At 33.8% G+C, this 144,179-nt stretch overlaps 10 protein-coding genes and 1 non-coding gene across 16 annotated transcripts; 4 read left to right on the plus strand and 7 right to left on the minus strand.

Moving 5' to 3' along the window:
• Window positions 1–1,101: 1,101 nt before the first annotated feature.
• Window positions 1,102–5,345, minus strand: LOC110669745 (myosin-binding protein 2). 2 transcript variants are annotated; one of them, XM_058136252.1, is made up of 4 exons: window positions 3,636–5,345; window positions 3,364–3,546; window positions 1,887–3,178; window positions 1,102–1,777 (listed from the first exon to the last, which is right to left on the minus strand). In XM_058136252.1, the coding sequence occupies exons 1-3, from the start codon at window positions 4,996–4,998 to the stop codon at window positions 1,923–1,925; spliced, it is 2,802 nt and encodes a 933-aa protein (XP_057992235.1). In that variant the 5' UTR covers window positions 4,999–5,345; the 3' UTR covers window positions 1,102–1,777; window positions 1,887–1,922. The 2 variants fall into 2 exon arrangements, with proteins under 2 accessions (XP_057992235.1, XP_057992234.1); XM_058136251.1 differs by having other exon boundaries at window positions 1,887–3,274; window positions 3,636–5,343.
• A 13,785-nt stretch (window positions 5,346–19,130) lies between these two features.
• On the minus strand, window positions 19,131–26,782 carry LOC110669734 (putative clathrin assembly protein At2g01600). 2 transcript variants are annotated; one of them, XM_021831496.2, is made up of 15 exons: window positions 26,423–26,780; window positions 26,246–26,315; window positions 26,029–26,126; window positions 24,819–24,957; window positions 24,531–24,658; window positions 23,157–23,249; window positions 23,005–23,055; window positions 22,464–22,529; window positions 22,298–22,363; window positions 22,016–22,096; window positions 21,837–21,917; window positions 20,557–20,727; window positions 20,362–20,443; window positions 20,130–20,251; window positions 19,131–19,694 (listed from the first exon to the last, which is right to left on the minus strand). In XM_021831496.2, the coding sequence occupies exons 1-15, from the start codon at window positions 26,510–26,512 to the stop codon at window positions 19,350–19,352; spliced, it is 1,683 nt and encodes a 560-aa protein (XP_021687188.1). In that variant the 5' UTR covers window positions 26,513–26,780; the 3' UTR covers window positions 19,131–19,349. The 2 variants fall into 2 exon arrangements, with proteins under 2 accessions (XP_021687188.1, XP_021687189.1); XM_021831497.2 differs by lacking the exon at window positions 22,464–22,529 and having other exon boundaries at window positions 26,423–26,782.
• Window positions 26,783–42,449: 15,667 nt separating this feature from the next.
• LOC110669715 (probable NAD(P)H dehydrogenase subunit CRR3, chloroplastic) lies at window positions 42,450–44,021 on the minus strand. 2 transcript variants are annotated; one of them, XM_058136933.1, is made up of 3 exons: window positions 43,707–44,021; window positions 43,396–43,541; window positions 42,450–42,814 (listed from the first exon to the last, which is right to left on the minus strand). In XM_058136933.1, the coding sequence occupies exons 1-3, from the start codon at window positions 43,955–43,957 to the stop codon at window positions 42,753–42,755; spliced, it is 459 nt and encodes a 152-aa protein (XP_057992916.1). In that variant the 5' UTR covers window positions 43,958–44,021; the 3' UTR covers window positions 42,450–42,752. The 2 variants fall into 2 exon arrangements, with proteins under 2 accessions (XP_057992916.1, XP_021687168.1); XM_021831476.2 differs by having other exon boundaries at window positions 42,450–42,877; window positions 43,707–44,014.
• A 721-nt stretch (window positions 44,022–44,742) lies between these two features.
• On the plus strand, window positions 44,743–45,998 carry LOC110669742 (NAD(P)H-quinone oxidoreductase subunit L, chloroplastic). 2 transcript variants are annotated; one of them, XM_021831506.2, is made up of 5 exons: window positions 44,743–44,977; window positions 45,070–45,159; window positions 45,260–45,358; window positions 45,454–45,548; window positions 45,738–45,998. In XM_021831506.2, exons 1-5 carry the CDS (start codon window positions 44,849–44,851, stop codon window positions 45,883–45,885), a joined length of 561 nt encoding a protein of 186 aa, XP_021687198.2. In that variant the 5' UTR covers window positions 44,743–44,848; the 3' UTR covers window positions 45,886–45,998. The 2 variants fall into 2 exon arrangements, with proteins under 2 accessions (XP_021687198.2, XP_021687197.2); XM_021831505.2 differs by having other exon boundaries at window positions 44,748–44,977; window positions 45,251–45,358.
• Window positions 45,999–46,709: 711 nt separating this feature from the next.
• On the minus strand, window positions 46,710–51,822 carry LOC110669741 (uncharacterized). 2 transcript variants are annotated; one of them, XM_021831502.2, is made up of 10 exons: window positions 51,251–51,822; window positions 51,018–51,155; window positions 50,070–50,258; window positions 48,573–48,710; window positions 48,324–48,442; window positions 48,102–48,258; window positions 47,881–48,010; window positions 47,699–47,778; window positions 47,424–47,558; window positions 46,710–47,241 (listed from the first exon to the last, which is right to left on the minus strand). In XM_021831502.2, exons 1-10 carry the CDS (start codon window positions 51,731–51,733, stop codon window positions 46,999–47,001), a joined length of 1,812 nt encoding a protein of 603 aa, XP_021687194.2. In that variant the 5' UTR covers window positions 51,734–51,822; the 3' UTR covers window positions 46,710–46,998. The 2 variants fall into 2 exon arrangements, with proteins under 2 accessions (XP_021687194.2, XP_021687196.2); XM_021831504.2 differs by having other exon boundaries at window positions 46,873–47,241; window positions 48,102–48,234; window positions 51,251–51,821.
• A 2,198-nt stretch (window positions 51,823–54,020) lies between these two features.
• Window positions 54,021–57,348, plus strand: LOC110669756 (protein BCCIP homolog). The gene is made up of 9 exons (XM_021831527.2): window positions 54,021–54,158; window positions 54,319–54,495; window positions 54,577–54,650; window positions 54,762–54,986; window positions 55,734–55,943; window positions 56,056–56,121; window positions 56,234–56,323; window positions 56,425–56,481; window positions 56,937–57,348. Exons 2-9 carry the CDS (start codon window positions 54,336–54,338, stop codon window positions 57,033–57,035), a joined length of 981 nt encoding a protein of 326 aa, XP_021687219.2. The 5' UTR covers window positions 54,021–54,158; window positions 54,319–54,335; the 3' UTR covers window positions 57,036–57,348.
• A 19,398-nt stretch (window positions 57,349–76,746) lies between these two features.
• Window positions 76,747–79,209, plus strand: LOC110669728 (DELLA protein GAIP-B). The gene has a single exon (XM_021831489.2). The coding sequence runs from the start codon at window positions 76,962–76,964 to the stop codon at window positions 78,864–78,866; it is 1,905 nt and encodes a 634-aa protein (XP_021687181.2). The 5' UTR covers window positions 76,747–76,961; the 3' UTR covers window positions 78,867–79,209.
• A 7,143-nt stretch (window positions 79,210–86,352) lies between these two features.
• On the minus strand, window positions 86,353–87,948 carry LOC110669752 (uncharacterized protein At4g22758). Its single transcript, XM_021831521.2, has 2 exons — window positions 87,053–87,948; window positions 86,353–86,779 (listed from the first exon to the last, which is right to left on the minus strand). Exons 1-2 carry the CDS (start codon window positions 87,282–87,284, stop codon window positions 86,598–86,600), a joined length of 414 nt encoding a protein of 137 aa, XP_021687213.1. The 5' UTR covers window positions 87,285–87,948; the 3' UTR covers window positions 86,353–86,597.
• A 13,860-nt stretch (window positions 87,949–101,808) lies between these two features.
• Window positions 101,809–105,069, plus strand: LOC110669708 (protein C2-DOMAIN ABA-RELATED 7). The gene is made up of 3 exons (XM_021831472.2): window positions 101,809–101,967; window positions 102,835–102,930; window positions 104,507–105,069. The coding sequence occupies exons 1-3, from the start codon at window positions 101,857–101,859 to the stop codon at window positions 104,813–104,815; spliced, it is 516 nt and encodes a 171-aa protein (XP_021687164.1). The 5' UTR covers window positions 101,809–101,856; the 3' UTR covers window positions 104,816–105,069.
• Window positions 105,070–128,845: 23,776 nt separating this feature from the next.
• LOC110669716 (MLP-like protein 31) lies at window positions 128,846–129,701 on the minus strand. Its single transcript, XM_021831477.2, has 2 exons — window positions 129,423–129,701; window positions 128,846–129,297 (listed from the first exon to the last, which is right to left on the minus strand). Exons 1-2 carry the CDS (start codon window positions 129,607–129,609, stop codon window positions 129,020–129,022), a joined length of 465 nt encoding a protein of 154 aa, XP_021687169.2. The 5' UTR covers window positions 129,610–129,701; the 3' UTR covers window positions 128,846–129,019.
• Window positions 129,702–137,583: 7,882 nt separating this feature from the next.
• On the minus strand, window positions 137,584–137,690 carry LOC131174331 (small nucleolar RNA R71). Its single transcript, XR_009144579.1, has one exon. It is a non-coding gene; the product is annotated as a small nucleolar RNA R71 (small nucleolar RNA).
• Window positions 137,691–144,179: the final 6,489 nt, after the last annotated feature.

Here is a 144,179-nt window from a genome sequence, read left to right on the forward strand (position 1 = left end):
AATTAACGAATTATAATTTGGCATTTTAGGCCTAATTAATTAATTCTTAAGTAAATCCATGACATTCCACCTAAATCTCTCTTTTAGTAAGAGTAAAAATTGATGCTTCCAAAATTAAGACATGTTATTAGCATTAGCTAGCCTTGAATTGTAGGTTGATATAAATCTCGTGTCTCGTAAAAAAGAATTTATATAGCCGGCCCAATTAGTTTGAGATTAAAATTTAGTTATTGTTATCATAGGCTTGAATTATAGTCTGATGCAAGCAAAGCTAAGTCTAATTTGCCAACAAAGTTCCCAAGCTAGAAAATAAGAGATATGAGATAGGAGATGTATCAGTATAAACATTATTCTTGTAGGGTAGCCCAATTTGCCATATTCTGTTTGATGAATGCATACTAGTAGGCATATGCATTCATGTGGATAAATGATTGCATCTTACATAATTTCCTGGTGATAATTTTGTTTACATCAGGGAATGTAAAATAATGCGTACATGTGATTAATGATTTGTTCTACTCTTGTCATGCCAAGCTCAGCACATGATTCATTAGAAAGGCTTTGGGATTTCTGAAGCATACTATTTAACAGCCATGGCAGCTCAGGACAGCTGCAGCTACATATAATGCCTTGTGGTTTCTTTAACATGTCTGGATTCTTTAGGACTGAACTCATATAACATTTGAATATAAACTATGTAAAACGACAAATGGGGAGACTGCAGGACGATCCAAGTAATGATCATACATGATTAATCTCTCTTAAATTCCACATCAAAACATTGATGATTGCCTTGCATGTGGATAGAAGCCCTTCCTCTGTACTGAATGCTCTGTATCTTTTTTTTTTCCCAGTTGGTATAATTTGAAAGCTTGTTTTTTTCAGTGATTAGTAGGCTGTTAAGTTGGTTCGCAAGTACCTACCAATAAGAGTTGTTTTATGCTTAAAGCAACAATAAATGAGAAAGCAATCATCCTTCTTACTCTGATTGATCTGTTATCTTTCTTTTTTAATCATTTTTGCACATTTATGTAGCCATACCATAGATGACAGTCTTCATAACTAAGAATACATGTGTACAAAGCAACTCCAACAACAGAATAAACAAACAAACACCTTTTTTTTTTATGTACTTTACAAATGGATGCATGTAGTATACAAGTAACTCAGCCTTGCTCCTCTCAAACAACTCCATAAGATGAAATGATGCAAAGATGAGAAAGAAAAGGAAAGGTTACTTACCATTTTTTTCTTTCTCATTTGTGTGTTGAAAAAAGAAAAGAAAAAAAAAGAACAAAAAGAATATCCTAATCCTAACTGTCTAAATAAACTAATGCTGCTATGTACCTGGCAGGCTGGCACTGGAATCTTCATTAGGTCTCTCCAGCTTGGCAAGCCAAGCCCTTCCTCACAACATACAAATGACAGGTTGGCTTCATTTCACTAGCCTACACACACATAATCTCACCAACTTCCTTTCCCTCAAAGAGTTAGTGGCAAGATGACTGAACTGAACCCACCAAAATTTGGGCTTACTTGGACCCAAAAAAAAAAAAGAAGGGAAAATAGGCAGACTTTCATATCTTGCAGTCCACCATGACCTCCAAACAGATCATAGCAGAAGCCTCCCTCTCCATCAAGGGACTTCCCATATGAAATATTTTGCTGAAAAATTTGGCATTGCATTTGATCTTGTATGATTGTATCATATGAAGAAGAAAGTCAGGGTCTCCCATCTACAACCTGCATCAGTTTTAATCAGCTTCCACAATGCAATCTGCATAAATAAAACACAAACTAAATCAATTAATGCTTTAAAAAAAATTAACAGTGTAAAGGCTGGGATAGAATGTAACATACTAGAAACTGAAAGCACAAGAAATTACCTGATATCTTCTTTGACATAGTTGAGCACAATGTCATTATAGAGCACCATCCCCCATGTTCCTCACTCGGAGTTCTACACTTCTTAGATCACGAAGATGATGTAAAATCTCTTGCAGAAGCTCTATCCCTTTATCCCCTTTCTTTAAGGAGGTTATACAATGCTTGAGAAACTCTCTATCTGCCTCCAGTGCTTGTAGCCTTTCATAGACATGATCCACCTCCTCCTCAATTGCAAGCTTCTTGCTTTCAACTTCAAATTTGTTGACTGATTTCAGCAAGGCAACAGAATCAACTCCTTCTGCATACCCATTTTGCATCCCATCTTCGGTTTCTGCATCAATGGCATCAAAAAGTGGAAGAAGTCTTTTTGCCTTGGCACCGAAGTTTTTTCTTTCTTGATGATGCTTTCCATTCATTTCCTTGTAATTACCATTTGCAACTCCATTTGCTTCACTGATATGATCCAAATTCTCAATGTAGCCATTTCCATTTTCTTTGTATAAATGTTGTTGCTTCTCTTCATCACTGAGCGTAAAAAGCTTCTCCTCCAAAACCTTCAGTTGACGCAGAATGGATACCCTCTCCACCTCAAAATTAGCCAATGACTCTTCCAAGTATAGAACTGCATCGACGGGGGTGTTCTGGTCGCCAGTTTCTTTATGGTTATCGAAACCATCTTCTTCTTTCTCTTCATGATTCAAGTCAACAGATAGTCCATCACTATCCTCAGCATTGCTACAAGATGCTGAGGAAGTTCCACTTGTGCCCCTTTCTTTCCTTCTTTTCAACATCGTCAATTTCTCTTTTGCCTCGTAATCTTGCACCTTCTTTCGATATACTTCGAGCTCTTTTTCTAGCTCTGCTCTCTCTTTCTCCCTCTTTACCATAAGTTCATTCAAAAGCTGCAAAGCTTCCTGGTCATATTCCGATTGCTCTTCCATCATTCTCTGATACTGCAAAGCCTCCATCTGCATTGCAGCCTTTTCTTCTTGAAGCCTGTTTATCATTGCCATTGTCTGGTTCGCAGCCACTGCAGAAGCACTTCTTTCTTCTTCTAATTCTGCATATAAAGCATTTAAAGCCTTCCTTTCAGCTTTCAAAGCTGATTTCAACTTCTCAACAGTCAAAACTCCATCACCTGCTTCAATGTCACTGATGACACTTCCATCCAAAGACTCTTCTGTGCCAGATTCTTTTCTTTCTAGAAGTAGAAGCTTCTTGTGTAAATGATGAAGGCTATCTACAGAAGTTGGTGTATCAGGAATCTTGTCTTCCTCAATATCATTGCTCTCTGAACACAAAGATACATTATTGTTTATCACTGGCTCACTTGTCTCAACTGTTATGGTCCTACATTCTACTGCATCTTCTTCAGCTTGCTTTGAAGCTAAACCAATGAATTATTCAGCTTATCAATTCGAATTTTATATTGATTTTAACTTGTAAATTACCGTAATATAAGAAGTTAAGGATTACCATGATCATCATAGGCATGATAATTAGCATTGCCGGTTGAAGGATCTTCTGTTATGGACAAACATGATGCAGGAACTTCTTCACTTTGAAAATCTTCAATTGGTTCATGATCAGGAATCTCTGTCCCTACTGATATATCTGCTTCAATCTCATCAATTTGCATTTGAAGTACTTCTTCAGACACTACACATAACCACCAATTCATTAAGATTAGAGAAAATTCAAGATGGAACATTGCAGAAAAGATAGATATAATTAAAACAAACAAGTACCTTGATTTTTATCCGATTCTATTTCCTCTTCTGCTGTCTCTGATCGTTCTTGAACATTATCGCCATTGCTTGTAGGGGTCTGTGTTGATGGAGCAATGGCAAACTGTTCGAAGTCCTCCTTCAACAGTTCACAATCAGCATGCGCTCCTAAGGAATTCTCGTTCTCATTAAATTCCCTCGACTCAAGCTCATCAACCATATTTTCCTCCTCGCTCTCTTGGATGGGAAGCAGTGGCACTTTCTCATCTAAATTGATCCTGTCCTCAAAAACCAATTCATATCGTGTCCCAACATGCTTATCAAACTCCAAAACAAAATCCTCATTACCGCAATTTTCTTCCTCTCTCTTCTCATTCCTGTGGGAAATTTGCTTTTCCATGTGACTGGAATCCATCAATTCAATTGGAATCAAGTGGCAAGCATCTTGATCAATGTAGAACTCTAGATGCTGAGGTTGAATTTCACTGGAAATATCTTTATTGCAACCAGCTTGAACGGTCATTGCCTGATCACAAGGGGGATCATCCACTGTCACATTCAAATCATCCTTCTTGACCGATTCTTGCTCTTTTTCCATAAATATTTCGTCTTTATCACTTTTATCAGCGACCATTTCCTTGCAATCGAAGCTAGAAACAAAGCATGAAAAATTTTCCTCTGTTTTCTCCTCACAGTTTCTGCTCTCCACTTCCCTGTTTTTATCAATCCCCTGTTCTTCCCCACAGCGATCACACACAAAACCTGATCTTTTTTTATCAGAATTATCTTCTTCATCAATTTTATCATCAGCTTCTGCTTCCAAAATAAAATTTCCTTTCTGGGTATTTTCCAAATCTCCCCAAGAAGGGTTCATCAGATAATTATCCGGACAACATAATTTTGTTTCCACGCTAGCACAACAACAAGCGCACTTGGAAATCACCTCAACATTTTCACTCACCTTATCACCACCACAATCTTGAACCACTCCCAGTTTCTTCATCCATAGTAAAAAGGCAAACTTATTGGAGAATTCAGCTTGCGGAGAGGACGAGCAATCCTCGCACATATCTTGCCATTCAGCTAGTTTTCGATGATTTGAACAATAACCCAGTTTGGAAATATCCATGGCATGAGCTTCACAGATAAGAGATCTATAAGAATTCTGGAACTTTACAGGCTCAAAGAAGTGATCAAGCCTAGAACACAAGAGACAGGGCCTTTTAAGGCCAAAGTAGTCAGCGAACTTAATGATCAAATAAGAAAATAGAGAATTTAGGAGGAGAAGAACAATCAAAATCCATTCAAGCACTGCATAGACTAAAATAAGGGTAATCTTGTTTGTGTTTCTGTGCAGCATGGTTGCAAACTTGTTGGCAGCCATGGATGGTTGCTCTGTTTCTTGCTCCTCGCTATGTACAAAGATATAGAGGGAGATGATTAGAGTTTGGAGAATATTAAAACACGAGAAACCAGAGAAGACGTTAACTGTATTCGATGTGAGAGAGAGAGAGAGAGAGAATATCAGAAACTCAGAAGCAGTGTCATTAGATGAGAAGATGAAGAACTGTTTTCAATGAGAGAAGGAGCGTGTAGAAGAAGTGGATGGAGAAGTGGTTTTATTTATCGGACTTGAAAAAGCAATTTGAACAGGATTACATCGTAGAGGAGAAGGCAAAAACCAAATATGGGATTGAGTCCAAGAAAATTAAAGAATTTTTTGTGGAATAAAAATATGCATTTCTTTCTATTGAATGACATAAGTAGCTTTTTTTATTAATAAATTTTAATTTAATAATATTGAAATGCCTAAGCTCGTCATCTTGTATCAAATAAGAATTTGTTTTTACAGTAAAACCTCAGCGAGCGTGCCATTTTTTCAGTTTCCAAATTTTTTTTTTTAATTCTTAGAGGCCATGCCCTCCAATCTGGTCTGATTTTCTCATTGGGCAAGAAAATGGAATGGCCCACCAACCACACCAATTGAGTTGGTGGACCACTCTAAAAGTAAAGTGAGGGGCCCAATTAGGAAGCCAGATGCTCCAATACATCATGCAAGTCTATTTCCAGAACACGAGGCTTTCTGTTTTTTCTTATCCTCTGTACTCTGTAGCTTGTTTCTCTTTTTAATCTGCTGTACCAAACTACTGCAAATACAATATGAGAATTTTCATCTGTTAACATTTTCAAAACCAGGGAACATGGTTAAATAATAAATTTGAAGCTAAGAATAGTTTGCAGATTTTGTAAGGCATTGAATGGGCTGTTGGCCATTGAAGATGATATCCCTAGTCATCTTAATTTGACAAAATGAGGGATTCCCTCTGAACTTAGAATGCTAAAGAATTTCTAATGGTTTGGTCCAGTTGGGTTAGGGTGGCCAGGGGCTGCACCGTCCACACACCGACCCCATAGCTCACCTTTCCTTCTAAGTTTTCTAAATTTTCATAATTATCATGCCAAGCAATGTCAAACTTTATTAATTATACTAAAATTTAATCAAACACACCATATACTAATGTATATTAATTTTTTTTGTTACTATCATATATTAAGTTAGTATAGAAAATATTTATATAAATTATTATTGTCACGACCCAACCTATAAAGCCCCGAGTCCCGTAGTAAGCCTAACTGCTCATTAACCCAACTCTAAGGCCCATTTGGGCCCAATTTCAGAAAACAAACGGACAGTCCCCATAAAATGGACTTACCAACAGGAGTTTTCGACTCACCCGACTAAACACAATATATAGTCAATTGGGAGCTCACCACCCTCCACATACTTATCAACATAATAATAAATGGGAGCTCACCCTCATCCAACCCATCAAACATGCATAGCATATTTAGTTTACAGGTCCAACATGAATATAATATTACAGACCAATTTCAAATAATTACTGCTAACACATGCGGAAATTCTAGGAGTAATTAAAATTACACAATATTGATAAACAACCTGCGAGGTAAAAAGCGAGTTAACCGAACAAAATATCCTCCTGTGGGTGTGAAAATTTTTGAACAGAGGAGCGTGAGTAAAATATCAATCTTAACTATAATCTCTATAACTATCTCAAACTAATGCAACGAGTGAAATGCAACATACACAACATTTTCACATCATAACATCAAAAGGTAATTTGGAGCACTCACACACCTGTAGTATCAATCATAACATATGGATCCCTATGCTCTCTTAAATCCAAGTGCCGAATTACTCAAGCTCGGACTTCCACTTAATAACCAAATCGAGGGTCCCAAAAATTACTCAGCGTGACTACCCCTCGAAGGAACATTACTGCAGCGTGACTACCCCGCCCTATCCATAGTCCACACCACATCACACGCACGCCAACGCACTCCAAATTACCACAACAACATCCATGGTACATCAACAGTTATGAATGCAACATAAATCGTGCCTAGAGTTTAACTACATAAATATATGCATATAAGTGATGCATGGGCATGCTGAACATATAATAATATCGAAATCATAATTAAAATTAATATTTTACTCACAGACTTGACGACAATCACGGAGGAAGAAAGCACGACAATCATATTACATTTATTTAATACAATCGACTCAATACAAGCAAAGAAAAGACCAATTACGCCCTAAGTCGTAAATCCAGTCTCCCCTATACCTAGGACCTACCCAACCTGAAAAAGGGCTAAAAACGCACTTCTATATTCACAATCCATATATCAACAGTTCAATCACATCACACAGCCCCTCCTGGGCCCATCAAATCAATCATTCATCACAATATGTAAAATTTCAATTTAGTCCTTATAATTGATCATTTTTGCAAAAATTGCTCAAATAAGCTCTAAAAATTATAAAACTCTGCTCCGCGGTCCTTAGAAATATTACTAAGCTATTGCAAAAAGAATCGTAATTTCCTAAGCTACCACGAATATTTTATGAATTTTTAATCCTATTTAAGCACTAGAAAATTACGAAAAAACAAGGTTCGGGTTTACCTTTGCCGATTCCGACTTCGGGAACGCGCTGGATGGACAATGGTGAGGTAGCCAAAACCTCGATCCAATTGAGACTTTTCCAATTCACAGATCCGGACAAAATTTCCGCGAATTGAGGATACCTACACGAAGCCCAATAATAATATATAAAAATCGGGTGTTACATTCTTCCAAAATTCGTCCTCGAATTTTACACAAGCGAATAAAGTACATGATTACACATTGAGCAGATAAGGGTACTTGCTACGCATGTCCCGCTCGACTCCAGTGCACTCTTCCACCGATCGCTCCTCCACAAAACCTTAACCATAGGGATCTATTTTGATCTTAGCCGTCTCACTTGGTAGTCCACTATGGCTACAAAGTTGCTCCTCAAATGTCAAGTTCTCCTTTAGTTCTATTACATCCGACTGTAGTACATGAGAAGGATCGGGAATGTATTTCCTGAGCATAGAGATGTGAAACACGGGATGAACGTGAGAAAGGTTGGGTGGTAGCTCCAACCGGTAGGCAACTGCTCTAACTCTATCAGTAACCTCAAAAGATCCAATATACCGAGGTGCCAACTTGCCCTTCTTTCCAAATCTCATGACTCCCTTCATTGGAGAAATCTTCAGGAATACATAGTCGCCCATTGCAAACTCCACATCCCTCCGTCTGGGGTCTGCATAACTCTTCTGCCTTCGCTTCCCCCATTTCCGTCCAACACAGAGGAGACCTACACTTTCTTCCATATAGTGCCTCATAGGGTGCCATCCCTATCTTTGGAATGGTAATCATGTTATAGGCAAACTCCACCAAAGCTAGCTCATCCCATTGACCTCCAAAATCCAAGACACTCATGCGAAGCATGTCTTCCGATGTTTGGATTGTCCTTCTGTCGAGGGTGGAAAGCCGCATCAAGTTCAGCGTGTGCCAAGTGCCTCTGCAATTTTCTCCAAAACCGAAGTCCCTCATATTATGGAAGCGGAACTCCATGCAATCGACTATTTCTCGAATGCGAGCCGCATAATATGTAATCTTCACAGGTAAGAAGTGAGCTGATTTGGTTAAGCGGTCTACAATTACCCATATCGAATCATATCCTCACGTGGTACGAGGCAACCCAGTCACAAAATCCATAGTGATCATTTCTCACTTCCATTCTGGGATAGGGAGCTCTTGCAACTTCCCTGACGGTCTCTGGTGTTCAAACTTCACCTTCTGACAAGTCAAGCACTTGGACACAAAGTCTGCTATGCCTCTCTTCATGCCATTCCACCAATAGCTATCTCTCACATCATGGTACATCTTGGTGGAACCTGGGTGGACACTGTACAGTGTATAGTGTGCCTCTCGCATGATTTCATTCTTGAGGTTGTCCACATTGGGCACACATATCCTAGAACCTTGCACTAGGGCGCCATCATTGGCAAATCCAAACTCACCACCTTCACCCTGCTGTACTCTTTCTATGATCTTCATTAATTGTTGGTCTCTGTGTTGTGGCCTCACTGAAAAATGAGCCAACAAGACCCCCTCATCTGAAAGATCTAGGATTAAACCTTGATCCATCAACTCATGTACTTTCTGAATCAACGGTCTCTTCTCTGCTGAAATGTGCGCCAAAAAGATTTTCAAAGCATCTGCTACTACATTGGCCTTCCTGGTACCGATGGTGCAATCATAGTCTTCCAGAAGCTCCATCCATCTCCTCTGTCTCAAGTTTAAATCCCTCTGTTGGAAGATGTACTTCAAACTCTTATAGTCGGTGTATATCTCGCACACTTCACCATATAGCTAGTGTCTCCAGATTTTTAGTGCAAAGATTACAGCCGCCATTTCCAAATCATGGGTGGGATAGTTCTGCTCATGCCTCTTCAGCTGCCTTGAAGCATAAGCCACTACTTTTCCATTCCGCATCAAAACACACCCTAGGCCAACTCTGAAGGCCACAGTATCCTTCACCGCTCATAGGTTGTGTTAACACAGGGGTAGTGGTTAGACACTCCTTATCCTCATCATTATAACTGACTCTATCGAGCTCTCTTCCTGTCCTTTGCATCTTATCCACTTCCCTTTTCCTATTTTTGGTATTGTTGGTATCATTTCAACTCATTGTACTTATTCCTTAATTTTAGTCCTATCTCATCCTTACACCTTTTCCTTCAAAGATGTCTATCCCATCATCAACTTTAACTTTCTTTTTATTTCTTAGTCTTATCTTGAATACTAGTTTCATTACTTCAAGAATTCTAACCCTATGATTTACTCCTACCAGCACATTCTTTACCTTATGTAACACTTATAATTACCCATAGAAAAATTTTTTTTTTTTTTTTACCCCCTTTTTTCCAACTTAACTATCAGAACATTATCATTCCCTACCAGCCTTAGTAGGAAATTGCTTATCCTGGATGAATATGAGCCCCATAAACTATAAGTTCCATCTGAACTAACAGGAAATATGTGTCATGCCTTAATTCCAAACAAGATACTTCACGTGTTCATTCTCCTTAATATAATCATATATACTGCCCATAGCTTTCTAAACTTCAACCTCAAATTACCCATCAGCAACAATTTCATCTATTGAAACTCATCCATAAATAGTACTTCATCTAGCTCATAGTTTAAAACAGTCGCAAGCCTTAATAGCTAACTCAATTTAACTCCTGTTATTACTCTGATCGTCCTTTCATACTTAACACTAGGTATGCACTTACTGTCATTCTCATATCAGGAAATTGTATATGAATTGGTGCCTATCAAAATCTCAAATAACTAGGTCTCCTTGCCTCAGTCTCTGCTCCTTATATAACGCTCTGGAATCAAAAACACGAGCTAACTTGAAAAGAAAGAAAAATATCCTCTATATTCAACTACGCCCGATTGTCCATACCTCCATCACTTTTCTCACTAATGTGGTCCCATTTTGGGTTTTCCATCCTTGTCATTCTCCTTGCCAAGAATAACACTTAGCCTATATCTTAACTTTGTTCCTTTTATTATGCGCTCTTTAGGTTGTCCTTTCATTTATTTCCTTTGTCTTACCCAAAATAGAACTTGACTATTCTATCCCTGGTTCCATTCTTCTTCCTAACATAATAGCTGTACTTGCTAACTATATCTTTCAGAGTCTCTATCGCGTTATCATATGTATTTGGTCCCTTGACCACTCTAGCTAGTACTTCCACTAGCATTTAGATTATATTGCATCTGCAATCAATTGTCCAAACTTTCATTCTGCACTTTCTTTATCCATTGGCCTTCTGTGATTTATTTTCGCTAATTTATTACTCTTTAACACTATTATAATTAGATTATACTATTGTTTTGAATAATTTGAAATTAGAAAGGAACTCAGCAAATTACAGTCATACTTTTATTGTATGATCTCTATTCTTATCTTTTAGCTTACATAATACCCTTACCACCTCGAGAATTGATTCTGTAGTAATTTTATTTATTTGTTATTATTATTATTATTATTATTATTATTATTATTATTATTATTATTATTATTATTATTATTATTATTTTCCATGTTTACTCAATTAGCCAAAACTTAAGATTCCGGGCACCCAAACCCATCATCCAATTCAAAGGATTTACATCCATCATGATCTGATTATATATGGTTCCTATAATGGAACTTGTACCCTCTGCAGGATACCCGAGCCAACTACTCTCTACCACACTTTACAGTCCCATCTAGAACACTATTCCATAAGTCATCATTATTAGTAATAACTTTCGATCCCTTCTGAAAAGATAGGACTATACCCTAACTTGCTGCAACAAAGGTACTACATTTACCACCTTGCCCAAAACCATGTCAAACTAATGTCTCTCTTATCATATCATAGCTCTGTAAATCATAAATTCATAGTTTCGACCTTCTCTAGGTAGTAGGGTTGTACTTTATTCCATACTGATACACACAAGGTATACTATTCTCACTAAACTCTAAGCAAAATGTTTGTCATACTGCAAAAACCATCCAAAATTCCATACCGAAGACTAGATGGTCTCACTCTATAGGTGTCACCTTTACTTTGCAACTAGTTCGAAATCTGATAGCAACTCTTCAGAACTCTAGCTCATGCTAGGTAATCATCGACTCTAGTTATCACCCAACTGTGACCTTTCGATATTCTAGCTCTAGACTCTTAACCAGGAATTCCCAACTCCTCTGCAGATATAAAACTCTGTTCTGGCATAACTGTACCAAAACAAAAGCCATCCGCAAACACCCTCACTACGGAGCACCACGGGGATGCACGCAGCTCTACACAATAATCTCATGTCGGACATCGAGAACATTGTATAGTTACTACGATACGTCTAGGTCTCTAATTTCTTATCTCTATTGAATATTCTATTATCATTAACTTGTTGTCACCCATCGATGATATCCTCATCTTTATCTAGGTTCAAGACTCACTTTTATGTACTAATGGGCATACCATTTAAACCCATACTGACAAAAATATAACATTTCTTGGAGTACGTATCCTCATGATAGACCTCACATGTCTACTAACTCTATTTCACATTTCTGTGTACTCCACGAAAATCAAGACACTAACTGAAGTAATCTTATATTTCCCGAGGTATAACGTAGAATCTAGAAACAAAGAATTACAGGAAAAGACGAAACAGAATCCTATACTCCGCATGTGACTCCTAGTAGACTCTTCCCAACACTTAGATAATTTTTCCCTATGAATCTGGAGCCTAAGCTCTGATACCACATCTGTCACGACCCAACCTATAGGCCGGACCGGCACTAGGACCTGGGCCAGCCTAAAGCCCCCGAGGCCCGTAGTAAGCCTAACTATTCATTAACCCAACTCTAAGGCCCATTTGGGCCCAATTTCAAGAAAACAAACGGACAGAGTCCGGCCATAAAATGGACTTACCAACAGGGAGTTTTCGACTCACCCGACCTGTAAACACAATATATAGTCAATTGGGGAGCTCAGCTCACCCTCCACATACTTATCAACATAATAATAAATGGGAGCTCAGCTCCCTCATCCAATCCATCAAACATGCATAGCATATTAAGTTTACAGGTCCAACATGAATATAATATTACAGACCAATTTCAAATAATTACTGCTAACACATGCGGAAATTCTAGGAGTAATTAAAATTACACAATATTGATAAACAACCTGCGAGGTAAAAAGCGAGTTAACCTGAACAAAATATCCTCCTGTGGCCTGTAAAAATTTTTGAACAGGAGTGAGCGTTCGACTCAGAGAGTAAAATATCAATCTTAACTATAATCTCTATAACTATCTGAAACTAATGCAACCTGTAGAGTGAAATGCAACATACACAACATTTTCACATCATAACATCAAAAGGTAATTTGGAGCACTCACACACCTTGTAGTATCAATCATAACATATGGGAGCTGATCCCCTATGCAGCTCTCTTAAATCCAACCTGGTGCCAGCGAATTACTCAAGCTCGGACTTCCACTTAATAACCAAATCGAGGGTCCCAGCGAATTACTCAAGCCGTGACTACCCCTCGAAGGAACGGGTCCCAGCGAATTACTCAAGCCGTGACTACCCCGTCCTATCCATAGTCCACACCACATCACACGCACGCCAACGCCTCCAAATTACCACAACAACATCCATGGTACATCATGATTATGAATGCAACATAAATCGTGCCTAGAGTTTAACTACATAAATATATGCATATAAGTGATGCATGGGCATACATATAATAATATCGAAATTATAATTAAAATTAATATTTTACTCACAGACTTGACAACAATCAGGAGGAAGAAAGTCCACGACAATCATATTACATTTATTTAATACAATCGACTCAATACAAGCAAAGAAAAGACCAATTACGTCCTAAGTCGTAAAATCCGGCAAGTCTCCCTATACCTAGGACCTACCCAACTGCAAAAGGGCTAAAAGCACTTCTATATTCACAATCCATATATCAACAGTTCAATCACATCACACAGCCCCTCCTGGGCCCATCAAATCAATCATTCATCACAATATGTAAAATTTCAATTTAGTCCTTATAATTGATCATTTTTGCAAAAATTGCTCAAATAAGCTCTAAAAATTATAAAACTCTGCCCCGCGGTCCTTAGAAATATTACTAAGCTATTGCAAAAAGAATCGTAATTTCCTAAGCTACCACGAATATTTTATGAATTTTTAATCCTATTTAAGCACTAGAAAATTACGAAAAAACAAGGTTCGGGTTTACCTTTGCCGATTCCGACTTCGAACGCTGGGATGCCCTGACAATGGTGAGGTAGCCAAAACCTCGATCCAATTCGGAGACTTTTCCAATTCACGATCCGACGAATTTCCGCGAATTGAGGATACCTACACGAAGCCCAATAATAATATATAAAAAAAATCAGGGGTGTTACAATTATTTTGGGAGAGAAATCTAACTTTTGTGTCACCCAAATCACACTTTTGCTTTAATTAAGTTTACACCAATAGTGTATGATGTTTGAATTTTGGGTTGCTAATCTTTTTTAACTCTGCAGATCCCAATCTTAAGTTAAATCAATTACATTAACAGTTCAAAGATGATTGTGTTCCCTCTCCATCCCTTGCCTCTGCTTTAGTTGATTTTCAAATTGGTAATTTTATGGTTGCCAGCTAACCAAAAAATTGAGAGAAATTGGAGTTTTGTGATTAAAAAATTTATGTTTTGCAAATGAATTTTAATTTAGTAATATTAACGTCAGTTTATAAACTTATGAAATTCTAAATTAAAATTAAAAAAAATATATATTGAAGAGAAGTTAACTTTGTTGATGGACTTTAAAGCTAGACCTTCTTTACAGGTTTGATCAAGTCTGTTGTCTTTCCCTTTTACATCTTTTTAACTTTCTATTTTTGACCAAAAAAGACAATAATGATCTGATTCCCATAAGAGTCACATTACAATTTTCATTGAAACAACCAAATTATTGTTTTTTTTTCTTTAAAAAAAAAAAAAAACTCATGCTGATTAAAAAAATATAAATAACTGCACACTTAAATTGAAAATTGACCTATAATTGGCCCACAATGTATGCCAAGGTCCAAGATTATGTGCCTGGTTCTTCAAACTCTGTGACCCATGAAGAAGGGACACCACATGAAGCACACAAAGAGGAAATATTGAGGGACCCCATCCACAGGGCTGCCTTGGTTACAACTTACAAAGATTACCTATCCTGTCCATCCAACAACTTACTTACAGGTGTATTGCTTAATCATCCACTGTAAATGATCAAATTTGAAACTTCATAATTGTTTCCATAATATCATTAAATTAAAACCTATTATTATTTCAAGGTTGTAGCTCAAACCTTATCAAGGGGAAGGGCTATTGTCACTGACAGTCTGCCACAGAATCAGAGGGTACAATAATTGATTGTGTGATGTTTTGGTGGGCATTAGTGTTGGATTAAGCACTGAAAAGGGTATTTAAATTTGGTTTAATGGCCACAAAGAAAGTATTTTATTCTTTTTAAGAATTTTTTTTTTATCTAAATTAAATTTAGAAGAAATTTTTTTATTATAAAGACATATAGGGCTTAAAGTTTCAAAATCAGAATTCCTATTTTCAGTTGAGATAAGCACGGGTGATGGTTGAACCGTCCTAATCTACGTGACAATGTCTACTATTGCTTCCCCCACAGAACTCTTTAAAATACCAATTTTAAGGGATGAAAAATCCATCTTTAGGATAGAAAATGAACTCTAGAAGCTGCATATGATCTTGATGCCAAAAAGAAATAGAGTTCCAATGAAGGAGTTTTGTTATAGCTTATATAGCAATGGTGACAAATGAGGATTTGTTTTTGCTTCATATCTTGTTCAAATTGACCTAATTTTCTCAAATCTGATTTGGGTTGAAATCCCTTGATATAAAATTCAGTTTATGTTACATATCTTGCCCAAATCAATAAATTTTTCCCCCTTTGTGAGCCAGCCTTATGATGTCCACAATATAAAGTTGCAAATGATTTTGATGGCAAAATAAATGCTCTAAGAGGTTTTATACTAAAGATCCTAAGTTTTATTTTTATTATTATTTTTTTTCCACATGGATTTTAAATGGATTTATCATATAAAATTTTGCCAAATCATCACTCCAAGTTTCCAAAACAAGGAATCATAAAATATTTACTCCTTAGAATTTTTTCTTTTAATTTTTTCAAAGAGTGGTATCATTATTTATAATACAATAATATCACAATTTAATTTCATATATTATATTAAATTTATTTTTTATATTTAATAAAATAATTTATATAAATTTATTTAAACATAAATTTTATATAAAGAATTAAAGGTGCGTTTTATTATTAGGAAAAATTAAAAATTAGATATTTAACATATGTTGAAAATCACAAGTCAATTCTTTTATTTTTTTTTGAGAAATGATTTTGATTGTAATATATTAGTCGTTGCTATTAAATTGATTCAATTTAAAATAATTTAATTTTTAAATTTATTTTATTAATAAAATATTTCATATAATTAAATTTTATATTTAAATAATTATTTATTTTATAAAATATTTAAATATTTAATAATTATAATTATTTAAATAGAAAGCTTATAATCTAAAATGTAAATTACTTGCAAATATTTTTTTTTTCTTGTTATACATAAAAAATTTAAAATAATTGTAAAAATATATATATAAGAAAGTTTATTTTTGGTTTTTCATTTTAAACCAATTTTTATTTAAAATAAAATATAATTTAATTTTTCAATCTTTATATGAAAACTTAATTTAAAATATATATTTGTAAATTATAAATAAGTTATAACTTTAAATAATTTATGTATGATAATGAATTGTAATAAATTTTTTTATAAGTATGTTAAAATTTTAATATTTATTTATTGAAAACATTACCTTAATTTTTTTCACAAAATTATAGATTACAATATAAAAATTTAAGAATCTAATAAAACATATTGTTAGTTATTAACTATATTACTATTTAAATATTATATGTTATTATCTAACAAATTATTTTTTAGATTTTATATTTAAATTGACATAATTATTAAAAAAAATATTGAATTTTTGTATAAAATTATAATCATTGAAATATAAAATAAATAATTATATAAATATAAAATTTACTTTATTAATAATATAAAATTTCAGAAATTAAATTATTTAAATTAAAAAATAATGAAATTAATGATCACTTTATCGATATAGATTATTTTATTAACAGAATTACATTTAATAGATTAATATTAATATAAGAATTAATATGTAAATTTTAATATATGTTAAAAAAAATTAATTTATAATTTATCTTTATTATGATGATGATGATGATGATTTTAGCATTATAATAACAAAATGGATGGGTGATGTGTGATGCTATGGTCCCACGGAAGATGGCCGGATCTAAATTAATCACACGCGTACGGCACCGCTGATTAAAGCCCACTCTACACCGCCAGTACGCTATGTTAATTTCTTTCGCCGCTAAGTGAACCGAAAAAATGGCAAAATAATAATAATAATAATAATTATCTATCTAATGGCTTCAACTATTTGAAATTCAGCTAATTCATTTTTATTTTTTTTAAGACAGTTTTGAAAATTAAATTTTTGTAAAAATTTAATTTAAATAATTTATTTTTATCTATTCTCATTTATAAAAATCTAATAATTACAAAAAATTTAATTCTCTTAACTTAAAATAATTATTTCTTAAATAAAAATTATTATGGATTGATGTTTAAATTCAAAATCTTGTATTATTGAATTAAAGGTTATTAATTAAACATTATGTAATCATATAAAAATCTAATCATAAGATTAAAAAAAAATTCTTGACATAAATATTTTGTGGACAATGATTAATTATGAGAATCACAGAAGACATGGTGGTGTCCGAATTTAGGGACCAAGACAAGACATCTAAGCTAATAATTTCACCCATGGAAAGGCATAGGGTACGTGGTTTTCGGTTCTGTAAGGCTTTATTTGGCAGCACATCAGGTGATCTATTCATCTCTTTTTCTCCGAAATAAAACATTTTTCTAAGTTTCTTCCACCAAAGAAAAGCATTAGTACTTAAAATATTTTTATTTTCTAAAGCCAGGGATCCTATGATTCTTACAAGGGGAAAAAATTTTAGAAAAGTAGAATAATGTAATGAGAACCAGCCGTGAATCTGGGATGAATAATTGGATGCCACTAAGAAGTAGAAGAAATTAAAGAAATGAGAAAGGAGGGAAAAGAAGCTGAATTAACTCAAATGTGGAGAGCTTGTTATTGTAATGATAGTGATTTGAGAGCCATTGAGGAGGTGGGACATTGCTTTCCCCTTCCCTTATTTCTTTTGCTTTATTGCCTCCTATTTATTCTTCTTCCCTTTTGCTTTTTACTCCCCCTCTCTCTCTATGCCTTTGAAAAATCTCTCTCTCTTCTTTTTTTTTTTTTTTTTTTTTTGTTCTTGGTCTGGTGCTTTCACAATCTCAGGAACAAACAGTATTGAACAGTGATTTGCCCGAACTTAGATCATAGACCAACTATTAAAATGCCTTTACAAATTCCAATGATGGTTCTATTTCGATCAACCTAATTGCTTATTAAAAAGAAAGGGAAGAGTTAATCTGATGGTAAAAATTCAATGCATTGTGAGATATTTGGACTTAGAAGTTGGCAGTAGGGCCAGAAAATTACAAGCCTAAATCAAGGCATTATCATGTGCTCCATTTTAAGGCTTGGAAGTTGTTCCTTTAAATTTGTCAACACAACCATACCAAACAGCGAACCCACCAAATAGTGCATATTTCAAAGGAGCAATTAGGTATCCAATCCAAACATCAAAAAACAAACCCAAAAATGACAAAAGTAAATAGCTTTTAGACAGATTGCTGGGAGTTGCTTTAGTCATTTAGCTCAAAAATAACATTCGCCCACAAGATTTAGATACTTCACCGAGTGCTTAAAGAGACATAGGAAGTTCCATCGCAACATTGGGATTCTTGTTATGATACTTTGCTCTAAACAATTTGATTCTTCCTTTTCACAGGTTGTTTGGTTTCTTGTGGTGCAATTCCCCAGGGTATCCTAGCATTGAGAGGCTAACAATGACAAAATTTATATCCAACTAATTACCAGGAGGACGTGAATTTTTCATATTTTCTAGTGCTAACACCAGACATCATAAAACAAAAAACAAATATTTGAAATTAATCAGCTTTAACCAAGTAATAATTAAGTCATCACCACAATATCTAATTATCTATGGATGACAAATGTTCTTAAATCCGTCCTTGACCTGCTTCACCCAATATTATTTTTTGGGTCTCGATATTTTGCGGATGAATTCTTATAACCCACTCAAATAATAATATATTATTATTTATGATTAAAAATCAATTTATTTTACATCTTTATATATATATATATATATATATAGAGAGAGAGAGAGAGAGAGAGAGAGAGAGAGAGAGAGAGAGAATGCAGAATGCATAAGGAAAGTGGGGAGAGAGACATTGCCAGAATCACTTGCGATTATCATCATCCGTATCAATTAGTTATTCATAATACACTATTCATCTGCTAATTTTTACAACCCAAACAAACACGATTCATGCCGCAAACCATCAATCTAGTGGGTCTACAACCTAAACCCACGCCGCTTTACTCATTTTCAATGCACAAAAACCAACTTCATCGGCAAGATAGGACTTCTTAAACGTTTAAACATGAAGTTACAAAATGCCCGTGCTTCCAAATGGATTGTTAGGATGAGCAACAGGATTCACAGGAAATGTCCCCAACCCTGTATCACCAAAAGGATTTGTAGGGCTCATCATCAAATGTTGCTGTTGTATTGGCTGTGGATAGGTAGGTTGGTATGGACCAAAGGGATTGGGAGGCTGTTGACCCATTGCTGCCATCTGAACTGAGGAAGGAGCAATGTTGTTTGACATAGCAAATGGATCTTGTACCTCAAATGGATTTGGAGCAGCTGCCCCATAAACAGGGCGCTGGGCGGCTCTATATGCTGCTTCGTCATACAAGCTGTTCAAAGTGAGTGAGTCCAATCCACCAGCCTATCATTTATTGGCAATAAACAGGATTAGACAATTAGCATTTTTAAATCTTAGAAAGAAAAACCAATTATAAATCTAAGCGTCATGTTAACCATGTCAGAATGGTACTGGAACTATAAAGACATTGGCACGTCTGCTCCTGATTATGAACTAGCATGAAATCAAACCAAGTCAATGATCCATTTGTTAATGTCTGTTCAAATAAAAATTTCCCCCTTATTGCTGATGAGTTGTAATTGTTATTTTTCAATCTATGCCATCAACATAATACAAGCACTTTGACCAACATTGAGTTATGTTACCAACACGTATCATATGATGGCTAAACAACAAAGAGAAAAGGTGACAATTTCAACTGCTGGTAATGTTGCTTGCTAGCACAATAGCCATTGGCAAAATAAGACAATGTAAAAATCATAAGAAAGAAGGGCCTACCAACTGCTTCTCATTAACTGAAGAGATGTTATTGCTCGGAGTGGTAACCAGGGCAAGTTCCCATCCAGTAGGGTCAAAATCTTTTGCTTGAACGGCACCAGAACTAAATGTTGGTGCAGCACCTGCAAAACAAGATGCCATATCTACCAGGTGAAAATGTCAAGAATTAACAATCCATAGATGTAGCAAAAATGATGGAGATCAGAAAACAAAATAGAAACCACAATGTTACCCTGTTCAGTTGGAACTATAGCCAGAGCCAATGCATTTCTTTCTTCAATAGCTGATGCATCAGGTGCATCATAACTCAAGCCCTGGAACCAACAAGTTGCAGGAAAGAGGAAACAGAAGAAAAATGGAAAGGGGTAAGTTCACAGGATCCATCAGCCAATTTAAGCTGATTCAAAACTCATTACTGCAAGATTACCAGTAAGTCTCCAGTGTCCACGTTGTTTTGAGGAGGATTAGGAGTGGGAGGTGCAATCTCAACACTGGAGACGGCAACATCATTTGAAGGCAATGGCTCAGGTTCATCACTGGGTAATTTGGTTTCTTCAGATTCAGAAGGACCCTCTTCTGGTCTGTATGTTAATTGGAGCTGTTTAAAATAAATTAATAGACGTTAATGACAAGGATACAAAATCAGAGCAAAAACAACATATATGATAACACGCATCCTCTCTGTCCAGAGGCATACGGTCAGTGAGATTATGGATACAAAATTGTTAGCCTACCACCCTGTCTCATGTTCATGTTTTTCACTATTTCATTTTTTTCTTATATCACTATGGTCGAATTGGTTTCCATTTCAGAAAACTAAACCATCTTATGCAAATTTCCTTCATGTTACTTCCAAATTAAATTATTTCTAAACACCACAAATGCTTTAACTAAAACATTATCCCTTGTGGAAGCTCAACCAGTCATGACAATGACACATTAGTCCTAAAGCATCTATCCTTTAAAAGTGATGTTTGTTCACAAGGCGAAATAAATTTAACAGACGTTAATGACAAGGATATGAGATCAGTGCAAAAACAATGTATACAATAACATGTGTCCTTTTCTGCCATTTAGATCTGTCAATAGGGCATATAGTCAGTCAGATTAAGGATACAACATCGTAAGCCCTGTCCCATGTTCATTTTTCTCCCTATTTCATTTTTGCTCATACATCACTATGGCCAATGAAATTCTTTTTCATTTCAGAAAACTAAACTGGCTTATGCAAATTTCCTTCATCTTACTTCAACTGAAATTATTTCTAAACACCACAAATGCCTTAATTAAAACATTATCCTTTATGGAAGCTCCACCGGTCATGACAGTTTACCATCAGCTCAGCTCTGTAACAGCCAAGCACTTCAATCCCATTATGTATAGCTGGCCAAAAAGCTATTCCAACAAAAATAATGTTGCCACAATTGATATCCTTGATTCCACTAGCCATTACCTGAATGTCTTGCTCCTTGTTGATAATAAAATCATTCCAAGGCACTACTGTTTGAATTATTAAACCAACCTTCTCGTCATTAGAATACATGGGGTGATTTAAATGGGATCTAATATAGATCCAACTATCTATGCAAAGGATCCGATCCAACTGCTCCTCTCTTGTTGAGAATCTATACATATAAAGCAGCACCAACAACATATCTTCACAAGACAAGAACTATGTGATTGCATGGTTGTAAGAAATTGACTAACCAGTGGCTCACTTGGAATAGAAACAACTCTGGGTGCCTCTCTTATATACTCTTCCATGGTTGTAAGAAAGGATTGCGGAGGCTGCAAATAAAAAACAATGGTGCAAATTAAACTGACTGCAAAAATAAGAAAATATTAAACCAAGGAAAGCATTAAATCCATGTTGTAGCAGCAAATACTTCTCTCAGAACAGGAAATTGGAAGTTCCTAGCAAGTTCCAATCCTTTGCAAACTTCATAGAAGTCGGAGAGACTACCAGCCTACAGTAAGAAACAAAGCCCCTCAATACAACCCAAATAGATAATTTTAAATGCTGAGACCTCAGTTTCATCATTTTAAATGCTGAGACCTCAGTTTCATCATCTCTGCTACAATACAAAGAACATCCTAACAGAATACCGAGGTCAACCAAGAACATTTAAGTAGATGCTTATGTAAGAAAATTCAATTCACATCATGACCTGCTGGCCAGCTCGTTTGTAGACATCAAGGGTGGTGACAGCTTCATGTCTTGGCATCTCAAAGAACTGAAAACATACAGAACATTTAACATCAATACAACGACAAAGCAAAAGTAGCGTCAACTCTCGCATCATGATTTTTTTAAAAATTACAAACAAAAAATACCTTATCCACAAGATTGATAATTCCATCATTAATAGCGCAGTATATTTTAAAGCTCTCTTTCAACACCTGAAAATTGCATGTTCATCAAATTGTTTATAATACACAAACAGGAAGCATAAATTCAAGCCTCACCTATGTCTTCTTCAATTTGAATAACACAATTAGTTCCATTACCCTTTTCCCCCAAACTTGGCATCCTACTCCATTTACTTAAAATCATACAAATGCACATCCAATAAAATATTCTGGGTAGGGTTATAAGAAGTGCAATTTATGCCTTTATTTATTTTTTATTTTTTATAAATCAGTTGGCAAATAAAAGGTCTAAGTACATTGCCAACCCCCCCCCTAACTTGAGATTAAGGCTTATAGTTGAGTTGAGTATTACCATGATACTTGATATTTTAAATATTTAGTGGAATTTCAAATGCCTCAAACATGGAAAATTTATGAATAAAAATAAAAACTTGGAAAGTTCAACAGTAGAAATAGAATTTTTGGTTTTTTAAAGACAGGAATTACAGCATAGAGAGTAACCTACCAGTGCTAGAGCATACTGTATAACATAATTGCCAACAGCTGCACCTTCAGGCTGCAAAAGACAAATTCAACACCAAGTAGTTTTCCACATGCCAAAGCAATATGAAAAATAATGAAGGAGAACAAATATCCATGAGTTTCACAAAAAGATACCCGGCAACCAACAAGACGATACAGCAGCTGCTGCAATCCAGGCAACTGATCCAACAATTCTTCACTATCCAATTCCCTGGTTCTGCTGTAGCCCTGCTTAAATAGAACAATTATACCATCAAACAAATCCAGACGGAAAAGTCATTTACAACCTAAAATATCAAAGCAGACAATAGCCAATCAAAAAATTCAATACCAGCTTTAGCACCTTGTGTCTGGCTTTTACTTAATGAGATTGGATTAAAAGAAAAAATTCCAATTTCCAAAATACATTATAGACAACAAATAGAAAAACGATCACAAGTTTTCATACATGAACAAAAGACCTATTTCTATCATCCTAATAACTCGAACACATACTGCTCAAACTAGACTGTTCCCACATCTCATCAAATGACTACATAGCAAAAGATTTCTGGGAATTATTCTGACAAACAAAAGAAATCACATGTCCAAGACTACAAAGTTTTGCAAAAGAAGCACAAACAAATGAAACTTTCCTCCAAATCATTGTACAAGACCTCTTTTAAAATTTTCAAAATTAGTCATATATGGACCTTAAAAATTGAAATAGCCTTTCTTATTTTCTTTTATATAAAATAGATACAATAAATATTTGAATATATGCAATCTCAGTATCTCATAAAGAGCTCAACTAAACTCTCCACGCTGAATCACTATAAACCCCCAAAAAAAAATTGAAAGAGAAAGAGAAGATATGCAATTTCAATCCACAAAAGTTGTGTGGTCCTTCAGCCACATGATCTGTGCTGCCTACAAAGATGGCACAGCTATTGGGCTAATCTATGTCGTAGTTTTGTAGTGATGCAAGTTCCATAATGAGTTTTCTAATGCTGTACTTTGTTGTGTACTTGTGTTTGAGATATCTATTCTTAAGTATCTTAGAATCTTAATTCCTAGATTTTCTAACGTTATATTTAAGGATCATCAGAATCAATAACAATCGTTACATGAGCGCATTTTGACATCAATTTGTCTCATTTTGAATATCATGTCGATGGGGGAATTTGCAATAAGTTTATCCTTACAAGTGCAAAAAATATGTGCACCACAAAAGTATACCAAGAACTTGACACTTGATCTCAGGCAAAAAGAGGGAAATATAAGATGAAAAAACCATAAATCAACTTTAAAGTACATCTTTTGTACATTTTATTTAATTTTTCAAAGAAAAGGGTCAAAAGAAGTGCTTCAACTCCAGAATCATTCACTCATTTCAACAAGTCATTTATGTTTTTCTTAGCCAGAAAGGAAGGAAGAAGGGGAGACAAAGAAAACGAATCTGCCAAAGAGCTACTGATTGACAAAAGACAACCAATGTTTTTTAGAGGTCTAAAATTATGAATTAAGTACCTTATCCTGCCCTTGGGCAGGTCTCAGAAGACGCTCAGCTTCAATGTCATACTTCAGAATTCTAAAGCATTCAAGCCGCTCCTCCAAAAATAAAGCATATGTGCGTACCCAGGCAGAGCAATCCCAAGCTAAAAGAGGAGGGAGAAAATGATGAAATAACAAAACAAATTATTAAACTTCTTTCAACTATTTTTTTAAAAAGTTCAAAACTAATGTGCTTAGGTTCAAATACAGAGACAAGAAGCCAATAAAGAAGTATAAAGAGAAGGAAGAGAAGCATAAACCGACCAATAGGGCTTGAATCATCCTTGAAATTGGAAAGTTGGAGGATGCGTCCTCTCTGTGAGAAATTAAGTAGTTCTTCTCTGAAATTAGGATCACCCTCTCTTAATAATCTATGGATGACAATCAATGTTTTCAATGCAACCTATTAAACAAAAGGGAGGTATAAATAATACAGCCTTGATGCAATGCTATATATATATATATATATATATATATATAAGGTTTCAGGATTAAGCTTTTCTCGTTATCAATATCTCAGCAGTTCTGTTATATTTTGCTCCAAAAGGTTTATATAATCATGTGGCCTATAACTGTTAGAACAGCCACAAAAGCATGCACACCAAGCATGAATGGTTACGGAAAGAAGAAATTTATCTGTATGTATATCTAAGTCATACCCTAGGTTGCTTTGATAATTAGATGCTAGAGATAAAAGAGATCCAGTTGCAAGCCTCACTTGAGGACAATTAAAAGAAAACGCAGAAAATTTGATGATGTTTGGTATGGAAATAAGAAAATTATACGCAATTATCAATGAATTTTGGGAAGGAAATTTTTGACATTGGGAAAAATTTATCAGAAATGTAGAGATTTTATCAAATAGGATTCAACAGCACTTAAAACATGAAAATCTACAAACATTAGTCGCAAAGTTTATAAAACCCTCCACCTGCAATAGAATAAAAGATATCAGAAATAAAGGAAAAAATGCAAAATTATAAACAACACCAAACCTGAAGGGTTAGTGAAACAGAGCTTCAAATACCAATAAAGCCTGATACATGATAAATTTTAAATGATAGCCTTTCTATCATGAAATACAGCATCCAATGTGCCAATGAAAATGGAGACCTAAGAAATATATAAAGCTAATTTGATAATTTTAAAGTTCAGATCCGGTAAATATTGCTGTAAAAGCTTACATGAGCACTAAGCTTGTGAATCATAAAGAAAGCATTCAAATAGCACAGCACAGTGAAGAATTCACTTACCACTCAAAACTATACAGGATCTTAGCATTCATAACTGTTTCTTACTAAATCAACATAATCAACAAGAAACCAATTTTGAATATCAACGAAAGCAAAAGCAGCAGAAATCAATACAATACAAGTCCAACAAAATAAAATAGAAAAAAAAAGGGCAATATATGCCTATAAAATTAAACAAATTCAACAACGAAATGAGAATTGAGAATTGATTAAACAAGTACCGTCCAATTATGGGTCTTGGCCAATCGGCGGGAAAGAGCATGAATACAATAAGCAACATCAGCACGAGGCCGAATCGCTGAGGTGGCAACCAAGATTTCTGCAACGAGCAATCAAAATTCTCTAAGAACACAACACATACATCCCTATAGAAGGAAAACAAAAAATTGGATCTGCCCATCAAATTTAAGAAGGAAAAAAAAAAAAAAAGAAACTCACTTCTAAGATGCCTCTCTTTGGGTGGACACTCGACGTGGTTGGTAGCTTTGACTATGGCGACATCCAATTCCTAAAAATAGAACCCAAAAATCTGAAATCCATGAAAAAAAAAATGAAGAAAGGGGGAGATATATGAATATCTAAAAATGGTGCAAAAAAAAAAAAAAAAAAGAATACCGCATAATCGCTATTGACATGAGCTAGACCGACTTTGGTGGTGTCTTTGAGAGCACCATAGGCTTTTCTCCAAGTCTGAAGCGTTCCCATTTCTTTGTATTACTTTTCAAAGAGATTTATCTTATAGAGAGCGATCAGATCGGCTCCCCTTTCTGAGGCTAAAAAAGGATTATAACCGTGATTCTTTATGTCTCTGCATTATGAGATATGATTAGGCCTCCTTCCTCTCTCTCTCTCTCTCTGTGGCGTTCTTCCCGGAATCTGTTTATCGGGAGGAGAAACTCAGTAGCGAGTCTGCAGTCCGCAGTCTGCAGAAGCGTCCGGCTATAAATTTGTCCCTAATTTACCAAAAGTTATACATTAATCTCCTTATTTTTAATTTTTGGAAAAAAAAATCTCTTTATTTTTAATTTAAAATGTTTTTTTTTTAATTTAAAATATTTTTTAAGTGAAGAAAAAAGAGAAAAAAAAATGTCAGATTTGGAAAGAAATGAAATGACAAATAATAAAAAAAAATCCAGATTGTTTCCTCTGAGCCTTTTTCTTTTCTCTTTAAATTGTTCGTGCTTTCTTCTTTTATTTTATTTTAATTTTTATTTTTAAATTAATAATATACATAATTAAAATATTTAATTATATATATATATATAACAAAATTTAATGTGAATAAATTATTATTCAACTAATATAATTTTGAGATTATATTATAAATGATTATATTGAATAAAATACCATCATATTATTCAAGTCTTTAATAAAAGTATCAGAGAAAAGATAATAGCGGTGACAATTGAAAATAAATTGAGAGAAGTGAGATTGAGTTAATTTAATTATTTAAGGATAGAAAGAAAATAAGGAGTAGCCCTAAACTAATTTGAAGAATAGTAGTACAACATAACCTGTAAGCATTGCAAATTTCTGAGAATTTAATTTAAAATTATTTAAAGTGGAGAAAAAGAATTCATATAGCCTTTGGATAAAGGCTTAGTTGAATTGAGTATACTATTCAAGTATAAAATTATATTACATTATTCAATATAGTTATTTTTTAATATAAATTTATTTATTCAATATATGTATAATAGTAAAAATGTGATAATTTTATTTTATTTATCAAAATGTAAAAAATGCATAAATTATTTTGTTTTTCTGAAAAAAAAATAATTTTTCATTGTGTAGAAATTTTAATTTTCTTATAACTTTTCATTTTAAAGACAGGCAGTGATATTATGTTAACAAAATGTAATACCCTAAATTTTTAAATTTATTATTTTGTGGGTAAATATTAATATTTTATTTTTTTAAAATTTTGAGAAATTATTTGAGATTTTTCAGATTTTATAAATCGGGTTCGATTTTTCAAAAATATAAAATTTTGATAATTTTTAAAAATTAATTTAAAGACCACGTGGCAAAATTAAAAATATATTTGGACTCTACAAATTTTTTTGGGTTTTTGAGAATTTTTTTGAAATTTTTGGCCCTCATTTTCGGTCCCAAGACAGAATAAAAATTTAAAATTTTACATCTTGAATCGGACCGGCCTTTCTTTTTCTTCTTCTCCCTTCCATCGCACGCCCGACGTCTCTCCTCTCTCTCTCGTTTTCTCTCTCCTCTCACCTCCCCTCGCCGTGCAGCCACCACCCAAGCCCTCCCCACTCGTCGGCGTGCCGCCCTAGTGCCTCCCCACGGCCGGCCGACGCTCCAAGAGGCCGGAAAACGAGCGCGAAGTCCTCCCCTGAGCATGCGCGACGCTCCACCTTCCCGGCCAAAATTCGGCCGATCCGGCCATCGATCGAACCGAGTCTTGTGTTAAACTTCATCTACACCTCGAGAGCTTTCCATAGACACCAAAAACACCAAAATCCATCAAGCGATTTGTCCAATTTTTGTCCAAGAAGTTTTAGCCCATTTTAACTTTTGGGCTAGATTTCTCGCAAACCGTGAACCCCACGAGAAAATCGAGAGTACCAAAGTGCTCCACTCGTCGAGAGCTTGGCGACAATATAAATTTCAAAATTTTCTGACATCGTTTTTCGATGAGTCCCACGAAACTTCGTAGTATTTTTCCGAGCACTAAATGAGCTTAGAAAATTCCGTAAAATTTATGTACTAACCCCCGTGTTGTGAGCTTCGTGTAGGTACCTTCAATTCATGGAAATTCGATGGTTGCCTAGGTCTGTGAATTTCTAGCCAAACAGACAGGCTACCGAAAAAGTCTTGGAATTGAGTCGAGATTTTGGCTATTCCACCGTTGTCAGACGTCCCGAGCGCATCCCAGGAGTCGGAATCGACATAGGTAAACCCGAACCTTGCTTTTTCTTAATTTTCTAGTACTTGAATTGGATTAAAAATTCATAAAATATTCGTGGTAGCTCAAAAAATTTTAATTCCTTTTGCATTAGCTTAGTAATGATGCTAAGGATCGCGGGGCAAAGTTTTAGAATTTTTAGAACTCATTTGGGTAGTTTTTGCAAAAGGGTCAATTATAAGGACTAAACTGTAATTTTACATATTGTGACTGATGACTGTTTGGATGGGCCCAGGAGGGGCTGTGTGATGTGATTGAGTTGTGGGTGTATGGTTTGCGCATATAGAAGTGCGTTTTAAACCTTTTTGCAGGTTGGGTAGGTCCTAGGTATAGGGGAGACTCTGCCAGATTTTCGGCACGACTTAAAATATCTTTGGTATTTTTCTTAGTTTGTATTGAGTCAAATGTACTAAATAATTATAACAAAATTGTCAGGTGAACCGGGACAACCTTCCTCCTCCACCCAGCCACCACAGTGACTTCGGTTGAGTTTGTGAGTAAAATATTAATTTTAATTGTAATTTCGATATTATTATATGTTCAAGCATGCTCATGCATCACTTATATGTATATATCTATGTAGTTAAACTCTAGGCACGTTTTATATTGCATTCACAACTGTTAAAGTGCCATGAATGTTGTTTGTGGTAATTTTGAGCAGTATGCGTGCGTTGGCGTGCGTGTGGTATAGTGTTGGATATGGACAGAACGAGTAGACACGACTTGAGATCTTCGCTGGGACCCCGTATTTAGTTTATTAAGCGAAAGACTTGAGATCTTCGCTGGTAGAGGTTGGATTAAGAGGACTGTATAGGGGATCAGCTCCCATATATGTATTGTTTGATACTCTCGGGTGTGTGAGTGCCCCAAATTGCCTTTTTGATGTGATTTGTATGAAATTTTTGACGATGTTGCATTTCACTCTACAGGGTGCATTAATTTTAGATAGCTATAGAGATTATGGTTAAAATTGATATTTTACTCTCTGAGTCGAACGCTCACTCCTGTTCATTTATTTTTCCAAGCTACAAGAGGATTATTGTTGTGGTTAACCTATTTTTCTTCTTCGCAGGTCGTCTAATAATGTTTGTATAATTCTATTAACTCCTAGAATTTCCGTATGCGTTAGAAATATTTATTTGATTGGGTCTGTAATATAATTGCCATGTTGGACCTGTAAACTTATTAAATGCATGTATGATTGGATTGGATGAGGGAGCCGAGCTCCCATTTGTTTTTATGACATTTGATTATGTGGAGGGTGAGCTAAGCTCTCCAGTTTATTATATATTGTGTTTACAGGTCGGGCGAGTCAAAAACTCCCCGTTAAATGGCCCATGTTATGGCCGGACTCTTTCCGGTTAAATTCTTGAATTGGGCCCAAATGGGCCTTAGAGTTAGGCTGAGGAATAGTTAGGCTTATTACGGGCCTCAGGGGCTTTAGGCTGGCCTAGGTCCTAGTGCCGGTCCGGCCCATAGGTTGGGTCGTGACAAATGTGGTATCAGAGCTTAAGCTCCAGATGCATAGGGAAAAATTGTCTAAAGTGTTGGAAAAAGTCTAATAGGAGTCACATGCGGAATATAGGGTCCACATTCATCTTGCATTATCATCTTTGCTTCTAGTTTATGCTTTATAAAATTGTGTGAAATATAAGTTTATAGAGTTGTGTAATATGTCGTTTTGAATTTTGTGGGCTAATGCTGCTGAATTTCAAGAAAATGCGTAGAAGCAGCAGAGCTGCCACTGCACCAGAACCAGATGTGCCTGACGAGGTGTCAGCACAGTATGAGGCGCTTGCCTCGAGGAGGCGAGGTAGGAGGCTTAGAGCTGCTCAAGTAAAGGAGCAGCCACTACCAGTTCAGGAACAGTCTTTTGTAGGCACAGTATATGGTCCACCCTCCCCAATAACAGCAGTCCACCGCACCAAGAGGGGAACCTTATAAACAAATAATTAATTTCAAGAAGTTGGTACTTGATATTTATGATGTGTCAGACGATGCCTATCGGTTTTTGGATTCCTGCAAACAGGCAGGGATGGAGTTACAATTGACTGACAAGAGACTTATAGAGTATGCGCAGCATGTCATGGGGCCTATTCCTAGACAATGGATGAATGACTACATATTACCTCGGATAGAAGGTGTAACATCCTCACTTTAGCTAGTCCGCACAGTCTACTGTTCCAGTGATTAATGTCAGTCCGGGCAGCTAGAATGTTTGAAATTTTAAATAGACTAGAGTGAGGAGTTATAAAGAAACTAAATAATGCTCATAACAATCAAGGAAAAATTATAGGAACGAAATACACTAATGTTAAACGAGCCGAAACACTAGGGATGAGTAACCCAAAAGGGAAGTGACGGTGAAGGCCATTAGTAACCCTAGACCCGAGGGAAAAATTTTAAAATAATTTTTGGGACTCCAAAGAAGGGTCATTGAGGTTCTTATGGCATTAGAATGCCAAGGAAATGCTTAGAAAAATTTTTCTATCGGTACACACAATTTTGGCTTATTAAGCTAAACATAGGGCATTTTGGTCATTTCGTCTTCAGAGATGATTTTTGGCCAACTTGTCCAGTTAAATAAATAATTTATATGACATAAAATATGAATAAATATTGTTAAAAATTTAATTGAAATTAAATAGACAAGAAAATGATAGAAAATGAAAAAAATTGAAATTATGACATCATAATGATGTCATTAAAATTCTCCCAACCAATCCAATATTGACCCATAGCATAAGTTTATTTAAAAGAGACTAAATGGGCATAAAAATGAAGAAAAAAATCAGAACTCTCTCTACTCTTCTTCTTGCCGTCACCCTTCCCTCCATGGCCACCATGAGCAAGCTTTTTAAAGCTTGATTTCCCTAGCTTTTACCCAACTAAACCCTGTATTCCCAACGCAAAAAAGTGTTCTTACATCTTGATGAGTCTTTTGGGAGCAAAAAGAAAAGAAAAAGAAGAACTCTAGCAAGTTGAAAATCTCACTCCATTAGAGGTTTGTGACCTAACATTGGTTTTCACTTTAAATTCATGTTTAAGGACTATGAATGAGTGTAAATTACAAAGAAATTTATTAAATACTATTTGTATGCCATCCCATAATTTCGGAAGCCTTGGTTGGGGTAAGATTGTGATGATTTTTATGGAGTTAAAATGGTAGTATGGCTGCCCTTAATATGCATCTCTTAAGTGGAGTGATGAAATGCAAATGATAATGCATGGTTTGTGATGTTTGAGTTAGGGTTTGGGATGAAAATGAGACATTGATCATGTGATGATGAAAGTAGGTTTTAATGGTCAATTAGTGACCATTTGGTTTTGTTTGAATAAAAAATGAAGTGGATTGTGTAGTGGGATTTGAGTTTGGTGTGGCTGCCCTTGGTGACCTGCAGGACTGGGCATGAGTCCAGCAGGTTTGGGCAGCAATAACTGGAATTGTAGAGGTTCAATTGGTGCAAGGCCAATTGGACATGAAACTAGACACATAATGACACAACTTTGGTGAAGAAACCATGCCTAGAAAACCAAACCAAGTTGACCAAAAGATTGCCCTAATCCAGGTGACATGCATTCTGCCTGGGCAAAATGACTAAATGAACAGTGTTTAGTCATTTGGTCATAACTCAGTGTAGAAATGTCCAATTGACCTGAAATTTTACTAGCAACAAGCTGAGATATAGACCTACAACTTTCATGAAGAAACCTAACCCAAATTATGACCATAACTTATTCAAAAAGTGACCTGAAGTCACTGCTCCTAATACTGTAAATTTGGTCAATCCAGAAATTCTGAAAAAATCATAATCCGGCCAGTTATAGTTTTTCGGCTATAACTTGAGCTACAAAACTCCAAATGGAGTGATTCAAAAAAGGAAATGCAACTAGACAAAGTAAGGAATAACTTTCATGTTGATCATTTTGCCAAATTCCCACTGCAAAAGTGACGAATGGAACAGTAAACACAAAAGCTTGAAAACTGAAAATTCTATCCAATTAACATTAAGCTTAGAAATAGTATTAGCAACCAATACTAACAATTTTAGAATGCAAAATGTGGTATGTTGGGAGTATTAAAACCAATGTACCTATTGTCCATGTAAAAGTCAACATTTTGGTTGACTGATGAATTGAATAGTAACACCAAAACTTCAATTTCAAAAATTGTGAAACTTAAAAGTGTAATATGCCCTAGTATACATAGCAAGATTGATTTGGATAGGTTGGTATGCCAATAGGATTCTGTTAGCAGTACTGCATATGGTTTCATGCCATTCTGTGTTTCATGGCTTCCCATGCCATTCTGTGACATAATAGCCTTTGGCTATGTTATTTGAGTTGTTATACTCGGGTTTTATCCCTGATAATTATTACAGCTTATTGGTTGTTTTGTTGCACACCAGGAGACACAATGTGACCGATAGTGTGATGGTCCGAGATACTTAGTACCCAGTACCAGTTTACCCGTTTATCCAGTCCAGTCGACTAGTATGGGTTACTCGGGCAATGATAATAAATTTTACCAAATTTTAATTGAATAATACTGTAATAAATATCAGAAATTAAGTCTACAAAAAATGTAAACATACATTCTGCATACTTATTTTATTTTATTTTATTTTATATTGTCACCACTAAGTATAATTGTTTAGCGCGTCGCTTTTGCCACGCGCAGGTACTGGAAACATAGCTGGGGAGCCCAGCAGATATCAGACTGAGTGAACTTTCAGAGCTGCACACTGAGTCCAGAGTCACCTCACATCTGCAGTGCACTTGGTAGGACATTAGGACTTTGGGTGGCATTTTGTGTTTTACATTTTGTATTAGTTTTGGATTGTAATTATAAACTCTTGAAATTATTTGATAATGTAAATATATGAATTTTCATGTTATTGAAATTTGCTATATGTTATGTTGAAAAATGAAATGTTGAGAAATATTCATGAATATGCTTCAAATGATGATGTGAACAGAAAAATTCTGAAAATAGTATTGAGATTTTGAGATTTAGTTAAAATGTGTGTATAATGGAGTTCTGGATTTGGAAATTATATTGGAAGTGTCTTTTAAACAGGTTCAGAAGAACTGTTTTTCCAATTTATAGCTGGCACTCTGCCGGATTTTCTATAAAAATTGCGGAAAAATTCAAATTTATCAAAAATTGTAAATAAATGAATTAAAAGGGATAAATTGTAATGGAACTATAAATTGGTGCTCCGGCACACTAAGTGGCATATCTTGCTCGACTACACTGTAGACGGGTAAGGGGTATCACATTTAGTCCATTAGGCAAATCCCACATCGGCAAAGCATGGAGATGGTCTTGGGCTCAAAAAGTAATGAAATATAAGATGGGGGAACTAATCACTGGAGGCGCCTTTTGGTGGAATGGCCTGGAGAGTTGGAAGAATTCCAGGGTTAAGCGTGCTCGCTTGAGAGAAATCCTAGGATGGGTGACCTCCTGGGAAGTTCTCCATTCCACCTATGGGACAAAACCGTGAGGCTTATAGCCAAAGCGGACAATTCCTCTAGTGGTTGGAGCCCGATCGTTACAATTGGTATCAGAGCCGCTCGCGTGTCCTCTTGGGCGATGGTGGGGCAAACCTCAGCGAGGACGCTGAGTCCCAAAAGGGGGGAGAAAGGTCCCTTAAGCAAATCCCACATCGGCAAAGCACGGAGATAGTCTTGAGCTCAAAAAGTAATGATATATAAGATGGGAGAACTAATTACTGGAGGGGCCTTTTGGTGGAATGGTCTGGAGAGTTGGAAGAACTCCAGGGTTAAGCGTGCTCGCTTGAAAGAAATCTTAGGATGGGTAACCTCCAGGGAAGTTCTCCATTCCACCTATGGGACAAAACTGTGAGGCTTATGGCCAAAGCGGACAATTCCTCTAGTGGTTGGAGCCCAATCGTTACAGAAGGTTTATCATGAACCCAGTTTGTGGAGTTGTTTATCAATAGGTTTGTGCCAGAAAGTTTCAGAGACCAAAAGCAGTGGGCCTTTGAGGCCTTAAGGCAGAATAGTAGGTCTGTAGATGAATATGCTACAGAATTTCTGGAACTGAGCAGATATGCCCCTACAGCAGTGGCTATAGAAAGTATAAAAGTGAAAAAGTTCCTAAAGGGGCTGGACAAGAGATATGCAAACCTGGCTGTGATGTCTGATCAGTCTTTTGAAATGGTAGTTGATCGAGCCCGACAGATTGAGATTAGCTATATAGGAGATGACAGTGGAAGGGCAAAGAAAAATAGAGTAGAGGGTTCTTCAGGTGTTTCCCACATGGGTACTACGGATAGCGAAAGCCAAAGTAATTACAGAGAAAGAAGTAGGAACAAGAAGAGTGGTTTTAGACACAAATCTCGAGGATTCAGGCCAGGTTACGGATCCAGCAGTGATCACAGTTCGGGATACAGCAGTTCTGGGTCTGGTTCAGGATCCTCCTTGGCACCTTGTGCACAGTATGGAAGAGGACATTCAAAACCTTGTATGATGGGTTCAGGAGTATGTTTCAGGTGTGGCTAACAAGGTCACTTTGCTAGGGAATGCCCCGTGTTCAGCGAGCCACAGATTGGGTCACAGGGTTCTATTGCAAATGTTCCTCGTCAATTTTATCCTGGTGCTTCCGACATGGCAGGTAGTTAGTTCAGTGGCCAACAGGGCCGAGGACAAAGAGGACGTGGATTTGGAGGCAGATCAGGAGGTAGAAGTCAATATCAGGATTCTGCAACATAGGGTAGGGGTCAAGCTCGGGTTTTCACCCTGAACCACCAGGATGCTCAGGCTTCCAATGCAGTTGTGACAGGTATTCTTCTAGTCTATTCCTATGAGGCTCGTGTTTTGATAGATCCGAGTGCTACGCACTCATTTGTCTTCTCAGTGTTTGCCATGAGATTGGGTAGGAACCCTATAACTTTAGAATGCCCTTTGTCTGTAGCTACCCCGCTCAGTGACAACATAGATGTAGATATTGTTTTTCCAGGTAGTCCAGTAGTAGTAGATGGAAGGATCCTCCCAGTAGACTTGGTTCCTCTATCAGTAATGGATTTCGATGTAATTTTGGGAATAGATTGGTTGGCAACTCATTATGCCACTTTAGACTGCAGGAACAAAAAGATGTATTTCCACATAGCTGGTGTATAAGAGTTTAGCTTTGATGGTGATAGGAGCGTGGCTCCATATAATTTGGTGTCAGCAATTAGTGCTAGAAAAATGTTGAGGCATGGATGTCAAGGGTATTTTGCATTGGTGAGAGATACATCTGTAGAAGGTGTCAACATGGAAAATGTTCTTGTTGTCAGAGAATTCATGGATATCTTCCCTGAGGAGCTTCCAGGGTTGGCACCAGGAAGGGAAATAGAGTTTTGCATTGATGTTGTTCCGGGTACAAACCCCATATCAATGCCGCCTTAAAGGATGGTACCAGCAGAATTGAAGGAGCTAAAGGAGCAACTACAGGAGCTTTTGGACAAGGGTTTCATACGTCCAAGCACTTCACCTTGGGACGCTCCTGTTTTATTCGTGAGAAAGAAAGATGGGTCATTGAGATTGTGTATTGATTATAGACAGCTAAACAAGATGACTGTGAAGAACAAGTATCCACTTCCTCATATCGATGATCTGTTTGATTAGCTCCAAGGGGCTAGATTCTTTTCCAAGATAGACCTACGATCAGGCTACCATCAGTTGAGAATCAGGAATGAGGATGTATCCAAAACAGCATTCAGGACAAGATATGGTCATTATGAGTTCTTGGTGATGTCTTTTGGACTCACTAATGCACCAACAGCCTTCATGGACTTGATGAACAGGGTGTTCAGACCATTTTTGGACCGTTTTGTCATCATATTCATAGATGACATTTTGGTATAATCTCGGATCGAGGAAGAACACGTGTGGCACTTGAGGATAGAGTTGCAGACTTTAAGGGAGCACCAGCTATATGCCAAATTTTCAAAATGTGAATTTTGGCTAGAAAGCATCTCATTCTTGGGACACGTGGTTTCTAGTGAAGGCATTCAAGTGGATCCTAAGAAAATTGAGGCTATAACTGATTGCCTTAGGCTTACAACAGTCACTGAGGTGCGAAGTTTTTTGGGCTTAGCTGGCTACTATAGGCGTTTTGTGCAGGATTTTTCCAGGATAGCAGCTCCCCTAACTAAATTAACTCGGAAGAATGTTCTATTCATTTGGACAGATGATTGTGAGGAGAGTTTCCAAAAGCTTAAGGAATGTCTAACCACCGCCCCTGTATTGACATTACAGATGAGTGGTGAAGGATATACCGTGTACTGTGATGCCTCCAGAGTTGGCGTAGGGTGTGTTTTGATGCAGAATGGAAAAGTAGTAGCTTATGCTTCAAGGCAGTTAAAGAGGCATGAATCGAACTACCCCACCCATTATTTGGAAATGGCGGCTGTAGTCTTTGCACTAAAGATCTAGAGACACTACCTGTATGGTGAAGTGTGCGAGATATACACCGACCACAAGAGTTTGAAGTACATCTTCCAATAGGGGGATCTAAATTTAAGACAGAGGAGATGGATGGAGCTTCTGAAGGATTATGATTGTACCATCCAGTACTACCCTGGGAAGGCTAATGTAGTAATAGATGCTTTGAGCAAAAATCTTCTAGCAGCTTAGCGCACATATCAGAAGAGAAGAGACCGTTGATTCAGGAACTACATGAGTTGATGGATCAAGGTCTGATCTTAGATCTTTCAGATGAGGGGGTATTGTTGGCCCATTTTTCAGTGAGGCCAAACTTGCGAGACAGAGTCAGAGTTTCCCAGCACAGAGACTAGCAATTGATGAAGATCATAGAAAGAGTACAGCAGGGTGAAGGTGGTGAGTTTGGATTTGCCAATGATGGTGCCCTTATGCAAGGTTCTAGGATATGTGTGCCCGACGTGGACAATCTCAGAAATAAAATCATGCGAGAGGCACACAATACACTGTACAATGTCTACCCAGGCTCCACCAAAATATACCATGATGTGAAAGATAGCTATTGGTGGAATGATATAAAGAGAGACATAGCAGACTTTGTGTCCAAGTGCTTGACTTGTCAGAAGGTGAAGTTTGAACACCAGAGGCCGTCAGGGAGGCTGCAAGAGCTCCCTATCCCATAATGGAAGTGGGAAATGATTACTATGGATTTTGTGACTGGGTTGCCTCGTATCACTTGGGGATATGATTTGATATGGGTAATTGTAGACTGTCTGACTAAATCAGCTCATTTCTTGCCTGTGAAGACCACATATTCTGTTGCACAGTACCCCCGACTTTATATTCGAGAAATAGTCAAATTGCATGGAGTTCCTACTTCCATAATATCTGATAGAGGGCCCTAGTTCACTTCTCAGTTTTGGAGGAAGTTGCAGGAGTCACTTGGCACACAGTTGAACTTTAGTACCGCTTTCCACCCTCAGACAGACGGGCAGTCCGAAAGGACAATCCAAACACTGGAAGACATGTTTCGCATGTGTGTTTTGGATTTTGGAGATCAATGGAATGATCAGCTACCCTTGGTGGAGTTTGCCTACAACAATAGTTATCATTCTAGCATAGGGATGACACCCTATGAGGCGCTATATGGAAGAAAGTGTAGGTCTCCTTTATGCTAGACGGAAATGGAAGAAGCGAAGGTGCATGATGTAGACCTAGTGCAGTACACTTCAGAGATAGTTCTTTTAATCAGGGAACGATTAAAAACAGCTTTCAGCAGGCAGAAGAGTTATGCAGATCCCAGACGGAGGGATGTAGAGTTTGCAGTAGACGATTACGTATTCCTGAAGGTTTCTCCAATAAAAGGAGTCATGAGATTTGGGAAGAAGGGCAAGTTGGCACCTCGGTATATTGGACCTTTTGAGGTTACTGATAGAGTTGGAGCAGTTGCCTACCAGTTGGAGTTACCACCCAACCTTTCTCATGTTCATCTTGTATTTCACATCTCCATGCTCAGGAAATACATACCTGATCCTTCTCATGTGCTACAGCCGGATGTAGTAGAGCTGAAAGAAAACCTGACGTTTGAGGAGCAACCTGTAGCCATAGTGGACTACCAAGTGAGGCAGCTAAGATCAAAACAGATCCTAATGGTTAAGGTTTTGTGGAGGAGCCAGTCAGTGGAAGAGTGCACTTGGAAGTCAGAGCGCACTTGGGAGTCAGAGCGGGACATGCATAGCGAGTACCCTTATCTATTCAATGTGTAATTCTGTACTTTATTCTGCCTTGTATAAAATTCGAGGACGAATTTTCTGTAAGGGGGGGAAAATGTAATACCCCAAATTTTTAAATTTATTATTTTGTGGGTAAATATTAATATTTTATTTTATTTAAATTTTGAAAAATTATTTAAGATTTTTCGAATTTTATAAATCGGGTTCGATTTTCCGAAAATATAAAACTTTGATATTTTAAAAATTAATTTAAAGATCACGTGGCAAAATTAAAAATATATTTGGACTCTATAAATTTTTTTGAGTTTTTTAGAATTTTTTCAAAATTTTTGGGCCTCGTTTTCGGTCCCAAGGTAGAGTAAAAATTCAAAATTTTGCATATTGAATCGGACCGGCCTTTCTTTTCTTCTTCTCCCTTCCGCCGCGAGCCCGACATCTCTCCTCTCTCTCCCGTTTTTTCTCTCCTCTCACCTCCCCTTGTCGCGCCGCCACCACCCCAGCCCTCCCCACTTGCCGGCGCGCCACGCCAGTGCCTCCCCACGGCCGGCCGACGCTTCAGGCGGCCGGAAAACGAGCGTGAAATCCTCCCCTGCACAAGCGTGATGCTCCACCTTCCCGGCCAAAGTCCGGTCGATCTGGCCACCGATCGGACCGGGTCTTGTGTCAAACTTCATCTACACCTTGAGAGCTTTCTATAGACACCAAGAACACCAAAATCCATCGAGTGGTTTGCCCAATTTTTGTCATGAAAGTTTTAGGCCATTTCAATTTTTAGGTTAGATTTCTCGCAAACCGTGAACCCCACGAGAAAACCGAGAGTACCAGAGTACTCCACTCGTCGAGAGCTTCGTGGCACTATAAATTTCAAAATTTTCCGACATCGTTTTTCGGTGGGTCCCACAAAACTTTGTAGTGTTTTTTTGAGCACTAAATGAGCTTAGAAAATTCAGTAAAAATTATGTACTAACCCCCGTGTTGTGGGCTTCGTGTAGGTACATTCAATTCGCGGAAATTCGACGGTTGTCTGGGTCTGTGAATTTCTAGCCAGACAGACAGGCTATCAAAAAAGTCTTGGAATTGGATCGAGATTTTGGCTACCCCACCGTTGTTAGATGTTCCGAGCGCTTATCCGGAGTCGGAATCGGCATAGATAAACCCGAACCTTACTTTTTCTTAATTTTCTAGTGCTTGAATTGAATTAAAAATTCATAAAATATTCGTGATAGCTCAGAAAATTTTAATTCCTTTTGCATTAGCTTAGTAATGATGCTAAGGACCGCGGGGCAAAATTTTAGAATTTTTAGAACTCATTTGGGTAGTTTTTGCAAAAGGATCAATTATAAGGACTAAACTGTAATTTTACATATTGTAACTGATGACTGTTTAGATGGGCCCATGAGGGGCTGTGTGATGTGATTGAGTTGTGGGTGTATGGTTTATAGATATAGAAGTGCGTTTTAAACCCTTTTGTAGGTTGGGTAGGTCCTAGGTATAGGGGAGACTCTGCCGGATTTTCGACACAACTTAGGACATCTTTGGTCTTTTTCTTAGTTTGTATTGAGTCAAATGTACTAAATAATTGTAATAAAATTGTTAGGTGAGCCGGGATAGCCTTCCTCCTCCGCCCAGCCGCCACAGTGACTTCGGTTGAGTCTGTGAGTAAAATATTAATTTTAATTGTAATTTCGATATTATTATATGTTCAAGCATGCCCATGTATCACTTATATGTATATATCTATGTAGTTAAACTCTAGGAACGTTTTATATTGCATTCACAACTGTTAAAGTACCATGGATGTTGTTTGTGGTAATTTTGAGCAGTGTGCGTGTGTTGGCATTTGTGTGGTATAGTGTTGGATATGGACAGGACGGGTAGACACGACTTAAGATCTTTGCTGGGACCCGACCCTTCGGGGTAGACACGGCTTAAGGTTGGATTAAGAGGGCTGTATAGGGGATCAGCTCCCATATATATATATTATTTGACACTCTCGGGTGTGTGTGCTCCAAATTGCCTTTTTGATGTGATTTGTATGAAATTTTTGACGATGTTGCATTTCACTCTACAGTTGCATTTCACTCTACAGGTGCATTAACTTTAGATAGCTATAGAGATTATGGTTAAAATTGATATTTTACTCTCTGAGTCGAACGCTCACTCCTGTTCATTTATTTTTCCAGGCTACAGGAGGATTATTGTTGTGGTTAACCTGCTTTTCTTCTTCGCAGGTCGTCTAATAATGTTTGTATAATTCTATTAACTCCTAGAATTTCCATATTTATTAGAAATATTTATTTGATTGGGTCTATAATATAATTGTCATGTTAGACCTATAAACTTATTAAATGCATGTATGGTTGGATTGGATGAGTGAGCCGAGCTCCCATTTGTTTTTATGACATTTGATTATGTGGAGGGTGAGCTGAGCTCTCTAGTTTATTATATATTGTGTTTACAGGTCGGGCGAGTCAAAAACTCCCCGTTAAATGGCCCATGTTATAGCTGGACTTTTTCTGGCTGAATTCCTGAAATTGGGCCCAAATAGGCCTTAGAGTTAGGTTGAGGAATTGTTAAGCTTACTACGGGCTTTGAAGGCTTTAGGCTGACCCAGGTCCTAGTGCCAGTCCGGCCTATAGGTTGAGTCGTGACAAAAATCATCTCATTGAAATTAGATATAATTTCTATTAATCAATGCATAATATTAAAGTTAAGCTCAAAAATTAAATTTTAATCCTTAAATTACCCTCATCTCCTTCCCCTCCTACTCTCCCACATTTCCCTCTCTTTTCCCAACCCTTTGTTGCATGAGTCTTCCCCCTCTGCCTCTCTCCATTTGGACCATCCCCAACCCTTTGTGGACATACAGCAAAACAAATTATTACCCATGAGATGATGGCTTTTCACCAATTAATATTTTAAGATCTGCACATAAAAGCAACCAACCATAATTCAAAGAAAGATTACAAGGAGAGGGAGAAAAATAAAAGCAAATTATAGACATCATTTCCTTTTCTTCGGTTATAGCTTTTAACATGAAGAAAGTAAACTTTTAATCCAAAAGCAAATGATTGTTGAAGAAAACGACTCCACCAACACATAGAGAGTCACATAAGGAGAATTACATGTACTGCTCTAAACCAGTAATCACATTACTGTTTTATGACATGCTCATACAAATTAGCAGAATGAATCAATACCCCTCTTTTTAATAATTAGTTTCCAATTTATGTGTTCTTATACATTATTTTACAAGTCAAATGTGGTAAGTCATAAGTTAAATATGCTGAAAAGTTGTCATAAAATAAGGAGGGTTTTTCCAAAGTCAAACAGCAAAGAACAAGGTAGGCAAACAATAAAATATGAGTGCCAACCACCTAATAATGACCAAAGATTTGCATTACATTCATAGCTTGAAATAGTATATAGTTTCCAATGGTTTAAAAAAAAATGAATGGTTTGGAACTAGGAGGGCTTAGTCTTTAATATTGTAGCAGCAGCAAGATGAGGATGAGAAGGAGACATCAGGAAGTAGCATAAACAGGAAAAGGTTATTTGCAGCATAGATATGTAAGGTATAATGCAAATATACAATTAACTTGTAGAATATTACATGCTTAGCTCAATTATCTAAACTTACAATGTTATTCTGTTACAGAATTTTGGTGATTGATGCACCCACTTTCCTGGGAATCTTTGTGCTCTGCTGTTTTTTGCATTTCAAATTGATTACACTGAGAGGATGATTCTTGTAAGGTAAATGGGCTGTTATTTGCATCAACAGGGAGGAAGCAACTATAATCTGATTATAGATTTCAACAGATATTTAACATTTTCACATGAGAAGATCTTCAAGTAGGGGTGTGCTGAAGGGTAGCTTCACAACTCCTGAAGTCACTAGAAACATGAAAATGTAAATTGGCAGAACCCACTGAAAGAAAAACATCAAAATTTTTTTACCTGTAAAAGGACAGCAAAAACCAACATTAGACCAATCTAATAGCTAGAGTTGCAACATGAAAAAGGCAATCAAACACTACATGAAGTTACACATCAGAAATACAACATTGAACTTGCCGATAATGTCATCCTAAATCTTCTAATTAGAGTCCAATTTTGATTCAATAACGATCTAGAAGTAGAAGAAGAGCTTTGGCTTTCATACCAATTACCAATCCTGTAATAAATTCAGCAAGAGACTGAGGATCAAAATAACCTTGTTTCTGAGCATACTGTCATTATGATTTGAAATTGCACAAAATTGGATATTTTACATCTAATTTTGCTGGCTTTTTCTAGCAAAAAGGAACGGTAAAATAGAAAGAGTTGATTTTGCAAAATTAGAATGACGTCTATTCTTTAAGATGGAAGACTCTTTCATCAATGGAAGCTAAGCTTTTTGGAGAACCCAGTGAAATGGACAGTAAAAAGATTCAATTTGTGCGCAAATAATAGAGGCAAAGAAACAAGAGGAGCACCAGAAGAACGAAATTGTCCCTCCGTTTTATCGACAATCCACTCTCCTGTCTCTCGCAGCTTCTTCTCCAACGGTCCCTCCAATGCACCACCAGAATTCGGCGACAGACCCTTAAAAATAGAGTCCCTATCCCACTGGTCCGAGCCCCTAATATCATTAAAGGGAAAATTAGGAGAACCCAGACAATGATCAAAAGCATAATCGCATAATATTATACAAAATCTTTGAAAGCATCCATGGAGTGAATCCCAATACAGACACTACTGGGTTTGCAACTTGGAAGAAAATGAAGCGAGAGAGAGAAAAACAAACGTGGGTTCAGAATCGCGATAGCTGCCGGCGCCAACCGCACGTTCAATCTGGATAAGGGAAAGCTGCTGTTGAAGTTTGGATTGGCGGCGTTTCGTTCTGATTTTTGATTTAGTAGTAGGAATTGGAGGGTTGTTTTTGTTATTATGAGGACGTGCGGTGTTGGACTGTGGAGGTGGAGAGTCGTCAATATTGCTGGAAAGAGAAGCAAAAACCAGTGCTCCGCTTATGCAGTGGCTGGATAAGCAAGCCATGGCGAACTAGAACAGTGAAAATATCTCTCAAGAGATATATCTCAATATATATGCGGTAGTTATTGACGACATGTCGTATTATGACCAATCGGTGTGTTCTTGCTATCTAACGAATCTAACCAGAATATTTTTTTTATTTTAAATATAAAAAATAATTTTAAAAAATTAATTAAATTAAATTCTCATAAAATTTTAATTTCAAAATATAAAGAGACCATATGAGCGAAGCTATCATAGAATGCAATGGTCACTTCCATTATAAATATAAATTCCACAAAATGAAAATCAGCAATTGACACAGCAATAAAAGTCAGAGATATGCCTTCAGTTATAATAAACAAGTAATCTTATAAGTAAATACCAATATGTTATGTCTACAAATCAAAGTAATTAACCCATTAATTAGAAATTCATTCCCTACCAAAATTGGCTAAAACACCGAAAATTTGATCATTCAATTCAAACGGGGGAGGAGCTTGAAAGAGGGTTTTTGGGGTTTTTCCTTTTTCTGAAATTTGTTTTCCATAGGATATTTCTGAATTTCCAAGAGAGATTGTGGTCTTTTTGAGAATAATATATCAACAAAGCCACTAGTGAACAAGTGGGCCTAAAGATATATGTGGAATAATTAATAGAAATTCTATGGACAAATCCCCTCGACCAAAATTTGTAATTGAAAAGTGAGAAAGAAAAAGAATTTTTTTTTTTTGTAAATGTCATCTGGTGATGAGAGATGGTCCAATGATCTATCACCATCTTACTAGAAGAAAGAAGATTATAATACATTTTGTGGCCTTGAATGCACTAAGAAATTTGGAGTTTCTCTTCCCCTTCCCTTGCGTGCCCATGAAAGATTAAACTGAGATAAGGAAACAAATATAGGGCTTTAACATGAGCTGCTCTTTCAGCTTGCAAATCCCCAAGGCTTTGCCTTGTCCCTCTCCTCAGCCTTACTGCAGAAAACCCCCTCTCTACATTATAGTTAAATACAAACCAATCCGCGCAGACAAGCTTGATAGGGTAACATTTTTTTTTTCTCTTTTTCTTTGTTTGAAATTATAAAATTCCATAGTAATTTTGATCAATTGCACAACTCTTCATGTTTACACCAGAAAGTTACGAGCATCAGTAGAAAGCCTGAAGACAACAATGATGTGAAGAAGTTCAGCTTGGCAGTTCAACTTGGTGCACTTTTGGCCACTGTAAGATATGGAAATTGATTTGTCCTTAATCACCTCGTTTTCTTTGTCTTGGCCATGAATCCCAGTTCTTGAGATTGAATAACTCAATCAGGTTGAGCAGCCAGCATTTGCAGTGACTGGGGTGAATAATGAGGAGGATTTGAAATGGGTTTTGATACAATTGGCAATTGTTGCCTTTTGGTATTTCCTCATTATGCCAGTGAGTGAATTCCATCAAAATTCCTCTGCTTTCTTTTGTATAATCGCCTTATGTTGATCCTGAAACTAATGCGAGTATATTATGGTAATTGGCAGCCAATAATCATGAACTGGCTTAGGGTAAGATGGTACAGGAGAAAGCTCTTTGAGATGTACTTACAGTTCATGTTTGTCTTCATTTTCTTTCCAGGGTAAGTTTGCCCCCCTTTTCAAGATTAGCTAATCACCCGAAGAAACCACATTAGATTAAATTCAATTGCGTAAAGATTCTTGATTCGCACCCAATAAATAAGAGGAAAAATTTAAAAAAAAAAAAAGGAAAAATGTTGTGCTTCTTGCAATGTTTGGCAAACAATTGAATTATTTTCCACCTTGTGCAGGATACTACTTTGGGCACCATTTCTGAACTTCAGGAAATTTCCAAGGGATCCATCCTTGAAGTATCCATGGTCTACACCTGAAAACCCATCACAAGTCAAAAATGCGTTTAGCAAGTACCCTTATGCTACACCCGAAGATTATGACTGAAAATTGCTTACAATTCTTTCACAACTTAGGGCCCTTGGAAAGCTCCCTTGTATCGAATAACTTAATGGGATCTCTTCTGAGAATCTTTTTTATACAATTATTTGAACTCCGAATTGTTGCAAACCACATAATTTCTCTTCTTTCTTTGCCTTCTGTAGTGATCTCTCAGATAATGAGAGAATCAGAAATTTGTGTCCGTACATCTTTTATTGCCATCAATTCTCTCGACAAAATTGCATTGATAGGAGTAAAACCATTTTCTTTTTAACAAGAGAGGAGCAACCTAATGAGAGAAAACTGAAGATAATGGAAGACTAGCCAAACAAATTGTACCGAGAGGAAAAACATGTATTGAGAGGCGTAACTATTAGCTTCCCTATAAAAATAAAAAAATCTGATCAGACCGATTGGCTTTAATCATGTCCTTGATTAGAGCAATGAGATGGTCATTGCAGCTAAGAGCAACATCATTCCCCTCGACAGCGTGACAAACAACAAGGCTATTCACCTACGCCAGCACCCTCCCGTAACCAAGCTCCCAAGCTAACAAAAACCTCTACAAAAGGAATTTGATTAACGAGAAACCTAATGCCCTACGCAGTAGCGTTCAACACCATCGCATTCCCAACTGGACATTTTTGTATCTTGCACTCAAGGTTTGCTTGCTAGGCCGATAGCTTACTGTTCTAATTTTATAGCCATATTTTCAAGCCCACAGTAAAATGGGCCTTCTTTTTCCAGACGCATTATCAGTATGGAAACAAACAGATAGCGGCTACTTGTCTATTTAAATAGATGCCTAGTCTTTGATACCCACAAAAAGCTCAAATCAAACTATTTTTTGACATTCTTGCTAAAATAACAACACCCCCATCAGATGGTTTTCCTCATCTTTATTTTTTCCAGGGCACTGCATATTTTTTTTCAAGAATATAACAGCCTATGTTCCTCATACTGTATGTGAATCACCAAATGAGACTATAAATATCATGCTGAAAATTTTTCCTTTTTCTCTTAATCAGAATCAGAAGTACAAAATTGAAGAAAACTAGTATCCTAAAAACAACTTGATGCTTTGCACCAATGGTCGTCGATATCAGTATGACATCCCACTCAGGAAGAGAATCGAGAGAATTGGGAGTTGACAACTACAACCAGTTTCTCCCAATCCAAGAACTCCATATTTGGCGAAAGGAAGACAGCACCAACAGCCAGTGCAATGACAGCAAAGGCCATACTTTTTGTGCAACAATGGCTACGGGATAACTTTCCCAATATCAACTTGCAGTACTTGTCAGCATCCCTGAAGAATGCTTGGTGAGCAGAATCTTCTCCCTTTGCCAAAGCTTTCTCATTCTATAGGCAAAAATAAACTGAGAATTAGAAAATTTATTACACCTACATTAATGTAACTGAACTTTACAGACAACCATTCTGTTATAGCTCGCAACTGTGATGGTGAGTCAACTGCCTTTACATAGGAACTTAATTACGGTCATCAAATAATATGAAAGTTGCTAAAAAGAACAAGTGATTACCTTCTGCCTAAAATTTTTCAGAGTTTCCCTCAGAGGGTCAAGAGGAGCCAGTTTCACAGAGACCTCTTTCCACTCCTCAGAAAGTTTTTTAAGAATGGCAATGCTAGCTTCTGGATTCTCCTCGTAAACCTTATCCTGTTGCTCCAGTTTAGAACAAAAGTCAATAAATTCACATAATGAAGACATAAAAATAAATAAATAAACAGAAAAATTAAAATTAAAATAACCATCTTCTGTGAACAAAAAACTCATAATAAGAAAAAGAAATAGCTCACCCAATGCTTGTAGCATTCAGCATTCTGGGTCAAACACCAGATACAAATGCCAGCTGCTTCCTTGGATAACTCGGGATTGCCTGTTCAAAACAGTTTAAAACACCCTCAGTTTTAAGAAAAACTATCATTTTCCATATGTAGCTCGAGGAGAAGAACACAACTGAATCAATTAAGTTCCGTACTTTCTCCAGCTGCTTTAATAGCGAAACTTAGTATCTGCAATGATACTTGTTTCATTGCTTTGCTTCCAGTGGAGCCAGCCAAAGCCACCTCTCTTAAGATAGGATATACTGCCTCAAACCTCTCAGTAGCCTGCACAAATCACCACATACAATAGAAAGTAAGATCAATGAATCTACAGTATATCTGAGTACAGGTAATGTAAATCCAAAACATTGACCACCTTTACTCTAGCTGATGATGCAGGGAATGTTACTCGCAATAGTATCTCATATGCAAAAGGTGGCACCAAGCGCTCCCCCTTTCGAACAGCACCACTCACTAAAATTGTACAAGCCTTTGGGGAAGACAAAATTCTGCAAACAAAATACTCAATTCTCCTACAGAAAAACTGAAAAGTAAGAAAAGAAAGGAAAAGGTAAGTAAAACTACAAAGCTTGCATACTTTTCTACTAGCTGCAAAATTATATCCCTGGACTGTGGATTAGAACTTTTGCCGCTCACTATAGGCAAGAGGTTATGTGCCCATGAGTACAACCCTACAGCCAAATCTCCTTGAGAGACCTACAAACAGAATTTTCGCAACTAAAATATTAATAAAAAACTTCGTTTTAAAAAAAGAAAAAAGAAAAAGGAAAGTGGATACAAGCGTTTATCTTGCAAGGTGCTAACTTCTATATTGTCATTCGTTTACCTGGGCTATCATCCATGCAACAACAGGAAGTTTGTCTTGTCCTTGATACTTTGAACTTTCCCTCAACATTGGCAATACATTAACTAAAGCATCAGGCTTTCTTCGCAACACCATTGCTAGAACCACAAAGATAGCAACCTGTCATTTTACTAAAGCGTCAACAACAGACTAAGTAAATAGTCTTATTTTCATTGATCTTTATCCACATGAAAGAAACACGTGTTTAACATTAAAAATACATAATTTATTTAGAAAAATTCTGTAGTACGGTTATGAGAACGAAAATAGTAGAATTAGAAAACATAAGCTGAAATAAAGAGACAGCAAAACAAGTATCTAGTGGAGAAGCAAATCCAATTGCTAATTTAGAAAGATGATACTACCTCTGTCCACTTTTACATGATGTTTAAGGATTTTGCATGGTGAGTAAGAAAGCAATTAACTTACCTAAATTATAACAAAATTCTCCATAATTTAACTAAATTACCCTTTATCTCACATGATTAAAAGGGAGAGAGAGGGAGATGATGAGATAAGTTATAGAAAATTGTAGAAATAATTATTGTACTTAGTAGAGATAAGGGTAAAATTGGAAAACATTAATTAATGCACCTTAATCTTCTCAAAGTGACAGAAAATTTTGGACAAAATAACTTTTAAAAAGTGAAAAATAAAAGTGGACGGAGGTAGTATTACAAATGAAGTCTTATCGATCAATCCTGAATCCAGTCATAAGCTTTCATTTCCAGGAAACACTAGACACAGATCATAATTTCTTAGACATGAACATAAATAAAATTGTCCCCCAAATTGATCAAGCTGTACATTTGTGTGTGCATGTAGTATCATCACAAAAGTATTGGTTCTGCCAAGCTATAACTCAAAAGTTCGATTTCAATTTTTCATATGGTTAAAAATAATTGCAACCACCCAAGGAATAATGTTTAGTAGATATCTCAATAACAGATGGAATTTGTAAATGGGAATATCTGAGACAAGCAAGTAGCATGTGCTCTAATTGCCACCCTTTAACTAATTTATTGAAGCAGTGCAACTAAGTTCATCTTAGCAAAACAAACTGAAAACTTATTTTGTCAAGGATCACCTTAATCTTCATAGTGTCAAAGTGCAAAATCTAGTTTTCCATAATGTTAAATTCATTTTCATTTAAGAGGATGTTCTCCTAAAATCCAATTGACCACAAACACCAACGTTCTTGAAGACAGAGGAATACCAACACGGACTGTTTAAAGCAATAACTAAAAGCAGTCTGAGAAGTGAAGTCAAATGACTAATAAATATTCAAAACCCAATTAATCAAGACATTCGGCAAGCACAACACATGCACACACTAAAAAGAAAGAAAGAAAGAAAGAAATCATGTTACTCTGAATTAAGCTTTCATGATACTAAATTGGATTTTTTCTTTTTTCTTAATGAGATAAAAAAAAAAAAAAAAAAAAAAAAAAAAGAACCATTATTCTCTCAACATAGTACCTGGGATTTTGACGATACATGTTGCACACCCTTTTTAGCAGACTTTGATCCAACTTGCTGGCTTGCCAAATCTGCAAGGATGCTATCCAAAGACCACAACACAAAGGAACCAAGTGCCTCAATGGAGCGCTGGTTAATAAAGTCTACTGATGTTTTATAAACAGCATCAGAAATGTGAGAGAGAGGAATCTGTTGAAGAATAAACTAGCGATTAGTTCATTAGAAATTGCAAAAGAAAAAGGTAAAAAGTTCAACAAGTCCACATGCCAAGTGAAACTTTTAGAATCTCTATTGACAACCAATCACATATAGCATGATATCAAAAGAATGGAATTAACATTGACAGTAACATGCAATCAAATCTCAGAATTGTAGCTTATCATATAAACCAACAGGATGCTTAAGCAAAGAAAAGGTAATAAAATTCTCAATTAGTGGCTATTAAAGATCATCATCTCACCAATCAATTTAATATTAGCACACACTGAAATCAAATACATAATTAAACCATCAGGGACCCAAAATTCATTAGAGATTGGGAAATTCTTAAGCCATGCATAACAGCTGAACAGGATACACATCCAAGATGAAATTCATCAGAAGCTCCCACAGCAGATATGCGTGAAACTAGAAACCCAAATAATACAAGAACCGTAGATACAAAAAAATTAAATGCCAGCAGGATCAAAAGAAAAGAAATCCAAATCCATTATTACTGGAAGCACAAGCACAGATTTGATGAGAAAAAGTTCAACCTCACTGCTACAAGTTAGAATAAGGATAATGCAGATAGACGATAAAAGCTTCAAACTTTCACTGCAATCAAATAAAAAATTTCAAATTTCTTGTAGTAATCCATCGCAATCTCACAGAATTCTTATCTCGTTGTTGGAGTCTTAAAAGGAAATATACATGCAGTCAAAAAAAAAAAAAAAATCTGTAACTTACATCGGTCATTTTCGCCACCGTATTCTCCCTGAGAAACTTCACCCATGGAAACTGAGCTGAACTCACGGAAGAAAACGCTCTTCCAAAATAATCCGCAAACCTCATTAGCTGTATCTCCTGCTGACCCTCATACGATGCCTAAACAAATCACAATCCATCAAAAGATCAATTTGTCAATTTTCACTCCTCCCAAATTCACCACATCACACGTAAAATTAAATCATATTACTGACCGATATATCAGCAAGAAAAGCAGCGAGATCAGCCGAGTCAATCTTCGCGGCAGCTTCTGCCACAGTCACCTTCGGTTTCTTTGGCTTCTTCTGCTTCACCTTCTTCTCTTCCATCTTCTCATTTCCTTTGGTAACTGCAGCATCGTCACTATCATCCTCATCTTCGTCCTCATCGTCAGATCGGTGCTTTGATCTCACCGGAGCCTCAACAGCGGCAATTGCAGCTCTCTGAGACTCGATGATTCGGCGGCGGCGCTCTTCAGATTGCTGCTCCAAGGAGCGGAAGACGTTAGACTTTTCGTTGGGGATGGCGGTTCCATTGACTTTACCAGCATTCGCAGCGGAGGCAGAGTCCGCTGGCTTCTGCTTCCGGTTGCGCTTGGTGTAGGTGACCTTTTGCCAGCCGTGATCTGTGTTATTGGCGGCGTGAGTGTTGTTGATTTGGTGATCTTCGTTGATCCAGTTGGATTCAAAAGACTCCATTTTTGTTCTGATTTCCGGAATTCGGAATTTTGGATTTACTCACTCTCGATAGACAGAAATGGGAGAAGGAATCAGAAAGTAACTTTCGGCCTTGAGAAGAGATTTTAAGAAGTTCGCTTGGCTCAATTTTGACCTCAAATTGAGTGCGGAATTACGGGATTACCATAAGTTTGTTGGCATGAGTATGACGTGGGATGACAAAAATCAATGGAGCTTCAAATTTCTTTTTAACTTACCCTTATTATTATATATAAATTATTTAAAATTTTTGAACATAACATATTTTAAATTTCATTTTAACTTTTTTAATTATAAATTTAATTATTACTATTAAATAATGTTACCTTAATAATATCCATTGATTTAGTAGTAGCTGATCAATTGAAATTTTTAAATTAATATTTTTTTATTTAGTAATTTTAATTTTTTTATTAAATCAAAAATCAAATTAATTTAATCAATTTTCAAATATTCAAAATAAATGAAATGAAAAAATATTAATTCAAAATTTTAATTCGACTAATTATTTTAATTTAAATTAATATATATTATTATTACTTTATTTGAATTAAATAAAAATTAAAAATAAACAAAAATTAAATTATTACTGCACAAAACATTGGTGAATGACTTTTAAAATAAAGGTGCATTCCCTCGTGCTACAATTTTCCTTTTTTTTAATTTCTTTTAGAAAAAAATATATAATTTTATTTAATTATAAAATTTGCGAGTTTTATTTTATCACTTGTTTCATAACACTTTTAAAAATATAGAATATTAAATTGAAAATTACATTGGCAATCCCTATTTTCATAACTACACATGTCAAGGCCATGATCATTTTAATTAATAAAAATTATTTAGACTAATTTACCCCTCTCATAATCAATATTTGTATCTTAATTATGCCTTATTAAGTTAATATCCCTTTTTTGTAGCATGTAACTTTTATGTTATTTTTTCATAAGTAATTAACTCTTAATTTTTATTGTTATGGTTATGAGGTTCATGATAATGACAATCAATCGAAAGTTCCAACGGTATAAAGACAATAAAATTCTGTTGTGATACTTAATTCAATTTAAGTTTTACAACATAGTTTTCAAAGTGGAGACAATCTTTTTAATAGTATTATAATATTATCTTGATTAAGATATAAATAATGATTAAAAATGGAGTATATTAGGGTATGAGAATGATGTTAGTCTACTAAATTATTATTCTCAATATTAACAATTACTCTCACTTTTTTAACTCATTAAATTAATGGATTTAGAGATTTCATTATTTTACCTTTTATTATCTTATCTTATTTTGCTTTATAAAACTTTCTCTCACTTCACCTAAATATACTGTTTATTAATTCAATCCAAAACCTTTGCAGTCGTGATTGGGAAGTCTAGATTAAGCATGTTTTCCGAGAAGCCAATAGGTATGCCGACAATTTGGCCGGGTTGGTTGTGGGGTGTGAGCTTGGGGTTCATAATTTGCAGAATCCTCGGCCTGACTTGTTGGACTGGCTGTCTGATGCATGATGAGAGGGGAGTCGTTTATGCCCGTTTAGTGTAGCTTGTTTGTTATGTTTTGTTTATCTCTTCTTCCTACCAAAAAATATATGAGGGGACATTTCAATGTTAAAGTTTGTTCTTGTATGCTCATTCATTTATTTCATTTTTATTCGTTTATGATAAATTTATTAAATATTTTAAATGTTGTATATCACATTGGATTACATTTTTTTTTTATTTTTAATAATTTAATATTGTTTAAATGAAATAAGAGTTTGTTGATAAAAATAAAGTTAATAAATTTACTTACAAAAATGATAACATTACTTACAAATTGAATCATTTACAATTGATTCTTCCAGGAGTTTGAATTCTAGACTTTACAATTTCAAAAAATAATTTCAGTATTACTTAAAATAAAGGTTGAAATGATCAATCTTTTATATAATGTGTATTTATTTAGAAAAAAAAATTATTTTAAATTTTATTCGTTAGTTATGATAGAATTCACACATCAAAATCAATGAATATGACAAAATCATTGTAAATAAAATAATGTATGCCAAAATTTTTCATGCTGTAATTTTTTAATGTTAATTTTAAACTTAAACAATAATAATAATAATAATAATAATAATAATAATAATAATAATAATAATAATAATAAACTCTGGCTGCCTTTCAACCGCGGTCCAGCGGTTAACTGGATTTCATTGGGCTGGTCCATTGGAAATGTGTAAGCCATACATAAATGGGCTCGTCTTTCATCTGACCTGAGAGCCCAGTGGAGATGCTGTGGCGGAGAACCTCGGATAAACCCTAATGCAATTTAATTCCAAGCACCTTCTCCTTTAATTCATCTTCGTTCATCCATTCTTGTTGTCTATGTGATCCTCAACTTCTCGCGTTTAATCTCGGTATGTAATTATTGTTTCATCTGTTTCTTTATATCATCGATTGTTTATTTTTGTTTCTGCCACTGGGATTTGAACAGAACTGAGGATTTTGTGAATTCTATATGTTATTTTTCATGCTATATTGTTGTTTATTGATGGAATTTGAATGCAAATTTTTTAGCGGTATTGATTATCTAAATGGTGCCACGGAGAACGACAAGGCACAGTCGATCCACGATGGTTCGGCCAGTGACCTTCTCCTCCTTTGCTCGAACAGTTGCTAATCTTGCCACAGCTTACATAAGCAAGCGTCAAAAGCCTGACTTGAAGCTACAAAGACCTTCTCCTAGTTCACCAGGTATTATTATCTGAGTGTAGTCTTCTTGATCAATATGAGATTTGCTATCTGTTTCATATAGTTTGATGTTGTTGTGTCTAGGAGATGGATTTGTTGAGCAATCCTTGGAAGAGAAGAGTGAACGGTCTGAGTCTTCTGAGGAAGAAGAGCTCGAAGTAAGCAATTTATTTTGGTGGAAGGCGTGGAAATAGTAGCTCATTTTCTAGCTAGTCTCTTTGTGTCACTGCAGTCTGTATTTTATGGGATTTGATGTTTATGTTTTGAAGGGAGTTATCCAAGCAGATTTTGTCTTCTTTGATCCTAAACCTGATGATTTTCATGGAGTGAAGATGTTGCTGCAAAATTACCTTGATGATAAGCTGTGGGATTTGAGTGGTTTTGTAGACTTGATATTGGGACAGACCACAGTGGGGACTGTTGTTAAAATAGAAGATGATGAAGATGATGGACTGTTTTCTGTTGTTTCAGTCCTTAACTTGGGGAGATATAAGGCAAGCCATTTATACTTTTAGCGTGCTTTTCTGTTCTTTCTTTCTTTTGGTAAGTTTTAAGTATTAATTTCGTTGTTCTCTCAAGTTCGGTATTGTTACAATGGCTAGTTTCTGCAATTATATTGTTACTTGTTGGGATGGAAGTACGAGGGGCAGTCTGTTACTCTAATCGTTCAACTTCTCTAATTTTCAGGGAATAGAATGCTACTTAATTTTCATCTGAATACAAGTTGTTCTAACCTAGGGTCTCATTGTCTGCCTCTCTAACTTAAGTAACAAAAAGGTTGTGCCACCCTGATTCTGCTTTTAACGTAATTTTGCTAAATATTTTAATCCCAGACTTTGTCTAGTAGTTGCTATGTGTTTGCTAACCAAATTCTTTTAGATGCATGGTCATGCCAGTTTCCTCACTAGCTGAATCAATATGTAACGTTTTCAGTGGATTAATCAATAAAGGAACTTTTTATGCGCACATTTTGTGTAGAGAATGATATATCTGTGAAAGATCCCCAAAGCTGAACCCCACTATGGCCAAAACTTGCCTACTACTTTGACTATCTTAACTTTGAACCTGTCTTGTAAGAGCATGTGGAGGATTTCCTTTCCTATCAAACATCTGCTGTGAATGATATGCCATGTTAGTTGTGATTTTAATTTACTGGTAACCAGTGGGTGTGCCGAGTAGTTCTTAAGACCTATTACATATCACTTGTGCTGGCTAATGAATTACGGGCTTGTTCCTACTAGGATCATAAATGTATCATGGAGATCAAGGAGTTTCTCTTCAAAGTTTGTCTTGACAGAAATGTAATAGATGATTTGAGATTACTTTGGGCAGAGCAAGCACATGATGTAGGTATCTTGGTCTCTCAGCGTGTCGCCAATCTTCCTGTCCAACTTTTGCCAACTCTTTATAATGCTCTTTTCGATGAAGTTTTATGGGCTACAGAAGATGAGGTTAGATGAGAATGTTGTGTGGAATGGGTGAGAATAACAAGTATATCTCTTTCTTAACCCTGCGGGATTCAAATTCATCTGCTTACTAAATTTTCATGTTTCATTGTTGAAGCCGACAGAGGAGCTCAGGAAGGCTTTCTGCTTCAAGTCATATTTGATTGTGAGTAAAATTTACAAGGTATTCCCATTCTAGAATCTGCTGCTGGTCATCATCCCTTTATGATTTATTTCTTTAGGATCTGTCATTGAAATTAATGATCTCTCTTCTCTATGTGGCTTTGAAACTACAGCACAAGAATGCAGACCACAAAAAAGGGAAAAGCAGTCACAATGAGGAATTGATAATATACATTAAGCCTGAAGATGAAATTTTTCACAAGGTAGAAATTCTTTGGTATCATCTGTATAATGCATTATGCTTACGATGCTGCTGCTGCTGCTTCTTTGGCAATTCACTGATTGTTTTCCAAATACTTTTCAGCTCTGCTTGTGGTCTTTCTATTTTCCTTTGCACTCAGAGCATGTAACAACTCATGAGGCAAGTAACATTGCTGTTATCCTAATGAGGCTGCATTGGTAATTTAGAAATTAATTTCAAACTGAATATCAGTGATCTGATGAATTTACTGTTGAAATCAAACGCTTTTCTACTTGTATTCATTTTTGTGTGTTTTAACTCTATAATTCTGGTAAAACACAACACTCGTGAACTCAGACTATATATATATATGTATATGAATGCTCTTGATATGCAAAATTTATTGAAATAATATAGTGAAATGCTGCTTACTTTAAGAGCATTCATGTCACTAAATACATACCTCTCACATTGTCTTAATCTTTCTTTACTTTTTAGATGCCAATGTGCTTTTATTTATGCTTTTAGAGTGACAAGAATTGATTACTGATTCATTATGGTTTGCTAGGTTCTTTGTGCCACCAATGGCTTCTGTAGTAGGATGTTAAGTTTTTGGATTTTGATTGCTTTTGCAGGTAAGAAACTACAGGTTAATGGGGTTAGTCATGGCTGTTGAGGCAGACAAAATTTCTAGTTTCCGTGGGGAGTTGCACTCTTTGATTGATGACTTCTGAAGTCCCATTAAAGATGCATCAACTTTCAAGTTGATAGCCTTTTAATTTTTCTTCTTCTGACATGTGTGCTAAAATTTTGTCAATTTGTCATGGTAAGTTGATCACAACTTTACTTATAGGTTATCTGGGTGCCAAGGTTGTGATTTCTTTCTCCACTGAGAGCAGTTAATCGGGTTTGGGGAGGAATTCCTTTTTGCATTTACAATCACCACTCAACTTAGACAGGTTTATGGAAACTGAAAAAAATTAACTTGTCACATATGTACTTAATTATTGGGATTCTTGTATGCTTTGAATTATTTTTCTTCCCCTTTAGTCCGTCCTTTTCATTTCCCTTTATCGCTTTCTTTGATATGATTAAGAAGTCAATGATTTCTAGCAAAAATCTTTATAAGCAAGTGATAATCCTGGAATTTAACATTTAATGGTCTAGTTGCTGCATATCTTCTGCCATTGTTCTTAGTCAAATGAAGAGATACCCTGGGGAAGAGTGTTGGAAATGGAATTTGAAATCCTGACCTTTCTGCAAAAGGCAGATGCTAGGCCACAGAAGGATTATTCCAATCTTTTGCTACTATTACCATTGGAGATAGGAGTGCGCCTTTCTGATTTAATTTGCTTCATTTTAGTTTGATTAAATCTACTAGTTATTGTTTATTTTGTTTTTTCAATCTTTTTGAAAACAGATTTCTTATTTTAATACGAAATCAAATCAAACTAGTCAAAATGGGTATGGTTCCTATTCAATTCAAGATAGTTTCGGTTAAATTTGGATTTACTAGTTAGCGTCCGTGTCTAGCCACCAGTGCCAAGGTAAAAGAGGGTGTGGTGTCTCTCTCAATTACTTAAGTGGCTGATAATTCTAGTCACTTCAGTCTTAAGGTTAAAAGATGTCGAGGTTTGAGCGCTTGTGTCTGTAGTCTTGTAAAGCTAAGACACTAAAATCTTTTTATAGACCAAATCATGTCTTAATCGAAACACTGCAAGCGTCCTGCATTTAAATATTATAAAAAAATTCAAAGGACTTGTAAAGTATCATATTTAAATATTAGAAAAATATTTGAAGGGTTTATAAAGGTAAAGGGTTAGTTATTTAATTGGTTAGTTATAATCATTTTGCAATGGTTGGCCTAATTCGAGTAAGCTCATCTCATACTTTATAGATTCTTGTCTCGACTCATTAATTTATCTCTGTCCATTGAATTTAAGTTTGTAATATTAGTATAAAAGTAAGTTTAGTTCTGTTTAATTCAAGCGTTAAGGTCTTGATGTTCCTGTTATATTAATTTAAGGTTTTAAGGAGAGTGTCAAGAGTCACATTTAAAAATTACAAAGAATTCAAATGATCAATAAGAGTACAGGGTTAACTATGTAATTGGCTAGTAAAACTCGTTTAGCAATGGTTGAATTTAATGTGATTAAGCTCATCTGACGCTTTAATAACTCTTTGTTTCAACCAACTCATTTATGGCTGCCCATTTAATTCAAGTTTGTAATACCTACAACTCTTATTTAACCTGCTTTTATCCAAGAAGGGTCCAAAAGTTTCGGGTCGTAAAGTGAATGCTTGCAGCTTCTAAAGTTAAGCCCACCATGGGATCAAACACCAGCACCTCTTTAAAAGTGAGGTTGTCCTCAAAATATTATCAAATCACTGAAGCTCGTAGCATGGTTATGTATGTTTGGGATTACGGTATGAATGTCTGTAGTTTACTAATGGTTTGGTTAAATTTAAACTCCTGACATTGATGCATCACTTTTATTTATTATTTTTTTTTTCCTATAGTGAAGAAAAGAGAAGAGGCCACAAATGATGCTGCAAATATGATTAAATTGCGAGAAAAGGGCTGATTTAGTCTCTCTAGATCTGTGTTTTATTTTTTTTATTTTTAACAGATTGTAATCTCTTGTTTTGGAATTGCAGAGGGGAATCATTGAAAACATAAAATTACCAGTTTTACTGCACGTGCACGCATGAATAAATATATTTGTGATTAGGAGATCTAATCAGAGAAATCCAGCTTAATTCTAAATGCTATAAAGAGTGATCCATTAGATTCAATAGCCTCTTCTTCCTTGCACCTTCAAAGAGATAAAATCCCATTTCTTTTAATCATTCAGTAGCTTTTAGGCATGTGAGATTGAAATAAAAGTATTCCCTTTAATGATAACTGTTATTTGACCATGAGAACAAGCAAAGCACAGCAGAGAGGGTCCAAACTCACATGCACATACATGTGGGTGATGTTTTTATACGAGAAGCATAATCTCGCAACCAAAACAGATCCTCTCAGCATTACTCTTGCCCCTTGGCTGAGGTCAAACAATCCTGCTTTAAGGGACATCAAGCACAGCAATCCTAATGGTACTGGGGCCTCCGCAAGCCTTTTATCTTGCCACAAGTAGAGGCTTTTTAACCAATTTTTATTAATGGTGTGGGTCAAAATGGTGTCTGAAACTACAAAGGACAGGCAAAATACAAGAGGGGACATGATCCACATGGTATGAATTTGGTACTTCACTGTGTAGTATCTCTAATCGGCCCCCCACCTGGCCCCTCATTGGATATTCACAGTCAAAAAAGTGCGACCGTATGTACCGCCCAAATTCCATGCCTTGAACCACGTGTCGTTGGCTTATGGTTACATCCATTGCATTTCAACTCCATCAAGACACAAATAGTCGAGGAAAATTAGCGTTTTTGCATTGAATTTTATCAAAAATTAACGGTTCAGTTTAATAATTGAATTTGATTTAGACAATGATAATAATAATTAATTCTCAATCTCAAATTAATAATTTTTAGGCCATCAGTTTTTATTTTGCCTATTAGACCTTCATTGAAGAAAAAATAATTGATTAATTACAATAATTTATTAATTTTCTTCACTTTTAAAGACATAAAGAATAAAAGATTTTAAATTTAAATTTCTTTATTAATTAATTGTAAAATTTATATAGTAATATCTTTGAATATTTAATTGATCAATTATTACTCATTTTATTATTATTATTATTATTATTATTATTATTTTAATAAAATAAGCAAGAGGGTAGAAGAAGAGTTCACTAATCTATGGTTAAAAGTCATTTTATCATTGAATTAAGATACTGTTTATTGAACTATAGTTTGGTTAATATTCAAAAGAAGAAGTGAATTAATTAATTTACAATAATTTAAAAAAAAATCAAAGCTCAAACCCACAACTTTCTTTTAATTTTTAGGGATTTTTTGATTTTGGAAAATGCCCATATTTATTGCTTTGAAAAAACAGAATGGGCATCTTAAAGTGCCTTTTGCTTAGTGTGGTCCAATCACATTGCTTTACCCTGGGAAATGGCTACCCACACAACCCCAAATATATATTCCAAAATAATTAAAATTCTATTCATTTTTGTTGGCATACGTTTTTATTATTATATTATTTTTATTATCCTATTCTCGTAAATTATTTATATAATTTCAAATTAATTAATTTTTTAGAAAAATTACCATTTTAAAAGTTTTTTTAATTAAAATTCTTAAATTATGGAGCTAATTAAAAAATTTTATAATTTAATAATCAAATTTTACAATCGATTCAGTAATCAATTTGTGAATTGATTATTAACGATAATCAATTTTAATAATTGATTTGTGAATTTATTACTAATTATATATTTAAGATTTTTTTCTTAATATTGATTTGTAATGATTTAGTCACTAATTATTTTTTAGTTACAAATAGTAATGGGATTGGTGTATCAATTGATAAATTTTTGATAAATAATTATTTTATTAAAAAATAAATTATAAATTAATTATAAAATTAATTATTATTTAGCCGGTTATAAAAATCGATTGTAAATTTATTTATTTTTTATAGTGAGTCTAAATAAAATATTTAATTACATATTAAATTTTTAAAAATATATAATTTTTATGTAGAAATTAATTAATTCATAAAAAAAATCAAGAGTATTATTTACTAGCAAGTCCTCATTATTAGATCCTAATAGATATTGGGAGGGAGATTACATAGTTGTTTTTTTTTTTTTTTTACAGTAGAGTGAAACACACAGCATATTTGAGTACTAGATTGTTACGTTTTTATATTCATAGAGTATCGTTTGAAATTTGAAGGAGTGTTCGAAAAAAGAAAAAAAATTTGAAGGCGTGTTTTGTAATTTGTCATATGTGGATGACTCATCTCATTAGCAGCTTTATTTTTACGCCACGTAGCTTTGCTTCTTTGTTCTATTGAATTTTAATAAAGTGGATCATTCAAAGATAATAATGTAACGAGAAATAACAATTTATTTTTACTGATAAAAAAGTATTTATTAAAATTTTAAGCAAGGTAACACGTTACTTATTATCAAGGTAATAAAAAAAATTATTATTTAATTTTTTTCTTTTTAATTAATTATTATTTCTTTCTTTTTAATTAATTTTTTTTATTTTCAATTTATTTTTTTTAATTGAACCTTCCAAATCTTAATTTAAATTAAATTAATCTAAAATATTTATTAAAATTCAAACATATCACAAATTATTACACTCTATTTTAGATTTTTTTTCATAAATTTTAATTTTTATTGAAATTAAGTAAATTAAGCATATGTTTTATTAAAATTACGTAAATTAAGCATATGTTTTATTAAAATTAAGTAAATTAAGCATATTTATTATTTAAAAAAAACAAAATACTCAATAAATTTTTGTTTAAATCTATCATATACAAATGATTTAAAATTCATTAAGGGATCTTTTAAATTATAAATATATATAAAATATATACAAGTAATTATGTGTATATAATAAAATAATTAATTTAAAAATAAAAAGAAGGCCCAATATAATTTATTGAGAGTTTATAAAAAAAAAATAATTTGTGCTTAGAATACTCAACTCAACTCAACTAAGCCTTTATTCCAAAAATTTGGGGTCGGCTATATGGATTCGCTTTTTCCACTCTGAACGATTTTGGGTTAAATCCTCAGAAATGTGTAAAGCTTCTAAGTCATGTTGTACTACTCTCCTCCAAGTCAATTTAGGTCTACCCCTTTTTTTCTTTCTATCCTCTAACCTAATGTGCTATACTTGTCTAACTGGAGCCTCCGTATGTCTACGCTTCACATGACCAAACCACCTTAATCTCCCTTCTCTCAACTTATCTTCAATTGGCACCACTCCTATCTTTTCTCTAATACTTTCATTACGGACTTTATCTAGTCTAGTATGGCCACTCATCCACCTTAACATTCTCATCTCTGTAACTCTTATCTTAGATGCATACGACTCTTTCAGTGCCCAACACTCACTACCATATAACATAGCCGGTCGTATGGCTGTACGGTAAAATTTTCCTTTTAATTTATTGGGAATCTTACGATCACATAAGACTCCCGTAGCACGTCTCCACTTTAACCATCTGGCTTTAATCCTATGACTAACATCCTCCTCACATCCCCCATCTACTTGAAGGACTGAGCCTAGATATTTAAAGTGATTACTTTGGGACAGTACCACTCCATTCAAACTAACTCCTTCCCTATCACCAGTTTGGTCTTCACTGAACTTGCAATGCATGTATTCTGTCTTCGTTCTACTTAACTTAAAACCCTTTGACTCTAGAGTACTTCTCCAAAGTTCTAGTTTCCTATTGACTCCTTCTCATGTCTCATCTATCAGAATAATATCATCCGCAAATATCATGCACCAAAAAATACTCTCTTGTATATGTTTCGTCAGTTCATCTAAAACTAATGTAAAAAGGTAAGGGCTTATGGCTGATCCTTGGTATAATCCAATTGAGATCGAAAAATCTAATTTGTGCTTAGAAAAATTAATTAAAAAAATAATATAAATTATATGCGTATTTATTAAAAAGACGAGAGTAAAGGTTTTGTTTTGTCTCACAAAAATGAATAAATTAGATATAAAAAAAAAAGTAAAAAGGTAATTAATTATAAAAAAAATAATATATGATAATAAATAATAAATTATTTAAAATTTATTAAATATTCTTTTAATTAATTAAAAAGATATTGTTGGATACTTACTTTTTTCTTTTTTTTTTTTTTTAAGTTCCTGTAGCTAACACTCCTACGATAAAATAACAGCGCCAGAAAACACTCTCCACCAATCGCAATTATTGGGAGGGACCCACCCTTCATTCATCACTTACTGCCACCCTGTTTCACCATTTTCGCATTGTGATTTGAACGTTAAAAAACACATTATTATTTTAAATATTATTAAAAAAAATAATTTAAAAAATATTTTACTATTTTTATTTTTTATAACTAAAAATAATAATAAATTTAATGTTAAATTACTTATTAATATTCTCAAATTAAGTCCACAGCAAGTCCAGAGGAAAAGGCTGTAAGATAGAAAGCATACGAACCAACGATATCTATTACAAGTAAAGCTAGAGACCCACAAAGGTTGGGTGGTGTAGCAGCACACTCAAACTATTGTAATAATCCACACTCTCTTTTTAGAGAGAAGGAGAAACCATGAGATGGAATTTTACGGTCCTCTTTGGCTAATTTTAGGACGCTTGATTTGACACCATTTTCCCTCACAGTGTAACAAGATAAACACAAGTAGCAATCAATGGCAACCATGAAAAGAAAAAAAGAAGAGACCTTTAAGATAAGAAGAAGAGCATGTCTGTCCCTGTAAGTGTTGTCTATTTAATTATTTAGATTAATTATTTGATTATTCTTTTTCTTTTTCTCTAATTGATTCCTTTTTAAACTAGTTTGTAGGATGCAGTTGTCAATTTCCTTTCTTAGCGGCGAAGACCTTCATGGACTAAATAAAAATATTAAATTATGCAAAGTCATTTTCATCAAATATTAATTATTTTGTAGTAATCTTTATTAAATCATTATTTAATTTTAAATATTACAAAATTTGATGAGAGGGTTATATTATTAATTTTGCAGACGATTTGATGGAAACTTAATTATTAATTATGTGATTTCATTGTAATTTATTGCAATATATATATATTGATGCATTATTGCAATAGAATGTCCTATTCTCTTCATCTTCATACAAATAAAACATATTCATCTTGATAAAAAAAAAAAAAAAAACAAAAACATATTCATCAAATTAGAATATGGAGATAAAAAGAGAGGAGGAAAAATATGTTGAATTTAATATTAATTCAATTTTATATAATAATAAATTTAATAATTATTATATTAAATATTTATATTGAGATTTATATATGATTAATTAAAATGCGTACCATGAATACATAAATTTAAATATAAATATTTAATTTAATAATTATTAAATTTATTTTTATATAAAATTAAATTACTTAAAATTATAATAATATTAATTACTATATGTAGCGTAATTGCAATTATAGGATTGGTTGTCTTTTGATGTCTGCCACCTTGCAAACCTTGACATTACAAATGATTTGCCATTAAATTTATTAGTTTCAACCCATTAATTATTGTAAGGGCATGAAAAACAAATAAATAAAGTTATGTTTAGCAACGGAACTCTGCCTAAGTAGTTTGCGCTTGGCTGGTCCCAAGTCTAGATAAAGGAGGAGGGTTGCAGTAGGTAACAACCAGCGTAAAAATTTCGTCAAACTTTATAATATAGATTTAAATTATATAAACGTTGTGGTGTTCTCTACTTATGATGAGCTATATCGGAGCCAGGTGTAGTGAGAAATATGCAAGGGTGTAGAGCGTTCACCAAAAGCGATGTGTCATGCCATCGTCCGGGTGTGGTGTTAAATGAGCAAGGGTTCCCACATCATGGACGGGTGTGGGTAAAGAATTTAGTCCATATGACAGATAGTAGAGCAGATAGTAGAACATAACACAAGATAGGCATAGAGAACAATAGAAAATATTATAAAAGGAGATCAATTAGGAAGGAACAGGATAGGAGGAGAATTAGGGTTGTTACTTGGAATATTGAATAACTTACAGAAAAATTAATGAAACTTATGGATACCTTGAAAAGGAGAAGGATAAATATTATTTACATTCAGGAGACTAAATAGGTAGGAGAGAAAAGCAAGGAAGTGGGTAATAAGGAAGTGGATAATTCATGGTACAAACTGTGGTTTACCGGAAATAAGATAAATAAGAACGGAGTGGGCATAATCATAGACAGGACATTGAAATATGCTGTAATAGCTATGAAAAGAGTAGGAGATAGAATTATACTAGTAAAGTTAGTACTAGAAGAAGAAATAATAAATATAGTTAGTGCTTATGCCCCACAAATAGGACTAGATAGTGAGAGTAAACAAAGGTTCTGGAAAGATATGAATGATCTAATGCAAAGCATACCGAACGAAGAGAATATTTTCATTGGTGAAGATTTGAATGGACATGTAGAAAGTGATAGGCAAGGTTATGAGAATGTTTATCGAGGTTTTGGTTTTGGCAGTCGAAATGAGGAGGGAAAAAACATCATAGATTTTACTATGGCATACGACCTAATACTAGAAAATACCTACTTTATAAAAAGAGAGTCTCATTTAGTGACTTTCAAAAGTGAGCAACATAAAAGCCAAATTGACTTTCTCTTAACCAGGAAGATAAATAGAGTTCTATGCAAGGATTGCAAGGTCATTTCAGGAGAGGCTTCAACAAGTTAACATCGGTTAGTGATCTTGGATGTTAAGTTTAGCAACAATTCAAGTAAGGTCAGAATAAATAATATAGCTCGAACAAAGTGGTAAGAGTTCAAAGGAGTAGAGCAAGTGAAGTTCAAAAATGAGCTTCTCGAATTCGAAACATGGAACCTGGATATGGAGGCCAATGGTATGTGAATACAGATGGCATCAAATATTAGAGAAGTAGTTCGAAAAGTACTTGGAGAGTCTAGAGGACATGAACCACTCTCAAAAGAGAAATGGTGGTGGAATGAGGAAGTACAAAAGACAGTGAAGAGAAAGAGGGAATGGTATAAGAAACTAGATAAGTGTGATAATAATAAGGCATATAAATAGTACAAGATAGCAAAGAAATAGGCAAAAAAGACAGTCAGTCAAGCAAGAGCATAGGTCTTTAAAAAGTTATGTGAGAAACTTAGAACTAAAAAAATGAGAGAAAGATATTTATAGATTAGCAAGAAGGAGAGAAAAAAAATGTCAAGATCTCATTCAAGTTAGGTGCATTAAGGATAAAGAAGGAAAAATGTTGGTGAAAGATGAGGACATTAAAGAAAGATGCAGAAATTATTTTAATGATCTCTTTAATAATAGTCAAAATGGTAATAACGTGAATATAGACTACAGAGCAATAGAAAAGAATGTGAATTATACTAGAAGGATTAGATCTTTAGAAGTAAAGGAAGCACTTAAGAGAATAAAAGTGGGTAAAGCCTATGGACTCGATAGAATACCAATTGAAGTGTGAAAGTGTTTGGGAGATATGGGAGTGGCATGGTTAACTAAATTGTTTAATAAGATTCTGAACTCAAAGAAAATGCCTGATAAATGAAGGATGAGTATTTTAGTACCTATTTTTAAAAATAAGGGAGATATACAGAGTTGCTCAAACTATAGAGAAATTAAACTCATGAGCCACGCTATGAAGTTGTGGGAGAGGGTTGTGGAACATCGACTATGTCATGATACTTCTATCTCTCCCAATCAATTTGGTTTCATGTTGACCCCGTGTAGCTCAAAATGAGCATTGATTTTGATGATAACAAAACTCAAACATAATCTATCTAACTTAACTTTAAAGTGATGTGTAGATTCTTTGTCTTATGCATAAAGAACCTTTCAAGTTGCATCTAAGGAGAAAGGATACTCAAAGGCATTTCAAGACAAATCCAAAATGAGAAAAGAACAAGACTGTGGAAGCCAAGATTCAAAGAAAAGGTATGAAAGGCATAGTATTAGAGATTGAGTCTTAGGTCTTTTGTGAAAAGAATGGATGAGAATTTAGTCAAATGGAGCTCAAAAATGAAATTTTATTTTCTGATTACTTTTTCTCATCATGACCTTGGACACTACTATTGGAATATTTTTTTTAAGGTCTAAATCATTTTACATTGCAAGTTGAGACATGCAGCTGTTGACTTAGTTTGCTAACTGGTTTACCAAAATTTTTAGTTTGCTAATGTGTTTTCTAAAAACATTAGTTTACTAACCAGTTTACTGACTGTTACCAATATTTCATTAGTTTGCTAATTGATCAGAGCTGCTCAACTTCGCACAAAAGGACAAAATAACAGCCATTTTGTCTTGGGCAGTGTGTAAAATATGAATCATTTAATCTTGTTGGTTATAGTGATTCTGATTTTGCTGGAAGTAGACTGAATAGAAAAAGTACTTCAGGTACTTGTCAATTTCTTGGTCTTGCACTAGTTTCTTGGCACAGTAAGAAACAAACTTCAGTAGCTTTATCTACAGCTGAGGCAGAATATATAGCTGCTGGTAGTTGTGTTGCTCAAATTTTATGGATGAAACAACAATTGGAAGATTTTGGTTTAAAATATAATCTTGTTCCAATTAGGTGTGACAACACAAGTGCCATAAACTTGATCAAAAATCCAGTCCAACATTCAAGAACTAAACACATTGAGATCAGATATCATTTTATTAGAGATCATGTTCAAAATGGAAATATCAAAATAGAGTTTGTTGCCTCTGAAAATCAACTTGCTGACATTTTTACAAAACCTCTTAATGAAGAAACCTTTTGTAGAATTAGAAGGGAAATTGGTATGTGTGAACCATTTGCTTGAAATTTGATTCATAATAATTTCATTTTATCCAATGTGTGAGTGATCTGCTGTGATATAGGTTTGCTAAAAAATCTTTAAAGAATATTGGCTAACTTGTTTGTGTACTCGTGAAATTAGTTTACTAAGTTGTATGCTAATATTGCGTGACTTAAAGTAGTTTGCTATATCGTGTATTGTTCAAATCTCAAACCAAAAAGTGATTGTGCTTGAAATTCTCTGCGTGTCCAGCAATGCATTTATCTTTTCACATTTGATATCACATTCCCAGTATTGTGTCAGACTTGTAGAAATATATATTTGTGCATATAAAGATAGAAAGACGTGTTTGAAATAATAAAAAAAAAGGGGGAAAGAAAACGGGTTCAGATAAAAGTACAGTGAAACAGAAAAGCGCAGGACTCAAGAGGACTTAAATCCTCTGCCACACGAAACCGTCACCCTCTCTCCTCTGCATCGGTTCACGACACCATACCTCTAAAACAAACCCATTTTCTTGCCGGCAAAATTTATCCAAACCCATCAGACCTCTCGTCTCTCCTTTCTTCTCCACTCCTAACACACCGAAAAACCAGTGTTCAAATTCACCATTTTTTTTTGTCAATGTCTCGTGCTAAACGGAAGTCTCCTGTTGCTGCGGCTGCTTCGTCTTCCTCGTCAGCCTCCGACGACATCCCTGTCGCCACATTACGAAAGAAATTGAAAGGGAAGAAGAACTTACTTGAATTGAAATCAACCAGTGCCTCTTCCGACCCATCCAAGGCTGTCGAACACACTGCATCGGCGCTAGAAAAGAAAAAGAAGCGATAGAAGTCAGGGATTGATACCCAACGAAAAATGCACGCCGTAAAATCTTCGGGCTTAGTGGATAAAGCACTATTAGATTGCAAATTTATCAAATGGGAGTACTTTAATCAGGTAAACTTTCAATTCAAAGAGCTTTTTGAGTTTCAAGGATGGATGGATGTGTGTGAATGTACAAATGGGTATTACCCTAGGCTTGTTCAAGAGTTTTATAGGACTTTAAGAACAGTTGATGATGAGGACAAATTTGAGGTAGTTTTGAATGACAGTGTATATGGTGTCTCTGTTGAATTGATAGCTACGGCTTTAAACTTGCCTAATGATGGAAATAAAATTTCCACACATAAGGATGTTGCTAGGGTGGCAGGCTTCAATTTGGTTGAGTTTGAAAACGAAGTGTTCCCTGCTAACACTGCCACAAATGAAAAGTCCACTAGCACCAAAGCTTTTCAACATATCAAAATCATTCACAGTATGGTAAACTACATTTTCTGTCCTAAATCTGGTAGCTATGGTTATTTGAGTCACCTGGACATGTGTATTATGTGGCACATTGTTAACAAAGTAAGGATGAATTTGGCTTATTTAATTTTCAAGAACATGTGCAAAGCTTATGGGATTGGAAAACTGCCTTATGCACATCTTTTAACTGTTGTGTTTAAAGAGCTGAATGTGAATGTCTCTAAGGAAAGCTCTAGGACTGATTTGATTGTGCTCAGAGAAATTCACTTTGACACTGATGGGAGAAAGAAAAGGTTTGAAAAGGGTGGTTCTTCCTCTGCTAAGGTTGGTTCTGATTCTGCTAGTGAATTTTTGAGTGAGATTCAAGGGCTAAAAGCTGCTGTTAATGATCAATTTAGTTCAACCCATCAGTCCATTGAACTTTTGCGAAAATTTATGGATGTGGTTGACTACAAAGTGAGTCACCTGCTTACTCAAAATGAGGAATTGAAGAGGTTAATTGTGGATCTTCAGCAGGCCAAGGAAACTGGTTTTCCAACTAAAGTTGAGGCTGCTACTCAAGTCTCTGCTCATAGTACTGGTAAGGGTGAAAGTAATAAGGTTGGTGAGTCTCCAGCTGCTGTGGCACATGAAAGTGACCAAGTAGCTGAACCTGAGCTTGAACCTGCAGTAGAAGTCCCTGTTGAGCATGCTAGTGACCAGGTAATTGAACCTGAAATTGGACCTGCAACTGATGTACCTACTGAGCATGATTGTGAAAAGGTTATAGAACCTGAAGGTGAAGCTCCAAGTGCACCACCTGTTGAAACTGCTGCTGCTCCTATATAGCAGAAGGAAGCCTCTCTCAAGGATCACCAAGAGAGTGCTCCAACTCAGCTATCTGTAGTTGCTGCCCCTGCAGCCAAGAAAGGGAGAAAAAGGACTAAATCCACCGTGTCAAATCCATACCAGTCCCTAGCTACTGCGCTTCAACCACCATCTGATGAAGATGAGCCACCGAAGGATGATCAAGTGGCTGACCAAGGATCTCAGCCACCTGCTGCTAAACCAACCAGGAAGAAGTTGGTGCCTTCCAAATCCACTCGCAGGAGCAAAAGACTTAAATGATCCCCATCTAATCTGGATTTTTAGTTTCCTATCTGCATTGTTAGTTTACTAGTCTGTTTGCTACTATTGGTTTTTAGTTTGCTACTGCTCACCTTACTGCGTTTAAATTTGGGCTAACATGATTCTTTTTGGTTCTTTTCTCCTGTTTCCTTTTTGATTGATGACAAAAAGGGGGAGAATCGGATGGATATGAATGTGTTGAATATGTGTGTGAATATGTGTTTATAGGATGGATATGAATGTGTTGAATATGTGTGTGTATATGTGTTTATAGGATGGATATGAATGTGTTGATATGAACGAGTTGATACTTGTATTGATGGATATGTGTTCATACTTGTGTTTATACTTGTGGAAATTCTTTTTGAGAATATTGTGAATATGCCTTATAGCATAAACTCAGGGGGAGCTTATGTACAAAAAATAGATTTCTTGGAAATTATGTGCATATATTTAGGGGGAGCATTTTCAACATACTATACTGCTTGGATTTACATACGCACATAAACTTTCACACACTTTTATTTTTTATTGTTGATTCAATTGAGTTTTGTCATCATCAAAATGGGAGAGATTGTTGACCCCGTGTAGCTCAAAATGAGCATTGATTTTGATGATAACAAAACTCAAACAGAATCTATCTAACTTAACTTTAAAGTGATGTGTAGATTCTTTGTCTTATGCATAAAGAACCTTTCAAGTTGTATCTAAGGAGAAAGGATACTCAAAGGCATTTCAAGACAAATCCAAAATGAGAAAAGAATAAGACTATGGAAGCCAAGACTCAAAGAAAAGGTATGAAAGGTGTAGTATTAGAGATTGAGTCTTAGGTCTTTTGTGAAAAGAATGGATGAGAATTTAGTCAAATGGAGCTCAAAAATGAAATTTTATTTTCTGATTACTTTTTCTCATCATGACCTTGGACACTACTATTGGAACATTTTTTTTAAGGTCTAAATCATTTTACATTGCAAGTTGAGACATGCAGCTGTTGACTTAGTTTGCTAACTGGTTTGCTAAAATTTTTAGTTTGCTAATGTGTTTGCTAAAAACATTAGTTTACTAACCAGTTTACTGACTGCTACCAATATTTCATTAGTTTGCTAATTGATCAGAGCTGCTCAACTTCGCACAAAAGGACAAAATAACGGCCATTTTGTCTTGGGCAGTGTGTATAACGTTCCAAAAGGGTTTCAAACGGTCTAAAATGATTTGGGACTATAAATACACCTTCTTTACTTCATTTACACTTGATGAAAGCTTACATTTGAACTCCAACTTTGATTTTTCATTTATTGCTTTCATTCAAGAGCTTTAAAGTCTTTGAGCTACCATTGGCAAATCAACTCATCTCTTCTTTATAGTTTGATTTGTATTGAGTAAGAGTGAGTGTTGAAACATTAACTTGTATTTAAGAGAGGTTGTACAAGCACCTATTGAAGCTTGAGAGAGTAAGTGCTTGTGATAGCATTTGTGAAGGTTTCAAGCTACCTTGGTAAAAGCTTGGTGTTGAAAAGTTGTAAAGGGCTTTTGGTCTCTTGCCTTCAAAAGAGCAAATAGTGGAGAGAAGACTCAAAGAGGGTTCTTTGAGAGAGTGGATGTAGGCTAGTTAAGCCGAACCACTATAAAAATCATTGTGTTTGTTCTCTCTAACCTTGACCTCTTTACTTTTGTGCAATTTAAAATTTTCTTGTTATACATGATATTGAATGTTGGTTGAAAAGATTGAATTGATAAACTTAAGAATATATTGAGTGACATGAGAAATTAGTTGTATATTGTATGATGCATGTTTTGTTAGATATTGCCATATACATTGATTGAGGCTTGAATTGCAATTTAGGAACTCATTGTTGAAACACATATCACTATCATTTTGTATAGAGAAGCATCTAGTTGAACAAAGCTATAATTTTTCATTAGGCTACAAGCAAGGGCCGAAAAATTATTAAAGTCCAATTCACCCCCCTCTTGGACTATTTTGGGACAACATTTCATGTCCAGTCGTTAGAAGCTTGATGGAGAAATATAGAGATGTGAAGAAAGATCTACACATGGTTTTTATCGATTTGGCGAAGGCTAATGACAGTATTCCAAGAGATGTCTTATGGAGAGTGTTAAAACAAAAAAAGGTATCTATTAGGTACATACAAATGTTGAAAAGATATGTATGAATGAGCAACTACTATTGTGCGCACAGTGGGAACACAAGAGATTTTCCTATCTCAGTTGGATTACACCAAGGTTCAGCTGTAAGCCTTTACCTTTTTACATTAGTTTTAGATGAATTGATGAAACATATACAAGAGAATATCCTTTGTTGCATGATGTTTGTGGATGATATAGTTTTGATAGATGAGACGCGAGAAGGAGTCAATAAAAAGCTAGAGCTTTGGAGAAGCACTCTATAGTCAAAGAGCTTTAAGTTAAGTAGAACGAAGACAGAATACATGCATTGCAAGTTCAGTGAAGGCCGAACTGGTGATAGGAAATGAGTTAGTTTAGATGGAGTAGTACTGTCCCAAAGTAATCACTTTAAATATCTTAACTCAATTCTTCAAGTAGAAAGCCAGATGATTGAAGTGGAGACGTGTCATGAGAGTTTCATATGATCACAAGATTTTCAATAAGTTGAAAGGAAAATTTTACCGTACAGTCATACGACTGGCTATGTTATACGGTAGTGAGTGTTGGGCACTAAAGGAGTCGTATGTGTCTAAGATAAGAGTTGCGGAGATGAGAATATTAAGGTGAATGAGTGGCCATACTAAACTAGATAATATTTATAATGAGAGTATTAGAGAAAAGGTAGGAGTTGTACCAATTGAGGATAAGTTGAGAGAAGGGAGATTGAGGTGGTTTGGTTATGTGAAGCGTAAACATACGGATGCTTCAGTTAGACAAATAGAATACATTAGATTAGAGGATAGAAAGAAAATAAGGGGTAGACCTAAACTGACTTAGATTAGAGTATTACAACATGACCTAGAAGCATTACACATTTCTGAGGATTTAACCTAAAATTGTTTAGAGTGGAGAAAGATAATCCATATAGCCGATTCCAAATTTTTGGGATAAATGCTTAGTTGAGTTGAGTTGAGTTTTTTATGTTTAGCAACGGCTTTTTAAGATATCATTTAAAATATTATTTAGTATTTTAATCGTAATTAAAATATTATATCTCTTATTTATAATAGTATAATATTTATAATAATATTTAGAAGTTAAAATAGTGATCCATAAAAAATTACCTCTTTTAGCTTTTAAAAGTTGAGAGAGCATTTTGATCAAAGTCAATAGAATGATATTACTATTTTTACATTTAACAACTAATCTAATAATTATTTTTACTAAATATTTTTTTATTTTAAATCATTATATAAATAACTAATAATAAATAGTTAATATCTAACTGCTCGTAAAATAATTGACTATTATTAAAGTATTTAATAGTTATTAAAACAACTAATATTACTAAACAAAATCTAAAAAAAAACTTAAAAGACAGGTACCTCAAATATAAATCCATTCTCATAAGAGAATTATTAAATTAAATATTTATATAAAATTAATTATAATATAAATAATAAATATATAAATTTAAATATAAATATTTAATTTAATAATTATTAAATTTATATTCATATATAAAATAGAGTTCATAATATTCACATTTGAATTCATATACTACTTTTTTAATTATTATTTAGTTAATACTAATGTTTAAGGGGACGCAATTGTTTTTATGAAGTCATTAACAAAATAATTTTCTATTATTTTAATTTTCTATTATTTTAATTTTCTATTATGAAGTGTCAACTTTTTGGTCTGGGTACAAAATTTATTTCATAGACGATGCCGTTTCATTCGTGAAATTTGAGAATCCACCAAAGGAAAAACCGTGGAAAGAAAAGAACGGCTTTCAAGTGGGCCCAAACAGGAACTGGAATCACAAAACGTGTAACAATCACATGGCTTGACAGCTATACCGAGTTACGAACTGAGATCAGATGCCTTGAAAGGCTGGTATCGGACGCCGTAGCGTATAGCTACGGCGTCGTGGGGGCGTGCCACATTCCGAGATTCTATTTTGCAGGCCCACCTGTAAACTATCATTTTTATGCATTTAAAATTTAGGATGTTTTCAAATAAAATAAAATAAAATAAAATAAAATTATAGCAGTTAAATAGTAATTACAATTAACATTCTGATGTTTAACTGTTTTAAATTAAAATTAGACAGATTTAATTTAAAATTAGAAATATATTAAAATAGATTAAACTGAATTGATTAAAATTAATATTAAATTAGGCTGAATCGAAATTATAATAAATTTCCTTTATTTATTTCATGCTCTTATCTTATTTTTCGTTTTATATTTTTTATTTAAAAATGTGTATGAATTATTTATTTATTTATTATTTTACATTGGATTTAAATGAGCTATACTTGGGCTTGATTAACACACTGAATTATATCCAAATCAGCAATCATAGTTAAAAGTTTAAGAAATTGGAATAAAAATTGCATCTAAAGAATTCAGTTTGATTTCAATATGAGCAAATTTAATTATTGATTTTTTTTTTAATTTTTTTATTCAAAAATTGATTTTAGTCAAAGATAATTTTATTCAATTAAATTTTAATTAATTTCTTATAATTTCAAGTTGAAAAAGTTTGATTTGGATTAAAATTGACTTGGCTATACTTTCTAAATTTGATATTTTTAAATGAAAATTCCAAATTTTTGTTAGCAAAATAATCTATTTGATTGAGGGCAGAATGAACTTTATTGACTAAATAAGGCAGCAACTATTTATGCCTTTGTACCGTTAACCCTTTTTTACTACTCCCATCCCATTTATAGTGCAGGAACAACGAAGGATGAGTCAAACTCATTACAATCACTAAGGCTCTGTTTGTCTTGCTTTCAAAATAGAAATTAAAAAAAAAAAAAAAAAATCCAAGAATGACAATGGGTGAGTCAGAGGTAAGATCGCTCCCGTCCTTGTACTATAGAAATTTGAAGTTGAGGACAAAGATCGGGAACGATGATAGGTAGAGTATCATAAAAATTATCTTATTTAAATTTAACTTTGATTAATATTTTTAAAATTTAAATTTATTTTAAATTTAATTATAATTATTTAAAAAATATATGAATTCACTTAATTTTATATTTTTTAATTAAAAATTTACATAAAAATTTTTTTATTAATAATTTATATTCTAAAAGTTAAATAATTTTATAAAATATTTTAATTTAATTTTATGTAAAATAAAATATATAAATATTATTATAAAAAATATATATTTTATATTTAATTAAATATTTATATAAATAAGTTTGAATTATGGATATCCAATATGAAAAATTTAAACTCGACGGGAATCCGTCTTGGGTATTGAAGTTCAAATTCGAATCCATTTCAAATCTCATTATATATTATCCAGACTTGTCCTGTTAGGGTTCGCATGATTGGATATCTGTAAAAATTCGACTTATTTTCATCGTTAGTAAAGACTTCATTGTTGAAAAACGGGTTGGACAGGTTTCTCTATAGAGATTTTTTATTTAATTTATTATTACATAATATAAATTTACTTATTAAAAAATAAAATATAAATTTTAATCATAATTTTAATAATATATTTATATTTTTTTTTAAATATAATATTTAAATACATAAAAATAAATTTACTTTAAATAAAAATAATAATTTATTACTGTGCAAAAATAGACTACAGAAGAATAATAATAATAATAATAATAACAATAATAATTTTCATTATGAGAAATTTTTAGTTAGAGTCAATTTATTGTAGACTCAAAATATATCACGTCAAAATAAGGTTTTCCCTTCTATTACAACGGATTGAATTCTCCCTTCTTTTAGACACAGCAACAACATTAGATGATTAATGAAATCATTTTTGTTGTGGAACGATTCCACAAGCAACAATTTCCAAATTACATCATTTGTTTCGAGCTACCTCCAGTAGTAGTCATCCGCCAGAGGCTCGAGCCTCCCTTCTCACCTAGCTAGTTAGCTGCTCTCTAGACCTCATCCTAGCTTCTTCATCTTAGACTAAACCTACACTCGGTTTCCTCAAACGCAACATAAATGCATCTCTTTGCCTGGATAGAGGCATGATCAGAGCGATAATGGTCAATTGATCAAAGCTTGTTTGGTAGAGCTTTTGGACCCTCTGGATTAGATTGCTGAAGCTCTCTCCTTCAGAGAAGCACTCAGCTGGACAAAGAACCATGGCTTGAGATCGCAGTGAATCTCTAGTAACCGAGTAATACAAGGGAATGAACTAATTTCAGCTCTCAAAATAAATTAATTTAAATTAAATGAACTGGCCGTGGTATTTGTAACATATAGAGGCCGCCCTCCTTGTTCGTGCCTTCTTTCTTTCCCTTCGTATATGACCTGAAATTTAAATAAAAATGATATTATTTTTTTTAATAAACTTAAAAAATTTCCATCTTATCTGTTTGAGCTGTAGTTGTTGTTGTTAGCCTATAATTCATTGGAGCTTGCGCCCATCACGAGCCATTCTTTTTTTTTTTTTTTAAATGGTTATTTATTGTTAAATTGAATTTTAATTGATTTACCTTTTTCGTGGTACGAAGTTCTAGTACTAGTGAAAAACCAAGCAAAACACCCAATCCCCAATGTCCAGATTCCTCATTCACCCTCACCCATTCGCAGCAGCTCTCTTTGGTTTTTGAGCACAGCCACTCACCACTCGCAATCTCAGAAACCCATATCCTAAAACCAAGAGCAGACATCCAAAAAACAAACGAATCAATCATGAAAAGGGAACACCCAAATCTCCATCCTCGGTTAGACCCAGCTTCTGCTGGCAGCTCTTCTTCTGGCTATTCTACCATGCCATCTGTTAATACCAATACTAATGATGACACTTCTTGCAAAGCCAAGATGTGGGAAGACGATGCTCAAGCTGATGGTGGGATGGATGAGCTTTTGGCTGTTTTGGGTTACAAGGTAAGGTCATCTGACATGGTTGAGGTCGCCCAGAAGCTTGAACAGCTACAAGAAGTTATGGGTCATGTACAAGAAGATGGTATTTCTCATCTTGCTTGTGAAACTGTCCATTATAATCCCTCCGATCTATCCACTTGGCTAGAAAGTATGCTCTCAGAGCTCAACCCAAATCCCAATTTTGATTCTGTTGTTATGCCTGCACAGCCTTCTATAGATGATTCATTTTTCACTCATCCTGAATCTTCCACCATCACCTCTATTGATTTCGCCGACCATACCCATCAACGTCACCAAGAGCAGCGGAAAACAAACAAGCACAGTCGAGATGTGGTGTTTGAAGACTCTTCATCTTCTGATTACGATCTCAAAGCTATTCCTGGTAAGTCCGTATTTGCCCAACCTCATCAAATTGATTCCTCCTCTTCGTCGTCTCGAGATCCCAAGCGTTTGAAATCCGCAACCACAGACCACCTATACCCAGCAGCAGCAGCAGCATCGTCGTCATCTACTATTGGTGCTGGTGCTGCTGGTTCCTTTGGTGTTTCAACTGAGTCAACTCGTCCTGTAGTCCTGGTTGACTCACAAGAGAACGGAATCCGACTAGTTCATCTCCTAATGGCCTGTGCCGAAGCCGTCCAAGAAAATAATCTAACTGTCGCGGAAGCCCTCGTCAAGCAAATCGGTTTCCTGGCCATCTCTCAAGCCGGAGCTATGCGTAAAGTCGCCACCTACTTCGCCGAGGCCTTAGCTCGCAGAATTTACAGACTCTATCCTCAAAGTCCCATGGACCATTCTCTCTCGGATATTCTACAGATGCACTTTTACGAAACCTGTCCTTATCTCAAATTCGCTCACTTCACAGCAAATCAAGCAATTCTTGAGGCCTTTGAAGGGAAAAAACGAGTGCACGTTATCGACTTTTCCATGAATCAAGGGATGCAGTGGCCTGCCTTGTTGCAAGCTCTCGCGCTCAGACCTGGTGGTCCGCCGGCTTTTCGCTTAACGGGGATTGGACCGCCGTCTCATGATAACTCTGATCATCTTCAAGAAGTGGGCTGGAAATTAGCTCAGTTGGCAGAGACTATTCATGTTGAGTTTGAGTATCGGGGATTTGTAGCTAATAGCCTAGCTGATCTCGACGCTTCTATGCTTGAACTCAGACCCAGTGAGTTTGAGTCCGTCGCCGTTAACTCTGTTTTCGAGTTGCATAAACTGTTAGCGAGGCCAGGCGCCATTGAAAAGGTCCTTTCGGTGGTGAAACAGATGAAACCGGAGATTGTTACCATTGTTGAGCAAGAAGCGAACCATAATGATTCGGTTTTCTTGGACCGCTTCACTGAATCATTGCATTACTACTCGACTCTGTTTGACTCGTTGGAGGGATCGGTGAGTACCCAAGATAAGGTGATGTCAGAGGTATATTTAGGGAAGCAGATTTGCAATATTGTGGCATGTGAAGGACCGGACCGAATCGAAAGACACGAGACTCTGACTCAGTGGCGAACTCGTCTGGGGTCCTCCGGATTTGTTCCCGTTCATCTCGGGTCAAACGCCTTCAAACAAGCAAGCATGTTACTAGCCCTATTTGCTGGTGGAGATGGGTATAGAGTGGAAGAGAACAACGGGTGTTTGATGCTGGGATGGCATACTAGGCCGCTGATTGCAACCTCAGCCTGGAGGCTGGCCAACAAACAAGTAGTAGCTCACTGAGTCATAACTCAAAACTCGTTCTCAACTCAGGCAAGATTGAGATGATGACCAATTCAAGTTCACCAAACCCTAGTGAGAGAGTGTGGTAATGTGAATTGCTGAGCTGGTAATGGGTAAAAAAAAAAAACTGAGACCCACCACTCATCGTGTGTCTCCACAGTGTCTTCACATTTGTTTTTCTCTCTCGCTCGTACCCTTTTCATTTTCACTTGCCTTTTTGTTTAGTGTTTTTTTTTTTTTTGGTGAAATCTGTTTGGTATTTTTCAGGGCTGTGTATTTTTATATGAATATATTTGGTGGTAATAACTAATAAAGGATGGAACTTGAAATCCTTTTGAGCAAAGCATAGCTATTCTGTGGAGTAAAAACAAGTTCATTGGGCAAGAACTTGAAATCCTTGTAATCTGCATACACTTGGGTAAAGATTCTCTTCTTCTGCAGGCAACTTTGTTGTATGGGCAGAAGAGAGAGGCATAGAAGAATGTGCTTTCGCTTCCGAAGAACTCTAGTTAGGATATGACACATGAGTAAAAGGGTAAATGATGGGTGGCTTTAATTCAAAGCTGGAAACCCTATGACTACTAGCAATGTTTCTTCTACTAAAATTCCAGAATAACTACAACAGATTCCTCTTTTATGTCAGCAAAGCCTAATCATAATAATCAATATGTTAAAAAAAAAAAAATTCTCTCTTCAATCCCATTGCTAAAGTCCCGCCCATTTTGTGATTCTGTGATGTCTTCTCCCTTGTCATTCAAAGTGTCCACTTTTGTTATCACACTTGTCCACCTCGATTACAGCTTGCTAACATCCATCCATCGTCAAAAGAATGATCTTTCACTGGCCTGTGAATTCATATAATTTTATTGCAAGATTGCTTTAAGACCGATCGATTGAACGTATTTAATATTCAATTCAGTCATGCTGTCTTGGGTATAGCTCAAGGCTCAACCTCCTCCCTGTTTCAATTCCATTTAATAGAACTCTTGCTTATAAAAATAAAAAATTAAGTATATCCCTCGAATGTTGGACTGTCAACATCTAAAACAGTCCTGGCCACCAATTTGGTGGATTTCCACATCAAGAAGACTGGCTTTTTATGCGATTCTTAGCCAGTAAATGTCAAGAACTTTCCCTTTGAAACAGATAAATGGAAAGTTAATGGAAAGCTGAAGCCATTAATTGAAATTAAATGGAATAGGACTAATCATCCATTCTGTTCTTCTCTACAATATTTAATGTGCTCAATGGTGTACCCATTTGACAAGATAAAATAAGGGTTATGGGTTCTATATCATGAGGTACCAGAGAGAAAGAGGTGCCATATCCTCCTGTCCCATTAGTTGGGAAAATATAAAAACAAAGTAAATCACAACAAAAGAGATTTCTCAGGATTTGTCAACACAGAAGGAAGCATTTTTTTAGTGAACAGAAGCCAGTAGATGATCACTAAATAAACGAAAGGAATAACCATACCACATGCCATACCCATATTAGCCTGTATGAATATTGGACCCATCTTTGTATCTAATATAATATTATTTGTACACAACTAACAATAATGAGGAATTATATATATGTACAACAAGGCCATGAAAATTTGTTTAAAAGCCAAGTTGCGTTTTGGACCTGAAAAATTCTTATTACTAGACCTAGCTTGCCCCAACTTCACTAATCTTTGGAGATCACATCACATCCCATTTCAAAAGCTTATGTATATATGCCTCTATTGCTTTAACTTTTTGCCAAATTTCACGTCTAAGAAAGGGTTTTTAAAAAAGAAAGAAGAAGATTGAAAAGTAGAGAAAAATAAAGAAAAGGAAATTAAAGAAGGATTGATTTTCTTAACAAACACACTAAAATGAGTGGAAAGTGACCCTTAAATATATTGTTTATTGGGTTAAAGAAAATAAAGCCAAGTCAAAGTGAAATTGTTGATTATATATAATTATTATCCATGAGAAGCTACACCAATACGCAGCACACCCAAAAATATGTGAAAATGAAGGTGGAAGAAAGAAGGAAAGAGGTGATTGGTGATGGGTGTGTGTGTTTTCAAACATTCCTGTGGAATTTTGTGGAGGTGGGTCAATTGTTAAAATGGTCAGAATCAGTTCACACTCGTGTGTTTGATACAGTTTTGCTGTTGGGCTGCTCTGGACTGTGACCCTCATAACTACTAATTAATAGTAAATAGTGTGTACCTTTATGCTTTGACTATTATCATTATGTCCATCCATACATATGTGTAACACCAGTTTTCACGATTTCTTCCTTCAAATTAGAGAAAATTTATCCAAAATCTTTAGTCTCAATCACAACATGTAGCTTTCCAAGCTGCAAATTGTTGTCTGCTACGTTTTTCTCACTCTAATTTTGGACTTTTGAACGCTAAATACGATTGGATATTTATGCATAATATGACTTTTCTAAAATTCTTTTAATATATTATATTTATAATCATGATTATATATGTATTAATGAGAATATATATCTATATATGATTAGTAGGTATACAAGAAAAACATATACACATGTGCATATGCGATATAATAATTTTTAAGTCATGTTTATGCATGAAATCAATATGGATTGTTTGATTTTTGAAAAAAAAAAAAGACAATATATTGAAGATAAAGCCAAAAATACATGAATTAAAAGTATGGATTTCATAATTTTAAGGCTTTTGTGGGTGATTTTGAACCAACTTCGCTTAGAAAAAAAAAAAAAAAGAGTATTATTTTCCTTTTGAAAGCAAATTAAAATTTTTTTTTTTTCATTCAATTAACTTTGTTTGAGATTCGTAACTTAAAAGTTTATCTCTAATGACAATTTTAAAAGCACCTGATCATCCAGACCTCAACACACTGTGGCCATGCAACTAGGATGCGTACTTCCCCAGCGTATCATAAAATTTATCAATTAAATAATTTAATTTTTCTTTTATAAAGACAATATGTAATGATTTAATTCTTTGAATTCTACATTATGCACTTGTAAAATAAATTTTAAAAGAGTCACACGGCCCAAAGGCTTTTAAATTTGTTAAAAAAGAAGAACCGGATTTTAGTGTAGCGAGAGTTCAAGTCAATTGTTTCTGTTAGCCCATGGCAAAAGAAAAGAAGAAGGGCCATATTCACGTTCCAATGAAAAAATCCAAGCTCTGTGAATGGACCTTTAGAAGATGATCTCAGCTTTTTAGCCCCATTAGAACCCTGTTTCTTTTCCATAAAAATGAACAAAAGGAGAACACTGTTGCAGCACAAAATTTAAGCTTATTAACAGGCTCATCCACAGAACAAAACCTTCCAGCCCAATACCACAACATTCAAATAGAACCCATGGGCCTACAATGCGGTGGTTGATATCACGAAAGGGGAAGAAGCAGAGCTGGGTCTCTCTGCACAATTCTAGTATTCATTTTAGAAACGTAGTTGTCATTGAGCAAATGGAGTGTGTGAAGAATTTGATAATGACATAACTGGAAGTTGCGTCTCAGTAAGTGCAAAATGATTGTATGTTTACTAAAATGTGCGTGATAAGTCCATTTGCTTTTCAATTCAAATTTGACTTTCTTTCTTCCTTAACCTTTATTCTCCACATATTTTTATGTTTTCTTCTTCTCTTTTTCTTCAAAAAAAAAAAAAAAAAAAGCCCACAAGATATTCCCCAGGGGGAAGGAGACAAAGCCAAACCTTAATGGTTGATTTATTTTGTGAGAAGGAGTAGCAATCACATATATATAACTATATGCTTAATTATCACTAATCGTCCTCTGTGGAAATTGGCATCTTGAAGAACTTATTGCATATAAGTTCAGAGGTGATTAATGTTACATTGTGTTCTTTATAATTATATGTAAGAGTATAGAACATGGAAGGAGAGGGTGTGGTGTGGACCCTGAATCCACAAATTTTAGCACAAAAATGCACATCAAAGATTAAAAAGCACATGCGTAAGGCTTATGTGGTCACATCCAAAATCTACAAAGGGAGCTCGCAATCTTCAAAGTGGAAGGTTTATCTTCAAAGGGAGCTAGCTAGATAGCTAGCAATCTCCGTGAGAGGACAAGAAAACACTGGCATTATGGATTCTTGCTTGGATAAGGAATTATAATTTAGGTATTTTTTCCTCACTTCTTTGTTCTTTCACATGCGCCATCATCTGCAAATTAAGCAATAAAAGCCCAGCTATACTAACAAAAGAATAATAATAGAAAAAACACAGAGAAAAAAACCAAGCAAGTTAGAGCAAAGCAAGTGGAGAAAAATCAGTAAAAAGGAGGAGAAAGAAGTGTAAAAAGGCAAGTGAACCTCTGATCTGATGGTAATGGGCCTAATGGCCGCAACCCCACAAAATCAAATTCATCAAAACAGCTCATGCTTGGTGTACAAAGCTGCCTGCTGCACTATATCTTGGTGGTTGGTCTACCATAAATTCCATTATCTCTGCTTTCTTGTGATGTGCCTATATGATTCATACTAGCAAATGGCAATAAGCCTGTGTGCGGTGCAGGGCAAGTGTGAAAACAAAAAATTGATAAGGACTTGTCGTATAACTTCCGTGCAAAATTATTGTACTAGCTTAGAAGAAGTTGTTGTTTTCCCTTTAACAAGAAAATAGACAGATTGCCTGCATGTGCATCAATCCCACCTTAGATATTTTTTCCAATTTCATACACGTGTACTTTATCATGATTTTTATTTATTTTTTAAATAATTAACATATTATTAATTTGCGTCATATTTCAAATCAAATTAATTAATTGCCTCTTTCAATTAAACTTTTTATACCATAAGATAAATATTAATTTATTCAACGATTAATTCGATGAGATTCATTTTATAATTCATACTAACAAGTATAATTTAATTATACGTACAATACATACAACAGTTGCTTAGTCTATAATTCATTAACCTTGATGTTCATTAATTTTTCTATTTATTTCTGACTATTGAGAATTGATAATCTTTGTGATCCTACAGAAAGGGATGTGCGTGTGTATATTTATATATATATATATATATATATATATATATATATATATATATATATATATATATATCCACGTCTTTCAATAAGCTTGGTAGTGGATACACTTTGTGAGTGTGACTTAAATTGAGTTGGCACAATAATTTTCATCAAAATTAAGATTTTTTTTATTTAAATTCGATTAATTATAAATTAAAAATATAAAATATATGATAAATCTACTTATATGAACTTTATATGTTTTACATTTTAAATCAATAATGAATAAGATATAAATAAAAATTTTTCTCAAAATTAATGCACATCATAAGTTTAAAAAAAAGAGTTATAATTTGACAATCACGCCTAAAATCGACAAAATTAAGCATCACTAGAGAGCCTAACACTAAGGGGATTGATAATAATTAGGATGCCTTTGAAAATCATCATATTCGAATCCGAATTTAATTAATATTCTCAAAACTTGAATGCATTCCAAACTTGATTAAAATATATTCTTAACTATATGAATTCGTCTCAAACTCGATTATTATTGCTCAAAAAATATTTGAGCCTATTTAATTTTATATATTTTAATTAATAATTTAAATAATAACTATTTTTATTAATAATTTATATTTTAAAAATTTAATAACTCCATAAAATATTTAAATTGTATTTTATATAAAATAAAATATATAAAAATTTACAAATATTATTATAAAAAAACATAAATTTTATATTTAATTAAATATTTATATAAATAAATTTAGATGATAAATACTATCAAATCTAAACTCGTCACAAATCTGTTCTATTAGAATTTGATCAAATCAAATACGTGTAAAAACTTAACCCCTTGCCATCTTATCTAACACCTATTACATCTTGTCTTCAATAATGTGTAAGCTGGTTACTGCTATGTGTTTAGCTAAAAAATATTCTATTTTCTAAATTTGATTGGTGTGTTAGTGTATTTAAATTTATATATGAAAAATTAAAAATAGAGGAAGCTATGCTATATTGTATCTGATAAAAAAATATTTTTAAAATAATGAAAATATTTTTAAAATAATGTATAATAAATTTGTTATAATCATAGATCACTCAATATACAATAGTGTATGAAATATTTTTTCTTAATTAAAAGTCTCAAATTGTATATATTGATTGCCTTTCACCGACATGAGGGTCCACAATCTTGAAACTCGAGGCTTTTGTTTTATGAAAATTAATCATATTGCTTCTTGTTAGGTTCACTTTTCTGATGAAGGAAAATCAACTTGCGAGACATAATTAGAGGTTTCAGAGACTTCTTGGGGATGTATTTTTATTTCTTTTACTTAATGATTCTTGATTAGCAGGAAAAAAAAAATTACAGATAAGAAGCAGAACAGGATTGCAAAACGTGAACAAAAGAAGAAAGTGACGGCCCAAAAAACCACTTGAATCACAAGGTGTGGCCTCGTCTCGAGCACAGTGAAATGCTTGGAATGCAGCTGCACAAATACTTGGATCGCATTGGCCGTTCCCCAGCCAAGTGGATAGCCAAAACATAGCCGCGAGGAAAAGTCTACTGCGAGCCCCCTCTTGTCGACGCAGGCACAAGCACAAAAGCAATGTGCTAAGTCAAAAAGCAAAACACCATACCAAATTACCAATAATTGAAATCGCACTCCAAATCCATTAAAAAAAAATTAGTTTAAAATATAATTTTTTATGTAATAGAGGTACAAATAAACTGATTATAAGTGATGAAATGATAAGAGACAGTCTCTCCTTTTCTCATATAAATAATTTATAGAGATATTTAAACTCGAGGTGTCCTCATATTTTAGAGGTGTAATTTAAAATAACTTGTTTACTTATTTATTTTAGAGTTTTAATAATAAAAATATATTAAATTTATATTAAAATATTTTTTAAAATTTTTTTAATTAATATATTTAAAATAATATTTAAATTTGTTGACCAAACTTCAATGTTGAGAGAGATAAATTCGAACCCAATTAACTTAAAAAGAAAAAATGAACATTTTGACAGACACCTTACAAGAATGCTCTAGAGTTAACAGCAGTAGCAAACTCTTATCACAAAGCTCCAACTTCCCTGAGAAAATACGAAAAAACGTTCCCCACCAACTTCTGCCCAACTCACAATAGAGGGACGATGGAATGGAAAGCGGCAGTGAGTTTCAAGTCCTGAAAAAAGCACATGGGCAGCAAGACTACCGGTCAATCCGGCAGTTTTACCAAGAATTTGGCAACCATATTCCGTTCCACCAACCATCTGATTAAAATTATGGTAACTTTAAATGTTTTAGGCACGCAAAGGCAGCTTCTTTCTTCCTGCGTGGAAAGTAAGTAGCCAATAACAACCCTGCAAATAAGGGATGAATATGATGCAGATGCATTCCCACTCTGTACAAAAGAATATCCTTTCAACAACTTTTTATATTCCATTTTAGAGCTTAACAAATAACACTGGTCATTGGAAATAAATAATAATAAGATATTGAAAATTATCTCAATTTTTTATTCCAAAGCAAAACTTGCCAGAATACAAATTTTATTCCCTGAATGACAACTCTTCAGGTTTCTAACTCAAACAAGGAAAGCAATTTGATATTAGCCAAGGGAACATGACCAAATTCAACTTGGCAATTCGATGAAATTAGAAAAAACGAAGTAACCGAGAACAAATTCCATTAGTCGGAAGTTCATAAGGAGCTGATATCTTCCATTACTTGAAACTCAATCAATGAGAAGAGATCTTAAGATTGAGGGACTTGTTAATCCATGACTTCCAACTCCCACTCCCCTTTTGAGTAATTGCTGAATTTGATCTTGCATCATCATCCACCTTAACTGGTTGTGGCTTCTTGCATAGCATAAAATTGCGAGACCCCAGTGATCCAATTGTTTCCCATGGGCTCAGAGCTGCAATATATTTCAGCAGTAATGTTAAAATCCCAAGCTTATGTAGTTTCAATTATCAAAACTCATAATCCTATTGAGAACCCAACCACAAACACTACCAAAAAGTATTCCAGTTCAGCCATAGTCCAGAAAAGAAACAAAATCCAATGAATCACAGCATTACAAAGTAATCTAAGAATATTGTAAATTTTTGGGAATTTGGATTACAAAATTGATAGCTTTTCGAATTTTTTTAAAAAATGAACTGGGAAAAAGGGCTCGGAATTTGCTTACCTCCTGACCCAGCATTGGGACAATAAAGGAAGAAATCGTTGATATCAGAGCCAAGGACCGGAAGCCGACCCTCACGAGCATAAGATTTGAGCGCAGTATCAATAACAGCAGCGACAAGCTCCTCCTCATTCACCACAAAACGGATCGGCCCCGCACTCCCCAAAACTGTCACACTAATCAAGAGCCTGTTGCCCTTAGCGGGCTGATTCTTCTTCGGCTTGTAAAGCAACATTGTTTTCTCTTTCGAAAAAACAAATCTAAAGGAAACCGTTTTGGTTTTTGAATAAAATCGAAAAAAAGAAACAAATAAAAGAAGATCCCAATGGAGATCGAATAATGGTTAAAAACAGAGAATTAGGTTTCTTGCTTTTTTTTCAAAAATAAAAAATTCTCTAAAACAATGAAATTCGATAGAGATTTGAGAGTTCAGGGGTCTACGCCGAGGCAGCGGTAATACCAGCCTTCCTTGCAAGATCCGAAAGCAAAAGCAGAGGCAGCAGAGACAACGCCCGCCCTTGATTGGCAAAGGGAGAGCATGTAATTACTACTGCTTAAGATTTCCACCATTCACAAGGACAACAAAAAGGTCTCGTTTCTTTCGGTGATCTATTTCGTTGATTATAAAGAAACAGGCTGGTTTGGTTTCCAATATACCCAAGAAAAAGGAGTAGCTTTCAGGCAAGGAAACAGAGAGGAGAAATCGGAATTGGAGAGAAAAAGGGTATGGAGATGATGAAAGGGGCTTTGTATTATATATATGGAGATGGGTTGCAGGGTGAGGCTAGGGCTAAGGCTACAGTACGCGTGTGGTTAAATTGGTTTTTGAAGGTTTCTTTGCGTGCTCTGTTCTGCTACTTCCTCATGGTTTTAGGGAACACGTTGCTTTTTGAATATCCTTTTTCGTAATTTCTTGTATCTCAGATTCCCAGTTTCCTTAACCTTCTTCTTCAGCCGCTGGAGCTCCGCGTTTTTTTCTCTTTGAAAAACCATAAATATGAAAATGACTATTTTTAATTAAACTATAAAACTCCACTAATTTAAATTATTTATTTTACATTTTTAGTTACTAAACAGTTTTTATATTTCCAAGTTTCCTTGCACGTGCATCTTAATTATCATTTTTTTACCCCCCCCCCCCCCCAAAAAAAAATTATTTTTAATGTTTGTATTTATTATTATTATTATTTTTAACTAATATTTTATAAAATTATAATTTTTATTTAAAATATAAAAATTTTAATTTATTCATTTATGAGTAATAGTAATTAGAGTTATGCATAATTTTTAAAAATATTAAATTAAACCAAAAAATTATATTAGATTAATAAAAATTATATCAAATCAAAATTATTTTGATACATTAATTCAGTTTAATTTTAATTTTTTACTTAAAAACTAAATTTAAATAGTATCAAACTAAAACTAAATCAAGAATAAAATTTATACATATATATTTTTTTTTATTTTTTTAAAATATATTATATTTTTAATATAATTATATATATTTATGTATGTATATATAATTATTAATTAAATATAATTTAATATTATTTTTTATTTTTTTATATTTTTTAATAATTTTAATTATAAATACATTAAATTAATTTATAATTTTTAATTATAAATATACTAATATATGTTAATTTATAATTATTTTTATATTTTATAAATTAAATATTACATAATTACTAAATAATTAAAATACATATTATATATATATATAAATATATATATATATATATTTAATCATAAATTATATATGAACCTTGTAGTTAAAATATATATAATTTAAAAATATATTATATAATATATTATGGGTTAATAAGCTAATTCAAAGTTTAAATGTTAATTGAAATATGACTTTTTAAGAAAATAATTACATAAAATAATTTTAAAAATAAGAAATCAAACCAAAACTATATCAAATGAAAAAACTGAAAATCATACTGAATCATAATCGAAATAATGAATAACCGAATTAGAATTATATCAAAATTTTAATTTAATTCTGATTTTTAAACAGACTCTAAACCTATCCAGAATCGTACACCCACAATAATAATGATTACATGTATAAAAATTTTAATTTAACTGTTTGAAATTTATTTTAGTTGCACCAGATAATTATATAAGATAAAGCTTTTATTGAATTGAATTAATTGCTTGATGCTTAATTATGCAATAGATTACATCATATATTATATATGGAATAGAATTTATTCTTTTGGTAAGTTTCATTGCCTTTCTAGAATTGCACCTAATAATTATCGGAGAACTGCGTTCGCTTCAGGCGTCCAAATTGGAATAAACTTCCCAGTTGGGTCTGAATTTTTTTGACGATATTTCTAGTAAGTTTATTTTGAATTTTTTTATTAATAAATTTGAAACTTTTTTTTTTAATTAAATTTAATTAAACCCATATTTTACATGTGTTTTATATTCTGATTTCTGCATCATGTTCAACACATTTAATAAATGTTGTGCATTATATTCAGGGACTGATGCACGCTAGGATCAAAGGAGGACCCCTCGAAATTCTTTAAAAAATTAGGGGTATATTGGTTATTATAACTTGTAAATATAAAAATTTTTTAAAAAATGATAATCTAGAAAAAAAAAAAATTAAAAATAGTAGCCCATTAATTCAGTAATTATTTTGTAATTTGGTAATTATTTTGATTCAACTATTTTAATTTTAATGAGAAGTTTTCAATTATGTTAGATTTTTTTTTTGTAAATTAATAATAAATGATCAATTTTAATGCGTATTATTATTGAAAAGAAATATTTTGTCTTTAATTATATAATTTGATATTATTTTTCTTTAATAACCTAAGATAATGAACTTATGCAAATTTTAATAGGATTCCTAATCAGAATTTTTGTGTCTATCATTATTACTAATATGATGATATTAGTAAAACATTTTAAAGGAAGAAAAACTATTATGATGATAGGATTCAATTTTGAGAAAAACATTTATTAATCATTTGGTAAAATCATTTTCTAGGTACGTAAAGGAACCAAGTAATGTGTATATTGAATTATAAAACAAATTAATTAAGTAAAATTTAAATATAAATAGAGCTAAGAGTATATAAATTTTAAAATTATTAAATAATAAGAAAATATAATTATAATTAATAAAAATAAAGAAGGATATTTTAAAAAATCTTAATGTTTCTTCTCCACATTTATGTACTACTAATTTTTCATAAATGTGTATTGCACATATGTATTCGTGCTTTAATTTGTTTATATATAATTTTATATTAATTTATTGTATACAATATAATATCATCATAATATATTTATTTTAATTGATCAATTAAATTTAATCTTTTATTATTATAATATTAAATTACCAATACTTTATTTTAGTCCTAATTTTAGAATATTCTTATCATGTTTAAAATATTTTATATTTTTAAATATGCATCATACAAAAATCATTTTATAATATTAAATTGTTATTTTATAATAGTTATATTTTATAAAATAGAATAATTAACAATCAACCTTATTTAATAAATTAATTAAGTTTAACATTTTTGGTTTGTAATAAGATCTATATCTAAAAAACAATGATGTAATATATAAGAATTATCAAGATTAAAAAGTTATAAATAATTTGTTTTTGTCAATAATTAATATTATTTTATCTATAAACAAAAAAAGCTAGCTTTCTTTTTTTTTTAATCAAATTATATTTATATAATTCTAATTTTATTAAAACTTTAATTTTATTATTACTCAATATTTGTTTTTCTTTTAAATTACTCAACATCTTATATGTTAAAATTGTGAAAAGAGAAATTTTCTTTTTTTTTTTTTAAATAAGAGATAATTTCCCTTTTGATTATTTGAATTTTAACTCCGCCTAAGTACTTTGCGCTTAGCCGGTCCCAAGCCCGGATAATGGAGGAGGGTTGCGGTAGGTGACAACCAGCGTAAAAATTTCGTCACACCCTATGATATGGATTCAAATGATATAAACGTTGGGGCGTCCTCTACTAACGACGCGCTACATCGGAGCCCGGGTGTAGTGATAAATATGCAAGGGTGTAGGGCGTTCACCGAAAGCGACGCGCTATGCCGGCGCCCGGGTGTGGTGTTAAGTGAGCAAGGGTTCCCACATCATGGACGGGTGTGGGTAAAGAAGTTAGTCCATAAGACAGATAATAGAACAAATAGTGGAACAGAACACAAGATAGACATAGAAAATAATAGAAGATATCATAGAAGGAGACCAATTAGGAAGGAGCAGGATAGGAGGAGGATCAGGGTTGGTACTTGGAATGTTGGATCACTTACAGGAAAATTAATGGAGCTTGTGGATACCTTGGAAAGGAGAAGGGTGAATATTGCTTGCTTTCAGGAGACTAAATGGGTAGGAGAGAAAAGTAAGGAAGTGGGTAATTTAGGGTACAAACTGTGGTTTACCAGAAAGGAGAGAAACAAGAACGGAGTGAGCATAATCATAGACAGGATATTGAAAGACGCATGAGGAGCTGTGAAAAGAGTAGGAGATAGAATTATACTAGTAAAGCTAGTACTAGACGGAGAAACAATAAATATAGTTAGTGCTTATGCCCCACAAATAGGACTAGACAGTGAGAGTAAACAAAGGTTTTGGGAAGATATGGATGATTTAATGCAAAGCATACCGAATGAAGAGAATGTTTTCATTGGTGGAGATTTGAATGGACATGTAGGAAGTGATAGGCAAGGTTATGAGAATGTTCATGGAGGTTTTGGTTTTTGGCAATGAAATGAGGAGGGCAAAGCATCATGGATTTTGCTATGGCATACGACCTAATACTAGCAAATACCTACTTTATAAAAAGAGAGTCACATTTAGTGACTTTCAAAAGTGGGCAACATAGAAGCCAAATCGACTTCCTCTTAACCAGGAAGACAAATAGAGCTCTATGCAAGGATTGCAAGGTCATTCCAGGAGAAGCTTTAACAAGTCAACATAGGTTGGTGGTCTTGGATGTCAAGTTTAGGAACAATTCAAGTAAGGTCAGAAGAAATAGTGTAGCTCGAACAAAGTGGTGGGAGTTCAAAGGAGTAAAGCAAGTGAAGTTCAAAAATGAGCTTCTTGAGTCCGAAGTATGGAAGCTAGATATGGAGGCCAATGATATGTGGATACAAATGGCATCAAAGATTAGAGAAGTAGCTAGAAAAGTACTTAGGGAGTCTAAAGGACATGGACCACCCTCAAAAGAGAGATGGTGGTTGAATGAGGAAGTACAAAAGGCAGTGAAGAGAAAAAGGGAATGGTATAAGAAATTACCTAAATGTGATAATAATAAGGCATATGAACAGTACAAGATAACAAAGAAAGAGGCAAAAAAGGCAGTTAGCCAAGCAAGAGCACAGGCCTTTGAAAAGTTATATGAGAAACTTGGAACTAAAGAAGGGGAGAAAGATATTTATAGATTAGCAAGGAGTAGAGAAAGGAAATGTCAAGATCTCAATCAAGTTAGGTGCATTAAGGATAAAGAAGGAAAAGTGTTGGTGAAAGATGAGGACATTAAAGAAAGATGGAGAAATTATTTTAATGATCTCTTTAATAATAGTCAAAATGGAAATAGCGTGAATATAGATTATAGAACAATAGAAAAGAATGTAAATTATACTAGAAGGATTAGATCTTTAGAAGTAAAGGAAGCACTTAAGAGAATGAAAGTAGGTAAAGCCTGTGGACCCGATGAAATACCAATTGAAGTGTGGAAGTATTTGGGAGATATGGGAGTGGCATGGTTAACTAAATTATTTAATAAGATTCTAAACTCAAAGAAAATGCCTGATGAATGGAGGAAGAGTATTTTAGTACCTATTTTTAAAAATAAGGGAGACATACAGAGTTGCTCAAACTATAGGGGAATTAAACTCATGAGCCATACTATGAAGTTGTGGGAGAGAGTTGTGGAGCATCGACTACGTCATGATACTTCTATCTCTCTCAATCAATTTGGTTTCATGCCTGGTCGTTCAACTATGGAAGCGATCTTTCTCATTAGAAGCTTGATGGAGAAATATAGAGATGGGAAGAAAGATCTACACATGGTTTTTATTGATTTGGAGAAGGCTTATGATAGTGTTCCAAGAGAGGTCTTATGGAATGCGTTAGAACAAAAGAGGGTATCTATTAGGTATATACAACTATTGAAAGATATGTATGAAGGAGCAACTACTATTGTGCGCACAATGGGAGGGGACACAAGAGATTTTCCGATCTCAATTGGATTACACCAAGGATCAGCCATAAGCCCTTACCTTTTTACATTAGTTTTAGATGAACTGAAACATATACAAGAGAGTATTCCTTGGTGCATGATGTTTGCGGATGATATTGTTCTGATAGATGAGACACGACGGAGTCAATAGGAAGCTAGAACTTTGGAGAAGTACTCTAGAGTCAAAGGGTTTTAAGTTAAGTAGAACGAAGACAGAATACATGCATTGCAAGTTCAGTGAAGGCCAAACTGGTGATAGGGAAGGAGTTAGTTTGAATGGAGTGGCACTGTCCCAAAGTAATCACTTTAAATATCTAGGCTCAGTCCTTCAAGTAGATGGGGGATGTGAGGAGGATGTTAGTCATAGGATTAAAGCCGGATGGTTGAAATGGAGACGTGCCACGGGAGTTTTATGTGATCGTAAGATTCCCAATAAATTAAAAGGAAAATTTTACCGCATGTACCATACGACCGGCTATGCTATATGGTAGTGAGTGTTGGGCACTGAAAGAGTCCTACGCATCTAAGATAAGAGTTGCAGAGATGAGAATGTTAAGGTGGATGAGTGGCCATACTAGACTAGATAAAGTCCGTAATGAAAGTATTAGAGAAAAGGTAGGAGTGGTGCCAATTGAAGATAAGTTGAGAGAAGGGAGATTGAGGTGGTTTGGTCATGTGAAGCGTAGACATACGGAGGCTCCAGTTAGACAAGTAGAGCACATTAGGCTAGAGGATAGAAAGAAAAAAAGGGGTAGACCTAAATTGACTTGGAGGAGAGTAGTACAGCATGACTTAGAAGCATTACACATTTCTGAGGATTTAACCCAAAATCGTTCAGAGTGGAAAAAGCGAATCCATATAGCCGACCCCAAATTTTTGGGATAAAGGCTTAGTTGAGTTGAGATTATTTGAATTTTATTTTTATTTTTTATTATATATTTTAAAAAAATTTAAATTATAATATATTGTGAAAAGTGAATGATATATAAATTATAATATAATATTTCAAATTAATTAAATAAAATTAATTTCAAACAATTTAAATTATTATTTCACTAAATCTAGTTCATATACATAGAATATTGTGTAAAATAGAATTCAAATTCTATGAAAAATTAATAAATTAATATTAAGTGAAATAGAAATTAAATACATATATCAGAAATTAATATTCATATTATAAATAAAATAAAATAATTTTTTATTGTCATGATAATAAAATGTGATTAATAAATTTTCTACAATACACATGAATGTATAGGAAGGAATAAAATATATATGAACTTTGTGGCTGATGGCTATGGGGCATCCACATGCAATCATGCGTTAGCTCTCTGTAGCCCGGAAAAGCTCCAGAGTCCACATGCAATTCGCCAAGTTTCTGATGCAAGTAAGTAATATATTTGGCAAAATCATTTTCTGGGTACCCAAAGCAGCCAATGTGTACACGTGCAACCTCTAATTCATTTACTTCTTACACATTTCAGATGCGAACTCTATAATTAATTTCCAATTGCAATAAGATTCTTTTCACATAGATGCTGATGCCCTTTCTTTCTTTGCATTTTCCTGTTACAGCACAAATGAAGTAAGATAGAAGATATGGAAAGTAAGTGAGTTGGAAGTTTGTGGCAAATGATTTGAACCTAGCCGAGTCACCTCTGCATCCAAGATCTTTTTCATATCTGTTATAAGATTTATCATCATCGTCTTGATCATCACACATGCCTAACAAAACCCAAAAAGGTGGGGGAGATTTTGTTTATATATGTTAGGATACAGGCCAAACTTTGCCGACTAATTGCTCTTAATTAAACCCACTTGTTTCTTTCTTTTGATTTTCTGGCGTTGGCTATCATTTGATGTTAGCTAATGCAGCAACATGTCGAGAAAGTAAAAAACCAGCTAACCACTTGGGCCTAAATTGAGAGTTATAATATGTTTTTCCTTCTTATTTGGTTTTATAATTAACTAATTAATTCAATATATAGGCATGCCAACACACAACTCACAAAATCTATAGAATATTGAATAATTAGGATAAATCAATGAGGCTTCTCATAAATAATGTAAAATTAGGTGTGTATAAGCAAGGATTGCACTTATTAAAGGCCAATTGCCTTATTCCCATTATGTAGTTCTACTGATTAGAATTAGCTATACCCTCCTGATCAACTTAATTAATTGTGAGCGAAAGGCCAAGCCAACCAACTATTTTTTCAAATCAAATAGTTGTGGAAATAATCTAGCTGCAACTGCTCCTTAATTGAATTCTGGATTCTCCTCTCTCTCTCTCTCTCTCTCTCTCTCTCTCTCTCTCTCTCTCTCTATATATATATATATATATATATATATATATATGATGCCACTAGAAATCCATGTAATACTATCAGAAATCCACAGTTCCTGGTCTTGATGTCACATAATCCTGCAATAAGAGAAAATGTAAGGTGAATGGCCTACTAGTAGGCCAGTCTGATACTTAAATCAAAGATTTTGATTAAAAGGATATTCGAAGAGTATGTAATTGAAAAGAATTATAAAGTGAGTATGCGTACTTATCTCTGGTCTCTTGATTAGTATTTACATGCTTTTTAGGGAAATTACTATTGCTTCATTTATGGAAGTAATTTTAGCTGAATTTCAAGCATTGTCAGCGTGAAATCTGCTCTTTACTTGATTACTGGAGTGATTCTTGCTAGTCCATGAGATCTGGGCTCTGCTTGGCATGGTTACTATTCAGTATGACTTTTGTTCGCCTTGTTGGGGGAAACAAAAGTTTTTGTTCGGTCTTGTATTGTTTGGATTGGATACAATTCTAATTTTTTAACTGCCACGCTGGATATAATTTTGACTAATTAACTTAGATTTTAAGTGGGTAGTATATATATATATATATATATATATATATATATATAAATCAGTATTTAATTAGAGAAAAGAATCTTACATACATATGGATATATGTATGGAGTTGGAAAATTTAATAAAATTTCCTTAATTATTGTTTGATGAAACTGTTGAGAATTAAAATTCATTGCTAGAGGTAGGTACTCGCTCTCATGAATAGAACTCTTAAATATCACAATAATTAATTATTAACTTATACTCTCTCCCACGCAGCTATTTGATATGAGTGGTTCGTCACTCTTATTTTTTAAATGAAGTCGAGCGGGATGAAGAAGATACTCATTAGGTGCGCTTTACCCTTTAGTGGACCAACCCAACACGAACAAATAAGTCCTAAGCTATTGGGCTAGAGATACTTGTGAAATATCAAAAAGCATATACTCTCTCCGTTTATTTTTATTTATTGTTTAAGATTTTTTTTTTAAATAATTAATGAGATAATTAAATGTCCTAAATTATATTAAAATAAATTCTTAATTTGGTTAAATTATTTTTTATTATATCTAATTAAGAGAGAGGAAAAATGATAAGAAATATTTTAAGAAATTATAAAAATAGTTATTTTATTTAGTAAAAATAAGGATAAAATTATAAAAAATTAATTAATACTTTTTAATTTTCTCAAAATGACAAATAATTTTAAATAAAATAACTTTTTAAAAATATAATAAAAGTAAACAAAGGAGTGTAATTTTGATTTCTCAATCATTAATTTCAGCAATTTTTTTTCCCAACAAATTCATTTCATTTAGCTAAAAGAAAGAGGAAAAAAAATATAAAAATAAAGAAATAATAAAATAAAAAATTGTATAATTAAAAGTTTATAAATAAGCTTATTTATTTTAGATGAAATAAGCCTAGCCCAAATGCAAATAAGCTTGGTCCAATAAGGATCGGCTAGAGGTCCATAACTGGTACCGAAGTGCTACAAGTGCACTAATGGAAATACAGAAGATAAATAAATTTTCTCACAAAATCTATTTATTATTATCTAAGCAACACTTTTTTAAGACATTATCATGTGGTAAATTTTTTCAATAATTTGTAATGTAGTATTCTAAAAAAATATCATATATAATACTTAAAAATTTTACCTTCTCTCTCTTTTAATGATATTTACTTTAATATTATTTTATATTATAATTATGACCAATTATGATTAATTTTTCAATCACTTTTTATATAAAGATTATTTTTTTTACAATTAATAGTATGTTTTATGTTAATTATTTAATTTTTTTATTTTTCTTTTAAATATTTTTATTTTGTTATTATTACCTTAATTTTAATAATTTAAATGATTATTTTATTTAATACTTATTACCGATTATGATTAATTTTCAAAATTATGTACATATAAGCTATAAATTATTTAGTGATTATTTTTTTAATACTATAATATGCAGTAGGCTCCTAATCATTTGATCTAGTTGAGGCTTCAAGGGGTACCTCTTAATGTTTGGTCTAACCATTTCTTCCAATGGGTGCAAGGCTATTTGGGAAATTTTGTGGAGTTGATGGACCAACGAACTCAAAAGCTAGATTAGACTCAGTTAGAGTTCTCATCACAACTGATCATCAGGGACCCATTAATAAAAACCTGGCAGTGGATATAGAAAATAGTAGTTTCCATATCAATGTGTTTGAAGAGTAATGCTTTGAATTCTTTAAGCCCTCTACACGTAGCGATGGAGCTACGAGCTCTTCCTTAAACACAAGCAATGAGGATGATGATGATGTGGAGTACTCTAACGCAAAGGATGATTTGGAGGTTGCCACAAAAGAAAACATCAATTCTTTTGGCGAGTCATCTCAAGAGGATGTGGGTGTACCAAAGCAGCAATCAGACGTAGAGGATCACAACAGAACTTGTGATAATCATTCATTGGGGAACACTAGGCTCATACGTGAAGACAGAGAAGCCTCTCAGCTCAGTTCCCATGACCTTGAAGAGCGCCTACGTGTGCCTAGGGCCATTTGTCTATTGCAATGCAGTGGTGACCTTTTCGATGACGCTTTGGCTGCGTCAATTGCTAAGCGTTTTCTGGGTGGTGTTAGTTTTTCACCTACTTCGCGTGATTTGGAGTCTCTGGAGTCTTTATGTATTTCCAACACTCCATCCCATTTTACTAGTAAAATTTTGGTCACTGAGCCCTTTACCCATAGCTCAGAATCCTTGCTCTAATCTCCTTTGAACTCGTGAGATAGACCCATTCTGATATCATGGATCTGTCATTGATCTCATCCAATATGCAACCCAAAGCTCAGGAGAATCTTTCTCCCACTTAGACTCCTTTTCCTCTAATCTCTTTTCCCCTAGCACAAGGATCTTCTTCATTGTTCTAGAATAAGGTCTTCAAAGTCTCAGGAATTTTGAAAGGTAGAAGATGCAATAAGCTCCTTCCAGAACTTAATAAGCTCCTTACAAACCTTCTTGTGGTGTCTCCAAAGTTGCATAAAGAGGGTAAATCCAAAAAAGTGAAGTGAAAGAGATTATCTCTTGTATCTAAAACTGCCTCAATCTCTAGAGATTCAATTGATTTAGAAATTGCCCATCATTCAGACAGTGACATCTCCAGGATAAACTCTCTAGTTCTCAAGTCCTGTGGGAATCATAGCTTCCCCTCGCCCTACTTGGATCCTTATGAAGAAGCAATTAACACCTTAAAGGTGGGTAGGAAGTTGGAATTAACCCTTGTCCAACCAAACCAAGTTATTTTTAATTATTTTATTGAGGATAAAACTAAGATGGTTAATCAAGATGGTTGAGTTTCTTGGTTTATTTTGTTTTAGCTTCTTCGACCTGTTAGTGTTAGGCTTTTGGGCCCTTCTGGTTTTCTTCAGTCCCCTTCCTTTGTTTTAGAGCATTTTGGTGTCTCTTCTGGTTAGTCATTTTTGGTCTACGAAGGAGGAGTATTTTGGGTCCCCTTGTGTATCAAGTACCCCTAGCTCTCACTCACTACATCATAGCAGGGTGTTGATGCTGTCACTCCTCTGTGGTCAGTTGTTTAGTTTAGTTTGGTACACTATTCGCTTTTGATTTTGGTTGGTCTAATTTTTGGATTTCTAAGGATGATCATCTCTGGTATTTCCTCTAGCTAGCAGGTCATGCATTCGGATTAGGGCTTAATATCGTAGGCATGGAAGGCAGCTAGCTAGCGATTTTCACCAATATCTATAAAATTTTAGCCTCTTGTTCTATTTTGTTTTCTCGTTTTTTATAAATTTTGATAATTGTTCCTGAACTTATTTAGTTGTAATATTTCAGTAACATAAAACCTTCATTAATCCATCAACTTTTAAATTTTGTACTGGAAAATCTCTCTAACCTCCAATTACAAGTTTTTCAGTTAGACGCTGACCTGAACAGTTCCAGTATAGAGCTTAGTTATTATTTCTCTTTTTTCTCTCAATCCATGTGTAAATTGAATCCTTTATAGACAGAATAATTTTTCATACGTAAAGAGAATAATTTTACACTTTGCATAAAAGATGAGAGAAAAATATTGATTAAACGTTACGCGGGAGCTATTCACATCAGTTTCTAACTGAAGAATTAGTAATTGAAAGTCAGAGGAATTTTATTGTAGAAAATTTGAAAGTTTAGGAGGTTTTATGTTACATTTTAAAATTAAAGAACCATAATATTAAAACTATATAAGTTCAGGAACATTTGTTGAAATTTATCCGTTGTTCTTTGCTATCTTTGTTGAATTTTTTGTTGAACTATTTCTCAAGTTTTTGTCTTCTTGGGCTAGTTGAGCTATTATCCTTATGCAGATTTCTCCAACCTTGTTGTTCTCTTTTATTCCTAATAAAATTTTGCTTGCTTATGAAACAAATTGCAATACATTAATATATATTTATTCTATATACCTATAAATTTATATAGTATATATCCATAATTTTTTTTTTCACTAACTTTACACCTTTTAGATTATTAATATTATTTTTTAAAATAATATTAATATTACTAAATAAAAATATTATATATATATATATATATATATATATATATTAAGAGGATATTTTAAAAATGATCACATGATTTAACCTATTTTAAATTATTTCATATCTTTAATTAATATTTCTACAATATTACTATATTTTTTATTTATATTGTAAAATCTTTATTAAAAAAAATTTTGAGAAATAAAAATATTAGTTTACATAAAAATAATAAATATAAAATTTAAAGTAATTAAAAATAAATTTAAAATATTATTTTATTTTTATATATTAAAATTAAAAATATGAAGATTACAATTTTTAATATATTATCATTAGGCACTTGCAAAAGCACATTAAATTTGCTAGTATAATAAATTATGGAAAAATGAGAAAGCAAGCATGTTTTTCTCTCCAAATATGATTATAAAATTACGTCAAGTGGCAATTTATTTATAAAATATAATTTATTTAATTTTATTAAATTTTTTTTATTTTTTATTAATTAGTTATTGAGTTTTTTTAATTATGATTATGTTATTAATTATCTAATTATGTATATGTAAGCTATAACTTATTATCTGTAAAAAAAAAATACAAATTATTTAATGATTATCCCTTAATTATTATTAGAAAAGTTACAATATATTAACATATTTATTCCATATGCAGACAATAATTTTTTTTTTGCACTACATTCTTTTGTGCTTTTGAGATTATATATTAATAATATTTTTTAGAATATTAATAATAATAATATTACTATAATATTTAAATACATTATATTTCTCTAATATATTAAGAGGATATAAAAAATTTTAATATTCTAAAGTGATGAAAATGATTAAATGATTTAACAAATCTCAAATTATTTTATATTTTTAATCACTATTTTTACTATGAATTTTTCTTTAAAAAATTTGAGAGATAAAAAGTTTATTCTATATAAAAAAGTAATAAAATATAATTTAATTAATAAATAATAAATTTATAATATTATTTGATTTTTATATATTAAAATTTAAAATAATACAAATTAAAATTAATTATATATTAAAATTATTATAAGTTAGTACGGTCACTTAGATAGTTTTATTTATTTTTTGCGGGGTATAAAAGTTCACTGCTTTATTAAAAAAATTTTTTGACATTCTAAAATTTTTAAAAGTGTCGTTATACATTTTAACTCTTATAAACGTTAGATGATGCATCTTAATTTCTATAAATAAAATTAAAATATATTTGAGATCTTAATCGATCTATATCAACATAATTAAAATTTATAATATTTAATTTATATTTTTAATAATATTTTAATTTTATTTTATAATAATTAAAGTATATTATCAGATATTTTAAAAGTTTAGGATATTAAGAAATTTTGTGTGATAAAGTTGTGAAATAGAGTATTCCTCCTTTATTTTCTTATTTGATAGATTCGAACATTATCGTACACGTGTCTAGCACGAGAGGCTTTTGTTGCATTTTCATCACATAATAATTAACAAACACATCTATTAAAAAAACAAAAATAATAATAATCACGCATTGCAATCAACCAATTAGACTTACACTGGGCTGCTGGGTTCCACGTATGTATGGCAATGATTGGTCACTAATTTTTCCCTTCTTTTTTTTTTTCCTATATATAAATATAAAATAGCTATTTTCTCATTTCAAGCTGGACCTGAGTTTTAAGCAATGGAGAACATTCTTGGTCTTCTCAGAATTGGGGTGCGAAAAGGCATAAATCTTGCAGTTCGTGATCTTGGTAGCAGCGATCCTTATGTGATCATCACCATGGGACACCAGGTCTCTTCCTAATTTTCTTTTCTGTTTTGAGAGAATTTACCAGCTTTATAAGCTATTGATGGATCTTTTTAAGTTCATGATTTTCTGATTTTTCAGTTTTTTTTTTATATAATTTTTTAAATCTCCCTCTTTGCCAGAATTAAGATAATATATATGCTTTTAGCTTTTGAATCATGTTTTCCCTCAGAGTTGCATTTCGTTCAAGAAGAAATTTGGCATATTTTACCTATTTTCTGTAATGCTCTATTTAATTACCAGTTCGGAGGAAGTGGCTTGATAATTGACTTTCTCGTTGAAAACGATTCTCTTTTATGTTTTTAATGGTAAATTTTTATGTCTTTGTTTTCTACCATATCGATTTTCGTTGGTTTAGTTATGATAATCTAATTCATGATTAAAACTTCACAATTTGGCATTAAATGGGTTCAAATTTGAAAACGTAATTTGTAAGAACGAGGTTATCCATCCTTAAATTAAATATGTATATTTCCTAATTCACCTTGCATGAATTTCATAATAAATATTTGATTTAACCGTAGTTGAACTCGTTCTTATACTAAATTTTGCACCCATTTGAAAAAGAAAGAAAAGAGTATGCTTTTTTCATAAATGTCTCCAGGGAAAGGGCAGTAAAGGTTAGAGGGAATCATCGAGTGTTTGTTTGATCAGTTCTTGAGTTCACGAGGGAATTGCTTTAATGGTGTCTGTTGCATGTTGCCATCTTAATGTGAAATTCATCAAGGTGATTCATAAATAACAATTGTAACATGATAGATTATAGATGGACTCTGCAACTTGTTGGTTTGCAACTTTGCTTTACTGTTATTCTTCCTCCTATCTTTTCTGATGCACTGTGAGTTGATGCAGAAACTGAAGACTAAAGTGGTGAAAAGAAACTGCAATCCTGAATGGAATGAAGAACTAACTCTTTCCATTACAGATGTCAATGCTCCAATAAAATTAGTAAGTGATTCCCCTGCATTATTTATTGTGTTCTATTGTTCTTTATGCACAAAAGAAATGCTAATCATTTCCTTGCTCAATAATCTAATACCTAATATATGCAGACCTTTCTAATTGATCTAATGACCATAATTTGGTGTGTCAGTCTGATGCATTTTCCTCATTAATGATTATATATTCTGGGTGATGTTAGTTTTGGTGCATTGATTGATTTGTTTTGAGCCCTAGATGTTCTGCCTTGATTAAATTTTCTCAGGAAATATTATTTTCCTCTTCCTCCATTGTCTGTAATTAGAGGTGTAAATGACCTGAACTTTAAAACTCAAACTTGGCATACTCACTTTATTACGCTCAAACGGCTCAAGAAGATTAATTAGCTAAATTATTTAAAAAAAAATTTTCTTTTATTAATGATTAGCTAAATCTCATTTAATGATAGGCACAATAAATTATAGTGACGTCATCCATTAAATTACAATGACCATAAGTACATAAATTTTATATAGTTATATATTTAAATTATACTTACAATTTTATAATTATATTACTTATAATTTAATATCTTATGATTATATATATATATATATATACACACACACACATGAATGAGTTTGTTAACGAGCCTATAAGCCTATAAATAAGCAAATTCGGGAGTATATAAAAAAGCCAAATCGTTAGCCTAAATGAACAGAATAGTAGTAAGCTCAAGTTTGACACAATTATTAATGAGTTTAAAAATCAAGTTAGAGCTTCACTCATTGTGCAAATGAGTCAAGTCGAGCTAAGTTAAGTTTTTATCGAATCAAGTTTCGAGTAGCTCATAAATAGTTTGGCTCATTTACACTTTAATTGAAATTAAGAGTGGATACGGTTCGGCTCCTAAAAAGAATCAAAATTGAACTGAACTTTGGTTCTTTTTCTTTTGGTTTGGTTTGATTCTTAGATACCTCAATTCAATTTTGGTTCAATTCTTCAATACTTTGATTCCAACTTGGTTCTTGAAAAAAATTTTATGCAATTATTGCCTTGTGAAGTCGATCCACTCCGTCGACTTGTAATTAATAATAATAATAATAATAATAATAATAATAATAATAATAATAATAATAACATTTAATTGTGAATAAATTTAAGTAAAGATAATTAAATTTAATTGATTTAATACATTTATAATTATAGATTGTTGAGAAAAATTAAAAAGAATAAGAAATGTTATAAGTGTAATTATATATATAATTAATTATATTAAAATTGTATAATGCAACTAAATGATATTAAAAAAGTGTCCAAAATCAATTATAACTTTATTTATTTGTTTGATATGGTTCCCGATTTGATTATTGATAAAAAATCAGAATTATATCAAAATGGTAAAATAAATTTAATACGGCTCATACTAGTATGATTCTTTTTTAATTTTAATTTTGCAGTTTGATTTTTGATTTGGCTAGAGAGAATCGTAAGGCATGCACACCCCTAACTTAAATAGTTAAAACGAAGACAAACTACTAAAAAGCTTATGTTATACATTTCTTTAATTGGCTAACTCCAATCAACTTTTTTTTGTTTTGTTAAGGAAGTTTATGATAAAGACACATTCACTGTCGATGACAAGATGGGCGATGCAGAAATTGACATCAAACCATATATAGCGAGTCTCAAGATGGGCTTGAAAAATCTCCCAAATGGTTGTGTAGTCAAGCGAGTTCAGCCAAGCATGAACAACTGCCTTGCTGATGAGAGCTGCATTGTTTGGAACAATGGCGAAATCACCCAAGACATGCTTTTTAGATTGAGGAATGTAGAGAGTGGTGAAGTGGAGGTTCACCTTAAATGGATTGATGTTCCAGGTTGCAAGGGGTTGAAACTTGAAGGTATCAGCTAAACATATTCGTCATATATTTGTGACGTTTCCACAGATTCAAGCTTCATGACCTTGCTTGAAATGAGATTAATTACTCTTTTGTAATAAACAAAAAGAGATTTGTAGATATCTATGCTCCAACGTGACAGTGAGAATCATGGCGCACATAATGGGAGGGCTATACCTATATATGGTTAGTTTCTCCCCTGAAAACTGCCTGTGCAATATGTATCTTATTTTGCTTATAACCCTTCGATTCTGCGTATGTTTGCATCTTTGGTGCTCGCATCCTCTACAAAAATTTTAACAGGCTTGGGTATAGAAAACAGTAAATAAACCAGAGCAATCTAGAATTGACATGGGCTTTTGGGTTTGGGCCAAACCATACTTTAACAAATTGGCCTCATCTCCAGCCATTTTAGGTCGATTGGGGATTGAGAACTACCCAAGTGCTAACCAAATCATAACTGAAATGGTGCGTATGAAACTTGCCCGATCTGATGAAGGTATTGGCAGTCTCATAAGAGATACTTGAAGAACCTTTACAATCAGTAGCTAAGAATGAATGTGATAGATCTATAGCATGACAACATTTTACTTCTTGAAAACCTGGATATATAGATAGCTTTAATTCATGGATATATTGTATAATTTTAATATTATATAATCAAACCTTAATGTCCTTTAACCTAATAGTAACTATTAGGCTCATATTTGATAATATTCCCGCTTTTGATTTGTCATTAGCAAGCAAGGGCAAAAAAAGTCAATAAAAGCGGAAAGCCTACGAAATATAGGGGCTTATCCTATAACTATTGCTTTAGCAAAATTCATGATCAACTTGATGGTAAAAATCAAGAAGCGATAAGCTAAGTGGGGGAGCAGTTTATGCCCTGTACCCATCATCATCAACAACAATATAGCAGACATGCATATCGCTTCTTGATTGACAGATACCCTGAAAGGAACCAATTAATGACAAAACCCTTTACACCATTTTTTTTTTTAATTTGGTTTAATGGGTAATTATTTTTTGATTCAAAAAGTGGAGATAATAACACTATAACATCACACGCTTAACAATTTTGCACTTCAATAGGCACAAGTCCAACTGGGTCATGTTTTACATGCCCTTGATGTTTGAAATTTCTAACATTATCCTAATTAATCACAAATTTGACTATGGGTGTTAGTAAGATTCTTATGTTGGGTTTTTCACTGAATTTATATTTTAATGGCTGCGGAGAAGTAAACTTAGTTTCTCACCACGGCTACTCCCAAATCAATTTTTTTTAAATTTATTTTAATAACTTTTTATATTTGTATCCGTTTAAAATAAATTTGAATTTATCTTTTTAGTTCTATATTGTTGATATAACTCCTCAAAATATACACTTGATTTAGAAACTCAGGTTCTTAGATAGCTCATGGGCCAAACCATATTAGCAGTTTGCCATAAGTAAATCGATTGGCTAGCTTGGCTCGGCCATGAGTAGATCGTCTAGCTCGGCTCAACCATGAGTAGATCGACCAACTCAGCTTAGCTATGTGTAGATCGGTTAGCTCAACTCAACCACAAATAGATCGGCTTGACCACATGTAGAAAGAGATTGGCCACGCATAGTTTATGTCACGACCCAACTTATGGGCCGGACCGGCACTAGGACCTGGGCCAGCCTAAAGTCCCCGAGGCCCGTAGTAAGCCTAACTATTCCTTAACCCAATCCTAAGGCCTATTTTAAGCCTAATTTCAAGAATTCAATCTGACAGAGTCCGGCCATAATATGGACCATATAACGGGAAGTTTTTGACTCGCCGGACCTATAAACACAATATATAGCAATTTGGGGAGCTCAGCTCCCTCATCCAATCTAATCACACTCACACATACATGTATTTAATGTTCTTACAAATTCAACATAATATTATATTACAGTTTCAAATTGATTAAAATGCTCCTAACACATGCGGAGTCTAAAATTTTAGCTAAATTGTACAAAATACATTAGATATTACTAATTGACCTGCGAAAAAGAGGAGCAGGTTAGTCACAACAAGTAATCCTCTTGTAGCCTAGAAAAATAAGGTGAACAGAAGTAAGCGTTCGACTCAGAGAGTAAAATACCAATTTTAATTATAATTTCTATAGCTACCTAGAGCTAATGCATCCTAAGGAGTAGAATGCAACACCATTGAAATTTTCATACATATCACATCATAACAGCAAAAAGGTAATTTGGAGAACTCACACACCCAATAATATTCAAAAAGTACATATATGGGAGCTGATCCCCTTTACAGCTCTCTTAATCCAACCTCTGTCAGCGAGTATCTCTCAAGCCAGACTTTCGCTTGATAAACCGAATGCGGGGGCCAGCGAGATCTTCTCGAGCCGTGCCTACTCCAACTTATCCATAAAGGACCAGGTCCCAGGGAGTGACTCTAAAGCTGCATCTACCCGTCCTATCCATATCCAATACCACACACCACACTCGCACAAACGCACGCAGTGCTCCAAATTACCATAAACAACATCCATGGCACTTCATCAATTAAGAATGCAATATAAAATGTGCCTAGTGTTTAACTACATAGATACATATTTATAAGTGATGTATGGGTATGCCTGAACATATAATAATATTGAAATTATAATTAAAATTAATATTTTACTCACAAACTTGAACCGAGGTTACTGCGGTGACTGGGCTGAGGAGGAAGGCTGTCCCGGCTCACCTGACAATTTCATTAAAATTATTTAATATCTTTGACTCAATACAAGTTTAAAAAAGGCCAAAGACGCTCTAAGTCGTGTCGAAAATCCGACAGAATCTCCCCTATACTTAGAACCTATCCAACCTGCAAAAGGGTTCAACATACACTTTTATATTCACAAGTCACACATCCACAACTCAATCACATCACATGGCCCCTATTGGGCCCATCCAAATAGTCAACAACCATAATTTGAAAAATTATAATTTAGTCCATACAATTAACCCTTTGGCACAAACTACCCAAATGAGCTCTAAAAATTCTAAAATTTTGTGCTGCGGTCCTTAGCAATATTATTAAGCTAATGCAAAAGGAATTATAATTTTTTAACCTACCACAAATATTTTATAGATTTTTAATCGTAATCAAGCACTAGATAATTAAGAAAAAGTAAGGTTCGGGTTTACCTATGCCAATTCTGACCTTGGGACGCGTCCGGAATGTCTGAAAACGGTGGGGTAGCCTATAATTTCGATCCAATTCTAAAACTTTTTCAGTAGCCTGCCTGCCCGGCCTAAAATTACAGACCTGAGCAACTATTGAATTTCCACGAATTGAAGGTACCTATGCGAAGCTCACAACACGGGAGTTAGTACATAATTTTTATGGAATTTATTAAGCTCATTTAGTGCTCGAAAAAATACTGCAAAGTTTCGTAGGACCCACCAAAAAACGGTGTCGAAAAAATTTGAAATGGGTATTGCCGCAAAGCTCTCGCTGAGGGAGCACTCCTGTACTCTCAGATTTTTTGTGGGGTTCATGGTTTATGAGAAATCTAACCCAAAAATTGAAATGGAGTAAAACTTTCCGAACAAAAATTAGACAAACCACTCGATGGATTTTGGTGTTCTTGGTATCTATGGAAAGCTCTCGAGGTATAGATGGGTTTTGGGATAAGACCGGTCCAATCGGTGGTCGGATCGGCTGGAATCGGCCTGGGAATTTGAAGAGGAGAGAGTTTTTGGGGAGGTTTTCCGACGGCCTGGAGTGTCGGCAGGTGACGGGGATGCTCCTTGGAGGCGCGTCGGCGATCGAGGAAGGCTGGGGTGGCGATGGGGGGGACAAGGGGTGGAGAGAGGAGAGAGAAAATGGAGATGGGAGAGAGAGCGTCGGGCTCGCGGGGGAAGGAGAAGAAGAAAAGAAAAGGGCCGGTCCGATTCGATCAGTCCGACCTCGTCTGGTTTGATTCGGCCAATTCGATTCAGGATATCCAAAATTGAATTTTTACTCTGCCCCGGGAACTAAAAACGATGCCCAAAAATTCTGAAAAAATTTTAGAAAACTCGAAAAAATTCATAGAGTCTAAATATATTTTTAGTTTTTTCATGTGATTTTTAAATTAATTTTTAAAAATCATATAAGTTTCACATTTTCAAAAAATCGAACCCGATTTCTAAAATTTGAAAAATTTCAAATAGTTTTCAAAACTTAAATAAAATAAAATTTAATATTTACCCATAAAATAATAAATTTAAAAATTAGGGGTGTTACAGTTTAGATCCGTAAAATAGAGCTCGAGCTCATCCAGACAGGTAACTCATCTAGACAAGTAGCTTATCCAGAAAAGAAGCTTATTCAGACACATTAGTAAAGATTGCCTATAATTATGCATATTACTCTGATTATATTAGCTAATTATTACACAATTGACTTTCCATAATCAACCATCATCTAAAGCCTTTATAAAGGAATCACATCATAATAACAAGGTATGCTCTTCTCCCTAACAAATTTGATACACTATTCTCTCATATAAGCCCTAACTTTAGCATCGGAGGGTCCACACCTGGAACAACTCAGTGGACCACTGACCCATTTATTATATGTTTTGCAGGTCCATACCCATGAGGAAATTTCATGGACCACATCAGTGGCACCGTCTGTGAGAAGAGACAAAAAAAGTTATGTCTTTCCCTCTTTATCTCTGCTGGAAAAACCAGATCCTGCCACCTTTCTACTTTTTATGTTTTGATTTCAAAATGGGAGAAGGAACCAAACAAGTGGATGGCTTGTGATTTGCGACAATCCAGCTAGAAAAATTTGTTATGTCACTAAAATAAAAAAATTATTTTGAGTTTTGTTCACGTATGAACTAAAAAAACTATTCACAATTATATCCAATTTATTTAAAATTTTTTGGTTCTCAAACCTATGAGAAATATCAATTTTTAAAAGGATTCTGTCTTTTAATCCAAAGTAAAAGAAGACAAATCATTTTAAAGTTTTCATATTTTTCATCTTATTTACTAAATCGCAATCGTTAGGTGTTTTTGATTTATTTACAAGTTTGCTATTATAGTGTGGCTACTTTAAGTTGTTCAAATTCATGGAAGGTCCACTAATAGTACTGTCTTCTTTTTGCTCAAAAATTAATAAATGCCACCATTTACTGCTTGAATGAAGTTCCATGGTTCTGTCTTTCATAATAGGAATTTTTATAATATTTGTTTTCATGCTTTTAATTTATTGAAATTAATTTCAAGATCCAAATTAATAAAGTGTTAATTGGTTTTATATATTCTATTATTATTTACAAGATGAATGGTAAAATTGGGGCATCCAAAATTTTTTCAACATTGTTTTATTTCTTGATATGGTTCTTGCTTATAATGCTATAGACTCTAAACTTTAATCAAAATTAAATTCAGTTGATATTCATGCACATGTCAATACATGTACAAGCATGCCATATTACTCTAAATATTCTCTGAGCCTAATGGCCTCTATTACTGATCAAAATCAGTGCGTAAACCCCTTGGAAATATACATTATACATTTGATTTATAATATATCTTGGATAAATTTACAACATTCATTATATGAATTATCTTCACAAATATGTTTGTGCAAGAATTATTTTGCAGATGCATATCAAATGCTAAACATGCTCAGAACAAAAGGCCAAGGGTATCCAGTCAAAGATCAAAAACATCAAAGCAAAAGCTCTTAAGCAATGGAGACTAAAGACAGGCCCGAAGCCCCAGCTCCCACTTCCATCATAAGACCTCAACAAGCCACTAAGGACTTGACAAAGGCAATAAAGACTTCCATGAGGCACCAAAGACCTGATAAAAGCACCAAAGGCCTCCATGAGGTGCTAAAGACCTGAAAAAGGCGCTAAAGACCTGATAAAGGCACCTAAGACCTAAAAAAGGCACTTAAGAGATTCTGCTAATATAAGACCTGAAAAAGGCACTTAGGAGGTCTCTGCTAACATAAGACTTGTGAAAAGGCACTTAGGAGATTTCCAACCTCAAGATCTGTAAAAAGGCACTTAGGAGATCTTTAACTACATAAGACCTGAAAAAAGGCACTCAGGAGATCTCTGCCTACATAAAACCTAAAAAAGATACTCAGGAGATCTCCGTCCACAAAACTGAAAGAAGACACTAAGGAGATCTCTAATCACATAAGACTTGTAAAAAGGCACTAAGGAGATCTCCAACTACATAAGACTTGTAAAAAGACACTGAGGAGATCTCCACCTACATAAGACCTAAAAAAGGCACCCAGGAGATCTCCACTCATAAAGATGTAACAAGGCACTAACGAGATCTCCAACCACATAAGATCTGTAAAAAGGCACTCAGGAGATCTCCCCCTACATAAAACCTAAAAAAGGCACTCAAGAGACCTCTGTTTACATAAGACCTAAAAAAAGCACTCAGTAGATCTCTAACCACATAAGACTTATAAAAAGACACTCAGGAAATCTCTGCTCATATAAGCCCTGTAAAAAGGCACTAAGGAGATCTCCATTCACATAAGACCTGTAAAAAGACACTTAAGAGATCTCCAACCATATAAGACCTATAAAAAGGCACTAAGGAGATCTCTACTAAGGAGATCTCTAACCACATAAGACCTATAAAAAGGCACTTAAGAGATCTCCAACCACATAGGAATTGTAAAAGATCTTCGCCCATATCAAACATAAAAAAAGGCATTCAGGAGATCTCTACTTATATAAGGCCTAAAAAAGGCACTTAGGAGATCTCCAACCATATAAGACCTGTAAAAAAGTACTTAGGAGATCTCCAACCACATAAGACCTGTAAAAAAGCACTTAGAAGATCTTCTTCCACATAAGACTAATGAGGCACTCTTAAAGCTACCTTTGCCCATTAAGCCTTAAAAATGCACTCTAAGGTGATCTTCACCCAGAAAGCTCTAAAGAAGATAATTTAAAGCAGTAGTTCACTAAGATGACAGGCTTCAACAGCCGATCTAAAGGCGATAGTTTGTACTCTAAAAATTTTATGGCAATGGTTAAACAAACCTAAAAATTTGTACTTGAGGGGTGGACTAATGATATAACTGTGACGCCCCTTACCCGTCTATTGTATAGCCGAGCAAGCAGTGCCACATTTGGTGCCGGAGACCCTATCTTGTTTTATCATATCTATTGTAAACTTTTAATGTCATTTAAAACATGTATTCAATGTGTAGAAATTTTTTTTTTTTTTTAATTTCTGTGGAGACCCAGACAGAGCCTCCCCTGTTTTATTATCATCTGTCGGGTTCCACTATCACCTGTTAACATATTCATAGTCATCTCACATATTTTCATATCATATTTTCATGTTTCATATCATTCACAATTATTTATGAGATCTCAAAATGAAGTGTCATCTATTGCATTCATATGGAAATTCATAGATAATAAATTATAAGTTTTCCTTTCAAGTCCAAAATGAAATACGTCATAAACTAGTAATTACATCATGACTAAACATAATGAACCAAAATACTAGTCTATACATGGGCCCTACCAGAATACAAAAGACCAGTGAGGTGACTCTGGACAATGGCAGATCTGATCAAAGCTTTGTCAGTGCACTACTGGTGTTGCTGTTGCGGCTGCTGCGGCTGTTGGGATTGATCTCTAGTACCTACGCGATGGAAAACCAACGCGCTAAGCATAACACTTAGTGGTGCATAATTTATAATAACAATAATTTAATAATTTGAAATAATATATGCAACTCATAATTTCTTGGTCTTTTACATTTTTATTGCTCTTTAGAAACAATTAATATTATCGGGATCTTTTATGATTACTTATTGTATATTAAATCTTAATTAATTTTTTTTTATCAGTGCCCAAGAAACCTATAACAAATTATAAAAGCTGGATGCACGGGTGTATACTGGTTAGACAGCCATATGTCTACCCTGTATACATCTGTCAGGCACGAGGCCAGCTGTCAGGCACGAGACCCACTATCAGGCTTGTAAAGCCAGAAATAAAGTAGGCACAATGGCCAGTAAGTAGGTATATAGCCTGTAGAACAATCATACCAGACATATATTGTCAGTTCATGATTTTCTCGGTAGGCAGTACTGCTATCTATAGTCCCTAATTGGTATACCAATTTATCCAAACTAAATAAATAAGTCTAGGTATACTATGGGCAATTAAACATTTTTAATTAATTTAGCACTATTCACTGTTACTATTTTCTAGTACTGTTCATTAGTACCATTAATTTCATATTAATAGGACATTAGTCCCAATTTACATATTCATATCATTTTTAATATTTAATTTTCCTTATGAGTATTTTAATTATCATATATAGCATTTTTCCCATGAACCTTTCTTTAGGTTCATGTTGATGTGTTATCTTTATCTAGGAATTTGACTAGGTTAGGATATCTATTTAGTCACACTTTCTTCATAACAATTGCTCCTCTATGTTTAAACTTGAATTTCAGTTTTTGAATCACTGAATTTGGAGTTATAGAGCTCAAGTTATGGTCAAAATACCATAACTGGTCCCTTTGCCTCCAAGCTGTCCAGAATTTACAATTCCTGGTCAATAAACTTTGATCAGTCATTTGATCATTTTATGGTCATTTTTAGACTTAGGTTCCATCACAAGATATGTTCCTCTATGTCTTAGGAACTCCTAGGTACAATTTCATAATTTTTCAAGCTTGGTATAGTGAGTTATAGTCAGTGTATTAACCTGGACTCTCAGTCCTATAAGGGCAATAACCAACTTCAGGGCAGTATGTTTGACCCTCTTTTTAGGGTCTTTACACTTAGAATTTGGAAAAGGTGTCTAAATCAATAATGTAGCCCTAAGTGTCATGTTTCCAGATCATATTGGACATCTCAAATGGAATTTCCTAGCAGGAGTTATGGCCAAATGAACATACAGGTATCAAATGGCATTCTGGGTTCCACTTAACATTTTCTAGATTTCAATTCCTAATTTTGGCTAATATTTTCCCTAGGATGCAATGGTTTCTAGAGCTTGGTCAAAACATAAAAATTGTTGTACTATGTCTTATAAAACCTTTGGCACTAGTTTCACTCAATTTGCAGCTTTGGAGACCAAGTTTTGGCATTTTTGCCAAAACTGGTCAAGCATACCAAAGGAACAGTATTTTGGACAATTTCCGGGTTGGTAGTTTTAGTGACTCAATTTATGCTAACAATTTGAATTGGTTAAATGCAAAACTGGGTTAAGTGGTCCTCATGAAAAGTGTAGCCCTATGTCTAAACTTTCCATGGGTAAAATTTTAGGTCATTTGGACCAGTATAGAGAGAGTTATGACCAAATGAACACGTACTGTTCATTTGGTCATTTTCTGGGTTGGCAGTTTCAGTGGCCCAACTTGTGCTACCAATTTGAATTGGTTAAAGGCAAAACTGGGTTAAGTGGTCTTCATGAAAAACGTATCCCTATGTCTAAAATTTCCATGGGTGAAATTTTAGGTCATTTGGACCAGAATAGAGAGAGTTATGACCAAATGAACATACTATTCATTTGGTCATTTTCTGGGTTGGCAGTTTCAGTGACCCAACTTGTGCTAACAATTTGAATTGGTTAAAGGCCAAACTGGATTAAGTGGTCTTCATGAAAAGTGTAGCCCTATGTCTAAAATTTTCATGGGTAAAATTTTGGGTCATTTGGACCAGTATAGAGAGAGTTAGGACCAATTGAACACGTACTATTCATTTGGTCATTTTCTGGGTTGGGTGGAGGGAAATCCGAATTTAGGCAGTATTTAGCTCAAGTTTTGGACAAAATTTGGGCATGGTTTCTTCATGGAAAATGGGCTATTTTGGGTCTAGTTTCACCTCCAATTAGCCTCATATCAATTGGGGTCACACAATTTTATTTATGGCCTAAAATGTACACTGCCCTCAATAAATACAACCTGCAAAAAAATTAACACTTCCAAAACTCAATCTCCTCCAACTTCCTTACTTCAATTTGCATGCAATACACTTCTATAAGCAACAATCTCATCCCAATAGGTCAATTTCAACATTTTACACAAAGTCCTCAACATTTACACAAACCCTAGTTTTCAAAGTTTCAAATTTACACAAACACTACACAATCAAACACCCAAACATTTTAACTAATTACATATTCTCATGGAACCATTTTTCATCACTTAAAAGCAATAAACTTCAAGTTCCATGGCTGCCAAAAATTCAAGGGTTCTTTCCTCTAGATTTTCTTTTTGTTTAAATGGTATTTATGCTTAGCTAAACATGCTTTTCATGTTTAATAAAGAGAAGAAGAGGAATTAGTGCACTAACCTTACTTGAGCTTCCCAAACCTCAACTTTCTTGCTTTTTATGGGTATCTATGGCTTCCTTATGGAGTGGGGAGTATTTTTTGTGAAGGGTGCTAAAGGTTTTGACGGGTAGAAGCTTGGAAAATCAAGCTTGGATGCTTGACAACAATGGAGGAAATGAGGGAAAGAGAGAGAGAAGAAATGGAGGAAGAAGATGGAAGTGGGTGGGAGTTTGTCCTCTAGTGCCTATTTATATACATTTTTTTTTTGAATTTTCCTAAGCCTTTTCTTTTCTTTTCTTTTCTTTTCCTTTGTTTTCTTTTCTTTTCTTTTCTCTTCTCATTTTCCTAATCTATTTCATAAATTTTAATTAATGTTAATTATTTTATTCTCTATTTTTTTTTATGTTGACATTTAGGTCAAAATTCACATTTGGGGGTGAAATGACCAAAATGCCCTTAGTAGTGCATATTGGGTTATTTTTATTATTTTTGTATCAATTTATAAATTCTCTAAATTTTTCTTTATTTTCTCTGAATTTTTTTCAATATTTTCTTAACATTTATTCCTTCAATTTATGCCTCCTCACTATAGTTTAGGTGTAGTTCCAGGCATTTTAACTGTTCGAACAGACATTAGTTGTCGGAACAGTAAAATGTACGGACTACCTACGGTGAGGCCGTTACAATTCTTCCCCTCTAATAAAAATTTCGTCCTCGAAATTTACACAGTATAAATAATCGAGGGATCGCTATCTCCTTATCTTTTCCCCTTTTTGTGTTATAATATTTTACTTTTGCTTTAGTCTGTCTTATTAATCTTAGTTCTACAATCTTATCCTTATCTCGATTTACTATTAAAAATACGTAGCTCTACACAATAGTCCCAAGTCGGTACTGTAATCTGCAGCTTACCGCACAAACATCAAGAGCATTGCATAGTCACCACGGTATAAAATCCCAATAGACAAACTCTTTTTTTTTTTTTTTTTCAACCAGTTCTGTACTCATCTTCTTTCATCTCATATACAGCCTCCTTCTCATTTCAATCTATTATCTTTGATACGATCCTTTTCGGTTGATAATCTACCATAACCTTATGGTTCAAAGGGTTGGTGACAAGCATGTCATCTTCTAACCCATCTCTCGGTATCCTCCTTTTAACAGGAGATACAATGTATATATAGGGGTGAATATAATTAGGGTCTATCAATACATACTTAAAGGTATTATAATTAGGAAATGTACCTCTGATAATGTCTACCAGATTTGGCTCCACTCTAGCCATAGCGTACACACGGGGTGCTACTCCAGCCTCAGGTCGTTCTGTAGTCTCAGAAGCCCTCTGTGATGTACCTGTTATCTCAGGCCTCACAGGCCTTCTACCCCTTTGCACTGTTGGGGCAGACCTCTCAGTTGGTGTAGTGCAGTGGGAGCACTCCCCTGTGGACAACTTCGTATGAAATGATCCGTAGACCCACATCTGAAACATCCACCAGTCAATAGTCGATACTCCCCTCTGTGTATCCTGCCACAGTGGGTACATTCTGGCACTGAAATTGATTCTCTTATTACTGTACCAGGGGAACTAGCTATAGATACTCCAGACTGGCCCCTCTGGCCTTGTGTCTGGCTCTGTGACCCCTTATGCTTCTTACTACAAGTAGCTGGTGCACTAAACTGGCCCTGTCCAGGACCTCTCTTGCGTTGCCTATCCTTTCTGGACTGCTCTTCATTTCTGACTCTCTCCACATCAAGGGCTGATGATACCAATAGAGAGAAATCTGTGAAGTGGTGAGATGTCACTATCAACCTAATGTTGTCATTCAGTCCATCCTCAAACTTTCTGCACTTATCAACCTCTGTAGGTATTAGCTCTAATGCATATCCACTAAGTCTCACGAATTTTCGCTCATATTCAGAGACTGTCAGCTGCCTCTGTTTCAGTGCCAGGAATTCTCTCCTTCTGGCCTCCAAGTACACATGACTGATGTATTTCTTTCTGAATTCAGCCAGAAAGAAATACCAAGTGATCTGTGCAGGTTGTATCACTCTAGATACTGTCACCCACCATCTATATGCATCCTCCTGTAGCAATGACAGAGCACACTCCAACTGCTGCTCTGGGGTGCCGTGCAACTGCTGCAATACCCTCTCTGTCCTCTCTAGCCAATACTCTGCTGCGGCTGGATCATCATCCCTCTTACCTCTAAAGTCAATTGCCCCATACTTTCGCAGTCTCTCTAGTGGAGATCAGTGTACAGGTTGCGGCTGTGGGGGTGGAGGTGGCTGTACAGGTGGTGGTGGTGGTGGCTGTGGCTGTGGTTGTGGAGGTGGAGGTGGCTGTGGCTGGGGAATGGCTCCAGTGATCTGACGGAACAGCTGTGTCATCTGTTCATAGAAGGCTTGTTGTGCCTTACTCACAGTACCTCGAGATGACTCTGCTCTACTACTACTTCTCCCTCGACTAGGAGCAGGTGCGTGACTCTCTACTTCCTCCTCTATCGGTCCTGGAGGTCCGTGCTCTGAAGGATCAGATGCCATCGATCCTATAAAACAGACAAAGAAACAGATCTGCATTAGTGTCACCTCGACTCTTTCTAAAGGCCCATGTATGTGATGCAACTATTTCTTTCTATCTATCTAGGTCTAGGACCGCCTAAACCTCTGCTCTGATACCACTAAATGTGACGCCCCTTACCCGTCTATTGTATAGCCGAGCAAGCAGTGCCACATTCGGTGCCGGAGACCCTATCTTGTTTTATCATATCTATTGTAAACTTTTAATGTCATTTAAAAAATGTATTCAATGTGTAGAAATTTTTTTTTTTTTAAATTTCTATGGAGACCCAGACAGAGCCTCCCCTGTTTTATTAGCATCTGTCGGGTTCCACTATCTCCTGTTAACATATTCATAGTCATCTCACATATTTTCATATTTCATATCATTCAAAAATATTTATGAGATCTCAAAATGAAGTGTCATCTATTGCATTCATATGGAAATTCATAGATAATAAATTATAAGTTTTCCTTTCAAGTCCAAAATGAAATACATCATAAACTAGTAATTACATCATGACTAAACATAATGAACCAAAATACTAGTCTATACATGGGCCCTACCAAAATACAAAAGACTAGTGAGGTGACTCTGGACAATGGCAGATTTGATCAAAGCTCACGATTGCACTCTTTAGTCTTCTTTATTTCATGCTGTTGGGACCGATCTCCACGCCTGGATGGAAAACCAACGCGCTAAGCATAACGCTTAGTGGTGCATAATTTATAATAACAATAATTTAATAATTTGAAATAATATATGCAACTCATAATTTCTTGGTCTTTTACATTTTTATTGCTCTTTAGAAACAATTAATATTATCGGGATCTTTTATGATTACTTATTGTATATTAAATCTTAATTAATTTTTTTTTTATCAGTGCCCAAGAAACCTAAAATAAATTATAAAAGCTGGATGCACGGGTGTATACTAGTTAGACAGCCATATGTCTACCCTGTATACATCTATCAGGCACGAGGCCAGCTGTCGGGCACGAGACCCGCTGTCAGGCTTGTAAAGCCAGAAATAAAGTAGGGACAATGGCCAGTAAGTAGGCATATAGCTTGTAGAACAATCATACCAGACATATATTGTCAGTTCATGATTTTCTCGGTAGGCAGTACTACTATCTATAGTCCCTAATTAGTATACCAATTTATCCAGACTAAATAAATAAGTCTAGGTATACTATGGGCAATTAAACATTTTTAATCAATTTAGCACTATCCGCTGTTACTATTTTCTAGTACTGTTCATTAGTACCATTAATTTCATATTAATAGGACATTAGTCCCAATTTACATATTCATATCATTTTTAATATTTAATTTTCCTTATGAGTATTTTAATTATCATATATAGCATTTTTCCCATGAACCTTTCTTTAGGTTCATGTTGATGTGTTATCTTTATCTAGGAATTTGACTGGGTTAGGATGTCTATTTAGTCATACTTTCAACATAACAATTGCTCCTCTATATTTAAACTTGAATTTCAGTTTTTGAATCACTGAATTTGGAGTTATAGAACTCAAGTTATGATCAAAATACCATAACTGGTCCCTTTGCCTCTAAGCTGTCCAGAATTTACAATTCCTGGTCAATAAACTTTGACCAGTCATTTGATCATTTTATGGTCATTTTTAGACTTAGGTTCCTTCACAAGATATGTTCCTCTATGTCTTAGGGACTCCCAGGTACAATTTCATAATTTTTCATGCTTGGTATAGTGAGTTATAGTCAGTGTATTAACCTAGACTCTCAGTCCTATAAGGGCAATAACCAACTTCAGGGCAGTATGTTTGACCCTCTTTTTAGGGTCTTTACACTTAGAATTTTGCAAAGGTGTCTAAATCAATGTTGTAGCCCTAAGTGTCATGTTTCCAGATCATATTGGACATCTCAAATGGAATTTCCTAGTGGGAGTTATGGCCAAATGAACACACAGGTATCAAATGGCATTCTGGGTTCAACTTAACATTTTCTAGATTTCAATTCCTAATTTTGGCTAATATTTTCCCTAGGATGCAATGGTTTCTAGAGCTTGGTCAAAACATAAAAATTGTTGTGCTATGTCTTATAAAACTTTTGGCACTAGTTTCACTCAATTTGCAGCTTTGGAGACCAAGTTATGGCATTTTTGCCAAAACTGGTCAAGCATACCAAAGGAATAGTATTTTGGACAATTTCCGGGTTGGCAGTTTTAGTGGCTCAAATTGTGCTAACAATTTGAATTGGTTAAATGCAAAACTGGGTTAAGTGGCCCTCATGAAAAGTGTAGCCCTATGTCTAAACTTTCCATGGGTAAAATTTTAGGTCATTTGGACCAGTATAGAGAGAGTTATGACCAAATGAATACGTATTGTTCATTTGGTCATTTTCTGGGTTGGCAGTTTCAGTGGCCCAATTTGTGCTACCAATTTGAATTGGTTAAAGGAAAAACTGGGTTAAGTGGTCCTCATGAAAAATGTATCCCTATGTCTAAACTTTCCATGGGTGAAATTTTAGGTCATTTGGACCAGTATAGAGAGAGTTATGACCAAATGAACATGTACTGTTCATTTGGTCATTTTCTGGGTTGGCAGTTTCAGTGATCCAACTTGTGCTAACAATTTGAATTGGTTAAAGGCCAAACTGGGTTAAGTGGTCTTCATGAAAAGTGTAGCCCTATGTCTAAAATTTTCATGGGTAAAATTTTAGGTTATTTGGACCAGTATAGAGAGAGTTATGACCAAATGAACACGTACTGTTCATTTGGTCATTTTCCGGGTTGGGTGCAGGGAAATCTGAATTTGGGCAGTATTTAGCTCAAGTTTTGGACAGAATTTGTGCATGGTTTCTTAATGGAAAATGGGCTATTTTGGGTCTAGGTTCACCTCCAATTGGCCTCATATCAATTGGGGTCATACAATTTTATTTATGGCCTAAAATGTACACTGCCCTCAACAAACACAACCTGCAAAAAAATTAACACTTCCAAAACTCAATCTCCTCCAACTTCCTTACTTTAATTTGCATGCAATACACTTCTATAAGCAACAATCTCATCCCAATAGGTCAATTTCAACATTTTACACAAAGTCCTCAACATTTACACAAACTCTAGTTTTCAAAGTTTCAAATTTACACAAACACTACACAATCAAACACCCTAACATTTCAACTAATTACACATTCTCATGGAACCATTTTTCATCACTTAAAAGCAATAAACTTTAAGTTCCATGGCTGCCAAAAATTCAAGGGTTCTTTCCTCTAGATTTTCTTTTTGTTTAAATGGTATTTATGCTTAGCTAAACATGCTTTTCATGTTTAATAAAGAGAAGAAGAGGGATTAGTGCACTAACCTTACTTGAGCTTCCCAAACCTCAACTTTCTTGCTTCTTATGGGTATCTATGGCTTCCTTATGGAGTGGGGAGTATTTTTTGTGAAGGGTGCTAAAGGTTTTGATGGGTAGAAGCTTGGAAAATCAAGCTTGGAAGCTTGACAACAATGGAGGAAATGAGGGAAAGAGAGAGAGAAGAAATGGAGGAAGAAGATGGAAGTGGGTGGGAGTTTGTCCTCTAGTGCCTATTTATATACCATTTTTTTTTTTGAATTTTCCTAAGCCTTTTCTTTTCTTTTCTTTTCTTTTCCTTTGTTTTCTTTTCTTTTCTTTTCTCTTCTCATTTTCCTAATCTATTTCATAAATTTTAATTAATGTTAATTATTTTATTCTCTAATTTTTTTTTATTTTGACATTTAGGTCAAAATTCACCTTTGGGGGTGAAATGACCAAAATGCCCTTAGTAGTGCATATTGGGTTATTTTTATTATTTTTGTATCAATTTATAAATTCTCTAAATTTTTCTTTATTTCCTCTAATTTTTTTTCAATATTTTCTTAACATTTATTCCTTCAATTTGTGCCTCCTCACTATAGTTTAGGTGTAGTTCCAGACATTTTAACTGTTCGAACAGACATTAGTTGTCGGAACAGTAAAATGTACAGACTACCTACGGTGAGGCCGTTATAATTCTTCCCCTCTAATAAAAATTTTGTCCTCGAAATTTACACAGTATAAATAATCGAGGGACCGCTATCTCCTTATCTTTTCCCCTTTTTGTGTTATAATATTTTACTTTTTCTTTAGTCTGTCTTATTAATCCTAGTTCTACAATCTTATCCTTATCTCGATTTACTATTAGAAATACGTAGCTCTACACAATAGTCCCAAGTCAGTACTGTAATCTGCAGCTTATAGCACAAACATCAAGAGCATTGCATAGTCACCACGGTATAATCCCAATAGACAAACTCTTTTTTTTTTTTTTTCAACCAGTTCTGTACTCATCTTCTTTCATCTCATATGCAGCCTCCTTCTCATTTCAATCTATTATCTTTGATACGATCCTTTTCGGTTGATAATCTACCATAACCTTATGGTTCAAAGGGTTGGTGACAAGCATGTCATCTTCTAACCCATCTCTCGGTATCCTCTTTTTAACAGGAGATACAATATATATATAGGGGTGAATATAATTAGGGTCTATCAATACATACTTAAAGGTATTATAATTAGGAAATGTACCTCTGATAATGTCTACCAGTTTTGGCTCCTCTCTAGCCATAGCGTACACACGGGGTGCTACTCCAGCCTCAGGTCGTTCTGTAGTCTCAGAAGCCCTTTGTGATGTACCAGTTATCTCAGGCCTCACAGGCCTTCTACCCCTTTGCACTGTTGGGGCAGACCTCTCAGTTGGTGTAGTGCAGTGGGAGCACTCCCCTGTGGACGACTTCGTATGAAATGATCCGTAGACCCACATCTAAAACATCCACCAGTCAATAGTCGACACTCCCCTCTGTGTATCCTGCCACAGTGGGTACATTCTGGCACTGAAATTGATTCTCTTATTACTGTACTAGGGGAACTAGCTATAGATACTCCAGACTGGCCCCTCTGGCCTTGTGTCTGGCTCTGTGACCCCTTATGCTTCTTACTACTAGTAGCTGGTGCACTAAACTGGTCCTGTCCAGGACCTCTCTTGCGTTGCCTATCCTTTCTGGACTGCTCTTCATTTCTGACTCTCTCCACATCAAGGGCTGATGATACCAATAGAGAGAAATCTGTGAAGTGGTGAGATGTCACTATCAACCTAATGTTGTCATTCAGTCCATCCTCAAACCTTCTGCAGTTATCAACCTCTGTAGGCATTAGCTCTAATGCATATCCACTAAGTCTCACGAATTCCCGCTCATATTCGGAGACTGTCAGCTGCCTCTGTCTCAGTGCCAGGAATTCTCTCCTTCTAGCCTCCAAGTACACATGACTGATGTATTTTTTTCTGAATTCAGCCAGAAAGAAATGCCAAGTGATCTGTGCAGGTTGTACCACTCTAGATACTGTCACCCACCATCTATATGCATCCTCCTCACAAGTGATGAGCACACCCAACCGCTGCTCTGGGTGCAAGTAACTGCTGCAATACCCTCTCTGTCCTCTCCAGCCAATACTCTGCTGCGGCTAGATCATCATCCCTCTTACCTCTAAAGTCAATTGCCCCATACTTTCGCAGTCTCTCTAGTGGAGATCTGTGTACATGTTGCGGCTATGGGCATGGAGGTGGCTGTACAGGTGGTGGTGGTGGTGGCTGTGGCTGTGGTTGTGGAGGTGGAGGTGGCTGTGGCTGGGGAATGGCTCCAGTGATCTGACGGAACAGCTGTGTCATCTGTTCATAGAAGGCCTGTTGTGCCCTACTCACAGTACCTCGAGATGACTCTGCTCTACAACTACTTCTCCTCCGACTAGGAGCAGGTGCGTGACTCTCTACTTCCTCCTCTATCGGTCCTGGAGGTCCGTGCTCTGAAGGATCAGATGCCATCGATCCTATAAAACAGACAAAGAAACAGATCTGCATTAGTGTCACCTCGACTCTTTCTAAAGGCCCATGCATGTGATGCAACTATTTCTTTCTGTCTATCTAAGTCTAGGACCGCCTAAACCTCTGCTCTGATACCACTAAATGTGACGCCCCTTACCCGTCTATTGTATAGCCGAGCAAGCAGTGCCACATTCGGTGCCGGAGACCCTATCTTGTTTTATCATATCTATTGTAAATTTTTAATGTCATTTAAAACATGTTTTCAATGTGTAGAAATTTTTTTTTTTAAAATTTCTGTGGAGACCCAGACAGAGCCTCCCCTGTTTTATTAGCATCTGTCGGGTTCCACTATCACCTGTTAACATATTCATTGTCATCTCACATATTTTCATATCATATTTTCATGTTTCATATCATTCACAATTATTTATGAGATCTCAAAATGAAGTGTTATTTATTACATTCATATGGAAATTCATAGATAATAAATTATAAGTTTTCCTTTCAAGTCCAAAATGAAATACATCATAAACTAGTAATTACATCATGACTAAACATAATGAACCAAAATACTAGTCTATACATGGGCCCTACAAAAATACAAAAGACCAGTGAGGTGACTCTGGACAATGGCAGATCTGATCAAAGCTGCACATTGCACTACGGTGTCTTCTTTATTACGGCCGCAATGTTGGGACTGATCTCCAGTACCTACGCGATGGAAAACCAACGCGCTAAGCATAACGCTTAGTGGTGCATAATTTATAATAACAATAATTTAATAATTTGAAATAATATATGCAACTCATAATTTCTTGGTCTTTTACATTTTTATTGCTCTTTAGAAACAATTAATATTATCGGGATCTTTTATGATTACTTATTGTATATTAAATCTTAATTAATTTTTTTTTATCAGTGCCCAAGAAACCTATAACAAATTATAAAAGCTGGATGCATGGGTGTTTACTGGTTAGACAGCCATATGTCTACCCTGTATACATCCTGGAGCACGAGGCCGTATCGAGCACGAGACCATTGTCAGGCTTGTAAAGCCAGAAATAAAGTAGGCACAATGGCCAGTAAATAGGCATATAGCCTGTAGAACAATCATACCAGACGTATATTGTCAGTTCATGATTTTCTCGATAGGCAGTACTGCTATCTATAGTCCCTAATTGGTATACCAATGTATCCAAACTAAATAAATAAGTCTAGGTATACTATGGGCAATTAAATATTTTTAATTAATTTAGCACTATTCACTATTGCTATTTCCTAGTACTGTTCATTAGTACCATTAATTTCATATTAATAGGACATTAGTCCCAATTTACATATTCATATCATTTTTAATATTTAATTTTCCTTATGAGTATTTTAATTATCATATATAGCATTTTTCCCATGAAACTTTCTTTAGGTTCATGTTGATGTGTTATCTTTATCTAGGAATTTGACTAGGTTAGGATGTCTATTTAGTCACACTTTCTTCATAACAATTGCTCCTCTATGTTTAAACTTGAATTTCAGTTTTTGAATCACTGAATTTGGAGTTATAGAGCTCAAGTTATGGTCAAAATACCATAACTGGTCCCTTTGCCTCTAAGCTGTCCAGAATTTACAATTCCTGGTCAATAAACTTTGACCAGTCATTTGATCATTTTATGGTCATTTTTAGACTTAGGTTCCTTCACAAGATATGTTCCTCTATGTCTTAGGGAATCCCAGGTACAATTTCATAATTTTTCAAGCTTGGTATAGTAAGTTATAGTCAGTGTATTAACCTGGACTCTTAGTCCTATAAGGGCAATAACCAACTTCAGGGCAGTATGTTTGACCCTCTTTTTAGGGTCTTTACACTTAGAATTTTGCAAAGGTGTCTAAATCAATGTTGTAGCCCTAAGTGTCATGTTTTCAGATCATATTGGACATCTCAAATGGAATTTTCTAGCGGGAGTTATGGCCAAATGAACACACAGGTATCAAATGGCATTCTGGGTTCAACTTAACATTTTCTAGATTTCAATTCCTAATTTTGGCTAATATTTTCCCTAGGATGCAATGGTTTCTAGAGCTTGGTCAAAACATAAAAATTGTTGTGCTATGTCTTATAAAACTTTTGGCACTAGTTTCACTCAATTTGTAGCTTTGGAGACCAAGTTATGGCATTTTTGCTAAAACTGGTCAAGCATACCAAAGGAACAGTATTTTGGACAATTTCCGGGTTGGCAGTTTTAGTGACTCAACTTGTGCTAACAATTTGAATTGGTTAAATGCAGAACTGGGTTAAGTGGTCTTCATGAGAAGTGTAGCCCTATGTCTAAACTTTCCATGGGTAAAATTTTAGGTCATTTGGACCAGTATAGAGAGAGTTATGACCAAATGAACACGTACTATTCATTTGGTCATTTTCTGGGTTGGCAGTTTCAGTGGCCCAAATTGTGCTACCAATTTGAATTGGTTAAAGGCAAAACTGGGTTAAGTGGCCTCCATGAAAAATGTATCCCTATGTCTAAACTTTCCATGGGTGAAATTTTAGGTCATTTGGACCAGTATAGAGAGAGTTATGACCAAATGTACTATTCATTTGGTCATTTTCTGGGTTAGCAGTTTCAGTGACCCAATTTGTGCTAACAATTTGAATTGGTTAAAGGCCAAACTGGGTTAAGTGGTCTTCATAAAAAGTGTAGCCCTATGTCTAAAAATTTCATGGGTAAAATTTTAGGTCATTTGGACCAGTATAGAGAGAGTTATGACCAAATGAACACGTACTGTTCATTTGGTCATTTTCTGGGTTGGGTGCAGGGAAATCTGAATTTGGGCAGTATTTAGCTCAAGTTTTGGACAGAATTTGGGCATGGTTTCTTCATGGAAAATGGGCTATTTTGGGTCTAGTTTCACCTCCAATTGGCCTCATATCAATTGGGGTCACACAATTTTATTTATGGCCTAAAATGTATACTGCCCTCAACAAACACAACCTGCAAAAAAATTAACACTTCCAAAACTCAATCTCCTCCAACTTCCTTACTTCAATTTGCATGCAATACACTTCTATAAGTAACAATCTCATCCCAATAGGTCAATTTCAACATTTTACACAAACACTACACAATCAAACACCCAAACATTTCAACTAATTACACATTCTCATGGAACCATTTTTCATCACTTAAAAGCAATAAACTTCAAGTTCCATGGCTGCCAAAAATTCAAGGGTTCTTTCCTCTAGATTTTCTTTTTGTTTAAATGGTATTTATGCTTAGCTAAACATGCTTTTCATGTTTAATAAAGAGAAGAAGAGGGATTAGTGCACTAACGTTACTTGAGCTTCCCAAACCTCAACTTTCTTGCTTCTTATGGGTATCTATGGCTTCCTTATGGAGTGGGGAGTATTTTTTGTGAAGGGTGCTAAAGGTTTTGATGGGTAGAAGCTTGGAAAATCAAGCTTGGAAGCTTGACAACAATGGAGGAAATGAAGGAAAGAGAGAGAGGAGAAATGGAGGAAGAAGATGGAAGTGGGTGGGAGCTTGTCCTCTAGTGCCTATTTATATACATTTTTTTTTTGAATTTTCCTAAGCCTTTTCTTTTCCTTTGTTTTCTTTTCTTTTCTTTTCTCTTCTCATTTTCCTAATCTATTTCATAAATTTTAATTAATGTTAATTATTTTATTCTCTAATTTTTTTTTATTTTGACATTTAGGTCAAAATTCACCTTTGGGGGTGAAATGACCAAAATGCCCTTAGTAGTGCATATTGGGTTATTTTTATTATTTTTGTATCAATTTATAAATTCTCTAAATTTTTCTTTATTTCCTCTAAATTTTTTTCAATATTTTCTTAACATTTATTCCTTCAATTTATGCCTCCTCACTATAGTTTAGGTGTAGTTCCAGACATTTTAACTGTTCGAACAGACATTAGTTGTCGGAACAGTAAAATGTACGGACTACCTACGGTGAGGCCGTTACAATAACTCCCCAAAATATATACTTGATCTAGAAACTCAAGTTCTTAGATAGCTCATGGGCCAAACCGTATTAGCGGTTCGCTATAAGTAGATCGACCAGTTTAGTTCAGTCATGAATAGATCGGTTAGCTCGGCTCGGCCAAGAGTAGCTTAGCTTAGCCATGAGTAGATTTCTAGCTCGGCTTGGCCATGAGTAAATCGACTAGCTTGGCTTGGTTATGTGTAGATCGGCTAGCTCGACTCAATCATAAATAGATTGGCTTAACCACATGTAAACAAAGATTGGCCAAGAGTAGTTCAAATCTGCAAAATAGAGCTTAAGCTCACAGGTAACCCATCCAAATAGGTAACTCATCTAGAAAAGTAGCTCATCCAGGCAAGAAGCTCATCTAGACATATCACTAAAGACCTCCTATAATTATGCATATCCCTTTGATTATGCTAGCTAATTATCACACAGTTGACTTTCTATAACTAACTACTATCTAAATCCTTTATAAAGGAATCACATCATAATAACAAGGTATGCTTTTCTCCCTAATAAATCTGATACACTATTCTCTCATATCAATCCTAGCTTGAGCATCGAAGGGTCCACACTGGGAACACTTCGGTGGACCTCTGACCCATTTATTATATGTTTTGCAGGTCCATACCCATGAGAAATTTTAATGGACTGCATCAATTGTTAAAAACCGATATGAGGATCTCTACCTAATATCGGGGTTTTGCTCTCCCCATTAAGGGGATCCTGCTTTCTTTCCCTTAACAGGGTCTTGTTTTCCTCTCCCTTAGCGAATTTTTTTTTTTTTTTGCTGTATTTAATGGTTTTTTTGACAATTAGAACTATAGTATGGATGATTGACTCTTTTTGATTGGAGACTTTGAATCTTTAAATATAAATACAAGTAATAATCTTTTATCAATAGAGTCGGTTAATATAGCTTGAACCTCTATTAACATTTAGTGATTTAAACTCTTTTGTAGGTCATAGAGAGCAAGTTCTTGTAAGGTCAGCATTGCAAAATATTTTTTTAATCATACAAAAATAAAAATGACTAGTTATTATCCGAAAGATTATTATCTCCTGCTTAGATCATCTTTGAACATAAGTTTTCAATCATTTATGATTTTTTTTTTCCCTCTTTGTGAAAGTTATGTTATACGAATTACCAAATTTTCTATAAAAAATATTGTCATAGAAGTGGGGCGCTTTCTAGATTGACAAGAATTAATTAATTTAATTACCATATACCAAAAAAAGGGAAAGGGGAGTAATTCAACAAAACAACACCTGAAGATGAGTCTCCGAGAAATAAGTTTAATCAAAGATGGTGATACATAACACATCCAATTATTTTATAAACTCCGTAATATATATTCTGATATTAATCAAAGGTAGATATTATCATTAACAAACCCACACAGATTTAAGATTTTGTATATGGTAGGTACAAATTCACATGCCCTTATTTATTATACACCACATATCAGAGCGTAGCTGAAGATCCATCAGTTCTTTTGGGCTTGCGTAAGGTGAGCAGCAATATCCTTGCTGCAATGAACAACAAACTCTAGCAGTGTATTGGGATCTGGAGTATTCTCGTTGATCTTCTCATATTCGAAGGTCCAGTGCACCAAGCTTCCCTTCTCCTTTGGTGTAGCTTGAACGATGAGTTTGAAGCTCTTGTAATCCTTCAGGAGATCTCCTTCTACCACTTTGAAGGTGGTTGAAAAGTTCACATCGTCTATGGCTTCGATTATCTCCTTGGCAATCTTGGGAGACCCATCTGTTTTTTATTACGTTCTCGATTAAAAATTTTCAGAAAAAGAAAAAACAGGCAAAAGGAAACCCAGAAGAGACAAAATTTCAATTGAAGAGAAAGAGAGAAAGCACATTAACAATTAGGGTTACCATGAGAATAATTCCAGCAGACAACAGCGCCTTCTTTGCCCCATTCACCTTCATGCAGTTCGCAACCTTGAATCTTTTCGGGGCTCATAATGGATACATGGTGTGGTCTGCAGCTGAAGACATCATGAAACTGATCTGCAGGAGCATTCACCTCTACATCTGCCTCCAATTTCCCTAAGAGGACCATTGTTTTTCCAGAAAAAGAAAAAGTTTCTGGTGATGCTTAGATACTAATCAAGACCAGATTTCACTGAGGACTCTAATGCAGATGAAAGTTCAGTCCTTGTTGTCCTTATATAGAACTGGCATGAGCTTAGTTAATTGGGATTTACTTAGTTAAATTAGTTTATATTGGCAGATAATTAAATGAAAGTGATGTAATATTAGCATATTTGGTAGATAATTGAGCGAAGGTGATGTCAAGTTAGTATATTTGGCAGAAAATTGGGTGAACGTGATAGGTTTTATTATATTGCAAGTAGTAAGTAGATGAAATCGATCGAGTCATTTGAATTATGAATCAATTATAAAAGAAAATTTTGGATTTAATTCATTTTAATTTACAGTTGAGAGTTGTTTTATTTATTTTTTTTATATTATACTACTTTTTATACATGTTGATGTAATTATTTATTTATATAATATTAAATATTAAATTTAGTTAAATAAAATACAATAAATTTTGTAATAATTAATATTAAATTTTAATTAGTGTAATATAATATATATAAATATTTAAAATATTTTATATCTATAATTTTATTGTTCTTATCGAAATTTTTCACATCTCTAAATACTGCAAAATTGTAAGATAAAATTTCTTAAGATATGATAATTCTATCATTTTTGAATTATATATTGTGTGAATAATAACTCAGAATTTTCATGCATATTAATTTATTTAATATCTAATAATTTGACTATATGTATAATTAGTGATTGTATAGATCTCCCCCTTTCAAAAAAAAAAAAGGCAATAAACATTACAGTTAATATTTTGATTCCTTAAATATATTAAAGAGATGATGATGAAATATAATTATGCAAACTTTTATAATTTTCTTTTTTTCATTATTGATAATTTTTTACCGATTATTATCAGTATAAGACTTTAATGATAAATGTATTTTAATGAGGTATGTGTTTTAAATATAACTTTTGATATTGATTTAAAAAAAGCAATTAAATTTATGTGTATAGAAAAAGACCTAAAATTTACATTTTAATTATAAAATTGACAATAAATTTTACCTTTTTTTTTTTCTACCAGCTCATAAATTTATAATTTATTATTTGATTGATATGCTCACATTTTTCCATTAAGTTATATTTACAATAATATGATCATATTATTGATTAAAAAAAAATCTTTATTATAATTTATAATTCTATAAAAAATATTTTTTACTTATTTAATACAACCTTAGCACATAAAGAAATTAACATTACATTTAAATTATCAAAAATATTAAAATATTGGCAAACTAAATTTATTTTCTTTAATCCATTTGTTTTGAATATTCTTCAAGTGAATCTATTGAAATAATTAATTTACCTTTTTCATATTAGTTGACATATTTAAAAAATAAAAAAAATTAAAAAAAATAAAGAAAGAATAATAAAATTGAAAAATGAAAATATATATCACAAAATTTCCATCATTACGCTTTAAAAATCCTAAAATCCATGAGTTTTTTTTTTCTTTCTAATTTTAACTTCAAACGCCCATCAATAGATTAATGGCTTATGATAAAGATAAGCAAAGCCATACTGCTAATTCCATGACAAATTGATAATTAAAATGAAAGAGTCAAATTTGAGTTTCACATGTATTATATATTAATGTGATGCATGCATGAATATCAAATATATACTTTATGCTTTCTTTACTTTATTAGAAAATTCAATAAATTTACAATTTTTGAGTCAATATTATCCATATCATCCCTTATTTTTAGTTTTATAATGATGTTACACATAAATTTTAATTTGTAACAAGCAACTTTCTCAATATTTATTTATAAACAATAATACCCTTCTAACATATTTTTCTCAATTTTTTCAGTTTTGATGGGCATTACTTTAAAAAAGAATAAAAATAAATAACCTATCAATCGTACCCTTCCCTGTTTTTCTCTGCCTTTTTCATCTTATTTTCTCTCCTGCCATCTCTCTCTTCCCCTTCGATATATCTCTTTCTCTTAATCTCTGCATACTCATTAATAAATAATAAAAATATAAAATATAAAAACATTTATTATAATATTTATAATATGAACAATTAATATCACTTCTTATATTTTATGAGCTAAAACTAAAACTTTTAGTATGTATTAAAAATCTAAAATATAAGTTATAAATATATAGTAGACAACCACATTATATATATGAGTTTATTTTTTATAAATAAATTTATTAATTATTACCAAAAAATAAATTATCAATAGGGATAAAAATAGCAAGTAATAAAGAAGATGCAAATTAATTTAATTGACTATAATCACAATTGTTTATAATTTTTTCCATCTCATATGATCTAAAATTTAATATATTGAATTGAGAATTTTATGTAGTTGATTGATTTTTTTGTTTCATTCTTTGAATTTGTAATCATTTTAATTTTTTCAATAATTATTATAAAATATTCACATATTAAATGTATATTGAAACATGGGAACAAACACGTTGCATCCAAATTGGAATAAGATGCTTATTACGAATAATATGATAAAAGCACTAAAATTTATTAGATAGTATTTTTTTATTAATTAAAAATTAATAATTTTATAATTATATATTTTTTAAATATAAATTAAAATTATGTCCTTTAATTTGTACTATCTCTCAATAAAAAAATAAAATTCACATGGAAATAAATTAATTTTCAATTAAGAATTATAGTGGGTGCTGGCGTTGTGAAATGCGAGACGCTTGCCTGTCAATCAAACCCCACTGAGATTTGTCAAATCAAATAGATCTGAGTATAGAGAATTTGTAATTGTTGCCTCTTACCTTATCTCTTCAATCTCACATTTATTAGACCCATGTTCTAGATGTGTCCTGTATTTATATGGTTAATTGAAGCTTTATAATTAATAATTAATTTAATTTAAATTTTTTATTTATATGGATCTTGCATGATCAAATTTAACTTGACACCTGAACAACTTTCAGAAAAAAAAAAATCTGATCTTAATTAGTCATAATTCATAAATCAGTCCCACCATGCCCAATCGCATTCTGAAGCTGAGCCACCATATTTGAATTTAGTTATTTTCCCTTCATCTTTTTAAAAATTTTGAATCAGTGTTATCATGGAGACATAATATGAGTATGAAGTACAAAAATTTATATTGTTATAATTTTTAATTAAAAAATTTTAAAATAAATTATTTATGTAAAATATAGTAATAATTATATTACTTTAAATGATTTAATTATATTAACAGAACATCTAAATTGATTATGCAATGATCTATTATTTATTTTCAAGATCTTTTTATTAGTTTAATTAAATTATTAATACATAGATAAATAAATTATTTTGTTAAATTTACTGTCTTGTAATGAAACTAGTTCAATTTATTCTAATTTAAAAAAAAAAATTATGAAATTTTGCGTTAAACATTTAAAAGAAAGTAAATAATTTTTGTATTCAATTTATTTATTTATTTACATAAAACAAACATGTTTTTTTATCTATTTAAAGTATTATTTATAAGGAGTTAACACATAAAACTTTTTAATATGTGGTATTTTCTAAAATAAAATAACAAATATTTTTAGGGAAATGACATATAACGTGAAGAAAATTTAGCTTTCTAATAATAATAATAATAATAATAATAATAATAATAATAATAATAATAATAATAATAATAATAATAATAATAATTAATTACCTACAATTATATGAATTCAAATTAATTTGAAGTTCGATTCTGAAATTCGACCAAGGAATATAATTCATACTACTTTAATATCCAACAACGTGGATAAACATAATTAAGCATAAAATTTTCATGATTTAACATTTTCAAAATTGATTTACCTACACTATTATGGTTTCAATACTCCATCAAGTATAATTAAATTGAGTTTAGAGCAATACGCTTCAGTTACTACTTGCATTCTAATTAGTATTGTCCATTTAATTAAGTTTATATTTTCTTTTTATTTAACTTTATTCTTTTGTTTAAAATGTAAAATTTTATAAAAATTCAATTTAATTGATTTTTTTAATTAATTTTAATATTTAAAATAAAAAAATAATTCTTTTAAATTGAAAAATTTTTTCATTTTAAAAGAAATATAAAAATTAAGTATAATTTCATAAAAATTCAATTAAATTATTTTATTATAAATAATTTATTCCAAATAAAACCTATAAATTTAATTTTTTTTTCCCTAATAACTCATTCAGGGCCTAATTCGTCATACCTATTTCTAATTGATTGCTTTTTTTTTTTTTTTATTTCTTTCCCAGCCCTTTTCTTTAAAAAATAATTTGAACTTCTAAATTTAAAATTTATTATTTTTAACAAATTTCTTCTCATATATAATAATTTTTTAATTGAATAATCAAAATTTAAATTTATAATATCATTTTTTTAGTATAATTGTTCTTATTGATAATTAAACTTGAGACCTTGAAAACAAAGACAGATTTATTTATTTATTCATTTAATTTTTATCAACAATAGATATAGATAAATATACCCCACCTGCACTTTTGTTAATTACCTGAAAAACAATTGTGAGATTTAGCAAATCTGGCTAGGTAATTAGCTAGGGTTTCTATGAATGAATAATCCATGTCGAAATTATAACATCATTTTTTATAAAGAAAATTATATATCATCTATCAAATTCGAGAACTGACCCACATTATCACAAGAAGGCCCTCAATCAAAGTCATTGACGAAATCAAAGATGATATATATATATTGCACTCTCCTAATTATTACTATTAGTGATGATTAATTTAGATTGAATAATTGTAATAACCTGAATTTTTAAAATATAAATTTTATATATTTATATATGGTATTTTAATATTATGTTATATTTTTAAGTGTTATTTCTAAACATATTTTGGAAATTATTTAATGGTCCAAATTTTTAATTGAAATGGTTAATTTTATAAATTTATTATTTTTAAATTATTATTTTTAACAAATTTCTTCTCATATGTAATAAATTTTTAATTGAATAATCAAAATTTAAATTTATAATATCATTTTTTTAGTATAATTGTTCTTATTGATAATTAAACTTGAGACCTTGAAAACAAAGACAGATTTATTTATTTAATTTTTATCAACAATAGATATAGATAAATATACCCCACCTGCACTTTTGTTAATTACCTGAAAAACAATTGTGAGATTTAGCAAATCTGGCTAGGTAATTAGCTAGGGTTTCTATGAATGAATAATCCATGTCGAAATTATAACATCATTTTTTTAAAGAAAATTATATATCATCTATCAAATTCGAGAACTGACCCACATTATCACAAGAAGGCCCTCAATCAAAGTCATTGACGAAATCAAAGATGATATATATATTGCACTCTCCTAATTATTACTATTAGTGATGATTAATTTAGATTGAATAATAAAAATTTAAATTTATAATACCATAAATCTAAAGCAATTTTAATATTATTGAATTGAAAAATGCATTAAATCAATTTTAAATTTATTAAAATTAAAAATATTACCAGACTACAGCTCACTTGTTGAGCCTTTTGTTGCACTCATTTCATATAGGCATTTTATAGTAGTTTTGCATTCATTTTGCCCTTATATTTTAGTATATTTTATGTTTTTAGCTTTATTTTAGCTTATTTGTTAACTTTAGTTACTTTATATTTAATTTTTGTAATTTTATTGTTTTTAATAGGTTTTTGTGGTAAATTGAGGGTCAATGACTGCATTAGAAAGTGATTTAAAGAAATTTGGAACTCCTTGAGCATGGGGAAAAGTTAAAAAAATCAAGCCTTGAAAGATCAAGTTAGCCGAAATTTGCTTGAGATTTTGCTTATGATATTGCTTAGGGTATGTCATATTGCTTAACCTTAAGCCTGGTAGTCAAGCACAACTTAAATCCTACACATTCAAGCTTTCATCCCAAAACCTGCCGAGAATTGCTTAAGATCCTGCTTGAGATCCTGCTTAGGGTAAGCAGCAGTGATTAAGGTGCAGCACAGGTTAAGTTGGAAGTCAAGCATGAGCAGAAAAATCCATTTTATTTCAAGCCTGCCGAGATTTGTTGAGGGTCTGCTTAACCTTAAGCAGACAGTGCAACCAGAGGCTGAAATTTGCTGAAGAAGCTGTTTAGGGTTAAGCAGTACCCTAAGCAGACTGCCCAGAACATGAATAATGCTGCTGACTTGGATAATTTTACACGTCATTTCCTATCCACTCCTTGGCTCTTATCTATTTTTAGGGCAACCTTTGAGACCATATAAAAGCATCATTTTCTAGCTTTTGCCACAAGAGGAAACGGGAAGAAACAAAGAAAAGAAAAAAAATTATAAATAGGGAGAGGAGGAGGACGCCATTTTTCTGAGGGAGGAGCTGCTGCAACCATCTTTGGGAGCTTCAAAAATTAGAGTTTTGGGTTCTTCTACCTGAGTTTTTCTATTTTTAGTTCTCTTATCATGTTTTTCTTTACTTTTCCATCAATCTTTCTTGTAAATACCAATATGAGTGAGTAAACTCTTTAGATTTCAAAATTGAAAAATATGTTTTAGATTAATTTATGGATTTGGACTGGGTATTTCCATATTTTATATAAATATAAGTTTTGATTCCTTCCTTGTGTGCTTGTTTTACTTGCCTAATGTTGGTACTCATTGGGTATTGTGTTAATCTTTGATTGAAAGACCGAAAGGTGAAAGTTATTGATAGATAATCAAGGATTAGAACTTAAAATTACTTAGATTTAGAAATAAACTAGGGTTTTAAGAGGAATTAATGATTGATTAAAAAACTTAATGGGTTTTAAATTAATCAAATATCGTACGAAAGTAGGTTTGGTTATTTTAGAACACACTTTGGTTTGCTAGAAAAAGATATCAAAGGAATTTAGAATCAATCACCTTCAAACTCTATTTTCCCTTAAAATTGGAATACCCAAGACAAATCCCAATTAATTTATGCATAAACTCCCAACTCTGGAATCACTTTTAGCATAATTAGACTTTGATTTAAATTACCCATTATTAATTTAGTTTAATTGCAAACTAGATTTAGAATTTATTTGCTTACTCTTCACCCATTCCAATTAGGTTAATCAATTTACTTTGCTCATTTACATTTACCAATTATTCGTCAATCATTAGCCCAAATAATCATTTCATTCATAGTTTGGTACTCAAACGACAAATCCTCGTGGGAACAATACTTGATTCATCACTCTATTACTTGAGACGACCCGTATACTTGCGGATACGCCCAACAAGTTTTTGGCGCCATTGTCGGGGATTTGATTTTTGTTTGATGTTGAACGATTGTTTGTTTGGTTAACTTAGGCATTTTATTTTATTTTTAATTTCTTTTACCATTTTACTTTGAGAATTTGTTTATTTTGTTTTTCAGGTTCTTTATTTTATGAGAAGGACAAAAAGTGAAGAAATCAATTTATTCTTTGATCCAGAAATAGAAAAGACAATAAGAGCTTTAAAAGCAAAATCTAAGAGGAGAAAAGCTGAATTTAAAGCTCAACAACAACAAGAAAGAGCACAAGAGCAAGAGCAATTACAAGAAAAAATGGCCTACAACAATAAAAACCACTCTGTGAAGGATCACGCCTATCCTAACATTGGGGATTTCATGCCAAGTATCACAAGACCAACAGTAGAAGCTAATAATTTTGAATTGAAGCCTGCACTCTGTCAGATGGTACAACAATTACAATTTGGGGAAGTCCAAGTGAAAGTCCACATGTGCATCTAGCACACTTTCTTGAAATCAGTGATATGTTGAAGATAAATGGAGTTTCTGATGATGCAATTTGACTCAAATTATTTCCTTTTTCTTTGAAGGACCGAGCTAGAGAGTGGTTACATTCTTTGCCACCGGGTTCTATCACAACATGGGATGAACTTTCTCAAGCATTTTTAGCTCAATATTTTCCATCAAGCAAGATAGTTAAGCTAAGAAATGAGCTAACTTCTTTCAAACCTAGAGATGATGAGAGCTTGTATGAAGCATGGGAGAGGTACAAGGATTTGCAAAGAAGATGTCCACATCATGGGATTCCTAAGTGGATGATTGTTCGACACTTTTACAATGGAGTTTCACCAACTATTAGAAGTATAATTGATGCATCTTCTGGAGGTGATCTTATGGAGAAATCTGAAGATGAAGCTTTTTCTGCTCTAGATAAAATTGCTTGTAACAACTACCAATGGAGTTGTGAGAGGAATGAGATCAAGAAACCAGCTGGTATGTTCGAACTTGATGCTATGAATATGATTAATGCTAAGTTTGATGCTTTGATAAGGAAAATGGACAAGCTAAGCATGAAAGTAGATTCTTCAGTTGGAGGTTCAAGTAATTTAGTAGATGTTAAAGCTGCAAATGTCAACTGTGTAATTGATTTTTTTGCATTTAGTCAAGATTTTTCAAGTAAGCAAGTAGATTATGTGAGGAACTACAATCAAAGACCAGGTGATAACCCATTTTCTGCAACTTATGATCTAGCATGGAGAAACCATCCCAATTTCTCTTGGGGAGGTAGACAAGGACAACACCAAAATTTTCAGCAACCTTCTAGGTATCAACAACATCAAAATTTTCAGCAGAATATAGGTCCTCCTCCTGGAATTCCCAAACCTCAAAATGGGCCTGCTCCACCACAAACACAATAACCTCCACCAAACAAGCAGAACCAGACAAGACAGCTAGATTGGAAGCCATGATTGAGACTCTATTAGTAAGCTATAAAAGCCAACAAGAAATGATTTCTCAATTAGCATCTAAAGTGGATTAAATGGCAACACACAACAAGATGTTAGAGAATCAAATAGCTCAACAGGCTAGCTCTTCAAATAGTAAAGCTTTTGGGAAGCTTCCTAGCCAACCTGAGAATCCAAGGGAGCAGTGCAATACTATTACTTTGAGAAGTGGAAAGGTAATGGGGGAAGAACATGAAATTGAAGTAAAGTTGAAAGAAAAGAAAGATGAGTGTGAGAGTGAATCCACTTCAACTAAAGCTAAAGCTAGTAAGGAAGCAAATGAAGAGAAAGAAGATAAAAAGAAAATAGAAGAGAAATATGTGCTGTATAAGCCACCATTGCCCTTTCCTTAGAGGTTTCAGAAAGCACAATCAGATAAGCAGTTTGGGAAATTCCTTGACGTTTTGACGAATTTGTATATCAACATTCCATTCACTGATGTCATTTCTCAAATGCCTTCTTATGCTAAGTTTTTGAGGGAGATTTTATCAAATAAAAGAAGGTTGGAAGATTATAAAACTGTTGCACTTACTGAGGAGTGCAGTGCTATATTGCAGAATAAGCTCCCACCTAAGCTGAAAGACCCTGGAAGTTTTTCCATACCATGTCACATTGGAGAAACAAGTATTGAGAGAGCATTAAGTGACTTGGGGGCTAGTGTTAGCTTAATGCCGCTTTCCATATGTGAGAAGTTAAAGGTTGGAGATCTAAAGTCCACAACTATTTCTTTGCTGTTAGCTGACAGATCTATAAAGTATCCAGTTGGGATTTTAGAGAATGTGCCATTAAAAGTTGGAAAGTTTTTCATTCTAGTGGATTTTATTGTACTAGAGATGGAGGAGGATGTAAGAACACTCATCATACTTGGAAGGCCATTTTTAGCCACTGCAGGAGCTAATATAAATGTAAAGAATGGGAAATTGAAGTTGACAGTGGGAGAGGAGGAAATAGAGTTTAATTTATTCCAACATTCCAAGGAACCAGCTATGATGAATTCTTGTTATAGGGTAGATGTTATAGAGCATGATGCTGAAACTGAAGTTACTAAACTAGAGGAAAATTAAGCTATGGAATGCAATCAACATAAAGTGTAAAAGAAAAAGTCAGCTTCACCACTTCATTTGATTAACAATGAAGCTTCGAAAGTTAAGCTCAAGCCTCCATCAAAATCAATCAAAAGAGGAGATTCATCTAAAGTTTGTAAAAATATTCTTCAAGATATAGTTGGGATTCTGAACAAAGCAACAGGTATTTTCACATATAATGGGAAAAAGTTGAAGTATAAATTCATTTTAGCACCTGTTGTGAAGGGAGGTAATACTTTCGAATTCCAACCACCATGAGCTTTGAAAAGAAGGTCAAGCTTAAGACCTTAAATAAGCGCTTCTTGAGAGGCAATCCAAGCGTATCATTTTATAGTTTATTAATTTTTTATTTCATCTCATTTTAGTTTTTACCCTCATTAAACTCAAAAGTGATATTTTTTTATCTTTTGTAAGTCATTCATGAAGATTGGGCAAATTGAGACTTGTAGCAAAGAAAGGAAGAATTGAGAGGGAGCAAGTATAAAGCAAATTTTTGCACTTTATCCAGTCCCTGTGAACAGTAACACTTTTAAATTTGTGCTAAATTGCTGATATTGAAATCTACTTGATAACACATGTTTGATTTTATGTCTTGTGTAAATTTTGTGAAATGCAACTTGAATGAGGATCAATTTTGATATTTAGGACTGATGTGAGCTTTATTAAAGTGTAAAAATAGTGTTTGTTAAGTTTTACCTTTTAGTGTATATATAGTTTTTGTAGTTTGTTAGAATTTTTATGTTTTTGTTTGAGTTACTGTTTATGTTACTGTTCACGCTACTGTTCATGCTGCTTGAGAAGTCAATTTCTATGTCTTTTCGGTAATTTTTGAATTCTTGGAACTTGTCTCAAATGCTACTGAAAATGTGCTTTGGGTATAAGCTTAGGAATAAGACCATTTCATTAAGTTTGCAAAGGGTAATCACAATTTGTGCCTAATTTGAGCTAATTACCACATGCTTGTATTATGCTTGATAAGTTTATGAGAGATGATGAGCTTAAATTCTTCAATTTTGTGGTGTTAATGTGTATTTGGTAATTGCTGAGGGTCATGATAGCATTCCATAGCATTTGCACTGTTTTTGGTAAGTAAAATCACAATTTTTCCCAAAACCTGCCGAAATTTGCTGATGATGTTGCTTACCCTAAGCTGTACCCTATGCAAATTCTGCTTAACCCTAAGCAAATTTGTACTTGAGCCTAAGCAACACCAGAATCGTTAGTTCAGCAATTGCTGTATGCTTTCCTAAGCTGTACCCTATGCAAATTCTGCTTAACCCTAAGCAAATTTGTGCAGACCCTAAGCATTACCCAGAATCTTTAATTTCAGCAATTGCTACATGCTTAACCTAAGCAACTACCCTATGCAAGTCATGCTTAACCTTAAGTAATTTTGTGCTAACCTCAGCAAAATGCCTTGTGCCACTAGTAGACCCACCAGCAGCAAGCTGAACAACAGTAAAGCCTTGACAGCAGAGCTTGAATAGTAGCAGTAGTTTAGTACCAGTTTTAGTTCTTCAATTCAATTTTAGTATCTGTTTAAGGTTTATTTTGTAATTTGTTTATTTTAATCTTCAAACTTTAGTAATAGTTGCAATACTTTGGTAATTAGTTTTTATGATTATATTTGCATTCATTTCCTTTAATTTAGTTTATTTTATTTTATTTTCTGATATGGATATAGTTATTCTATGAATGCTTTTTTGTTTAATTCTTGATTTAACTGTTAGATCTTATTTCATTATACTTTTTCATCTTCTTGCACATTATTTTTGTACTTTATCTTTTATTCAGTCCTAATTTTGTTGCTATTGATGAGTTGCACAATTTACTTTGAGCTGCATATGTTTAACATCATTTTGAGGTAACAGCTTACCCTTCTACTATTTATGTTTATGGTATGTTGCCAATGCTTATGCTTTTGCTTACCCTACGCAACAGGTTAAGCAACATCTTAAGCAATGTAAATTCATATATTTGGGATATTTTTTCTCATTTTTCTCTCTAAAGCTTCATTGTTAATATCATTTTGAGCTAAATGTGGAATTCTTGAGCTTATATTGATTTAATCCCCAATTGCATATATTTCATTAATTGATTAGTTCACACAATTTTGCCCATCTTTGCATTCATTTTAAACATTGAGGACAATGTTTCATTTGAGTTTGGGGGTGAGGGCAAGATTTTTGCAAAATTTTAAAATTTTCTTTAAAATTTTCATTCATTCATTGCATTTCATTCATTCATATATAGATAATCCATACACTTATACATGTACCACACACATGTCTATACTCATACACATACATTTGCATATATTTTTCATATAGATTACACTTAGTTTTAATTTGATTTATGCATTCATTTTAGGATCATGCATATCATAAAAATAATTTTTTACCTTGTCCTTAGAGGATTGAGAATTGCTTTGAAGAGCAATTGAGCTTACTTTTAGAATGGTTTGATGGATTGAAAGTTCTGGATAGGTGCAAGGTTATTAGATCCTTGTCTTAGTTTATATCTTATTAGCCAAGGGTCAACCAATCAATTGCATTGAGTTTGAGTGCTTAAAGAAAACTCTAGGGTAAGGAGTAGCTAATTAATGTCTCACCAATCCTAGAATAATCCTTCTAAACCTTTCAAGGTGAAATCATAGCATGCACTTGAAAAAAAGAAATGATCTAGGTATTATTTGAATTTTAAACCCATATTTTAGCCTTAGCCAACCTCACTTTAAAATTTCCCTTTGGAACCAATTTGAGCCTACATTTATCCCTCTTATTTCTTTGGAACCCACATTAATGCCTAGCCATAACCCCAAACACTTACCTACCCTCCATGAGAATAATTCTTTGAGTGATAGATACACTTAAAAAATAATAATAAAATAAAAAAAAGTAAAAAAAAAATAAAAAAATAAAAAGAAAAAGAAAAAGAATTAGTTGGGAGAAGTGACTAAAGTAAAAAGGCTAGCAAATTCAATTATGGTATGTAAAGTAATTTACCACCCAAGTACACAAAGAAATGATTTTTAAGGTGAATTGAAAGGGACAATTGTAATTCAAAGTCAATGTTATTTATGTAGTCCCTCCAAAAGCTTCAAAATTATATGCTAGCATTGGTGAATAGTTGTAAAGTTCCTTCACCCATTTGATCATTAAAAAAAGAAAAGAAAAGAAAAGAAAAAATTTGTGTGTCTTGATCTTTTAATAGTTTGATTATTCTCATATTTTGTTACCTTTATCCTTTCCTTGTTAGCCACATTATCACCCCCTTAGCCCCATTACAACATTTGAAAGTCCTTTTGATCTTTTGATGGTGTTGTGCTACATTAGTGGAGATTGGAATAGGAGAATTGCCTATGGGATTGGGATATCATTAATCCATTCATTTATTTCTATCATTATTTGAGACACTTTAGTTTATGGATTACTCTATAGTTTATTTAGGCATGATTATTCTTTGTGATTGATTGGTTTGGGCTTGATGATATAGATAATTGACCCAAGGCTAAACGGTGATAACTTTGGTAAGGATTGAATTTTTTGTGCCTTGAAAGTGGGTATATGGTTTGTTGGTGGCTAAAAGTAACCTTGAGAGTTTAGATAAGTAATTTCCATAAATTTAAGGTAAGGTATCCCAAATTGCATTAATTATTTTTAATTTGCTTGAGGACAAGCAAAGGTTTGAGTTTGGGGGAATTTGTTACACTCATTTCTTATAAGCATTTTATGGTAGTTTTGCATCTATTTTGCCCTTATATTTTAGTATATTTTATGTTTTTAGCTTTTTTTTTGCTTATTTGTTAACTTTTGTTACTTTATATTTAATTTTTGTAATTTTATTGTTTTTAATAGGTTTTTGTGGCAAATTGAGGGTCAATGAGTGCATTAGAAAGTGATTTAAAGAAATTTGGAGCTCCTTAAGCATGGAGGAAAGTTAAAGAAATCAAGCATTGAAAGATCAAGTTAGCCGAAATTTGCTTGAGACTTTGCTTATGATGTTGCTTAGGGTATGTCATATTGCTTAACCTTAAGCCTGGTCAAGCCGCAAGTCAAGCACGGCTTAAATCCTACACATTTAAGCTTTCATCCCAAAACCTGTCGAGAATTGCTTAAGATCCTGCTTGAGATCCTGCTTAGGGTAAGTAGCAGTGCTTAAGGTGCAGCACAGGTCAAGCTGGAAGTCAAGCATGAGCAGAAAAACCCATTTTATTCCAAGCCTGCCGAGATTTGTTGAGGGTCTGCTTAACCTTAAGCAGACAGTGTAACCAGAGGCTGAAATTTATTGAAGAAGCTACTTAGGGTTAAGCAGTACCCTAAGCAGACTGCCCAGAATGTGAATAATGCTGCTGACTTAGATAATTTTACACCTCATTTCCTATCCATTCCTTGGCTCTTATCTATTTTTAGGGCAACCTTTGGGACCATATAAAAACATCATTTTTCTAGCTTTTGCCATAAGAGGAAACAGGAAGAAACAAAGAAAAGAAAAAAAAAATTATAAATAGAGAGAGGAGGAGGACGCCATTTTTCTAAAGGAGGAGCTGCTGCAACCATCTTTGGGAGCTCCAGAAATCAGAGTTTTGGGTTCTTCTACCTAGGTTTTTCTATTTTTAGTCATCTTATCATGTTTTTCTTTTCTTTTCTATCAATCTTTCTTGTAAATACTAATATGAGTGAGTAAACTCTTTGGATTTTAGAG

This window comes from Hevea brasiliensis, chromosome 15, assembly GCF_030052815.1.
Source record: "Hevea brasiliensis isolate MT/VB/25A 57/8 chromosome 15, ASM3005281v1, whole genome shotgun sequence".
Taxonomy (NCBI): Eukaryota; Viridiplantae; Streptophyta; class Magnoliopsida; order Malpighiales; family Euphorbiaceae; genus Hevea; species Hevea brasiliensis.

Coding starts and splice junctions, on each gene's coding strand:
- LOC110669756 (XM_021831527.2), top strand. CDS start 54,336: ATGGTGCCACGGAGAACGACAAGGCACAGTCGATCCACGATGGTTCGG. Junction 56,122..56,233: donor TTGTGAGTAAAATTTACAAG/GTATTCCCATTC, acceptor TTGAAACTACAG/CACAAGAATGCAGACCACAA. Junction 56,324..56,424: donor AAGATGAAATTTTTCACAAG/GTAGAAATTCTT, acceptor AATACTTTTCAG/CTCTGCTTGTGGTCTTTCTA.
- LOC110669716 (XM_021831477.2), bottom strand. CDS start 129,609: ATGGTCCTCTTAGGGAAATTGGAGGCAGATGTAGAGGTGAATGCTCCT. Junction 129,298..129,422: donor CTGCTGGAATTATTCTCATG/GTAACCCTAATT, acceptor AATAAAAAACAG/ATGGGTCTCCCAAGATTGCC.
- LOC110669745 (XM_058136251.1), bottom strand. CDS start 4,998: ATGGCTGCCAACAAGTTTGCAACCATGCTGCACAGAAACACAAACAAG. Junction 3,547..3,635: donor AGAATCGGATAAAAATCAAG/GTACTTGTTTGT, acceptor GGTTATGTGTAG/TGTCTGAAGAAGTACTTCAA. Junction 3,275..3,363: donor TCATGCCTATGATGATCATG/GTAATCCTTAAC, acceptor TCATTGGTTTAG/CTTCAAAGCAAGCTGAAGAA.
- LOC110669742 (XM_021831505.2), top strand. CDS start 44,849: ATGAGCTGCTCTTTCAGCTTGCAAATCCCCAAGGCTTTGCCTTGTCCC. Junction 45,359..45,453: donor GGTATTTCCTCATTATGCCA/GTGAGTGAATTC, acceptor GGTAATTGGCAG/CCAATAATCATGAACTGGCT. Junction 45,549..45,737: donor GTCTTCATTTTCTTTCCAGG/GTAAGTTTGCCC, acceptor CACCTTGTGCAG/GATACTACTTTGGGCACCAT.
- LOC110669708 (XM_021831472.2), top strand. CDS start 101,857: ATGGAGAACATTCTTGGTCTTCTCAGAATTGGGGTGCGAAAAGGCATA. Junction 101,968..102,834: donor TCATCACCATGGGACACCAG/GTCTCTTCCTAA, acceptor GAGTTGATGCAG/AAACTGAAGACTAAAGTGGT. Junction 102,931..104,506: donor TCAATGCTCCAATAAAATTA/GTAAGTGATTCC, acceptor TGTTTTGTTAAG/GAAGTTTATGATAAAGACAC.
- LOC110669728 (XM_021831489.2), top strand. CDS start 76,962: ATGAAAAGGGAACACCCAAATCTCCATCCTCGGTTAGACCCAGCTTCT.
- LOC110669734 (XM_021831496.2), bottom strand. CDS start 26,512: ATGGGAACGCTTCAGACTTGGAGAAAAGCCTATGGTGCTCTCAAAGAC. Junction 26,316..26,422: donor ATGTCAATAGCGATTATGCG/GTATTCTTTTTT, acceptor TTCTATTTTTAG/GAATTGGATGTCGCCATAGT. Junction 21,918..22,015: donor AATTTCCTGTTCTGAGAGAA/GTATTTGCTGCT, acceptor TTTTATTTGCAG/CCTCCGCAATCCTTTCTTAC.
- LOC110669715 (XM_021831476.2), bottom strand. CDS start 43,957: ATGGCTTGCTTATCCAGCCACTGCATAAGCGGAGCACTGGTTTTTGCT. Junction 43,542..43,706: donor TATCGCGATTCTGAACCCAC/GTTTGTTTTTCT, acceptor TAATGATATTAG/GGGCTCGGACCAGTGGGATA. Junction 42,878..43,395: donor GGGACAATTTCGTTCTTCTG/GTGCTCCTCTTG, acceptor GTCCTTTTACAG/GTAAAAAAATTTTGATGTTT.
- LOC110669741 (XM_021831502.2), bottom strand. CDS start 51,733: ATGGAGTCTTTTGAATCCAACTGGATCAACGAAGATCACCAAATCAAC. Junction 48,259..48,323: donor ATTTTGCAGCTAGTAGAAAA/GTATGCAAGCTT, acceptor GTTTTTCTGTAG/GAGAATTGAGTATTTTGTTT. Junction 47,559..47,698: donor CTGAATGCTACAAGCATTGG/GTGAGCTATTTC, acceptor CTGGAGCAACAG/GATAAGGTTTACGAGGAGAA.
- LOC110669752 (XM_021831521.2), bottom strand. CDS start 87,284: ATGTTGCTTTACAAGCCGAAGAAGAATCAGCCCGCTAAGGGCAACAGG. Junction 86,780..87,052: donor TCCCAATGCTGGGTCAGGAG/GTAAGCAAATTC, acceptor AATATATTGCAG/CTCTGAGCCCATGGGAAACA.